Source organism: Bufo bufo, chromosome 3, assembly GCF_905171765.1.
Source record: "Bufo bufo chromosome 3, aBufBuf1.1, whole genome shotgun sequence".
Lineage (NCBI taxonomy): Eukaryota > Metazoa > Chordata > Amphibia > Anura > Bufonidae > Bufo > Bufo bufo.
The window spans coordinates 567,275,990-567,420,168 of record NC_053391.1 but is presented as its reverse complement, the minus strand read 5'-3'; the positions used below and the strand labels follow the sequence as shown (position 1 = coordinate 567,420,168).

At 45.1% G+C, this 144,179-nt stretch overlaps 1 protein-coding gene across 1 annotated transcript; it reads left to right on the top strand.

The window, feature by feature from the left end:
- The first annotated feature begins 31,130 nt into the window (after positions 1-31,130).
- GLS2 (glutaminase 2) lies at positions 31,131-140,982 on the top strand. The gene is made up of 18 exons (XM_040425616.1): positions 31,131-31,818; positions 57,978-58,074; positions 60,584-60,705; positions 70,173-70,302; positions 73,032-73,111; positions 74,502-74,665; positions 87,208-87,266; positions 91,056-91,088; positions 93,929-93,987; positions 96,234-96,300; positions 96,646-96,696; positions 100,235-100,411; positions 130,538-130,669; positions 132,615-132,707; positions 134,282-134,343; positions 137,555-137,631; positions 137,717-137,780; positions 139,287-140,982. The coding sequence occupies exons 1-18, from the start codon at positions 31,667-31,669 to the stop codon at positions 139,441-139,443; spliced, it is 1,776 nt and encodes a 591-aa protein (XP_040281550.1). The 5' UTR covers positions 31,131-31,666; the 3' UTR covers positions 139,444-140,982.
- Positions 140,983-144,179: the final 3,197 nt, after the last annotated feature.

Here is a 144,179-nt window from a genome sequence, read left to right as displayed (position 1 = left end):
GGCTTCATGGAGTGAGCCATGACGTTCATAAGTCCAGTCTCCAAACTTCATCTTAATACACTGCAGGAAGCATTAGTATTTGCTAAGGTATGCCTACCCCTGATCCTTTTTGGTGTTTTACTGCATTTTCACTTTAAACCTTTTAGTTGGGGGGCGGAGCTTGCCAATGGCGCTGTGAGGAGTGCTTTCCTTGAGCTCCCGATCGGCCCCGGCATTATCCCGCTTTACAGGACAGATAGACTCACCTCACCTCCATGAGGGGACGCAGAAGGAGAACCTCGTCTACCCCGGCGCCCTCCCAGAGATCCTCTGGTGCCATTTCCCGCTTTTTTGGCCAACGTAGCCAGCCTGTGGACCGCGGCGAGGAGGACGAGTCAGCCAAGATGGCGGCGACAGTCAGCGGAATACCCGCGCGCTCACTCCCAGCGCCTTCATCCCGCAGGCAGCCAGCGATCCAGGAGCCAATTACCCCTCAGGTACCTGGGTCCCCCGGGAGCGCTCGCACCCCCGAATCCCATGTTATAGAGGGCAGTCAGCGCTCAGGTGCTCCAACATCACCGGCCTTGTCTGTGGCCTCAGGTGCATCATCCGCCTCACCCCTATTTCGCGGCTCAGCTGGCCATCAATTCGGACCAGGGAACCTGGGGACGCCTCAGGGGACAGTACAGAGTGGGATTGGAAGGCGCATTTCCGAGCCCTCCCCACAAAAAGCGAGATAGACTCTCTATTCCACAAGCTGGAAGCATCCTATAAGCAGGACATAGAGGCCCTTCATCAAGACCTCAATCGTGTGGGTCAGAGGGTTGATGACATCGAGTCCTCCCAAGAAAACATCTATTCAGCTCTTGAATCTCATCAGCAGGTCCTCGCTGAACATACTGATCAAATACAAGATATACTGGCCCACCTGGACGATCTAGAAAACCGTAACAGGAGGAACAACCTCCGTATAAGGGGCCTCACGGAATCAGTTCAATTGCAAGATCTGGAATCATGGGCTACCACTTTCTTTGGTAAATTATTGTCCAGGCCTGCGGACCAACCTATAGAAATTGACCGCATTCATAGAGCGCTAGGCCCTAAATCCACGGACCCTTCACGTCGGCGAGACGTTATTTGTAGGATTCATTTCTTTAAAGACAAAGAGGCGATCCTGAAAGCCTATAGGAATGCAGACCCTGCTTCATCTGCAAACAAGGAGATCCTGATTTTACCAGACTTAGCGCGGCGCACGTTGATGCGCCGAAAGCCATGATACCGCTCTTGGAGGTGTTCAAATCTAACCACATCACTTACAGATGGGGCTATCCTTTCCAGCTATTCGCCTCCGGGAATGGAAAATCCGCAGTCTTCAAATCCATACGGGATTTACCATGTCTAGTGTCGACCTTTGACCGCGTGGAGCTTCCAGACTGGCCGTGTCCAAGGGACTTCATCGCTCTCCCGCGCAGGGAACGGTGGCAAAAATCCCCTCCCAAACAGGCCCTCCCGGAGGTCTCAAGCCACAGATGGCTGAGGAAGATTTAATCTTCACCTTAAATAGTATTTGTTTGCAAAGGGTCTTAGACCTAACCTCTCTATGAGCTGTCTGCACCTCATTGAAGTCCCTGAGTGGGCCCTTTTCTCTATTGGGCCTCCCCATCGTAATGTTCTTCAAGTCCTGTCCTACTGTTTTAAGGTTATTACCAATTGCCGCTGAGCCTAGTAGGATGGCTCTGTGCCTTTCCCTCTCCTCCCTCACCTAGGGATAGCGACCTTAGCTGTCTCTTGTGACAAGAGTCACTGCCTAGTATATTATTGAGCCCTTCCGTTTGGCTCTCCCTGTTCTACTGTTTGGCTACACCTTATTCTTGTGTTCCTGTTGTCTGTGTCTAACGTCTGTTTACTTTTCCTAGTGTGCCCTCCTGCCCTCTCCTTTTACCACAGTTGACCCGAACTATCCGCCCCTGAGTTCCGTAAGTTACCTATGATACCATAGGCTACTGATGGCTCTAATATCGTTCTGTACCTACAATGTCCGGGGTTTAATAAGCCGGAGAAGCGGAACCAGATACTCTATCGTTTCCACAAAAAGAGGGTCATGATAGCCATGTTCCAGGAGACCCATTTTAAAGCCTCCTCCATTCCTAAGTGCACTAATAGGTACTATCACTCTTGGTTTCATAGCCCCAATCCCACCAGTAAATCCAGAGGGGTATCCATAGCGCTCCACAAAAACCTATGACACTCAGTTATAGCCTCTGATATTGACCCTAATGGTAGATTCCTCCTTCTGAAGCTCTCGGTCGATCGATGTGTGTACACCGTGGCTAATGTATATTTTCCCAACCAGGGCCAAACCGCCTTCGGATCCAGACTACTGAGACAACTCTCCAGATTTGCAGACGGGTCTTCAATCATTCTTGGTGGGGACTTCAACTTGGTGATGGATCCCGACTTTGATACATCCGCCGGTAGGTCCTCAGTCTCCTCGGTGTCTCTCCGTAAGTTTAAATCCGAGCTTTCCGCTCTGCGGTTGGTAGACCTTTGGCGTGTTCTGCATCCAGGCATCAGGGACTATAGCTTTCATTCCCAGGTCCATAATAGTTATGGGAGGTTGGACCTGCTATTTGTGTCACAGCAACTCCTAGATGCCAGCCCTAAAAGCTCTATCGACAACTTCATTTGGTCAGACCACGCTCCAGTTTATGGCCTTCTTGCATGCCAAGATACCCGTCCACGTCCATCCTCGTGGCGTTTAAATGACAATCTTTTAAATTACATTTTTTGTTTAGCTGACGTCAGGAAGGTCATAAAAGATTTTGGCTTAGATCACCAAGAAGATCCAACCCCCTCACCGGTAAAATGGGAGGCTCTAAAGTGTGTGCTGAGGGGCATCTTCATCTCCCATAGCTCTAGACCAGTGGTCGGCAAGCCGCGGCTCGCGAGCCACATGCGGCTCTTTACACACTTTAATGCGGCTCTTCTGCAGGGCTCCAGATGCCATTAGCGACTAGACCCGCCGCCGCAGCTCTGCTCAATACAGCGGCGGGCACAGGAGATGATCGTTCTCAGCAGCGCAGGAGGAGTCTCTCCCTCCCCCCTGTGCTGCTGCTGTCCCCGCCGCTGCCAATAAGAAGAGGCAGGAGGAGGAGGGGAGGGGCTGTGGCCACTGCGCCACCAATGAAGAAAACTGACCTGTTAATACAAATACAGGAGGCGGGTGCCGGAATCAAATAGCCGGCACCCGACCTCTGTGACAGGGAGCTGCGATCCGCTGCAGTTGAGTTAACCCTTCAGGTGCGGTACCTGAGGGGTTAACTGCCGCTGATCGCAGCTCCCTGTCACAAAGGTCGGGTGCCGGCTATTTGATTCCGGCACCCGCCTCCTGTATTTGTATAAGAAACGTTGGTGGCACAGTGCCCCCCCCCCCCAGTATAATAAACGTTGGTGGCACAGTGCCCCCCCCCCCAGTATAATAAACGTTGGTGGCACAGTGCGCCACCCCCCCCCCCCCAGTATAATAAACGTTGGTGGCACAGTGCGCCCCCCCCCCCCAGTATAATAAACGTTGGTGGCACAGTGCGCCCCCCCTCCCCCAGTATAATAAACGTTGGTGGCACAGTGGGAAGTGCCAATGAGGGTTAAAAATAATAAAAGAAAATTAACTCACCTCCTCCAGTTGATCAGGTAGCTGCCGGTCTCCTGTTCTTACTTCTTTCTAGTTTCTTCAGGACCTGTGGTGACGTCACTGAGCTCTACACATGGCCCATTACCATGGTGATGGATCATGTGATGAGCACAGTGATGTCACCACAGGTCCTGCGTCCTGAAGAAACTAGAAAGAAGTAAGAACAGGAGACGATCAATTGGAGGAGGTGAGTTAATTATTTTTTTATTTTTTAACCCTCATTGGCACTGCCCACTGCGCCACCAATGTTTATTATATTGAGGGGGGGCGCACTGCGCCACCAATGTTTATTATATTGGGGTGATGGGGGGGGCGCACTGCGCCACCAATGTTTATTATACTGGGGTGTTGGGGGGGCGCACTGCGCCACCAATGTTTATTATATTGGGGTGATGGGGGGGGCGCACTGCGCCACCAATGTTTATTATACTGGGGTGATGGGGGGGGGCGCACTGCGCCACCAATGTTTATTATATTGAGGGGGGGCGCACTGCGCCACCAATGTTTATTATATTGGGGTGATGGGGGGGCGCACTGCGCCACCAATGTTTATTATATTGAGGGGGGGCGCACTGCGCCACCAATGTTTATTATATTGGGGTGATGGGGGGGGGCGCACTGCGCCACCAATGTTTATTATATTGAGGGGGGCGCACTGCACCACCAATGTTTATTATATTGGGGTGATGGGGGGGCGCACTGCGCCACCAATGTTTATTATATTGACCTTGTACTAAGCATTCTGTATTCAGAATGCTATTATTTTCCCTTATAACCATGTTATAAGGGAAAATAATACAGTGAATAGACTTTCATCCTAGGAACCATGCGTGAAAATCGCACTTGCTTGCGATTTTCACACAGCCCCATTAACTTCTATGGGGCCTGCGTTGCGCGAAAAACGCACAACAGAGCATGCTGCGATTTTCACGCAACGCACAAGTGATGTGTGAAAATCACCGCTCATGTGCACAGCCCCATAGAAGTGAATGGGTCCGGATTTAGTGCGGGTGCATTCCGGTATTTTGAATGCCGGATCCAGCACTAATACATTCCTATGGGGAAAAATGCCGGAGCCGGCATTCAGGCAAATCTTCATTTTTTTTCGCCGGAGATAAAACCGTAGCATGCTACGGTTTTATCTTTTGCCTGATCAGTCAAAATGACTGAACTGAAGACATCCTGATGCATCCTGAACGGATTACTCTCCATTCAGAATGCATGGGGATAAAACTGATCAGTTATTTTCCGGTATAGAGCCCCTGTGACGGAACTCAGTGCCGGAAATGAAAAACGCTAATGTGAAAGTACTTTAAAATATTAAGTTTAAATCCCCCCTTTCCCAATTTTACATATAAAATATATAAACAATAAATAAATAAACATATTACATAGCCTTTTTAGTCACCTTGTCACCCCAAAAAATAGCATAGGACTGTTCTATTATGGGCCGAATGTTTCATAAAATGCGAAATGCACACAGCTTTTTTTGTTGTTTTTTTTTTTTTGCACGGTATTGAGTATCACAATACTTTTTTATGGTGACGAAAGCGAATCAAAATTTTGGTTTCAAAACAACCCTACGCCGATCTGATCGGCGTAGCGTTGTCACGATACCAAAATTTTGATTCAGTTTCGATTTGGCAACTAAAAATTTGATTTGGCTCCTAAATTTTTCAGTTCAGGAGCCAATGGCTACTTGGAATTTTTTTTTAGTCTGGAGCACTGTTCTGTGTGCCCGGCGCCCGCTCCCCTCCCTCCTCTCGGGGGCGGCAGCCTGCGGCTGTCCTGCCTACATGTGTGCCGTGCGGCGCTCAGGCCAAAGGAGGCGTCACTGACTGTCAGTGGGGCCGCGGCGGAGGGAGGCGAGGAGGCGGAGCTGCTCTGTCTGCTATGACCTGTAAAAGCTGCCCCTCCAGGCTGGCAGCAGAAGAACACAGTCACAGAGTAACACTGAGGCACGACTTGTTGGAACTTGGCCGACCCTGCTGGACTCTAGTCTGGACTCTGGAGAAGACACCTTAAGGCAGAGCCAGCTGAGATTGGAGCCAGGACCAGACCGACCCCACTCCAGCCAGACCCCAGTGATATATCAGGTACCGACTTCAACATTGTCCCTCATCATGTCACCCCCCCGATGGTGCAGACTCCAACATTGTCCCCCATTAGGGAGCATAATGGATGGGGGCTGACGGCTGTCATGGGGGGCATGATGGCTGACATGGGAGTAATGATGGATGGGTGCTGACGGCTGACATGGGCATGATGGATGGGGTGCTGACGGCTGACATGGGCATGATGGATGGGGTGCTGACATGGGGGGCTGACGGCTGACATAAGGTCATGATGGCTGACATGGGGGGCATGATGGATGGGGGCTGACGGCTGACATGGACATGATGGATGGAGTGCTGACATGGGGGGCTGATGGCTGACGGCTGACATGGGGTGCTGACGGCTGACATAGGGGCATGACGGCTGACATGGGGGGCATGATGGATGGGGGCTGACAGCTGACATGGGCATGATGGATGGGGTGCTGACGGCTGACATGGGGGGCATGATGGCTGACATGGGGGGCTGATGGCTGACATGGGGGGTAATGATGGATGGGGGCTGACATGGGCATGATGGGGTGCTGATGGCTGACATGGGCATGATAGATGGGGTGCTGACGGCTGACATGGGCATGATGGATGGGGTGCTGACATTGGGTGCTGACGGCTGACATAAGGTCATGATGGCTGACATGGGGGGCATGATGGATGGGGGCTGACGGCTGACATGGACATGATGGATGGAGTGCTGACATGGGGGGCTGATGGCTGACGGCTGACATGGGGTGCTGACGGCTGACATAGGGGCATGACGGCTGACATGGGGGGCATGATGGATGGGGGCTGACAGCTGACATGGGCATGATGGATGGGGTGCTGACGGCTGACATGGGGGGCATGATGGCTGACATGGGGGGCTGATGGCTGACATGGGGGGTAATGATGGATGGGGGCTGACATGGGCATGATGGGGTGCTGACGGCTGACATGGGCATGATGGATGGGGTGCTGACGGCTGACATGGGCATGATGGATGGGGTGCTGACGGCTGACATGGGCATGATGGATGGGGTGCTGACGGCTGACATGGGCATGATAGATGGGGTGCTGACATGGGGGGCTGACGGCTGACATAGGGGCATGACGGCTGACATGGGGGCATGATGGATGGGGGCTGACATGGGCATGATGGATGGGGTGCTGACTGCTGATATAGGGGGCTGATCTGAGGTATGATTAACATTGGGGGTCTGATTGGTGGTCTGACCTGAGGTATAATGGAAAATATTGTTTCTGATTATACTCCTCTAAAACCTATGTGCATCTTATAGGGCGAAAAGTACAGTCCTCAAACCAGATCGAAGATATCAGGACCACACAGAGGAGAAGCCAGCTGCTGCAGACAGAACCAGGACCAGGTGAGCTGCGGGCGGGGCGGTGGGAGAAGGGGGTCACCGAGATGTAGCTTCGCTTGTGTTGCCAAAAAATCCTTGCACAGGCTCTGGTCACGTCCACGTGACAGGGCCGGTGCAAAGAGTCCCACAGTACCCGACCTATGTGGATACTTGCATGCACAATATTCTCAATAAAAACTTATTGAAACTAAAAACAGTGTACCATCCTATGTATTTTCGGTTTTAAAAATGTGGCTCTCAAAATAAATTTCAATCGTGGTTTTGGCGAGATTTGGCTCAGTTGAAAAAAAAGGTTGCCCACCACTGCTCTAGACTGAAGAAGGAACGTACCCATAAGTTGTCAGTCCTCCTATCTGAATTAGACCATAAGGAAGCCCAGAATAAGGCCTGCCCTAATACCGTCCTTAAATCGGATATCTCCCTCCTAAGACAACAAATTTTACAGATCCTAGATCAGAAATCCCTTTGTGCTAGAGACAAACTTAAGCGAGGGTGCTTTGAATACAATAATAAGTGTGGGAGGTGGCTTGCTAGAGTAATTCACCCTCGGGCTCCTTTGACCCATGTAGAGGCCCTGAACTCCTCCTCGGGAGGGCTAACTCACGCACCATCCGAGATATCAGCGGAATTTAGATCTTACTATTCGACTCTATATAACTTACACCCTACGGAGGGGGCACACAACCCCCACGCGGAAGAAAATATACAACGCTATCTCTCCCGCTTTGGCCCTAATCGGATTCCCATCGACGCAGCGTCCTCTCTGGAGGGAGACTTCACCCAATTGGAGATCAAACGCGCTATTAGTGACTTTTTAGTGACCGTTTTTACAAGGTTTTGACTGACGACCTCGCCCAGACCATGGCGGATGCCTTCAATTCTATATCTAGGGACTGCCCCTTTCCGTCACAAGCCCTGCAAGCACATATAACAGTTATACCTAAGCCGGGACGGGACCATACTGCTTGTTCAAACTACAGGCCCATTTCCATTTTGAATGTCGACCTTAAACTCTGCCAAAATCCTTGCCCTGAGACTACACCCCTTCATCCCAGAGTGAACGGGACGCGAAGCCTGAGACAATACCCTTAAATCTCTAGGTTTAATAGCTAGGGTGAAATCACTTAAAATTCCCCTGTGCCTCCTAGCAGTCGATGCCGAGAAGGCATTCGACAGGGTTAACTGGGATTTTTAGAGGAAACACTAATTCACATAGGTCTGGGTAATAACATGCTTCAAAAGATCATGGCATTATACTCCGCTCCTTCAGCTTGCGTACGGGTTAACGGATTGCTATCATCTCCTTTTCTGATTTGGAACGGGACAAGACAGGGATGCCCCTTATCGCCATTTCTATACATCTTAGTGATGGAGTCCCTGGAAAAATTCCCTCCGAGCAAACCCTTCCATTAGTGGTTTTAAAGTCTGTAATTCCGAACATAAACTATCATTATTTGCTGATGATCTGCTCATCTATCTAACCGCCCCCAGAGTTGGCTTACCGTCGGTACTTAAGGAATTTGAGATGTTCGGTCGCCTCAGTAATTTCAAAGTTAATGTCCAAAAGTCTGAGTTACTAAATATTTCATTACCCTCTCGAGAAGAGACCTCTCTTAAAGACTCCTTTTCTTTCCGATGGACCTCCCAGTGTCAGGGCGGGGAGTGGGGGAAACCCCCCACCGTGCGGTATCAAAGGGATAACGGGTAGCTGCTAGGCCAGGACGCCGGGATCAGGGAGCAGGTCACCTCCTAATGCGTCCCTAATTCTGACCCTGACTCCTAACCGTATGAGCCAACCCAGATGGTAGGAGGGCTCATACTCCGGAACCTCGGGGCCCTACTAACCCTCAGGAAATCCCTGGACTAGGAGCAGGGTAAGACGACCTGTTCATCCGCAACACGGACGAACAGGAGTCTCCACTGGACAAGCTGCAAGGAGAGGGGAACACATACAGCATATGGAGATGGCAGGTAAGTGAAACCAGTAACACACCTACCTGCCACAGACACACTGACTGGAACCCGTGCACAAGTGCTGATGTCCACACCAACATAAAAGGACACAGCACACACCACAAATCACACAGGAACCCAGGACACCATAGCTGTAATATCCACACGTCTACTTAGACTCCATAGGGGTTCCTAGAGGAGTACCAAATGATTTCAAGGCCAGAGATGAAGTCAAGGCAGGATTTGAATCCCTTATTCCCTTAGTGACCATTAACAAGAATGTGGCCTGGATCAATTACATTTACTATAATCAGCAGCGGTTTTTAACCTACACTAGATATGCTATAAAAGGCATAGCTGAACAACTCGAGGCTACCTCCCAGATGACGTTCCAAAACAGGATTGCTCTAGATATGGTCTTAGCAGAAAAAGGGGGGGGGGGGGGGGAAAATTATCCCAAAAACTAGTGTATGTTGTACTTATATCCCAGATGACACCGGTCCCATTGGTAAAGTTACTCTAGCCATTAAAATTCTTGACGATCTAGCAGATGAAATGAAAAGAAATTCAGGGGTCTCAGATCCCTGGGAACGGTACTTTGGATGGCTGTCTGAGTGGCAGAAAATGCTGGCTCAGATAGGGGTGACTATCTTGATTATTTTGGTACTTTTTGTGATTATTACACATTGCATACTTCCTTGTTTTCATAAACTCTCTGACAAGATTACAGATGCCCCCTTGATGACTTACCAAGACATGGCTCCGATACCACTCACACCACCTACTTGTTCACAAACCCCCCCCTCTCCTCATTCATCTCGAGTATCAGGATGTTCTGCCATCCACATCCATGGAAACAACCCCAAGAGAAGATGAAGATGACTTTCCTCCTCCTCCTACTCTGAGAAAAGTGGCTGATAAAATAGGGCAAGAGATCCAAAAGCAATGTCCGTCCCTCATCATGGGCCTCATCTACTAGAGATGAGGCGGGTGCACTGGGGGTGAAGAAGTACCACCTGGAGGACATTCTCAGGGATCATTAGGCAGGGTCAGTCATGTCATCAACCAAGAATACAAAAGGGGGGACTGTTATGGAATTATGGAGTGGGATGACATAATGTATTCTTATCCTTGATTCATATCTATCTCTCTCTCTCTCTCTCTCTCTCATATCAGCCTCTTGTCTCTCCTCCATGTCTCTCCCCCCTGTCCTCTGTCTGTCTCCCCCTTCTTCCTTCTTCTCCCCTACTTCCCCTTTTCAGTACTCTTATTACCAAATAATCATATGCTTGCTTTTTTTTTTATACAAGTACATTACGCACATGACGTACATAAGAATAAAGCTTGTATGCGATAGGATAACATGTAATCTGCGCACTTTTATATCCATATATAGCGAATTGCAGAACTGCAGAACTAAGTACGTGTACTTGAGATACTGGACATTAATATTAAGCCTATCATAAATGCTTATTAGATTATTAGATAACGCCCTGATAAGGGACTATAAAAAAATGTAACTTCCTCAAATAAAACAGAGTATTGTCTCATAACAATTAGCACACATTTATTATAAGTGAAATAATAAAGTATAAAATAGCTAGCAATATAAAATATATAAAACAGCACAATAAAAATACAAATGCATCAGTATAACCACAATGGGGTAGATGAATATAGTCAATGTCCAGAAGATCCTTTATCATAGATTGTATCTAGTCCACTGAGGAAGGGAGAGTTATAATTCCCGAAACGCATCTGGGTTCAACGCCATACACCTGTCGATATCTCTTCAATTGCATGGCCATGCAGACAGGACGTCTATATTTGAAAAACTGAACATCCGAAAAATTGAAGTTCGGAATCATCGGATTGAATACAAGAGAGACGTCACTACCGGACCATACAGGAAGTGACGCAAGTGCTACTCCACGAGTATTGAACGCGGTCATCAAACAGAGCAATGTGAGACGCCGTTCTCATACACCACCCGGTGCGCCCTATCTGCTCTATCTGAGCAAACCGCAGGACCAAAGTGGACTACCCACACGAAGGGGAGGTAAGCGGCAAATAAGCCGGCAAGTCCATTTTCAATTTCTTTCGTCCGCAATATCACTAAACCTCATGGGACTGTCACCCGATATATGAAGCACTGGTCGATTGCCCGAACCTCTAGTGTTGTATAGGTACTACTTACATCTATTGGGGACATATTGGATTCCTATGGAGACATAGGCCACATCAGAAGGCCCCACATAGCACCTTAGATACAATCTATGATAAAGGATCTTCTGGACATTGACTATATTCATCTACCCCATTGTGGTTATACTGATGCATTTGTATTTTTATTGTGCTGTTTTATATATTTTATATTGCTAGCTATGTTATACTTTATTATTTCACTTATAATAAATGTGTGCTAATTGGTAGAGTGCTCGTCCATATACATTTGTTTAACTTCTACTTTATTTAGAGAGGTAGGGTGTCCTCTCCCTGGACTTGTAGCACCATACCATAGGCTATATAGGAGAGCAGCCACCACCACTACTATATAGCCACTATTGTCTCATAACGTCTCATGAATCAGTTCCTCTCTCTATGCGCACAGATTGCAATATTGCCTAAGAATAGTGAAATTGGAAACAGCTGTCACAAAGTTACTGACGTTTGGGCCAGAACCGAACCAGGACCAGGACAACGTGAGACACCACAAGAACATAATCTTAACATCTTCTCTCTTCTATGACCACAAGGGTGGCCCTCACTGGACAGATGGCATATGAAGACCAGGAGGATAACTCCAGCATAGACCATAGCTGGAGTACCCCCCAGCTTCAGGCATCCAGCAGAGGCTAAATAGCCCAAGCAGCCACACCCACACACACATAAACCCAGTGTTAAAACACTAGGAAGGGAGTTAACCCTTCCAACACCAGACAAGGGAAGGAAGCCACTTAAAGGGGAAGTGCACACACAAGCATAAAAAGCTACACGTTGCCGCAGGCAACAACATGCGTGGCAACCATGTCACGGCAATCACCCAGAAGGCCGAGACACTGCCACCGCATGCACACACAGCAACACGTTGCCGCGGGCAACCGCAAGTGTAGCAACAGTGTCACAGCGCACACCATAGGCCGTGACACCCAGTCCATCAAACATCTGGGAGTCCATATCCCAGCAAACCTCGCCCATTTATTTAAGCTGAATTACCAACCCATGCTTAGTATGATAGAGGCTGACTTACAAAAGTGGTCCCCCCTATACATATCCTGGTTTGGTAGAATTAATACCATTAAGATGGATATATTATCTAAGCTCCTATATATATTTCAAACTATACCCTGTGAAGTCCCCCTCACCTAATTTAACAGATTAAAAAGCCTGATTTCCCGTTTCACTTGGCATAATTCCAAGGCTACTCAAAGCTCACGAGAGCCAAAGCGGCTGGAGGGGTGGGTCTTCCCAATCTTCTCACCTACTATAGAGCTGTGATCATGAACTGTATTCTCGACTTACACAATAATCATGCGTCAAAGTTATGGGTTGAACTAGAACTTGAGGAGGCCCCCAACCTGGCGACTGGAATATTTTGGTTATCAAAATCGGCTTTTTATAAGCTACCCCAGTGCAAATCCAATCAGCTTATTTATTCTCTTGCCAGGACATGGTTTAGATTCGCAATTAAGCTCCGCCTGGCACACATACCAGGCCCTCTAACTACATTATCTGTTCATCCGATCCTACCACAAGTTCTTAAGAACATCCTGTCCTTAGGCCCCCACAACGTTGAGCCTGTTAGGATACGAGATATTAGCAACCAACAGGGCATCCTTCCATTGAACACTATTTCACATATCATTCCTTCGGCTCCTGGGCAATGGTTCTTATATTTTCAGCTCCGTAGCTTTGTCTCCTCCCTGCTGCCTGACTTGCAGACTCGCCTTGGGTTATCTGACTTTGAGAAATTATGTATAACGGGCAGTGTACCCACACATGCCATTTCACTGCTATATGCTATGTTGAACACAGAGTTCCCATCCGCACCAAGCTTAAATTTATGACGGATTGGGAGGCTGAGCTGGGTTCCTCATACACCATCGGACCAGTGGAAAAGGTCTTTGCTTTTCTCACATGCTCTGTCAATATCTTGCAATCTGCAAGAACTGAACTATAAAGTGTTGACTAGGTGGTACAGGACCCCGGTTAAACTTCACCAGTTCTATCCGGCAGTACCTACCACATGTTGGAGGTGCTCATCGGGTGTTGGCTCCATGTTGCATATCTGGTGGGAATGTCCGGGGGTTGCGCACCTATGGGATGAGGTGTTCGCCCTGCACAATCATATATAAATAACGAATGTGGATGCTTCACCTTCCATAGCCCTACTATCAATTTTCCAAGGGCGCGTGGATCAGGTCAAAAAAGGGTCCCTGCGATTGTTTGTTCTAGCCGTAAAACAAATAATCCCAAGCAAGTGGAGATCGGCCGAGAGCTTGGAGAGGTCCCAATGGGTTGTTGCCCTTGACTCCCTGGTACACATGGAGGAATTGGGCGCCACGGATCGAAAAGCCTCACAGGCCTTCTTTAGGATATGGGACCCCTGGCACCTCTTTCGCTCTTCCAGTGTCGTTCTCAACCTGGGTAGCCTCTGGTACCTTACCCTCAGACACATCATGAGCTGTTTGATAGATACCACGTCCTACGGATACACCCTTCCCCTATCCCCCCTTCTCCCATGTGTCCCTTCTGTGTTGTCCCCCCCATGTCACGTGTAGGTTGTTGTGTTCAGACGTTAACAGCAAATATATATACATGTTACCAGTCCTTTACACTCATTTGCTCTGTTACGTGTAATAGGTTTGTTTTGATTTGATTTATTATCATATGTCATACCTGATGGGGGTTGATTAACCCACCTCTCGCTTATTTGGAATACTTTGATGCATATACATACCCTGATACCAAAGTCCCTATATCACAAAATTGTATAAGTAGATAGATATGCATGGTAACGGGAAGTTTTTCTCCTCCATATACCTGCAATGTATGGCCTTATACTTCTTTTTGATTGTGCTATTGTGTACTCATACAACACTGGAGAAGTGTCTTGATTCAGATCACTCCATGACTTACAAATGTTTGTAAAGCTTTATTGTTAAAATGCTTCACTAAAAAAGAGATTGAACCATAAACCTTTTAGTTGTAGCCTCTCACAAGGATGTGGGTAGACGGTTTTAGACTAAAGGGTCTTGCCCATCTGGGAAATTGATGGCATATCGCTTAGGATATGCCATCAATGTCATATAGGTACAGGTCCCACCAGGGGTGGACTGGGAACTTAAAGTGGCCTTGGAAAAAATACTGTACTAAAAGTGGCCCAGTTTTGTAGATGGGTCCAAATTGATGGAAGGGCCAAATTGTGGCATATTATGCCACCCCAACAGAACCAAATACCACAGTCCATCACAAAATACTGCCAGCAGCACAAAATACATCCCCCAAAAATGCCCCCTGTGGATCGGCCCACAGGGAAATTTCCCTGTAATGTCTATGGCCAATCCACCCGGGTCCCAACTCTGGGACTTATTCCTTTCTAGAGAATGGAGTCCCATACCACTCATGTGCAGCAAGCTCTCCATTCATCGATATGGGAGTTTCGAAAGTAGCTGAGTGAATGCGCTCGGCTATTTTTGGAAGTCCAGTAGCGGTGAATGGAGAGTGCACTGCGCAAGCGTGGCCACCACTCCATTCACCACAATGGTAGCCAGCACTTGAGTATTTTCAGAACTCCCATAGCGGTAAATGTAGGGTGGGCGTGCATGTGTTGCTGCTGTCTTTACACTTCAAGGGTTACATTCTAGAGAATGGAGAGGGTCCAAGAGGTGGGACCCACACTATCTGACATTGATGGCATATCCTAGAGATATGTCATAAATGTCTGTGATGGGAATATCCTTTTAATTTGATTGTCAGCCAAAATGTCGGGACCAGCTGGCCAGAAGATAGGCAGTCACCAGAGTTGTATGATAGCGGCTGACTCCCCTATATCTATTGAAAACACATGCATGCTCAACAAAGCCAAGCCTCTGTATGGGAAGAAGAGACGAAGTTGAAAGGAACAAGCCAGCCAGCATAATATTATAACTGAAGGATCTCCTAGCAATCTGGGAACATGTGGTTGAAGAACTGGACTGCTGAAGGCTACAGTAGACATGGCCATGTGATTATATGCTGTGGGGGTGGGAGATGGTTGTGTGAGATCGGGAAACAGCTCTTCTTGTCTGAACACTGTTTGTGTAGATTAAATTAAATGATCTGGACTGACATTCTGCTGTTTGGCCACAAGATGCCGCTGTTATCTAAACGAAGCTACAGACTGCATATATGTCCATATTCATAAGAGGTGGGGTTACACAGAGCCTGGAGAGAAAGAGAGCAGCCATCTTAGAGGGAGCTGAGACTGAGGAACTGTGTGAGCAGAGGATCCAACGGCATCCAGGTGTGAGAGCCTACCTCAGTGACCAGAGCGGCAGCTAAGTGAAGTTGATTGTGTCCAAGAGCCTCATCCTGTCCAGAGGAATGAGGATTGCTTCCAGGAACGCTGATGAGAGCTGAGGAGCAAAGCTACATACACTGCGGCACCGCATGCTTGTTGGAGAGGCATTTGTTCAGTTCCGAGTCAACAGCGGAGGCAGAGCAGACCTGGGTCGGTAAGATCGTGCACGCACCTCAACACAGTGTTGGCGCCTAGAGACTGAGACCAGGCCTGTAGTTAGTTAGTTAGGGTCTCTGTTTGTGTCAGGCCACAAGTGTTGCTATTGTTCATTGCAAGGACTCCATAACTTAAAGTGACATTTCACACTGGAGAGCTGAAAAACTTCCCACAAACTGAAGCCAGGCTGGCGTTTTGCTCAGAAGGAATACTTAGGCATGTGCTACAAGACCAGTTATCGGAGGGGGAATACTGTAGAGCTTTGTAAGATTGTAAGCTGTTGTGCTGCGCTGCAGGCTAGAGTGGTTATTCTTGTTTTTAGGGTAATAACAGGTAAGGTGTGGTGGTTTAGTCATGCCCACCAGTAGCTAAATTACCACGCTTTCCTCCTGCATCCATCGGTGGGTGACGTGCTGTGCAGCACAAGGGTCTCAGTCTTCGGTCTGGGTGTATGTAAATTTATTGTGTGTTCCCAGCATTTGTGGTTGTGTTTATTATCACGTTTAAGTAAAATTCTGTTTTGGCAAAAGCTGGTGGTGGAGTTGTTTTCCTCGTTTGTGACTTCGCTGTATCTTGGGGAGCCCACCCTGGTACACGGCTTACAGCTGCATACATTAGACTGGTAAATACCTTCAGCCTTATCAGCTAGTTACAGACCATTCTGGGTTTTTTCCGTTTTTTTATTAACTGCCGGAAAACCCCTATATTCCTATATCATTCCTCCAAGTTCTATAATCATAAGTGTAACTTTAGTTTTTTTCTGTTTTAATATAAACCACAATGACTGATATTGTGTAGAGTCATACAGTACTGCTGTGATGTGTTTGCTGCAATATAGTGCTTTACAAGCAGCCACCAATCCTAACATATAAAATGAAATATTACAGTATGTCTACACATGCCTGAAAATACAGCAGAAAAGTCCACTTAATGCAGTTCAGCAGAAAAAAGGAAAACTGGCTTAGTTGGCCATAGCAACCAATCAAATTCCCACTTTCATTTTTCAAAGGAACTCTGAAAAATGAAAGATGGAATCTGATTGGTTGCTAGGTGCAACTAAGCCAGTTTTCTTTTACATCAGTTTTGATAACTCTCCCCTGTGGGTTTTCTCTGCAGTGTGTGCATGAGATTTCTAAAGTTTCTGCTGAATGTCAAAAAGAGGTAGAGCCTGCTCCGTGGCTCCCCTGCCATCCTCACAAGGGGACTTACCGAGGCTCTTTGCCAAACAGCCCGTTGCACCGGGTCACGACATGAACGAGCGCACCAAGCGCCTGCAAAATGGCGCCGCTGGCCCTGACACGTGCCCGCCTGCAGTGACTCCAGCTGCGCCTGGGTCTCCTCACCCCTCACCGGACCGCCGCAAATCCCGGTCTGCATCTGTGCCGACTCTGCGCACCTCCCCGGCTCAAGGCCAGCAGCTCCGCAGCCTGGAAGATGTCATCCCTGGGCCGTGTTCCGAGCCTGCATCTCTTTACCAGCGGGAATCCCTGACAGCCGCTGAGCTGTCCCCACGTCCTTCAGCGATTCAGGTCAGTGCTGGGGATCCCTCCTTATCACAGAGGTCTCCTCAGCCGCTCTCCCACCCTCCCATTCTGGGACCTAAAGCCCTCAGACCGTCTGCAGTATCATTTTACCCAGTAACAGGGACACCCACCAGACCCCCCTAGTTATGCACTCCAGATGGTCGTGTGGGGCCCTCCTGGGAGCACCCCTTATCACATGGGGACCACACTTGCCTGGATCAGCTCCGGAGTGATGACCGGGGGACCCCGAGTCAACCACAGAACGCGACCTCTCCCCCACACCTGTCGCAGGAGCCCCTCTGCCCTCCTCCCCATTCTCCTAGGCCATCCCTGGCGGCGTCCCCGCACGGGTCCACGGGTTCCTCGTGGGACGGATCCCATCCACGCCAGTGTGGCACCGCTTCACCAGACGCACAGACCCCAGCCGCCTCTGCAGCTGCAGCCATTCAGGGATCTCCACAGTCCTTTCAGAGGCTCTCATCCCCTGCCCCTCTGTTTGATGAGGACTTTCGGCCACCCACTATGGCGGACTTATGCAACCTGATATGTTCGCTACCTTCCAAGGCGGATCTCTCCAGTTTTGCCGCCAACATCTTACAAGAATGTAAAAGAGAGTTCACTCAAATACGCTCTGAGAGGGCCCTACTCGATACAAAGGTGGACTCAGTTACACAGGACCATGCCTCCTTGTCCGCAGCTGTTCAAACCTTGAAAGACAAAGTACAGTCCCATGATGCACAATTGCACGCCTTGCAACATCATCTAGATGACATTGAAAATCAAAGCCGTCGCAATAATCTGCGGATCAGATGCCTCTCCGAAATCGACAGGGCTCACAGAGCTCTGAGACCCCCCAACCCTGACCCCTCGAAACCAAGGGATGTCATTTGCAGAATTCATTTCTACGCCATCAAGGAACAGATCCTGCTTAAAGCTCGACAGATGTCCTCTCTGTCTTATGAAGGGACCCCCTTCATTTTACTACAGGACCTTTCCCGTCACACCTTGGCGCAACGCGCTGCCCTGCGCCTGCTCTTGAACCTCCTCAAAGATCGCGGCATTCCTTACCGTTAGGGTTACCCCTTTGCTCTACTTGCGGGTCTCAAGGAACAGGTTGTCAACCTCTGTGACCCTTCAGATCTTCCCCACTTTCTACAACAGCTGGACCTGCCACCGAATATAAATGTGCCGCGTTTGCCGATGATCTCCTTCTTTACATAACCAATCCACGCATCTCTTTGCCATCTTTGCTTCGGGAGATATCTCTTTTTGGCACTTGGTCCAATTTTAAAATTAATATGTCTAAATCAGAGGCCCTAAACGTCTCCTTAGCAGACATTCTGACCTCTTCCCTTAAAGCCTCTTTCCCCTTCGCTTGGCCACCAAACGGAATAACATATCTTGGAATTAAAATTACCACTGATCTCTCAGAGCTCCACAAACTAAACTTCGCACCTCTCCTCCAACAGTTCCAAAAAGATCTAAATGGTTGGCGCAGACGAGATTTCTCCTGGTTTGATAGGATTAGTATTTTACAAATGACCCTGTTACCAAAACTAATCTACCTCTTACAGACTATCCCCCTTCGCATCCCATCCACATTCTGGTCTCAACTTCGTAGATGTTTCACGCAATTTGTGTGGGCACCCGGTCGGCCGTGATTAAAATGGGAAATAATGACCCGCACTAAGGAAGGTGGAGGGGTGGGTCTCCCAGACTGTTGACTTTATTATCACTCTACTGCTTATGCTCGATTATTGGACATGACACGTACTGACACATCCAGATCCTGGGTGCAAATTGCACGGGACTCTTCGAAGTGTTCCGTAACAGTCCTCCCATGGCTGGTGGGCTCTCCGCGCCCTACACCATCACAACTGTCCTTTACTACCCACCACACCCTTGCAATTTTAGCATCCATAGGTCGACCTACTTCACTGATTGACCCCAAAGGCCCTTTGGTACCGGTAACTGACTACCCCAGATTTCCTCCAGGACATTCATCCCGACCCTTCCTCCAGGGCACGAGAACCCGCCCGATCAGGTTCTGGAATGTCCTCTCAGGCTCCGCACTGAAACCTCTGTCCCAAATACTTGAGACCCCGACCCCATCAACCCGTAACTCCTTTGAGTATCTGCAACTCCAGCACTTCTACTTCTCTTTGAACAAGACTCACACCCTGACACGAAATCTCACTGAGTTCGAGCAGATGTGTTTCTCTCCCTCAGCGGTCCTACATCCCATATCCTCCGTGTACAGGCTACTGATACATCGGCGTTCCTCGTGCCTTCCTCCGTATTGTCAGGCCTGGGAGCGGGATCTGGGTAACCACTATACCCCAGCTCAATGGAACAAATGCTTCCTACTATCTCATAAATCCACAATTTCTACCAAAGCTCAAGAAACAAGCTATAAAATTGTATCTAGATGGTATAGAGTACCAGCGTTACTCCACAAATGGTTCCCGACAGTGTTGGATCGTTGTTGGAGTTGACTTACGGAGGAGGGCACGATGATCCACGTTTGGTGGCATTGTAGCAGCTTGCGCCCTTTCTGGAACTTTGTGCATAAAACAATCAAGGAAGTCACGGGCGTTCCCATTCAGAATTCCCCAGATGCCTTACTACTGTTCGACTGTGTCCTGGATGTCCCAGCATATAAGACATCCCTTTTAAAATATATGGTGCAAGCGGCGAAAGCAGTGATTCCTAGGCATTGGAAATCCACCTCTCCTCCCTCACCTGAGGAGTGGTTTGATGAAATCGCCCTATATCAGAGATTGGAAGACCTCATCAGTATTACCCCCTCAGACACCTCACGATATGTGAAAACATGGAGCCCCTGGGAAGCCTTCCGTTCCTCGAACTCATTTCGGTATGCACAGGTCTAGACTCCCCATGGTCAATTGCAGCCTTCTTTCCATTTCCCTCCTTCCCTTTCCCCTCTTGTCTATCGTCTTATTTGTATGTCTCTTCTTGTTAGTATCATGTCCACTCAGGGCATTTAACTCCATGTTGTTTCATGGTTCATATTGTTCGATACCGGGTTGTATATAACCTTTACAACTTTAGTACCATAACTGAAGTGTTCATGTCACATGACTCAGAAAATGTTCTAATGTGTTATGTTGGCAAATCTTAATAAAACCAAAACCTAAATGAAGAAAAAATAAATAAAATGCAGCAGACAATCATGCAGTAGTGTAGGGAGGTCTGGTTACATGATAATGTAATGTCTATATGTCATTAAAAAATATCAGTGGGATTCCTGTGCTGGCAAAGAAAGCACCTAATTTATGACGAGGCTCAGGCAGTCCATGCTTCTGGAGTAAAAACTACTCTCCTGACAGGAAACGTTTTCACTCCTCTTTTAGGGCTCATGCACACAGCAGTTGCCAGGCTGTGCCTGTATTGCGACACTTGAATGGATCCACAATCTGGAAGGGTGGGGTTTCTCTCCGTGCCTCCGCACCGCAAAAAAATAGAACATGTTCTATTTTTTTGCGGTGCTGACGGATCACCGACACATTCAAGTTGAATGGGTCTGGATCCATCTGCAGCAACCGCACAGATGGTCCTCTTGCATTGGGGTCCGCAAATTGCGGTCTCCAATGCACGGAACAGCCGGCACACGTTCATGTTCATGAGCCCTAAGTCTAGGGCTACACGGCAACATGTGTGACAATAAGTAACACGACAAAAAGGGTACAACTATACTGCGACATGTGTTACGCGCATAGGCGTGCGCACGGGGTGTGCCGGGTGTGCCTGGGCACACCTTAATCACACCCCTGTGCTCCGCCTCCTGCACTGCCGCTTGAGCCCCGGCTGCCAGCCCCGCACAGCTTCAATGACATATACATCTTCTAGACTGCTCGACTGACGAGTATAATACTGTATACGACTGCTCACTGCTCCTGTGCTCCGTCTCCCGGTGGCCGGCCGCGTAACGTCACTCACTCCGACGTCACGCGCCTGCTCCGCCTGCTTCATTAATAAAGTGTGAGGAGCAGACGTGTGCGGCATGACGGAGTGAGTGACGTCACGTTACGCTGCCGCCGGCCTAGTTTATATGTTTGAAGAGCCTGCCTGCCCGCCCAGTGCCCATGCCCAGTGAATGGTGATTGTGCACTGTGAAAAAGGAAAACTATGAATACTAGCTGGAGTCCTGTCCCAGTAAGTTAGTAATAGATTAGATAGTAGTACAACTGCACAAGTTTTTTAATTACAACACTTTATTTTTATTTTTTATAAATCTTTATTACATTTTTCTAACCATTACAAAGTTATTCAACAATCATCTTATTATTACATTGCATATAATTCCCCAACCCCCCACCCTTAACGTGCCAGTTGCTCGAGAGAAAAAAATAAATAAAAATAAAAAAATAAAAATAAATTAATATATATTCCTTTCTCTCTCCTTCCTCCCCATCCCGAGCCTCCTCCCCATATACCTAGCTCTCCCTCATCGGTCCTCAGTTTTTATTTAGCCAGTTCTGCCATAACCTTTTTCTTAATCCCAACAAGATGGAATTCCTCTCTGGCCAGCGACACTCTAGTGAGGTTCTCCCATTCTTTAACCGTGGGAACAGCACTCCCCCCCCCCCCCCCCCCTTAATGTCCAACTATACATTTCCTGGCTTGAAACTGTAATTTAATTGCTATCTCTCTATGTTGGGGAGCCTCCACTCCATCCATCAGCCCTAAAATACATTCCTCGAAGTGCCTAGGCACTATAAACCGGTGGTATTCCTCTATTTCATCAATAATAATTACAACACTTTACATAAGGAACCCGGCGGGGTCTTATAATAGTTGCCGGCCTCCACCCCCTGTTGGGGGTCACTGTCAGGGACACTGTTATGGGGGGGGATCTGTGGATGATGACACATATATAGCACAAGATGCTGCTATATATGTGTCATCCACAGATCCCCCCGGCCCCCCATAACAGTATCATCCACAGATCCCCCCCGCATCTGTGTCAGATTACACACAGATGCCCCCATAACAGTGCCATCCACAGATATCCCCTTAATAGAGTGTTAAGGGGATATCTGTGGATGACACTGTTATGGGGGCATCTGTGGAATATGACACTGTTATGGGGGAATTTGTGTGGAATAAGTCACCTTTTATGGGGGATCTGTGGATGACACTGTTATGGGGGGGGATCTGTGGATGATACTGTTATGGGGGCATCTGTGTGGAATATGTCACCTTTTATGGGGGATCTGTGGATGACACTGTTATGGGGGGGTCTGTGGATGATACTGTTATGGGGGGATCTGTGGATGACGCACTGTTAATAACAGTGCGTCATCCACAGATGCCCCCATAACAGTGCCACCCACAGATATCCCCTTAACAATGCATCATCCACAGATGCCCCCATAACAGTGTCATCCACAGATCCCCCATAACAGTGTCATCCACAGATGCCCCTATAACATGTGTCATCCACTGATGCCCATAACAGTGTGTCATCCACAGATCCCCCATAACAGTGTGTCATCCACTGATGCCCATAACAGTCTGTCATCCACAGATCCCCCTAACAGTGTGTCATCCACAGATCCCCCATAACAGTGTGTCATCCACAGATCCCCCATAACAGTGTGTCATCCACAGATCCCCCATAACAGTGTGTCATCCACAGATCCCCCATAACAGTGTGTCATCCACAGATCCCCCATAACAGTGTGTCATCCACAGATCCCCCATAACAGTGTGTCATCCACAGATCCCCCATAACAGTGTGTCATCCACAGATCCCCCATAACAGTGTGTCATCCACAGATCCCCCATAACAGTGTGTCATCCACAGATCCCCCATAACAGTGCGTCATCCACAGATCCCCCATAACAGTGCATCATCCACAGATCCCCCATAACAGTGTGTTATCCACAGATCCCCCATAACAGTGTGTCATCCACAGATCCCCCATAACAGTATGTCATCCACAGATCCCCCATAACAGTGTGTCATCCACAGATCCCCCATAACAGTGTGTCATCCACAGATCCCCCATAACAGTGCGTCATCCACAGATCCCCCATAACAGTGCGTCATCCACAGATCCCCCATAACAGTGTGTCATCTACAGATCCCCCATAACAGTGTGTCATCCACAGATCCCCCATAACAGTGTGTCATCCACAGATCCCCATAACAGTGTGTCATCCACAGATCCCCCATAACAGTGTGTAATCCACAGATCCCCCATAACAGTGTCATCCACAGATGCCCCCATAACCGTGTGTCATCCACTGATGCCCATAACAGTGTGTCATCCACAGATCCCCCATAACAGTGTCATCCACAGATGCCCCCATAACCGTGTGTCATCCACTGATGCCCATAACAGTGTGTCATCCACAGATACCCCATAACAGTGTGTCATCCACAGATCCCCATAACAGTGTGTCATCCACAGATCCCCCATATCCGCATCCATATTGCATCTGTTTTTTTTTTGTGGATCCATTGTAACAATGCCTATCCTTGTCCTTGGAATGAATGGGTCCTCATCCAATCTGCAAAAAAAACGTAACGGACACAGAAACAAAATACGCTCGTGTGCATGTAGCGTGTCCCTATTCATTGTCAATGGGGAAAAAACGTAACTGAACGGAATGCTCCAAAATGCATGCTGCGCTTTGCTTTCTGTCCTGGGATGCGGAGCAAGACAGATCTGTCATGACCCACAATGCAAGTCAATGGAGACGGATACATTTTCCCAGACACAATCAGACACAATAGAAAACTAATCCGTCCCTCATTGACTTTCAATGGAGTTCATGACGGATCCGTCTTGGGTATGTTAGAAATAATACAACCGGATCCGCTCATAACGGATGTAGATGGTTGTATTATCAGTAACGGAAGCGTTTTTGCTGATCCCTGCCAGATCCAGCAAAAACGCTAGGGCCTAATTCAGTAGATTTTATGACTCTCAGGGCTTGTTCACACGACCGTATGGCTTTTTCAGTGTTTTGCGGGCTGTTTTTAACGGATCCGTTTTTCAGTTTTTTGTTTCAGTAGTGTTTCCGGTTCAATTCCGTTTTTCCGTTCTGTTTTTCCGTATGGCATACACAGTATACATGGAAAAAAATTGGGCTGGGCATAACATTTTTAATAGATGGTGCGGCAAAAATGGAGCCGATACGGAAGACATACGGAGTACATTCCGTATGTGTTCCTTTTTTTTGCGGACACATTGACTTGAATGGAGCCATGGAACGTGATTTGCGGGCAATAATAAGACATGTTCTATCTTTGAACGGAAAAACAGAAATACAGAAACGGAATGCATACGGAGTACATTCCGTTTTTTTTGCAGAACCATTGAAATGAATGGTTCCGTATACGGACCGTATATGGAACTCAAAAAATGGCCCGTATACGGAATGCAAAAAAAGTTCGTGTGAATGAGCCCTCACAGGCTCACACAGGCTTACAAATCATTATAATTAGTGATGAGCGAAGGGAGCTACATCAGAAGTCGCTTTGTTCCAAACTACCACTAAAGTACTAAAATGCAATGGGCTCCGATAAGACGAAGTTAGTTATTTGCGAAGTCACACGAGACTTCGTTGAATAACTTCGGTAGTTGATTTTTAAAGTGAAAAAAACATTTTAAAACTTGGTACCGAACTCGGCTTTGGTTCCGAGGTACCATGCTAAGGCCTCATGCACACGGCCGTTGTTTTGGTCCGCGTCCATTCCATTCACTTCAATGGGGCCGCAAAAGATGCGGACAGCACTCCGTGTGCTGTCCGCATCCGTTGCTCCGTTCCGCGTCCCCGCAAAAAAAATATAACATGTCCTATTCTTGTCCGCAAAACGGACAAGAATAGGCAGTTATATCAATGGCCGCCCGTTCCATTCCGAAAATTGCGGAAGGCACACGGGCGGCTTCTGTTTTTTGCGGATCCGCGGTTTGTGGACTGCAAAAAACAGCACGGTCATGTGCATGTAGCCTAAGTTAGAGTTCCCCGCATTCAACTCACTGGTGTGTCTGGTCTTACAGTAAATGTGTCAGATCTGATGTCACGTACCCGCCACGCCGCCCTGCGCAATTAACACTCATGTGACAAAATATTGTTGCATGGGGGTGTTAAAAACCCCCCAAAAAACTGGTATACCGCCCATTATAAATGACCACCAGTATATTTATAATGCATAAGGCCCCTTTCACACGGGCGAGAATTCCGCGCAGGTGCAATGCGTGAGGTGAACGCATTGCACCCGCACTAAATCCGGACCCATTCACTTCAATGGGGCTGTGCAGATGAGCGGTGATTTTCACGCATCACTTGTGCGTTGCGTGAAAATCGCAGCATGTTCTATATTCTGCGTTTTTCACACAACGCCGGTCCCATAGAAATGAATGGGGCTGCGTGAAAATCGCAAGCATCCGCAAACAAGTGCGGATGCGGTGCGATTTTCACACATGGTTGCTAGGAGATGATAGGGATGAGCAACCCCAGACCCCATTAAAGTCTAGTCACTGCATTATTTTCCCTTATAACATGGTTATAAGGGAAAATAATAGCATTCTTAATACAGAATGTTTAGTAAAATGTGCCTTGAGGGGTTAAAAAATAAAAAAATGTACTCACCTCATCGACTTGATCGCGCAGCCGACATGTCTTCTTTCTTCTTCTTTCAGGACCTGCAAAAGGACCTTTGATGACATAATCTCGCTCACAACACCGAACCCAAACCCGAACTTCAGTGAAGAAGTTTGGGTCTGGGTACCACATTCAGTTTTTTATCACGCGCGTGCAAAATGCATTGCACTCGCGCAGAAAAAACTAAACAACGCAATAGCAGTCAAAACTGACTGAAATTGTGTGCGCATTCGCGCGGGTTTCCCGCAATGCACCTGGGAGAAAATCCGGGACGCCCGTGTGAAATAGGCCTAAGGCCCCTTTCACGCGACTGTGTCCGGATAAGGTCCGGATGCGTTGCGGCAAACCCACGCGAGTAGGTACCCAATTGCAGTCAGTTGTGACTGCGATTGCGTTCTGTTGTTCAGTTTTTATTGCGCGGGTGCAATGTGTTTTGCACGCACGTGATAAAAAACTGAATGTGGTACCCAGACCCGAACTTCTTCACAGAAGTTCAGGTTTGGGTTCAAGATTGTGTAGATTGTATTATTTCCCCTTATAACATGGTTATAAGGGAAAATAATAGCATTCTTAATACAGAATGCATAGTACAATAGGGCTGGAGGGGTTAAAAAAAATAAAAAAATAATATAACTCACCTTAATCCACTTGATCGCGCAGCCCGGCTTCTCTTCTGTCTTCTTCTTTGCTGTGCACAGGAAAAGGACCTTTGATGACGTCACTGTGCTCATCACATGGTCCGTCACATGATCCATAACCATAGTAAAAGATCATGTGATGAGCGCAGTGACGTCATCAAAGGTCCTATTCCTCAAAGAAGAAGACAGAAGAGATGCCGACTGCGCGAACAAGTGGATTAAGGTGAGTTAAATTTATTTTATTTTTTTAACCCCTCCAGCCCTATTGTACTATGCATTCTGTATTCCAGTGGTGTTGCAAGGGGGGTGCGGACCGCACCGGGTGACACCAGCAGGGCCGGCATTTACAAGTCATTTGTATTGCCGTCCTCAGGAGAGGGAAAGATGTGTCTGGGATTCGAACCCACGACCTTCTGTCAGCGATGCGATGCAGCCTCTTCCTGTATGTCCATATATGGAGTCAGTGCTTGTGTATTCTAATTTAGCCTGTATTTCACAAAAGTTTCTGCTGGGATTCGAACCCACGACCTTCTGTACCAGAGGCAAAGCATTTACCCACACAGCCATAAGATCTGCCTTGCTACTGATTGAAAAAATATGAGACTTCTACTGTTATAGCTGGCTAAGTGTACATCTATACACATGACAGCTGCCCCAACACACCCAGCACTGCTATATCTCTATATGACAGCTGTCCCAGCACACTCAGCTCTACTATATCTGTATATATGACAGCTGCCCCAGCAAACCCAGCTCTGCTACATCTATACACATGACAGCTGCCCAAACACACCCAGCTCTGCTACATCTATACACATGACAGCTGCCCCAGCACACTCAGCTCTGCTATATCTCTATATATATCTATCTACTGTATAGCAATACTTAGAGATATATAGATGTAGCAGAGCTGGGTGTGCTGGGGCAGCTATCATATATAGAGATATAGCCAGATCTGCTACATCTAATACACATGACAGCTGCACCAGCACACTCAGCTGTACTATATCTCTATATATGACAGCTGCCCCAGCAAACCCAGCTCTGCTACATCTATACACATGACAGCTGCCCCAGCACACTCAGCTCTGCTATATCTCTATATATTTATCTACTGTATAGCAATACTTAGAGATATAAAGATGTAGCAGAGCTGGGTGTGCTGGGGCAGCTATCATATATAGAGATATAGCAGGCTGAGTGTGCTGGGAGAGCTGTCATATAGAGATATAGCAGTACTGGGTGTGTTGGGGCAGCTGTCATGTGTATAGATGTACACTTAGCCAGCTATAACAGTAGAAGTCTCATATTTTTTCAGTCAGTAGCAAGGCAGATCTTATGGCTGTGTGGGTAAGTGCTTTGCCTCTGATATAGAAGGCTGTGGGTTCAAATCCCAGCAGAGACTTTTGTGAAATACAGGCTAAATTAGAATACACAAGCACTAACTCCATATATGGACATACAGGGCGGGACACAGGAAGAGGCTGCATCGCTGACATGGAGGTAAGTATAAGTGTTTTTTTTTTTTTTTTTTTTAAATACCTGACTGTTACTGCCATGGGAGCGGGAGGCACTTGATACTGGCACATGGGGGAGGGGGGTTGGCACCTGATACTGGCACATGGGGGGGAGGGGGGTTGGCACTATGATACTGGCACATGGGGGGGGAGAGGCACTTGATACTGGCACTTTTGGGGGGGGGAGAGAGGCACTTGATACTGGCACTTTTGGGAGGGGAGGAGAGAGGCACTTGATACTGGCACTTTAATGGTGGGGGGAGATGGCATGGCACTATGATACTGGCACATGGGGGGGAGAGAGGCACTTGATACTGGCACTTTTGGGGGGGGGGGGGGCACTTGATACTGGCACTTTTGGGGGGGGGGGGGAGATGGCACTATGCTACTGGGACATGGGGGTGGAGGAGAGAGGCACTTGATACTGGCACGTGGTGGGGGGGGTTGGCACTTGATACTGGCACATGGGGGGGGGAGGGGGGTTGGCACCTTATACTGGCACATGGGGGGCGGGAGATGGCACTATGATACTGGGACATGGGGGGAAGAGAGAGGCACTTGATACTGGCACATGGGGGGGGGTTTGGCACTATGATACTGGCACATGAGGGGGAGGAGAGAGGCACTTGATACTGGCACTTTTGGGGGGGGGAGATGGCACTATGATACTGGGATATGGGGGTGGAGGAGAGAGGCACTTGATACTGGCACGTGGGAGGAGGGTTGGCACTTGATACTGGTACATGGGTGGGTTTGGCACTATGATACTGGCACATGGGGGGAGGCACTATGATACTGGGACATGGGGGGGAGAGAGGCACTTGATACTGGCACTTTTTTTGGGGGGGGGAGATGGCTCTATGATACTGGGACATGGGGGGAAGAGAGAGACACTTGATACTGGCACATGGGGGGGTTTGGCACTATGATACTGGCACATGGGGCGGTGGGAAGGAGAGAGGCACTTGATACTGGCACATTGGGGGGGGGGTAGATGGCACTATGATACTGGGAAACGTGGGGGGGGAGAGAGGCACTTGATACTGGCACATGATGGGGGGGGGGGCATCTATGGGGACACTTACTGGCACATTATTGGGGGGCATTATGGGGGACACTAGGCCGGCAGCCTATCAGAGGCCGGACACTGAGGGCATCTACTGGGGCACTATATATGGGGCATTTTATACTGGTACATTATGGGGGGCACTAGCAGGAAGGGGGGAGAGGAGCACTATGGGGGAATTTACTGGGGGCACTATATAGGGGTATTTTATACTGACACATTATGGGGGCACTATGGGGACATTAGCTCAACTGGGGGCATTACAAGGGGGTATTTTTGCACTGTCACATTATAAGGAGAATTATTTCTACTGGGGGGGGGGGGGGCATTATGGTGGGCTTTATTACTCCCCCATGGTATGAGCCCCCTAGTAGCAGCACCGGCCTCTCCCTGCTCTGCTATTCCTCTGCCCTTTCTCCAAATCCTTATTATGAAATCTTTCTCATTAGGAAAAAGCACAACATCAGCTCCACCGAGCCCCCGGCCAAATGTTGAAGTGGTGTCCGAGATCCCAAGGGTCAAGCCAAGTAATTGTAAGTTTTCATGTGGAGTTTGTTTATGTTATACACATATAGCCTACACTGTGCCACACAGTTTACAGTATACCGCTACACTGTGTAGTCTGTTCTATAAGCACCATTGTTTTGTGGCGGCGGACAGAAAATAATCTGGAAGTGCCCCTCCCAAGACCAGGCTCTGACTGCTAGGGGGGGGTCTGCTGAGGCTAACGGATGCCCCCTATGGCAGTAGCACCACCATAGCCCCCATATATGGCAAAAAAATTATTGCTTCGGGGAGGGGGGGGGGGGGGACACCATTTTCTACCGCACAGGGTGACACCAGCCCTAGCAACGCCACTGCTGTATTCAGAATGCTATTATTTTCCCTTATAACCATGTTATAAGGGAAAATAATACAATCTACACAACCTTGAACCCAAACCTGAACTTCTGTGACGCATTGCACCCGCGCGATAAAAACTGAGCAACGGAACGCAATCGCAGTCAAAACTGACTGCAATTGCGTACCTACTCGCGCGGGTTTGCCGCAATGCACCGGGATGCATCCGGACCTAATCCGGACATGCTCGTGTGAAAGAGGCCTAAAGGCTTGATATTACCTGAAACTATTTTATGTGTGCAGACGAGCATTTTTGCAAGCAGGTTCAGTCAGTTTTGTCTGCGATTGCGTTCAGTAGTTCCGTTTTTTCCGCGCAGGTGCAATGCGTTTTGATGCGTTTTTCCCCGCGGGATAAAAAACGGAAGGTTTACAAACAACATCTCTTAGCAACCAACAGTGAAAAACGTATCGCATCCGCACTTGCTTCTGGATGCAATGCGTTTTTCACGCAGCCCCATGCACTTCTACGGGGCCAGGGCTGCGTGAAAAACACAGAATATAGAACATGCTGCGATTTTCACGCAATGGACAAGTGATGCGTGAAAAACAACCCTCACGTACACAGACCCGTTGAAATGAATGGGTCCGTATTCAGTGCGGGTACAATGCGTTCACTTCACGCATTGCACTCGCTCGTGTGAAAGGGGCCTAACCCCTCGTGATAAAATGCCAGTTTAATATTTGTACCCCTATTATTAGACACACGTATAGCGACATTCCAGTGGATGTGATTCATCAGTGTGGCGTCATAGAGGCGACATTATTGTGAATTATATGGAGTGCGTTGCATTGGAATACGTGACTTCCTTCCAGCAATGTAATATAAACTCATGAAGCAATCCACATCCGCAATACCGGTAGCGTGGACAGCACAGTCTATGGTGAGACGCAGGGCTTACTCAGAATGAAAGCTCCCAGCAGTGGAGGCACATGATAAAGCACATCTAGTGGGTGTGTGGGGTTTAGAAATAAGATAACAGTTTCCATTTCCTGCCCTCCATGAGCTCCTGCTAGCTGGGTCCCACCTCTAGGCCTGTCTGATTGGGTGGAGGAGAGGCCTTTGCAAGAGGCTTGCCATTTATCTTAAAATAGATACAACGCAGCAGCCGGAGGTTCCTTAAAGGGGCTGTGTCTCTTGGGTTTTGTGACAGCTTCCCCACAGGTGATGACATCTGTCAAAACTGTAGAAGCTACTGGAAAGGATCTCCTGCTGGTGAGCAATGTCTCGCCGTGAAAATTTCCTCTTGTGAATGAGACACGCTTCTTGCAGAAGTCTACCCCGGTCGCCCGCTTGCATTCATCACTAAGCTTAGCTGAGGGCTGGCGTGTGCTTTCAGGCTCTTGAATATTTCATGTGATTCTCTAATTGACTGTGGAGCCTTTCCTACAGATACTTCTCTAACCTGCTGGATCAGTTTTGCCGGACATTCGACACTAGGAACGTCAGGCCCTCCTGGGCTGTTAGTCGATTTCTATCTGACGTTTTGTCATCAGAACTTCGTCTCGGTTATTTCTACTCATCGGTTGCCTGCGAACCTGAAGCCTGCCTTGTAACTTGTTCCGACAGCAATGTTCCTTCTGAGATGGAGACTACGGAGCAACCTGAGAGTTCTGCCACGCATGTTTGCGTCCCCTGCTGTGAAAAAGCATGTCCCACGCCGTCACTTTGGGGAACACAAGTCTGGCACATCTGATGGGATATCCCAAGCCAACAAAGAGGCGTAAGTAGACGTGGAAGCATGTTCAGGGTTTTTACATGTATTATTTTTACTTTTGTTAATACCCATCATGAAAAGCTTAAAGGGGTCGTCTCACTTCAGCAAATGGCATTTATCATGTAGAGAAAGTTAGTACAAAGCACTTCCTAATGTATTGTGATTGTCCATATTGCCTCCTTTGCTGGCTTGATACATTATTTTTTTCCCCATCACATTATGCACTGCTTGTATCCAGGGGTTACGACCACCCTGCAATGGTGGTCGTGCTTTCATAGTATAGGAAAAGGTGCTGGCCTCTCTGGTGGCCGGGACCACAGGAGCGTATCTGTGCTGCCGCGGTGGCCGTAACCCCTGGATACAAGCAGTTTATAAGGCTCCTTTCACACGAGTGAGTTTTCTGCGCGGGTGCAATGTGTAACGTGAACGCATAGCACCCGCACTGAATCCTGACCCATTCATTTCAATGGGTCTGTATACATGAGCGTTTTTTTTTTTTTCACGCATCAGTTCTGCGTTGCATGAAAAATGCAGCATGTTCTATATCCTGCGGTTTTTTTTTGCGCAGCCCTGGCCCCATAGAAGTGAATGGGTCTTCAGTGAAAAACGGATGCAGGTGCGGATGCAATGCGTTTTTCACTGATGGTTGTTAAGAGATGTTGTTAGAAAACTAAAAGGTTTACAATCACGCGAGTGAAAAACGCATCAAAACACATTGCACCCTTGCGGAAAAAACTGAACGCAATGGCTTGATAAATGGTGTGAGTCTCACTGAACGCATCCGGGCCTAATCAGTATCGTTTGTGTGAAAGAGGCCTAAAGCAATGGAAAAATGAAACTAGCCAGCAAAGGAAGCAATATGGACAATCACAATACATTAAGTGGCTCGTATTAACTTTCTCTACATGATAAATTCTGTTTACTAAAGTGAGAGAACCCCTTTAACCTATGCCAGAAGCTGATACAACTATCAAATCCATGTTGAGGGTCACCTTCAGCTTATTAGGATCCAGGGTCGTAAAGGAATAATTGTAATTAATTTTTATGGTTTGACATATTTATTTATTGTTTTTGCTTTGTATTTTGTTATTTCAGTCAGCTACCTGGAAGTAAAACCTAGTCAATGGGGGTCGTTTATCATGTGCGTCTGTTTTGCAGAGTGCAATTAGACCAAGGTAGTGGATTAGCCTGTCAGTATTTTGCATAGTATTTATAACTAGGGATGAGCGAACTTGTGTTTCATCTAAGAATTCTGTTATCATAGACCATAACTAACCCGAACCTTCTACGCCAAACTTGAAACATAAGTTCGCTCATCCCTATTTAGGGCTTGTTCACACGAACGTGCCGTATTTTGCGGTTCGAAAATTGCGGATCCGCAAAACACAGATGCCGCCCGTGTGCCTTCCGCAATTTGTGGAACGGAACAGACGGCCCTTTATAGAAATGCCTATTCTTGCCCGCAAAACGGACAAGAATAGGACATGACTCATAATTTTTGCGGGGCAACGGATGCGGACAGCACACGGAGTGCTGTCTGCATCTTTTGCGGCCCCATTGAAGTGAATAGGTCCGCACCGGAGTCGGATGCGGAACCAAACCACGGTCGTGTGAATGAGCCCTTATAAGAAGTCGCACATCAGAGCTTAGATGGATCATGTTCAATTAGGCCCCTTTCACACGAGCGTGTCCGGATAAGGTCCGGATGCGTTGCGGCAAACCCGCGCGAGTAGATACGCAATTGCAGTCAGTTTTGACTGCGATTGCGTTCCGTTGTTCAGCTTTTATCGTGCTGAAACTGAATGTGGAACCCAGACCTGAACTTCTTCACAGAAGTTCAGGTTTGGGTTCAAGGTTGTGTAGATTGTATTATTTTCCCTTATAACATGGTTATAAGAGAAAATAATAGCATTCTGAATACAGAATTCATAGTACAATAGGGCTGGAGGGGTTAAAAAAAATAATAATAATAATTTAACTCTCCTTAATCCACTTGTTCGTGCAGCCGGCATCTCTGTCTTCTTCTGTGAGGAATAGGACCTTTGATGATGTCACTACGCTCATCACATGGTCCGTCACATGATCTTTTACCATGGTGATGGATCATGTGACGGACCATGTGATGAACGTAGTGATGTCATCAAAGGTCCTATTCCTCACAGAAGAAGACAGAAGAGATGTCGGCTGCACGAACAAGTTGATTAAAGAGGACCTTTCACTACTCTACAAACTAAAAACGAACTATATCAGTGGGCAGAGCGGCGCCCAGGGGTCCCCCTGCACTTACTAGTATGTCTGGGCGCCGCTCCGTTCGCCCGGTATAGGCTCCGGTGTCTGCGCTCCCTCTGCTGTACTGGAGTGATTTCTTGTATGAGGCGTGTCCCTTGCTGCAGCGCTGGCCAATCGCAGCGCACAGCTCATAGCCAGGCTGTGAGCTGTGCGCTGCGATTGGCCAGCGCTGCAGCAAGGGACACGTCTCATACAAGAAATCACTCCAGTACAGCAGAGGGAGCGCAGACACCGGAGCCTATACCGGGCGAACGGAGCGGCGCCCAGACATACTAGTAAGTGCAGGGGGACCCCTGGGCGCCGCTCTGCCCACTGATATAGTTCGTTTTTAGTTTGTAGAGTAGTGAAAGGTCCTCTTTAAGGTGAGTTAAATTATTATTATTATTTTTTTAACCCCTCCAGCGCTATTGTACTATGCATTCTGTATTCAGAATGCTATTATTTTCTCTTATAACCATGTTATAAGGGAAAATAATAAAGATCGGGTCCCCATCCCGATTCTCCTAGCAACCGTGCGTGAAAATCGCACCGCATCCGCACTTGCTTGCGGATGCTTGCGATTTTCACGCAGCCCCATTCACTTCTATGGGGCCTGCGTTGCGTGAAAAACGCACAAAATAGAGCATGCTGCGATTTTCACGCAATGCACAAGTGATGCGTGAAAATCACCGCTCATGTGCACAGCCCCATAGAAATAAATGGGTCCGGATTCAGTGCGGTTGCAATGCGTTCAACTAACGCATTGCACCCGCACGGAAAACTCGCCTGTGTGAAAGGGGCCTTAGACTACTCGTTGGTTGGCTCCCGATTTAGGTGGAAATGTACAGTGGAAAGTTGCATATTAAATATAAATCACAGCCATATACACATTTTTTGTTTGTGAAAAGGTGCACGTCTACCAGACGATGGGACAATTTAACTAGACACACCATGAAACTGTCTGACGAGTCTAAAAAGACTCCAAAACAGGCTCAGGATGATTAGTAATTGTTGCTAAAACAAGGGGGGGGGGGGTGATTTATCAAAACTGGTGTAAAGTAGAACTGGCTTTGTTGCCCATAGCAACCAATCAGATTCCACCTTTCATTTTTTTAAAGCTTGGAAAATGAAAGGAGGAATCTGATTGGTTGCTATGGGCAACTAAGCCAGTTCTACTTTACACCAGTTTGATAAATCCTCCCAATTAGTCTGTGCAAACAAGGAACGATTAGACAAAAATAGGGGCCAGCCACTATAATAAATGACCCTGTATATTAGATAATAGCGATTTATACAGTTTGTTTGCTTTGCTAGGTTGAAAGTTATGTTAAAGGGGTTGTGTCACTTCAGCAAGTGGCATTTATCATGTAAAGAAAGCTAATACAAGGCACTTATTAATGTATTGTGATTGTCCATATTGCCTCCTATGCTGGCTTGATCCATTTTTCCGTCACATTAAACACTGCTGGTATCCGGTGGTTACGACCACCCTGTAATCCAGCAGGGGTGGCCGTGCTTGCACACTATAGAAAAAGCAATGCCCTATGCGCCCTCCCATGGTCCCGGCCACCAGAGAGGTCAGCACCTTTTCCTATAGTGTGCAAGCATGGCCACCGCCACTGGATTGGTCATAACTAGGGATGAGCGAACTTGTGTTTCAGGGTCGGCGTACAAGGTTCGGGTTATCTAAGAATTCCGTTATGGATTCCTCTATAAGTTCTGGTCCATAGTAGAGGAATCCATAACTAAGTTCTTAGATAATCCGAACCTTGTATTAAAGGCGTTGTCTCATCTTATATAATGGGATCATATCACTAGGATATGCTCCTTATGTCTAATAGGTGTGGGTCCCACCTCTGAGACCTGCACTTATACTTAGAATGGAGCCCACAAAGCGCCGGTGGGCGCACCGTACATGCACGGCCGCCCTCCATTAATTTCTATGGGACTGCCAAAAATTGCAGAGTCCTGGCTCAGCTATTTCCGTAAGCTTCATAGAAGTGAATGGAGCAGTGGCCGCTCTTATGTGGTGCGCTTTCCATTAATTTCAGTGGGATTTCCAAGCTTAGCTATTTTTGGCAGTCCCATAGAAATGGTGCGCCCTCCGGCACTTTGCAGGCTCCGTTCTAAGTATAGAAAAGGACCCACACCTATCAGACATTGGGAGCATATGCTAGCGATATGCCCCCAATGTCCAAGATGGGCCAACCCCTTTAACTTTGTCTACATGATAAATGCCATTTGCAGAAGTGAGACGACCCCCTTAAGTAATAAAATATGTGCTGTTGTCCATACAAACATTTGCTTCCATTTTCAGGCTGTACTAGAAAGAATCTTGTTATGGATTACTAGCAAATTCTGGACATGTTAATGATTATTTTCATTACAGCAATTATAATGGCATAATACAAAGTTACTGTACGTACAGTTCTAAAGGACACAACATAATATAACGCATCTGAGTTTCTCTAGTCAGCAGACTTAGGCCTCATGCACACGACCGCTGTTTGGGTCCGCATCAGAGCCGCCGTTTTGGCGGCTCGGATCCGCACTAATTCACTTCAATGGGGCCGCAAAAGATGCGGACAGCACTCCTTGTGCTGTCTGCATCCGTGGCTCCGTTCCGCGGCCCCGCTAAAAAAATATAACATGTCCTATTCTTGTCCGCGCTTTGCGGACAAGAATAGGCATTTATATTGCCAATGCCCGTTCCGTTCCGCAAATTGCGGAAGGCAGCACGGGCGGCTTCCGTTTTTTTGCGGATTGCAGACCGCATAAAACGGCATGGCCGTGTGCATGAGGCCTTAGTAGAACCATCTGAGACACGGCTTATATCTGTCACCAATAAAATCTACTGTATATCCAGTGTGCATCAGATTTCTTCTCTGCTGTGGCTTACAATTGCAATGGCATGTACTAGCAAGCAATACTACAAAGGAATATCTGTGGGATTTCATGTGAGTGTTCATGTTGTCATCTTTCATCCATGTCTGGGATTAAGACTGTCAATAGTGTGGCTGAGGAAAAAGGGAGTACTCTGTAGTCACTCTTCTAAACCAGAGATCAGCAACCTTAGGCACTTCAGCTGCTGTGAAACTACAACTCCCAGCATGCAAAGTTCCTCGGCTGTTCTTGTAACTCCCACATAAGGCCTCTTTCACACGAACATAAGGACTCTGTGCCCATGCTGCGGGTCGCATACGGCGGTTCCGCAATACACAGGTCACCAGCCGTGTGCACTCCGCATCACGGATGCGGATCTATTCATTTGAATGGGTCCGCAAATCCGGAGATGCGGTGCGGAACGGAACCCCACGGAAGCACTACAGAGTGTGGTGTTCCGTTCCGTGCTTCCATTCCGCAAAAAGATAGAACTTGTTCTATCTTTTTGTGGAACGGACGGATCGCGGACCCTATTCAAGTGAATGGGTCTGCGATCCGCATGCGGCTGCCCCACGGTCGGTGCCCGTGCATTGCGGACCGCAGTTTGCTGTCCGCAGCACGGGCACGGAGCCCTTTTGTTCGTGTGAAAGAGGCCTAAGTGAATGGAGCACTCTGGGAGTTTTAATTTCAGAACAGCTGGAGTGCCGGAGATTGCGGATCCCTGCTATGAACTCCCTGCTATGAATTGCGAGTAAGACTAGATGCACATGACCTTGCAGTTTTTTGCGGTCCGCAAACAACGGAAGCCGCCCGTGTGCCTTCCGCAATTTGCGGAACGGAATGGGCGGCCCATTGTAGAAATGCCTATTCTTGTCCGCAAAACGGACAAGAATAGGACATGCTATTTTTTTTGCGGGGCCACAGAACGGTTCAACGGATGCGGACAGCACATGCGGCCCCATTGAAGTGAATGAGTCTGCATCCGAGCCGTAAAACTGCGGCTCGGATGCGGGGACGAACAACGGTCGTGTGCATGAGGCCTAAAAAAAATACTTCTTGTTTCCATAGAAAAAAATGCTTTTCAATGGAAAAAATTGCAAAAATAAAACCTCCTCCGCATATTTGGTATCGCTGCATCCGTAAAGACCCGCGCTACACAATTATCATGTCATTTATCCTGCATGGTGAATGGAAAATTAAAAAAGTTATGGCTCTGGGAAGGCGGGGAGTTAAAAACAAAAACAGAAAACGGCCCTGAAGGGGTTAAAAAAGGTTTATTGTGCAAAAGTAGTAGAACATAAAAAAATTATATGTATTTGGAATTGCTGTAATCGTACTGACCCAGAGAGTAAAGTTATCATGATATTTTTGACGAAAAATGAACGCCGAAAATTAGTAACCTAAAAATTCCCAGAAACGTTAATCAGTAATATATGTTACCCCAAAATGGCACTATTAAAACAAACCATCATTCAGCTATATTAACAGGGAAATAAAGGGCTTGTTCGTTATTGCCCAAAACATGCTGATCATTAAGGGGTTGCCTATCTGATATAGATGATGGATGGGCGGCCATCAATATAAATGTCTATTCTATTCCGCAAAGTCCAAAAGGACCTATTGTACTATGCATTCTGTATTAAGAACCATGTTATAAGGGAAAATAATAAAATGAATAGAACACCGAACCCAAACCTGAACTTCAGTGAAGAAGTCCGGGTTCGGGTCTGGGTACCACATTAATTTTTTTCTCACGCGCGTGCAAAACGCATTGCACTCGCGCGGAAAAAACTGAACATCGGAACGCAATCGCAGTCAAAACTGAATGCAATTGCGTGCCTACTCGCGCGGTTTTCCCGCAATGCATCCGGAGCAAATCCGGGACGCCCGTGGGAAAGGGGCCTTACAGTATATATTTAGTCTGCTGTCAGACATGTGACCTAATAGCTTAGTCATGTTCATACAGTACATTCATGTTTATTTGGGAAGTCAGGGATTTTTCAGCTGATACTATTATGTACAAGACCTATTTAGAGGGGTAGTACAGAATTAGAAAAACATGGCTGCTTTCTTCCAAAAACCGTGCCTCACCGGTCAGTGCTTTGTGCATAGTAATGCAGCTCAGCCTCATTCCCTTCAATAATAATAATCTTTATTCATATAGCGCCAACATATTCCGCAGCGCCTTACAATTCAGGGGTTCATGTACAAACTGTCATAAATAACATAGCAACAGACACGTTGATTACTACAAGAGGAATCTGCTCGCAAGAGCTTACAATCTATGAAGCTGAGCTACAAACTCCGACACAACCCATGAACAAGTGTGGAAGAAAGCAGCTCTGTTTCTTGTAAGGGCTCATGCACGTGACCATGTTTTTTGTCCGCATCCAATCCGAAATTTTTGAGGATTGGATGCGGACCCATTCACTTCAATGGGGCTGCAAAAGATGCGTACAGCACAACACAACAGGGGGCTGGATGTTCCTTTCCGCATAATGCGGAGCGCACCTGGCCAGTATCTGTGTTTTGCGAATGCGCAATTTGGGGACCGCAAAACAGGTTGCGGTCATGTGCATGAGCCCTAATTCTATACAACCTCTATGTGATTTAGCCCCCACAGGGCTCAGACCTGTACAAGTTGTCAGAATGAAGAATAAAACATTGTGTAACTCAACGTCTTCCTCGGTATTTGAGAAATGACTTTACCGTTATCCGCTTTTTTATTCTAGTGTATAATAGTTGATGGGAGCCTAGATGTTTAGGACGCGGCTTCTAAACAACCTATGAAAAGGAGATCTATTATGCATTGTAAATCGTCTGAGGGTCACCTGGCTCTGTCTATAACTGGAGCTGACATTGAAAAGTCTTTGAGCTACAGTATATTATATTTTTCATTCGGATTTACTGCTGTCAAGTGCAAAATCTTGAAAAGACTTAAAAAAACATAAATGTCAAAGCCGCTCATGGCAGCGGATGAAATGTTCAGTTATCGTGCTGTGTATTGATCCATATATCTGTGTGTGGCCGGAATAAAACTCCTAGTTGGCCGGAACTCTGGCCCGCCCCCATTATAGTCAATGGGGCTGGAGCGGACCGCCGGCGGCACGCATGCACTAGCGGCTGCACGGATCCGGCAGGCTGTTCACCCGCAGGAACAGCCTGCGAGAGACGGCTGCCGCTAATGTGAAAGTAGCCTAAGACAATAAATACATTTTTTTTTTACTGTGTAATCTTTTACACCATAAGTTGCTGTGAGTTTTGATACCTGACACAGTCACTTAAAAATGTACGCCACTGTGCCTGGTAAAGAATAAAGGGGGCAGTGCTACGACCCTGCATTCAGCTGATTGCTGGGGGTCTGACGACACCACCAATCATATCTCAATATCATAACCTTAAGATAGCTATTAATTTTACAGTCCCAGAAAACCCCTCTAAAATTGCCATTATATATATTAAATCGTATTTGATTCATGCGACAGGAAACTTTGATTGTACACGATCCTATTTGTATATTTTAAAGTCGGCCTTTAAAGTATTTGTTGGGACCTTGATTCGAGAAAATCCTAAACACGTAAGGGTTAAACTTGAAGTATAGGGAGATATTACCAGTTAAAAGAGGAGAAAAACCAGACCCAATAAAGCTGTTTATTTAGCACATTCCATGCAGAATACGTAAGTATTCACCAGACGAAATTCAAAGCAAATCTTTTTCAGGGCAGTTGTAAAAACGTTCATTTATATGTATGGGAACAGTGTAAATGTTATTTATGAAGCAGAAAAAATGCAGGTATGTCGTGCACCTTGCACATGGAAAGATGAAAAGTATGGCGGTAAATACAATTACAGTATAGCGATTATTCAGTGTTTGCTAAATGGAAGAAGAAAAATAACATGTAACCGATGAGGTTGGTATGAGAAAGATGCCACATTTGGGACTGAATATCTTAAAGTTGTTTTCCGGGAGTTCTATACTGATGGCCTTTCCTCAGATATTGATGACCTATCCTGATCGGTGGGGGCCCGACACCTGTCACCCCAACTGATGCGCTGTTTGAAGAGACCACAGTGCTCCGGTGAGCGTCGCAGCCTTCTCACGGCTTACCAAGCACAGTACTGTACATTGTATAACGGCTTTGCTTGGTATTGCAGCACAGGTCCGATTAGAAGTGAGCTGCAAATGGGGCATGTGACCAATGAACATGACCACACTGAGGAAGAGGTAGTGGTGCTCACCAGAGTGCCACAACCTCTACCAACAGCTAATCGGTGGAGGTGCTGGGAGTCGGATCCCCACCAATTGGACATTGATGACCTTTCCTGAGAAAACCCCCTTAAAGGGATTGCATATTTGTAATGTGCAGGTGGGTGGCAACAATGACAATGAGGCAGAAATTGCAATGAGAAATGTTTCTTTGCTGTAGGAGCTATATGTGGACTGACAGTCTCTATAGCAAGCAGTCCTAATACCTATGTCAACCAGCCACTTGTTTCTGACACTTAATACAATTCTGGAGTCAGTCTCTGTACTTCCATAAATGTGTAGTTTGATATACCAGGTGCCCGTGTTCACACCACAGCATTTCTGGCACCCATACGCACTTGGTTTCCGCACAGGTGCTGTACTCACATTCACTCTTGTCACTCCATAGACCATGGGTCTGAGACCGACTTGCCTTGTACAGTTCTGTTCTGGAGCTGTCTCTTTCTGTGACACTATTCTGGGCCCTCTCTTCCAGTTTTCTGTTTTGGCGCAAGAATGATCAGTAGTCATTTCACACCACCGGACTCTGCAAACTCTGGATCTCTGCGTTTCAGCCCTGCACATGTCTCTCTTCTCTTGCTGTGAACTGAGGACCTTCGTAACCTAGTCACATAACTGCAGGTCCTTAGGTACTTTTCACACGAATGATACAGATTGTGTCCGGATCTCTTCAAGGAAAAAACTCATGGTTTTGTACGCAAGTTCAGTCAGTTTTGCCTGCGATTGCGTTCAGTGGTTCCGTTTTTTTCACACAGGTGCTATCAGTCTTGATGCGTTTGTCATGTGCGTGAAAAAAAATATGAAGAATTACAAACATCTCCTAGCAACCATCTGTGAAAAACGCTTTGCATCCGGATGGGACCAGGGATGCTTGAAAAAAAAAAACACAATATAGAAGATGCTGCGATTTTCACGTAAGGCAGAGATGCTTGCATCCACATTTTTTTAAAATCTATTTTTATTACATTTTTGAATAGGTATTAATAAAAGAAGGTGGGAGGAGACAGAATGAAACATTACACATGACTTATTGCAAAGTTTATCCAGACAGAAGAAAAAGAATATTACATATAACTTATTATAAAGTCCATCTAGACAGAGAGCAATATTACATATGAAGAGAAGACAAATGTCAAACGTACCATATAGGTGGTCCCCTATGTGGACTGATAAAATGCAGGTTCTCAGAGGTAGTTCAACCCCAAAAAGGTTTCCTCTGAAGAAGGGGAGGAGGATAGTACAAATTGGATGATTGGAGGATAGTATACGAATTGGATTGTACAAAAACTCTCTAAGGAATCAAGGATCTGCTGTTCCAGATATTAGCTTGTGAGGCCAAAGCAGGATTTCAGTTTTGCGATATGTGTTGGCAGCATATCAATAATTTTTCCCCACATTTTGAAAAACGTATTTTTCTCGCTTTACAGAGTGGCGCCTCTATCCAGTCCATTCTAGATAGATCAGACAGTTTATCCAAGAAAATACGTAAAGTTGGCAGGAGGTTTTAATCTAAGATTGTATGATTGTTTTTCTGCATTGGCCGAGACCTACAGTTATCTTATTTTATTTTTATTTTTTGTGTGTTCCACTCATATGGTAATTGGGGTTGGCAATCTTCTTCTTTTCTTTTTTTCTGGACAAAAATCAGTCAATGATTTTTAGACACCCTGTAAAACATAATGAACAGTAAAGATTTTAAAGGGGTTGTCCGAGTTATGAAAAAAAAACCGGAATTAGACTTACCGGTAATTCTGTTAACATGAGATCATCACGACGGCATACAAGGAGATTGACCTCTGACCTCTGTAGGGGCAGGAGCAGAGAAAGGTTAAATACCCCCCTCCCACCACCAACACCAGTGTTTCCAAAATCACACAGAGTAACTCGGTGGTGAAAAAAATAACAAACAGTAGAGAAGGTATTACTTCATACCTTCTGGAGACCCTCCAAAAGTAAAATATTTTAGAAATATATGTAGGGAGGGAATTACCGGTAAGTCTAATTCCGGTTTTTCCATAGCATCATCACGACGGCATACAAGGAGATATACAAAATATATCAGTTAAGGGGGAGCTACGGCCTGGAGGATGTTCCGCCCAAAGGACAGATCAGAGGATCTGGAAAGATCCAGGCAGTAGTGTTTTTTATAAATATATGGATGCTGGACCAAGTGGCTTTCTGGCCCTTGTACTTTCCTCCAAAGAGTACTAGTAAGTTGTCGGATTTTCTGAACTTTTCGGTAGTAGAAATATAGTTTAGAACTGCCCGTCTAACGTCCAGAGAGTGGAAGGAAGATTCGATGTCATTAGAGGGGTGTTGACAAAAGGAAGGCAGGGTAATTTCCTGGCTCCGATGAAAGCTGGATACAACTTTAGGAAGAAAGCCTGGGTCAAGTCTGAGAATGATCCTATCATCCAGGACACGAAGGTAGGGTTCCCTAACGTATAGAGCCTGCAACTCGCCTAGTCTGCGGGCCGAGGTTATTGCAATTAGGAAGGCGGTCTTTAGGGACAATAATTTCATTGGACAATCGGTAATGGGTTCAAATGGTGGTAGAGTGAGACCCGTAAGGACAATATTTAAATCCCAGGAGGGGACACGGGAGGTGATTGTTGGACGAAGTCTGGTAGATGCTCTAATGAATCTTCTGACCCAACGATGACTAGCTATATCTTGGTCAAAAAAACAACTTAGGGCTGAGATTTGGACCTTCAGGGTAGAGGGTCTAAGCCCCAGGTCGAGACCCTGTTGTAGGAAATCCAGGATTCTTTGAATGTTGGGTCTATGTAGGTGTGGAGATTTGTTGCCACTCCAGGAGCAGAAGCGCTTACAGATTTTAAGGTAGATTGCGGATGTTACTTTCTTCCTGGAGGCTTTCAAGGTAGTTATAACCTTATCTGATAAGCCCTGTCGTTTTAGAGTCTGGGTCTCGGGATCCATGCTGCTAGTTTCAGAGTAGTTTCCCCCGCATAGGAAGGAGCCAGGGATCCTGAAGTATCTCTGGAGAGATGCGGACCAGCTCCTCTTTGGCCATAGGGGAGCGATCACGATTACTGCAGCCTTGTCCTGGCAAATTTGAAGCGGAGGGAAGGCATAGCATAGCTTCCAATGCCAACGGATGGAGAAGGCATCCAAGGCATGAGGTCTGTCCCTGGGGTTTAAGGAACAGAATGTCTGGACCTTTTGAGTTTACCCTGGTGGCGAATAAATCCACATCGGGCATCCCCCACTTTTCTACCACCAACCTGAATGTCTCTGAGCTTAGGGACCATTCCGTCTGATTGATCCTGTGTCGGCTGAGGAAATCCGCTTCCAGATTCAGCGTTCCCTTCAGATGAATTGCAGAGATTGAGGCCACTTTCTGCTCTGCCCATGAAATTTTTTTCGTTGTCAGCGTTTGAAGAGTTGCTGACCGCGTTCCCCCTTGATGGGAGAGGTAAGCGGTGGCAGTAGTGTTGTCTGATAGCACTCTTATATGGTGAAGACATAGTATTCCCTCTGCTGCTTTCAATGCCTCCCAAACTGCTCTCAGTTCCCTTAAGTTTGACGACTGGGATTTGATAGATTGTGGCCAGGTGCCCTGAAAAAGATGATCTCCTACCTTTGCACCCCAGCCGGACAGACTTGCGTCCGTTACTATTTGTATTAGGGGAGTTTTCTGCCAGGGAGTCCCTTTGGATAAGTTTTCGTGGTTCTTCCACCAGTTTCGGGACTGAAGTACCCGAATTGGTAGGATTACTCGATGATCCAGGGAGGATTGACGCCTGTTCCAGACTCCCAGGATCCAAGACTGAAGAGGTCTGAAGTGAATCTGGCACCAGGGAAATGTCGGAATACAGGATGTTAACAGACCTAGCAGACTCATTGCTTCTCTGATTGAGCATGACCTTTTCTTCTGAAAGGATTCGATTTTTTGCTGAAGAGTCAAGATCTTATCTTGAGGTAGGAATACTGCTTGCCTTCGGGAGTCCAGAATCATGCCTAGAAAATGGACTTTTCTTGAGGGAGTGAGGACGGACTTGTGTTCGTTTATAATCCACCCGAGGTTGTTTAGGATGGAGAGAAAATATTTCAGATCTGAGTTGATCTGAAAGAGACCTTCGCTGATCAGGAGAAAGTCGTCCAAGTAGGGTAATACCATAAGTCCCTTTCTCCTGACGAAGGCAACCATCTCTACCACCACTTTGTTAAAGATCCTCGGGCCGATGAGATCCCGAAGGGGAGGGCTTTGAACTGATAATGATGAATTTTCCCCGTTACATCCTGGATTGCAAACCGGAGAAAACTCTGTGAATCGGCGTGAATAGGAATATGGTAATAAGCGTCTCGCAGGTCTATTGTACACATGAACACGTCTTTGCTTAGGAGTGGTATCCATCCTGAATTTCCGGTAAAGAATAAATTTGTTTAAAGGTTTCAGGTTGATTGTTCGATATGTGCCTTCTTTTTTCCTGACTAGGAATAATGTTGAATAGTATCCCTGGCCCCTTTCTGGAAGTGCAACTGGGGTGATTACATTCATTAGAAGAAGATTTTGCACTCCCTGCCAAAGGTTGGGTTGAAATCGTGTTAACGAAAAAATTTGTTTGGGGGTTTTGAAGACCACTTTATTTGATAACCTGTACCGACTATTCTGGAGACCCAGGGATTCTGGGAAATGGATTCCCATTCCGCCAGGAAACTTGAGTCTTCCCCCCCCCTTCACTCCGGCATCATTGCTTGTGGGAGAAGGATTGACCTTTCCCTCTTCCCCCTTTGGGGGTAACTCCAGCATCCCGACTTCCCCTTCCCCCTGTAGCTTTTCTCTTGACCGTAGAAAGAGCAAAAGGGAAATCGGCGCCTGAAGGGACAATCCTCCGGAAACCCTTTCTTTTTGTCAGCGGCTTTTTCTAAAATTTTATCCAGGACTGGGCCGAAAACGTACTCCCCGTAAAGGGGTATATAGAGCAAAGTTTTAATTTTGAAGTCTTGTCCCCGGACCAGCACTTCATCCAAAGTGCCCGTCTGGGCGAGTTGGAAAGTGCCGCATCTCTGGCAGAGAATCGGACCGACTCAGCAGAGGCATCCGCCAGGAAGGCAGTAGCAGATTTTAAGAGAGGAAGGGAATTGAGGATTTCTTCTCTAGACGTTTTATTCTTTATATGGTCTTCTAATTCTGCCAGCCAAATAAACATGGATCTAGCGATGGAAGTAGCCGCAATGTTAGTTTTAATATTAAACATGGCAGCCTCCCAAGATTTCCTGAGGAGGCTGTCGGCTTTACGATCCATGGAATCCTTGAGCTGGGAGGCATCCTCAAATGTGAGGGATGTCGTCTTGTTCACCTTAGCAACCTGAACATCTATCTTAGGGGTCTCATTGAAGATCTTGGATTCCTCGCAATCAAATAGTAATCTATTTTTAAAGGAAGTAGAGACTCCCAGACGTCTTTCAGGGTCTGCCCATTCCTCCAAAACCATGTCTCTAATACTCTCGTTTATGGGAAACACATGTGTTTTTTTAACTCCTAAACCTCTAAACATTTCTTCCTGTACGGAATGGGTGCGTTGTACTTCCTCCACACCCATTGTGGATCTGACCGCTCTGAGTAGGTCGCACATATCTTCCATAGAAAAATAGAATCTGCGGCCACTATCCACATAGTCCGAATCGGAAACTCTTTCCCCCTCTTCCAATGACCTGGCAGAGTGGACGCTCTCGTCCGCTATGGCCTCAGAGTCAGAAGAGGAAGGTGACCTAGCACGCTTCCTCTTGGGTTGCGGTAAATCGAAAGGATTAGCGGATAGGTGGGCCAGAGATGAACGAATTTCCTCCTGTATCATAGATTTAAGTTCTTCCTTCAGAGAGGGTGCTTCGTCACGTACAATATTTGATATACAATTTTTGCAAAGCTTCTTGGGATAATTGTCTGGAAGTTTGCCATTACAGGAGATGCATCTGAGGGATCAGCCAGAGGCTGAGAAAAAACTCCCAAATATAACATTTGCACATAATTGGACCCCTCAAGAGATAGAGAGGAGACCCACAGCATTATCTTAGTGATAAGCAGATAAGACCAACAGAAGCCTCATACAGGGGGATCAAATATTTCTCTTCCCCCCCCCCCCCCTTTCTTGTTGCAGGAGAGGGGGATCAGCAGACTCCCTGACCAAGCAAAAAACACCCCCTGAGGGGACTCACGGATGGCGGCAGTGGTGGTTCGGACTCCTTAGGAGAGCGTGCCTCTGTCCCAGACATCGCGGCAGGATTCTTTCGCCCTCTCAGTACAGGAGACACAGGTGAGGGGCTCCAGACTTCTCAGGAGCATCCACTGAATGTCGAGGCCTCGGCTTTGAGTCGGGCCGGACACCGAACGCCGCCTACGTCACTTCCGGAGCGCCGGACGTGACGTCACACATATGCGCCTCAGGCGCCGGGCGCGCAACCCTGCTGAAGCCTCGGTAGGCCAGGAGGGAGCCGTCGCCCTGGGACCAGGCCCCAGATACAACCGGAGCGAGTATACCCCACACACCCCTGCCCAGCGTTAGTACTGGGACCGCGGGAGGGCAGGGGGACGCCATGGCAGGATGCCAGCGATTTTGCTCAGGTAAAAACGTCCTTGTGGTTCCTAGTTTCATCTCCCTGCATACAGGGAGACCTTTCTCTGCCCTGTCCTCTGTAGGGACAGGAAACACTGGTGTTGGTGGTGGGAGGGGGATATTTAACCTTTCTCTGTTCCTGCCCCTACAGAGGTCAGGGGTCAATCTCTTTGTATGCTGTCGTGATGATGCTATGGAAATATATAGCACTGTAATTCTGAGCAGCAATATATAACTAAGCTAAGCATTTTTTAGGCAAAAAAAATTATATTTCCTCATTTCCCTGGTTCTCTTCTGGCCCTTTGTTTACATGCAATAACAACAATCTCTGAGGTTTTCCTCATTAATATTTGTGCCCCTCCCCCTGCTCTGCAAAGGGAGTGAATACAAGTACTGCCCTGAGTAACATGCCTGCCTGCTAGGATGTTCAGCAGCATGTTGTATGTGTCAAACTACAAGTCCAAGCTGTACAGTGACACTGCTGATACACACAGGATCTTCCCCCTACCCGTTCTTGTGCAATGCTCTGCAAAACTCCTGTAGTCTGTCAGCTCCTGTGCCTAGCATTTGTCTCTCCTCACTGCCTGCAGCCACTCGGTAAAGCTTTCAGCCCTGAGTCTGTGCTGCTGAAGGGGTTAAAGTTTTTCCTGAAGAATCCAGGGAGGGAGCAATAAGCAGCAGACAGCAGTGCATGGGGGCGTGGCCAGCACAGTGACGTCTGGTGTACAGGCACATATCTGTTCTCTCAGGCTTGAGCAGGGAGAAAAGCTGACATCACAGGTCATGTGACCCTCAGTGAAATCTGAGAAAGCAGCAACTGTAGATGCAGTAAATGCATGGTAAAGCCTTTACATTTGATTAGTTAGAAACATACAAAGAACAAAAAAATAACTCGGACAACCCCTTTAAGTAATGCATTTCCATAGCTCGGCACAGTGTTATGAACACATTAGCAGCATTTACTGTTAGCTGTAAAATTATCGTCATAATATTATTTATATTCTCCTCCAGTTTCCAAATAACAATCGCAAGCACTTCAAACTGTTTGTAGTAACAGAATAGATCATAATTCACGTTCCCCTTCCTGCAGATGTAAAAAGCAAGAACATATACGCCGCAGAATTTTCAGACAGATTATCAGAAACAAACATTTCTACTAAGGCTACTTTCACATTAGCGTTTTTTGCGGATCCGTCATAGATCTGCAAAAACGCTTCAGTTACAATAATACAACCGCATGCATCCGTCATGAACGGATCCGGTTCTATTAGGTCTTCTATAGCCATGACAGATCTGTCATGACCACCATTGAAAGTCAATAGGGGATGGATCCGTTTTCTATTCTGTCAGAGTAAATGGATCCGTCCCCATTGACTTACATTGTGTGTCAGGACGGATCTGTCTTGCTCTGCACCACATGGCGGATCTCGCAAACGGAAAGCCAAAACACCAGTGTGAAAGTAGCCTAACACTCATTACCGATAATTTGCCGTGTAAACATGCTGCTGACCACCCGAATAATCAGCAAAAGGATTGTTAATTAAGTGAAGTGATCTTTTGCGCAGTACATTAAATGATCGTTTCTGGGTAGTAGATTGTGCTGTGTGGACAACGACCTGCTGCCCAAAAACAATGAATCTGAATGGGGACGAGCGATAGCAGAAGCCATTGGGCATCCCCATACAGTGGAGGAGATTGCTGCTTTTAAAAGCAGTTCTTTACCTCTACTGATGAGTAGTGTTGAGCGCGAATATTCGAATATCAATTTTTTTTAGCGAATATCGGCAATTCGCGAATATAGCACTATAAATTCGCTATTTCGAATATTCTATTCCTTCTTTTTTTTTTTATTGTTATTTTTTTCTTTCCCACTTCCCAAAAGTAGTTCTTACCTGTCCTGAGGATTCCTCATGGAGCGTCCCCATCACCATGGGAACGCCTCCATACTAGAATGTACTGTCGGATGTGAGAATTAAGTTGAAATCACAATTCGATTATTATAACTTGAATTAATCGAATTGCGATTTCAACTTAGACCTGGTTTACTATGGTTGGCTTGGTAGAATTAGCGAAGATGACGAATATGACGAATGTATTCGTCATATTCCTCAAAACGAAGATAACGAAGTATTCTCCATCTTCGTTTTAGCTCCATATTCGTCAACTTTGCTAATTCTAGCAATCGAATAGGAAAGTTGACTATAGAGACAGCTGTGTTTAATTCGAAGCTAAAACGAAGATGGAGAATACTTTATCTTCGTTTTGAGGAATATGACGAATACATTCGTCATATTCGCTAATTTGAGATATCAAACCAATAGGAAAGTTACCCCTAAGTCAAAATCGCAATACGCGATTATTTAAATTGCATATTAATCGCGATAACTAGAATAATGACGAATATTTTCGATTTCGACAAATATTCAAGCGAATATTCGCGAATTTTGTCGAAATCTAATATGGCACCTCCCGCTCATCACTACTGATGAGCAGGCAATTATTGGGAAGGAACGGTCCTTTCCCGATAATTGCCTTCTAGACATTAGACAGCATCAGCTATAACCTCTAGACATTAGACAGCAGCAGCCACATTAGCTATATGACTTTTGGATTTGGTCATCCACAGTCTAATTCTAATGAATGTCTATAATGTGCCATCTGGCAGGACTAAGGAACATCTTGTTGTAAATAAAGAAACACATTAACTAATGTTTCATGACAAATTGATTTAATTATTAACTTTTCGAACCATATGGACAGATGAATGGATCATTGTGTAATATTCCCCAGGTACAATCAGGACACAACGAAGGCCACTAAACACAGGATGTGTGTGATATCTTGTACAGGTAGATACTTCAGCCAAGTCCAGGTGCAGAGCAGTAACATATTGTACTGTGAGCACAGAGGGCCAGCAGGAATCTGCATAAACTCGGGTATACCAGGAACAAAGATTCCTCATTGAGTCTCAACTGTGCGGTTTAACATTTTCATGCGTTGCTTTAAAATTGTTTTTTTAAAGCGCCTATTTTTTTTAATTTGTAAACACTTCCGTTTTGTTTTTTCTTTATACTTGTCTGTAATATATGAAATAGTCTAATATTTTCTGTTTCCAACACCTCACTTCAAACTCAGACTGGGATACGGTCAATAAGGTCACCTCACTATCATTAGCGGGTAGGGTTACAGTAATAGGATGACAGATCTATTGTACTGCAGAACTATAGCAGATTGGATTACACATCAGATGATGCTTGCCAAAAGGATGCTCCGTTTTCATATATTTGCCCATATAGGAACCAGTGGAAATGTAACTGTGGCCTCCTTTGTATTAGCAACGTAGACAACCGAATGCTTCTTATAACTGCATATCCTTTTTCACAACCCAAGCTGTTTACTGCTTTTTATGTTGAACCTTACAATAACAATGCAGTGGTAAATATTACCACATAATGACAATACCACTACCACCACCATCATGCATAATGACACTACCACCACCACCATGTGCAGGCAGGAAGGCATGTCCTCATAATGACACTGCCACCACCATGTGCAGGCTGGAAAGTATCTCTACATAATTACACTGTCACGAACCGTGCCCACAGCCAAGCTAAACCCGGCGTAACCACCTCCAGTTGCTACTGGTAACACAGGCGCCTGCTGGAAAGAGCCTGTCCGCTTAACACGGCCGTGACAATATATGGGTGCCGAGAATCAATCAAAAAGCATTAACTCCCCACACCCTATATTTGCTGCCACCAGGTTCGTAAAGAGAACCACACTAAACCTGAGGATCAGGGATTTTGATACTGTAATTGCCAATCTACCGTCAATTAAGCATCAACTTCCTCCCTGCCGATTGGTATCTTATCGATCGCCTATGACCTATTGCACTGTAACACTTGGGCGCTATACCAAAAGACCTATTTGTCACTTTCCTGGACACAATAATCTTACCTCAGATGACCCGCATCTGATCGGACAGTCCCCATACATATACAATCGTCATACAATTAAATCTTAACCATAACACTGGAATATACCAATTCTCTCCTGAAGGAAGTTGGATTCTCAAGCTGTTAATATTTCAGAGCGAAAGGAAACAGACAATTAAAAAGAAAAAGTTATTTTTAATGGAACAAAGTCAGTCACAACAAGATGCGTTTTCAAAGATTTACAGAAAAAATGGTAGACAAGACATAGGGCATGAAATGTAAACAAAAGGGGTTTAACATTGAAAAAATACCTTTCCTAAATGAGTATTATCTAGGCTCTTAGGTTATGTCTAGAGTCCTGCACACATTCTGTATCCTGTCAGAGCTGTTACCACACAGCTCTCTCCTCTCTAAACGGAGCACCAAAATGGCTCCCTGCATCCAGCTCACACAGACTCTGACAGGGTGCCTAGGTAACCAAACTCTTACTGAAATGGCTGCCAGCCTGGTGCCATTTCAGTTATTTCTAACAGAAAATTAGCAGATTAGAAACAGATTAAAATTCCCGAGGGGCAAGTGTACATCCCTGTCCCTGAAATGCAGCTGAATTTAGATGGCTGTGTCTGTGTGTGCGAAACATCATGGCGCTGTGCTATTGTTTACTACAGGGAGTGCAGAATTATTAGGCAAGTTGTATTTTTGAGGATTACTTTTATTATTGAACAACAACCATGTTCTCAATGAACCCAAAAAACTCATTAATATCAAAGCTGAATATTTTTGGAAGTAGTTTTTAGTTTGTTTTCAGTTTTAGCTATTTTAGGGGGATATCTGTGTGTGCAGGTGACTATTACTGTCCATAATTATTAGGCAACTTAACAAAAAACAAATATATACCCATTTCAATTATTTATTTTTACCAGTAAAACCAATATAACATCTCAACATTCACAAATATACATTTCTGACATTCAAAAACAAAACAAAAACAAATCAGTGACCAATATAGCCACCTTTCTTTGCAAGGACACTCAAAAGCCTGCCATCCATGGATTCTGTCAGTGTTTTGATCTGTTCACCATCAACATTGCGTGCAGCAGCAACCACAGCCTCCCAGACACTGTTCAGAGAGGTGTACTGTTTTCCCTCCTTGTAAATCTCACATTTGATGATGGACCACAGGTTCTCAATGGGGTTCAGATCAGGTGAACAAGGAGGCCATGTCATTAGATTTTCTTCTTTTATACCCTTTCTTGCCAGCCACGCTGTGGAGTACTTGGACGCGTGTGATGGAGCATTGTCCTGCATGAAAATCATGTTTTTCTTGAAGGATGCAGACTTTTTCCTGTACCACTGCTTGAAGAAGGTGTCTTCCAGAAACTGGCAGTAGGACTGGGAGTTGAGCTTGACTCCATCCTCAACCCGAAAAGGCCCCACAAGCTCATCTTTGATGATACCAGCCCAAACCAGTACTCCACCTCCACCTTGCTGGCGTCTGAGTCGGACTGGAGCTCTCTGCCCTTTACCAATCCAGTCACGGGCCCATCCATCTGGCCCATCAAGACTCACTCTCATTTCATCAGTCCATAAAACCTTAGAAAAATCAGTCTTGAGATATTTCTTGGCCCAGTCTTGACGTTTCAGCTTGTGTGTCTTGTTCAGTGGTGGTCGTCTTTCAGCCTTTCTTACCTTGGCCATGTCTCTGAGTATTGCACACCTTGTGCTTTTGGGCACTCCAGTGATGTTGCAGCTCTGAAATATGGCCAAACTGGTGGCAAGTGGCATCTTGGCAGCTGCACGCTTGACTTTTCTCAGTTCATGGGCAGTTATTTTGCGCCTTGGTTTTTCCACACGCTTCTTGCGACCCTGTTGACTATTTTGAATGAAACGCTTGATTGTTCGATGATCACGCTTCAGAAGCTTTGCAATTTTAAGAGTGCTGCATCCCTCTGCAAGATATCTCACTATTTTTGACTTTTCTGAGCCTGTCAAGTCCTTCTTTTGACCCATTTTGCCAAAGGAAAGGAAGTTGCCTAATAATTATGCACACCTGATATAGGGTGTTGATGTCATTAGACCACACCCCTTCTCATTACAGAGATGCACATCACCTAATATGCTTAATTGGTAGTAGGCTTTCGAGCCTATACAGCTTGGAGTAAGACAACATGCATAAAGAGGATGATGTGGTCAAAATACTCATTTGCCTAATAATTCTGCACTCCCTGTATATTAATACACCACCATCATCACAGACACTACCACCACCATGTACAGGCAGAAAAGTATCTCCTCATAATGACACTACCACCACCATGTACAGGCAGAAAAGTATCTCCTCATAATGACACTACCACCACCATGTACAGGCAGAAAAGTATCTCCTCATAATGACACCATGTAAACATATTTATTTGGTTTTCCTACTATAAAAATCCTTTGCTTGAAGTAGTTCTAGCGCTTCCATTTTTGCACATACAATTTAAGAGTTACGAAGTCACTTTTTTGGAGGGTTTCCTGCAGTCTGTGGTGGATTACAATATGGGTGGCTTGGATAGCCACCCGGGGCGCATGGCGGTCCTAAGCCACCCTCCACCTTAAAAGCCTGCACAAAATGGTTGCATGCAGACCGCGGTGCTGTGCCAACAGCAAGGAGAAGGGGGAAGAGGCTAGATGACATCACTGCAGGCAGCCAGCAGCTTTTCTAAGGATGGACCTCTTTAGGGTCCGTTCACACGTCCGTGGTGTGTTGCGGATCCGCAACACATCCAGCCGGCACCCCCTATAGAAATGCCTATTCTTGTCCGCAGCTGCGGACAAGAATAGTACATGTTTTATCTTTTGCGGAGCTGCGGACCGGAAGATCGGGGCCACGCTCCGCAAATGCGGATGCAGACAGCACACTCTGTGCTGTCCGCATCCATTCCGTCCCCATAGGGACCGCACCCGTTCCGCAAAATTGTGGAACGGATGCGGACCCATTTGCGGACGTGTGAATGGAGCCTTAACCGTAGAATTTTCCAGAATTAGGCCTCATGCACACGACCGTTCCGTTTTTTGCAGTCCGCAAACCGCGGATCAGCAAAAAAACGGAAGCCGCCGTGTGCCTTCCGGAACGGGCGGCCGTCAATATAAATGCCAATTCTTGTCCGCAAAGCGCGGACAAGAATAGGACATGTTATATTTTTTTAGCGGAGCCCGGGAACAGAGCAACGGATGCGGACAGCACACGGAGTGCTGTCCGCATCTTTTGCAGCCCCGTTGAAGTGAATGGGTCCGCGTCCGATCTGCCAACGGCCGTGTGCATGAGGCCTTAGTCCTTGTGCAGATGGTAGAAAAATGTGCAAAGGAGCCAGTACAGAGTGAGTTTCTATGGGCTTCACTCTGATGAAACGTGCAGTCATTTTTGGTTTTATATGAATCCCACAAACAAAGCCTATGTATACCTCCATATGAAGTTACATTATGGCTATGTAGACTTCTGTTGTTGCCATATTACATCTCTGTACAAATCACTCTTTAGACTACCAGTCCGGTTCATACGACTATGGTGTACCCTTGAATGTTTGATGTAAACTGGTTGTACTGCCTCTCATTGGGTGACCTGCCCCCCACCCATTGTGCCCTGAGTATCTGCCAACTAGAAAAATGTTTTACAGCGAGTAAAACATTCTTCTAAGGTGCAGTTTCTGTTGTGTCCTGAGTTATTGCACAATAATATAGTAACATAGATATGGGGCTGTAATAAGTGCAAGGGCAACAATAAAAATCCCAAGATAAAAGCCAAACGGAAGAAGCACTGTTGGGAGCACATAATGTTTCATGTAAACCTGCTGTTAGAAGATATTCCTGTATATTAGAAAAAGAACGGAAATGGCACAGATCTGCCAATTTTCAGTTAGATAACGCTGTGTGAAAAACAACATTTTTCTGTTCTTATCAGAGAGGTAATGTTCCAGTCATGAAATGATAAAAGGGGTCATTCAGGTTTTTAAAATGAATGACCTATCCTTAGGTGGAGGTTCGACTCTTGGCACCCCAGCCAAGAAAAAGCTTAAAGGGGCGAGCGCTGCAGCCTTTTTATTATTTACTTTGGTCCTTTCATAGTGGTTGTGCTTCCAGCTATGTCCTATTCACTTAAAAAGAGGTTGATGACCTATCCTCAGGATCGGTCTTCAATATCAGGTCAGTGGGGGTCTAACTCCCAGCACCCTTGCTGATCAGTGTTTTCTATTGTAGCGGTGGTGCTCTGTAATTACAGCTATTCGTCCCTTTCAAGTGAATGGGAGAGGAAGCTTTGGCAGGTGTGCCGGAAATCAGACCCCTGCCGATCTGATATTGATGAGCTACGCTAAGGATACAGTAGGAAAACAGTAGGATACACAATCTGTCATTATTGCTTAGTTTTATGGTTGTCCCATACGCCCTGTTAATTATTCACGGTGTCACTTTCGCCATCAAGACCTTGGCATATCCACCATCTCAGCCACTTTTCACTACAGAGTTATACCATCACCCATCCCTTCCTCCTTGTCCATCTGCCATCAGCCTTGGCGCCCCACCTATTCGGTTTTTCTCACGTGTGCGGTACACTTTTTAAGTGTTTCTGTCCCTTCACTTTTTAGTGGGTAGCTGCCTACGGCTGAAACTAGTTTCCTAACACTTGGTTCCTTTCTAGGATCATTCCGCTCATCCCGCTTTCCTGTTTTCCCCCCAATTTGTATTTATATATATTTTTTTATTATTATTATTTATTTATTTTTTCTTCTCCTCCTCTCTCCCCTTATTCCATCTTCTCAATACCACTTACTTCCTCCCATTTACTCCATTTTTTTCTTCTTCTCATAAGGATACAGTAGGTCATCAATATCTGTAGCCTAAACAATTCCTTTGATGTGTCATCAGAAAATGACCTATTTTTGAAGAATTGTTGATGATGTCGTTTTTCATTTTCCATGTCAATATCTAGCACCGCCAGGTCAACTGTTTCTGTAATTCCAGCCACCACTGACCACCGCATACGATAGGTTTTCTGATCTCAGTCATGAATTTGGAGTAGCGCCAATTTGGGGTAGCGCCATCCTGGTTGGTCCACTCCTGGTCTGTTTTTTGGTGAGTCACATCTGCCATTCCACATCCCGGTTCCGTTCCATTTGGATGTTTACTTACTTGCTAGGGTTTCTACCTGCTGGCCGGGTGTGTATGTCCATGTCAGTGTGGGTTTTGCAGTTATTTTCAGACTTGCCTTTCCCATTTATAGTCATTGTTTATCTGCGGGTAATTTATCATTTTACCATACATTTATCCCGCTGATTTTATACATTATCATCCATGACCGGAGTGTCCCTCCAAGGGTGGCGCCGTTTTTTCCTCTCCCTGCTCCTTTTTTGTTCCCTGCCCTACTGCATCTTTTGTATGTAATTTTGATGTCTTTTTATGTCATAATAAAATATTTATAACATTCATCTATTGGCATTTTGAGCTCCATTCTCTCTGCTGTTCATCAATATCTGTAGCCTAAACAATTCCTTTGATGTGTCATCAGAAAATGACCTATTTTTAAAGAATTGTTGATGATGTCGTTTTTCATTTTCCATGTCAATATCTAGCACCGCCAGGTCAACTGTTTCTGTAATTCCAGCCACCACTGACCACCGCATACGATAGGTTTTCTGATCTCAGTCATGAATTTGGAATACCCCTTCAACTCCCGTATAGGAACAGAAAATGTCACATTTTGCACAATATTATCTCATTGAAAATTGGCAGAAATGTTGTTGTTTCCGTTCTTCTTCTTCCCATATACAGCAAAATCCTATAATAGCATGTTTACACGAAACATTATGTGCTCGCAAAGCTCCTTCAGTTTGTCTTGAAAGGAAATACCACCATCTTTTATAACCTGGATAACCCTTGATTTACTACTTCTGGCTTTTTATTGTTTACTGGAGAGGACACATTGTTTGCCTGCAGTCATGTTTTTATCTTTGTAGGTGTTATTATTTCCAGTGCATTTTATGTGTTTGTGTCGCTGAAGTGTGTGCCAAAAATCACGTGACTAATCATGTAAAATGGACATTGACCTCCAATTCCACCCAATCTTTATTGACTTCAGAGTGAAAAACGCAAACGTTATTATGTATGGTGTCCTTGACGTAGAAGAGGACTGAGGCATGCGTGCATATTGGGAACATCAAATAAGTTTAATTGATTTTGTCTCCTCTGTTTCAGAACTGCAAGCAGCACTGTGCTACATCACCTGACTAACCATCTGTTCTACACAATATCTGAGGGACAGGAAGTGCTTCCAGTCAACAAGTTTATTAATGTAAGTCAAGAAACATACAGACATTCAAAATTCCGAAAAATTCTGTGGACTAGAGCTTGAAGACTTATTCACAAGGGACTTTGACCTATATGTTCAGCGAGTCGTGCACTCCTGATTAGCCTGTCTGCCCCATAGGCTGATTTTAATTACTTTCAGTATAAAGCTGTAGCCTGCTCTCACTACATTCATTGGAAGCTGTCTAGCACCAGGAAAGGTATAGAGTGGGCTCAGCATGCATGTTGGTACCTGCATCCCTTGTAATGGAGGCCATTATGGCACAAAAAAAAAGAAAAAAGGCAGAGTGGATCCAACATGCATGTGGATCCAACACTCCCTGAATTTTTATGGCGGCCATTATGGCGCATAACAGGTAGTATTTAGTGTTAGGACCGGTCTAACAGAGATCGTCTTGACGTTCGGCAGACGGGCTCAGATGGTTTTGTACAAAATGCATTGGCCAAGCATCTCACTTTATTATTATTTTTGTAATCATTATTTTTGTGACTATGGCATTGTTGTACTTTATCTGATTTGCAGGGTGCTGCTGCATTGTCTTTTTTTCTTCTAGGTCTTTGCCATGGCAGCGTGCACTTGCGCACTGGGAGGTGCTGACTAACCCCCTTTTTTTTGCATATGTTCATTACTGGCCATTAGTGAATTTGAGGTGATCATAGGCCAGTCATCTGTCAAAACCAATGGTCATAAGGCTCCTTCTTTTTTCCTTCGTATATGCCTCTTTTTACGTCATCCTCTCCACTTTTCCAAATGGGGTGTGGCAAGTATTATAGTCCAAGGTTGGCCATACACATCAGATAGCTGTCATCTGATCTCTCCATATATATGCCTGATCTGCATGTATCCTTCCCTTTCAAATGCAGTGTGCGCATCAGAGAACATAGACACTTCTAGTGGACAGTGGAGTCCCAGTACCAAAGCTTCACTGTGCCAACTAACTGGTTTAACTTTGGGCTAGACCTAATGGCGTTATACAAGCGGTCCAGTGGTATTCACCCTTTAACCCCTATAAAGTAAAGCTGCAGATGGGACACCAGGCCGCTATCTCTTGGAATATTCCTGGTGTGATTGGCTCCTGAGCCATGGGAATCAGAGACGCTGGTTCGTGGCACCGAGAGAACAGGCAATACAAGTAGTCAGGAAACAGGCAGAAGTCACGGCTGCCAGAGATTGTGTGAATCTGTGAAACAATCCAAAGAGGCCAACTGGTCAGGCAACCACTGAAGGAAACAGCCAGGTATATATAGGAGCAGCATAGAAATCTGAGATTCGTCCTCTACAGCAGATCCGCAGCACATTCATACAAGTATAAGCCCTTGTGCGAAATAAATGACATGCCACTTATTTCCGTGGCAGACTTCTTCCACCGTGCAGCCTGAAATCCACACAAAAATGTTGCAGTGCATGTGAAAGGGGTTGCACAAACTCCATTCGCAAACATGGAATGCTTGTGGCACAATTTGCACCGAAACCCATGTGTATTTCAAGACGTGTGTTAAACATATTTATTATATTGTTAGGCTGGTCAGTGTAATAAGAGTTGTCCATGAAAGTGATACTGTATATATCAAGTCAGTTCTTCCTCTGTGATAGGTGGCATGAGGAAAAGCAGATGATCACACTGCGTGCCGGGAGTGCAGCGCGCCTGGGAAATGCTACTTCTGATGCCATAGTCATAATTCACAATGGTACCTGAGGGCTTAAATGTCTGTAGTCAGAGATGGCTCTGGGTGTTAGCTGTGTGAAACAGCAGGTAGCTGACACTTACTCCGCTCAAGAGTGGGTGCCATCTTTGAAGAGACGACATGCACCTTACATGTGTGGCACATGTCTTCAAGGGGTTAAACAGATCTGTTAAGTGGATGGCAGAAGCACGATGTGAACCCAGCCTTATATGTATGACCAGCTTTAAAAGTATAAAGGAACCAATTCTAATTTCACACATCCCAGTGCTGCCCAGATCCTTGCTGTTACAGTAGAGAAATCAAATAAATGTATAGTGACCAGAAGCATAAACTAAAAGGGAATCTGTCACCAGGATCTTGGACTATTATGTGCTGTAACACATGAGTAGTGCTGCAGATAAGGAGTTCAGATTGCTATTTTTTATTTTTCTACTGCCCCCTGTTCCCCTGATATCAGTAGTCAGAGCTGTGCTGAAATCCATTGTCCGGACTGCTATGCATGCATGAGTCCTCTCCAATCTCCATGATGTTGGCACAGCAGTCTGGACTGTGTATTTCAGTGGCTGACAGTGGCGGAACGGGGGGCAGTAGCAAAATAATAATGGAGATCTGGACTCTATCTGCAGTACTACTCCTATATATTGCTGTATTTAATAGTCCAGGATCATGGTGGCAGATTCCCTTTAATTAAATAACCCTTGTTACAGTTGTGCCACTAAATATAAAAGGTATATAGATACTGAAAGAACCACGATTAATCCGCCGTTTATACTCCACGTAAATATCTGACTTGATGTTAATCATTACAGACCCTGAATGAAAATGGACTGCTTGCAACGGACCCCAGGCTGAAGGACTGTATGGACATGCTGCATCACACAGTACAGGAATCAATGATGGGAGCGTCAATGAACCTAGAAATCTTTCAAAGGTAATCTTATGACATTACAATATTGGGTAAGCATTGGTGAGAGCTAGGGTCCGTTTACACGGGCTGATACTCAGGGCAATGATTGGTAATGAATCCTATGTTTATGATCATTGCCTACTAGTTAAAACTGCAATTTACATGTAACAATCATCCTCTCTGTGTTGGGATGAATGATCACTACTGTGATTGTTCATTCCCATACAGATTCATTGTTTGCCAGCAGCACATTTCTGTTTACGTAGGGCAATGAACTGCCGACAAACGATTTTAGGTGCTGCATAAAAGATGCACATTTGTCCCCAATAATTGTCCCTAAAGGTGACCGTAGACTTAAAGGGGTATTTCGGTTTCATGATACTGTTGGTTTATTCTAAAGACAGGTCATCAATATCAGATTGTTGGAGGTCTGGCTCCCAGCATCCACGCTGATCAGCTTGACAGGGCTGCGATGCTGGTGCAGGTGCTTTCTCGTCTTAAAGGGAACCTGTCACCTGGATTTTGTGTATAGAGCTGAGGACATGGGCTGCTAGATGGCCGCTAGCACATCCACAATACCCAGTCCCCATAGCTCTGTGTGCTTTTATTGTGTAAAAAACCCGATTTGATACATATGCAAATTAACCTGAGATGAGTCCTGTACGTGAGATGAGTCAGGGACAGGACTCATCTCAGGTTAATTTGCATATGTATCAAATTGTTTTTTCTCACCCATTTTCCTTGGGGGACACAGGAAACCATGGTATAGCTCTGCTCCCTAGGAGTCGTGACACTAAGTGAAAGCTGTAAGCCCCTCCTCCATCAGCTATACCCTTCAGCCTGGAGAGAGAGACTGCCAGTTTTTTGCTTAGTGTCCAAGGAGGCAAGACACTCCCTGCTTAGGCAGGGTTGCTTTCCTAAAATTTTTTTATTTTTTGCGTTATTTGTTGTTTTTAATTCTTTTTTTTTTTTTTTTTTTTTCTACTTGCAGGGACAACAGAGGCGCACTAGACCCCTCTGTTTCTCCCGGGGTTGAGTTGCGCCAGTGCCGGTAATGCCGCACTGCCGCCTCCCCCACAGAAGACAAGGTGGACCAGGGCAGCCTCGCTCCCCTGCGTCCCGCCAGCTCAAGGGTCGCCCGCACGCCAAGTCCCTCCCCCGGCTTCCTGCCACTGCGGTGCCAGTAGCTGAAGGGGCGACCCTGCTGGATGGATTGAGGGTGAAGACAGCGGATGGTGAGAGTGGCTGCTCCAGCCTCCCCTTCCCTCCCTCCCACCGCTGCTACGTCTACGCTTGAAGGCAAGCGTTTTTCCATCATCGACCCCCCCCCCCCCCCCCCCCCCACATGGGCATAACTGGACCGGCAACTTTACCGGGCATCATTTGGGGGGGACTTCGGTCTTCTCTAGCGGCAGGGCATCAGGGGGACGGCTGTGGGCAGGAGGCCGTCTGCCACATCCAGGCGCGGCGGGGGCCGCTTACTTGGCGCGAACGGCGCCATTTTATCTTGGCCGGCACTTCATCTTCCTCGGGGGTTAAATCATTTTGCCGCGCGCGCGCGGCTCTGCCTTCTCCTTCAGCTCGGCAGGGGGGGGGCGGAGCTTCCTACATGCGCTCCGCTACTTCCTGTTTCGTCGGGCTCCACATCTCTAGTGCTGCGTGGAATCCTCTCTGCCGTCCGATCCTGAAGCTCTTCATCTCCGTGCCTGCTGCCACTCCTCCACAGCCTCCTTCAGTCTGCTGCCGCTTGCACTGTCCGCGGGTCTGGTAGGACTGTTAACCCCCTCCGTGCCACCAGTACTGCTGCTTGGGTGTAATCCCCGTTCCGTTTTTTCCCTGGGGTCTCCCACTTTAAGTGCAACATTTTTTCCACCATGTCAGACCCTTCTGCAGCCGCCAAGCCTTGGTACCATGCCTGTACCGCTTGTAGGGAACCCTTTCCCCGGGGGCAGTCTGATCCGCACTGTCCTGCATGCCGAGCTCCACCGCAGCCTCAGTCGCCCGCTGTGTCGCTCCCTGTTTCCTCTGACCCGCCTGACTGGGCTAGATCCCTGTCCCAGGCCGTGGAAAGCCTCACCCATGTCGTGGGCCGCCTAATAGACAGGCCGCCTACCCCGCAGGACGCCACTCTTACTGTCGCGCCCTCCAGGTCCACCGCTTCCGCCGCTGTGGCGGGTTCACCCTCTCTTAGTGACCCTTCCCGAGCTAGGCACTCTCAGAAGCGTTTTAGAGTAGAGCGAGCCTCCTCCTCGGATGCCTCCCTCTCCCCGCCACGCGTGCGCACTCAGACGGGCCTCTCCTCTCCAAAGGATTCGCCCTCTGAAGGTGAATTGGCGGCTTCGGATTTGGAAATGGACTCGGCCCTGCCGTCCAAGCTAGCCTCAGCGATGGGTCAACTCATCTCTGATATTCGTGACACCTTTAAGGTGCAAGATGACCCCTCTAGCTCTGACGCAGCTAGCGTCTCCTTTATCAGACCCAGGCAGGCCTCAAAAGTCTTTCCAATCCACTCTGATTTCTCCTCCGTGGTGTCTCGCCCGGACGCCCGTTTTGTCAACCCCAAGAAGCTGGATATTTGCTATCCTTTTCCAGCCGATGTCGTGGCCACCTGGTCGTCCCCACCCAAGGTGGACCCCCCTGTAGCCCGTCTGTCAAAGAACACGGCCATCCCTGTTCCCGACGGGTCCTCTCTTCAGTCAGCGGAGGACCGTCGCATGGAGACCCTTTCCAAGGGCATTTTTGCTGCCTCCGGTTCTGCCCTCAGACCGGTTTTTTGCCTCTGCCTGGGCAGGTAAAGCAATCCCTGCTTGGGGTGTGCAGCTGGAACAGGAGTTGGACTCGGACGTCCCCATCCAGGACCTACGTTCCTTGGCCCAGCTTATTATTCGGGCCGGGAATTTTGTTTGTGAGGCCTCCATTGATGCGGGAGCCCTTATAGCACGCTCCTCCGCCCTGGCAGTTTCCGTCAGGAGAGAACTCTGGCTGAAGGTTTGGAAAGCGGACGCTGCCTCCAAACGTTCCTTGGCAGGGCTACCTTTTGCGGGTTCCCGCCTTTTCGGGGTCCGCCTAGACGAGCTTATTTCGGAGGCCACGGGTGGTAAAAGCACCCATCTTCCTCAACCCCAAGCCAGGGGCGCCCCCCGCGGACGCCCTGGTGCGTCTCGTTTTCGGTCCTCCCGCAGGACCTCTGGGGCTCCCCCCGCAGCTGCCGCTTCGGCCCCTCCCCAGGATAAGCGTAGGAAGCCGTTTTTTCGGGCGCAGCCCTCCTGGCGCAGGCCGCAGGCTGCCCGCACACCCGCAGCAAAGCAGTCCTCTGCCTGAAGGTGCGCCCCCACCCACCCGGGTGGGGGACCGGCTCCTCCTTTTCAGGGACGTCTGGATGGCTCACGTCTCCGACGCCTGGGCTCTCGAAATTGTGTCTTCCGGATACAAAATCGAATTCGCGTCCTTCCCTCCAGATCGGTTCTTTCGCTCCCGCCCGCCGCGGGACCCGAAAAGCGCGGCTGCGTTCTCCGCGGCTGTTCAAGCCTTACTGGACAGGGGGGTGATTACCCCCGTTCCTCTAGAGGAAAGGTTCCAAGGGTTCTATTCGAACCTCTTTGTAGTTCCCAAGAAGGGAGGTTCGGTGCGGCCCATTTTGGACCTCAAAAGGCTCAACCGTTTTCTCCTCCTTCGACGGTTTCGGATGGAGTCCCTCCGTTCCGCGGTGGCTTCCCTGGAGCGGGGAGATTTCATGTCTTCCATCGATATACAGGATGCCTACCTCCATGTTCCGGTAGCCCGGTGTCACCATCGCTTCCTCCGATTCGCCGTGGGGGACCTTCACTTCCAATTTGTCGCCCTTCCCTTTGGGCTGGCAACAGCCCCCCGGGTGTTCACCAAGGTCCTGGCCCCGGTTTTGGCCTTACTCCGCTCCAGGGGTGTTTTTCTGCTACCGTACTTGGACGATATCCTCATCAAAGCTCCGTCCCTTTCTCAAGCGGTTGCCAGCGTGGATCTCACCCTAGAGACCCTGGCGAGGTTCGGTTGGGTCATCAACTTCCCCAAGTCCTCCCTTCCCCCCTCCAGACAACTGGTCTTCCTGGGAATGCTTTTAGACACGGGAGCGGCGGAGGTACGTCTTCCCTCGGAAAAACGACTGACCCTCCGTCGGGCGATTCAGGGTCTCCTTCTCCACCGTCGGCCGTCCTTCCGCTTCTGCATGCGGGTCTTGGGGCAGATGGTTGCCTGCTTCGAGGCGATCCCATTTGCGCAGTTTCACTCCCGCCCTCTCCAACGGGCGATCCTCTCCTCCTGGGACAAATCGCCGGAGTCTCTGGATCATCCCTTCCATCTATCGCCTCCGGTGCGGTCATCTCTCCGCTGGTGGTTACAGTCCCCTCTTCTGGGCAGGTCCTTTCTGCCGCTCAACTGGTTGGTGGTTACAACCGATGCCAGTCTCTTGGGCTGGGGAGGCGTGTTTCCTCCCCGATCCGTCCAGGGCATTTGGTCTCCATCGGAGTCCAAACTCTCGATCAATGTCCTGGAGCTGAGAGCGGCCCTTCTGTCTCTGCGACACTGGACTCATCTGCTGAAGGGTCATCCAGTTCGTGTGCAATCGGACAACGCCACGGCCGTGGCGTACATAAACCACCAGGGGGGGCACTCGCAGCGATGCGGGAGGTCACCAGCATTCTCCGTTGGGCGGAAGCCCACGTCCCGGCTCTATCTGCAATTTTTATTCCAGGGGTGGACAATTGGGCGGCGGACTTCCTCAGTCGCACCACCGTCGACCCCGGCGAGTGGTCTCTTCACCCGGAGGTGTTCGAGGCCATTTGCCTTCGTTGGGGCATACCGGACGTGGACCTCATGGCCGCTGCCCGCCAGGGAAGATCTTCTCTCTCAGGGACCGATCTTCCACCCGCGTTTAAGGTCCCTACGTTTGACGGCGTGGTTGTTGAGACCACCGTCCTGACACGTAGGGGTTTTTCTGCGGACGTCGTCCGCACCATGATCCGCGCCCGTAAGCTGTCCTCTTCTAGGATCTATTATAGGACCTGGAGGACCTATTTGGGGTTCTGTGCCGATCTGGGGATTCCTCCGCTCCGCTTTTCTCTCCCCACCGTTTTGTCCTTCCTGCAGAGCGGACTTGCCCAAGGTCTGGGTCTTAGTTCTTTGAAGGGTCAGGTGTCTGCGCTGTCCATTTTGTTTCAGCGCCCACTGGCCCCCCTTGGTCCTGTCAAGACCTTCCTTCAGGGCGTGGCTCAGCGCTCCAGGCTTCTCCTTTCGAGCCTCTGCGGACGGTTTCCTTGCGACTTCTGTCCTGCAAGGTTATTTTCCTTGTAGCCGTCACCTCTCTTCGGAGGGTGTCCGAATTGGCTGCACTCTCCTGTCTGGAACCTTTCCTAGTGTTCCACCAGGACAAGGTGGTTCTTCGTCCGGTCCCTTCCTTCCTTCCTAAGGTGGTCTCCGTCTTTCATCTGAACGAGGACATCGTTCTCCCCTCTTTGTGTCCTTCCCCTTCCCACCCTCGGGAGAGGAAGCTTCATCGCCTGGACGTTCTCAGGGCGCTCAAGGTTTACCTGGAGGTAACCAGCTCTTTCAGGCGTACTGACTCGCTCTTTGTGGTTCCGGAGGGGTCGCACAGAGGGATGGCGGCGTCCAAAGTTGCTATCGCCCGTTTTGTCAAGATGGCTGTTACTGAGGCTTATCTCGCCAAGGGCAAGGTTCCGCCCCTTGGTGTTACCGCTCACTCCACTAGAGCGGTCGGGGCTTCCTGGGCTCAGAGGAATCGGGCTTCTACGGAGCAGATTTGCAAGGCGGCCACTTGGTCCTCCTTGCACACCTTCACCAAGTTCTACAGGGTGCATACTCATGCGTCGGCTGACGCTGCTTTAGGCCGTCTGGTGTTGCAGGCGGCAGTTGATTGATGCCTCTGGTGTTGGTCTAGTTTGTTCTGGTCCCTCCCTTCTGGGACTGCTCTGGAACGTCCCATGGTTTCCTGTGTCCCCCAAGGAATATGGGCGAGAAAAGGAGACTTTTGTATTACTTACCAGTAAAGTCTCTTTCTCGCTCTTCCTTGGGGGACACAGCACCCGCCCTTCATTTGGGTTTACAGTTGTGGTTCCGGCTTGGTTGCCCCGTTGGGGCTTGACAGTTCTTTTTTCCGGTTGGTGGTTATCTTTCACTACTTGGACACGCAACTGGCAGTCTCTCTCTCCAGGCTGAAGGGTATAGCTGATGGAGGAGGGGCTTACAGCTTTCACTTAGTGTCACGCCTCCTAGGGAGCAGAGCTATACCATGGTTTCCTGTGTCCCCCAAGGAAGAGCGAGAAAGAGACTTTACTGGTAAGTAATACAAAAGTCTCCTTTTTTACACAATAAAAGCACACAGAGCTATGGCGACTGGGTATTGCGGATGTGCTAGTGGCCATCTAGCAGCCCATGTCCTCAGCTCTATACACAAAATCCTGGTGACAGGCTCCCTTTAATTGTTTACCTTCACGCTCTCTACATTGTAGCGGAATTACGTTTGTTCGTTCCATTGACTTCAATGGGAGCGGAAGCTGTAATTGCACTGCACTGCCGCTACAATGTAGACAGCGCAAAGGTAAACACTGAAGACAAGAAAGCACTCGCATGAGCGTTGTGGCCCCTTCCAACAACTGATCGCAGTGTGCTTGGAGTCAGAGCAATCAATATTATGAAATCGAGAAATTTAAAGGGCTTCTGTCACCCCCCATTTAGCAGCTTTCAGTATCGGACATTAGCTATTTGCTAATGTCAGTTGAGTCCATATATATCACTCTTACCTCTGTGCTGTAATTTCTTTAAAAATCGTACTTTTATAATATGCTAATTACTTCACTACCAGCAACTTGGGCGGTTACTTGCTGGTAGCCGCCGCATCCTCTGACTATAAACACACCCCCTCCTCCACTTGATAGACAGGGCCAGCGAGCGCTCTCCTCCTCCCGTTGACCTTGTCTGCCCATGAAATCCCGCGCCTGCACTGTACCGGTCCTCATTCGGCACAGGCGCTCTGAGAGAAGGACGCTCGCTTGCCCGCTCCTTCCTCAGTGCGCCTGCGCTGATGACGTCAGCCTACACCCGGAAAAGCGTCCTTCTCTCAAAGCGCCTGCGCCGAATGAGGACCGGTACAGTGCAGGCGCGCGATTTCATGGGCAGACAGGGTCAACGGGAGGAGGAGAGCGCTCGCTGGCCCTGTCTATCAAGTGGAGGAGGGGGCGTGTTTATAGTCCGAGGATGCGGCGGCTACCAGCAAGTAACCGCCCAAGTTGCTGGTAGTGAAGTAATTAGCATATTATAAAAGTACGATAAAAAAAAAAAAATTACAGCACAGAGAGAGGTAAGAGTGATATATATGGACTCAACTGACATTAGCAAATAGCTAATGTCCGATACTGAAAATTGCTAAATGGGGGGTGACAGAAGCCCTTTAAGAATTGTTCAAAAAGTTAATGAAGATCATTTCTCATCATTAAAATATTTACATGCACAGATTTGTGGCAGAAATATCTGCTACTGGAAATCAGTTCCATTCATCTAAATGGGGTTATTTTGGCAGAAAACACATGGATTTCTGCAAGCTTCATTCAGATGAATGGGTCAGTCGCAGAAATTTCTGCAACAAATCTGCTACATGTGAACACAATCTTATTGTTCATACTACACAATTTGTCATGGTCTTTAGTGGTCAGAGCAGCTCTTAATCATCTGAATGGCTTCCATGTCTCTGTGACAGCCACCATCTAGCTGTCATTTTGCCCAGGCTTTAGGGATCCGGATCCAGTATGAATGGGGTGGCCTGTGATCAGACATCCCCTTGAATAAAGTCCATTAAAGAGAATCCAGCTCGCCTCACAATCCACAGCCCTGTGCACGGAACGAGCCAAGCAAATCGCTCTTGTAGAGAGTAGAAGAAAATAGTTCCAGCACTTGAAATAAAACTCAGTTGCACTTTATTTCTTCTTGTAGCATATAACTCACATGGACACAAACCTTCACCCCAGCATGGTTGACGCGTTTCGAACACAGGTGTGTTCTTAGTCGTAACCTAATGAGAATATCCTTCCTGGCCTTTAAATACGCTTCACACCCCCAATCAGGTCAGGGGTGGGGATATACAAACCTCTTGCTAAGGAATGCTCATTAACTTGCCACACATAAATAGAATCCACATATAAAATTAAATCAAATGCAACATTTCATACTGTGAGGTAGCAACCCATATATAATCCCAACCAAAAATTAGGTCCACAACATACAAAAACACACAATGTGAATGAAATAAAAAGGAAAAATTGTACAATTAATTTCCTTAGTTTACATTATCAAAATTAAAATAATAAAACGTTTTAATACTCTATTGACCACATATAATGGAATTTTTATTTTCCGGTATTGAGTTCCATCCTACGGGCTCAATACTGGAAAAAAACTGAGCCCCTCCTAATGCATTCTGAATGGAGAGCATTCCGTTCCGGATGCATCAGTTCAGTCCCTCTTACGTTTTTTGGCCGGAGAAAATACCGCAGCATGCTGTATTTTTCTCTCCGGCCAAAAATCCTGAACACTTGCCGGATCTGGCATTAATTTCTATTGAAATGTATTAGTGCCGCATTGACGGATATGTTCTTCCAGTCCGCACATGCACATACCTTTTAAATCTGTGGGGAAAAAAAATACCGGATCCGTTTTTCCAGGTGACACTGGAGAGACGGATTCGGTATTTCAATGCATTTGTCAGACGTATCCGCATCCGGATCTGTATCCGTATTCGTCTGACAAATGCCATCCATTTGCGTCCGGATTGCCGACAGAACTGCCTGCCAGAATCCTCTGCCGCAAGTGTGAAAGTACCCTAAGAACACACCTGTGTTCGAAACGCACCAACCATGCTGGGGTGAAGGTTTGTGTCCATGTGAGTTATATGCTACAAGAAGAAATAAAGTGCAACTGAGTTTTATTTCAAGTGCTGGAACTATTTTCTTCTATTCCCTTGAATACCATCCCTTTAATAAGTGGCAATAGGAAGTGTGGAAAATAGGGCTCCACTCCATGCTGAATAGGAGACCGCATTCATAAGCGCTCATACAGATTGCACATTATGGTTTGTACAGAGCTGGATTAGAGCAGATTCAGCGCTCTGTGAGACCCCTGCACTCTATTGTACATTACATAGCCATTCTCCCCTTGGAGCATTGCTTCTAAGGGAAAATATCTCTGTAACACAGATCCATATAGAAGGACCATGGCTCTGACGGAAGCATGGAGCCCTATACACACCTGTGACCTGGACATTTCTGCAGGTACTTTTGTCTTAAGATACCACCTCTGCCATGATATGTACTGTATGGTCAGCTTTAGATTATTATTATTTTTTCTCAATTTTTGCACATCTTTAGGGTTTACAAAAATATCAATGTACAAATTGTGTATGAACAATCGGTACATGTTTCTAAAATATGTGTCCTCTGTGTCTTCTCCAGGTGTGTTCAGAGTAACATTGTTCTCCTGACCCAGGTTATGTGTAAGAAGCTTGTTATTCCAGACTTTGAGAAGTTCACACTACAGATTAAACGGCTGTATGAGACCACCCGCGGCATAAAGGAAGGGGAGGTGAGCGCTTGTTACAACTGTAAAAGGTGTCAAGAATGAGTATTACAGCAACTTAAATCTGTACTAGATAAAAGCTGTAAATCAGCAGTATTAACTCCTTCCCGCATTTTTACATACTTGTACATCGGGAATGTGGTCAGTTGCCTAATTTCCACATGGAGATCTGTGGACGAAGGAGCTGTGTCTGCATGATCACTGTGGGAGCCCAGCTATAACTGACAGCCTGGATCCCACTGAAATAGCCATGATCAGAAATGCCTCCAATCCTGACCATTTGACCTCCTAGATACTGCAATGATGAGCAAAAAAACACATAAAACATTTATTTATTAAAATTGCTTTCTTTATGTCAAAAAGTAAATTAAAAATGTACACATAATTGTCATCACCATGTCCATAATGACCTGAACTCTTAAGTTATCACAATGATTAAACCCCCACACCCAGGTAGAAAACAATTCCAGAATCACTGTTTCTGTTCATCATGCCTACAAAAAAAAGTAATAAAAGATAATCAAAAATCATATCTACCTCAAAGTGAGAGCAATAGTCAATGCACCCAGCGAAAAAGAAGCCCTCATATATTTTTCGATAGGAAAAATGAAAATTTTTCCAAACTATGGAGAACCAAAAACAAACTTTTTAAAGTTTTTTTATTATTATTTTTTTTTAAGCAAAAGTTGTAAAACATAAAGAAAAAACTAATACATACTTGGTATTGCAGTAATTGTACTGACCTGAACAGTAAAGGTAAAAATATGCAATAATACAAAGATGAATTGGAGAATTGCTGTCTTTTTACAACAACAAGCTGCGTAAAGTTGTACTCTTGGAATGCGATGACGAAAAAGACAAAAAAAGTGGTTTGGTCATTAAGGAGTTATTACTTTTAACAGAAGTATTATTCTTTGGACCAATCTTCAGAGACATGAGAAATGGTAAAAAGTTATTGCTTCCACCTACAAATAACATTTAGGGCTGTATTACACTTGCAGATTGTCTGCCAGATCATCGCTAACTAGCATTCCTGGTAACCCTCGTTAGCGATGATCTGGCAGTGTAATACTGCCGCCCCGTTCATCAGGCAATCCAGTCAGTATGGGAACGAGCAATGGCATAATGATCACTCCTCCCCATACTGTGGAGGAGATCGCTACATGTAATAGACAAGCAAGCGATTGCTGGGAAGGAACGTTCCCCTCCCGACAATCGCCTGCCCTTACCTCTAGGTTACATGCTACCAAACATGGTTATCAGCAGCTAAGATTACATACTTCTCTTGATATGAAAGCGAACCACGATAAACAATCCTCACATTTTAAGGTCCTGTTATCTTACAGTATTTGTAGTTCAGTATAACAAATGATAAGGATTCCCGACACGTTTGTGGAACACCGCACACTTGAAGAGACACTTCCATCAACATTTGTGATGCATATTAATGGCCTATATGTGAATAATTTATGTATTTTTTATAGTAAGTAGATTGATGATTTTCTCTCACAGCAGCAGCAAACTGACCATGGATTACCTATCTATATAGGAGGTCTTCTCATTTGTGATTACGCCCCTTTTACATGGTCTGAGGGTCAGGCCAGTTATTGAGAATGATGGTTTCCATAATTGCTCATACTGATTTCCCAATAATTGTGGCCTATGTATATGTGCCATCAATCATCTGCCAAATGATCACCCAACAAAATGCTTGTTTGGTAGGTGATCCGCTGCTTATGCAGCACATAGAAACATCATTTGTGAGCAGCATGGAGCCCTGCGTAAACAGGGATGTGCTGCTGACAATGGGGATGAATGATCACAATTACAATCGCTCATCCCCATACAGAGGGTGTGATTGCTGTATGTAAATACAGCTGAACGAACTGTCAATGATCAGGAGCAAATGGTTTGTTTCCAACCAATCAAACCACGTAAATGGGCCCTCATGTAAATGTGCCAATACATATCTTGTTATAGTACAGCGGTATACAAGTTGATGGGTGCCTGTTTTTTACCCTGCCCAGTGTGCACTGAATGGAGTGCAATGTAACACTGATCGTTGCTTTGATCGCTCATTCCCCATTCGGTTTCCATATTGCCGGCAGCCCATCCCTGTTTACATGGAGTGATGTGCTGCTGCTGACATGATTTTTGATGCAATGTGAAAAGTGATTGTTTGTTGTGTGATCTGCAGCATATTCACATGGGGAAATAATTGGGAACAAAAAGTTTTTCGTCCAGATCACCAGCTCGTGTAAAATGGCCCATTTACTAGTCTTCCTTTACACCAGTTTTGATAAATCTCCCCCAAGAGGTCCAAAGCCACCTTTTCAGCATCTGATGGTGTCACCCTGATATGTGAAGGTCCAGCACAATGACCGATCTTGGTCGCAGAGATGTTACCTCCTGGTAATGAAGTACAGAACAGCGCAGAACCAAGGAGACAAATATGTTGTATTGTAGGAGGATTTGTATAAACCCTGCTATACTAGTAGAAGGTAGAAGTATAAAACCACCGTGTAATAGTACATAATTTTGCCTTTTGGTTATAACCATGTTTGATGGTGGAGGTGTGGTCATAATTATTAGGGTTGGAGCTTACCACTGAAGAATTTGCATCTATGCCTCTGTAACTGTAGCTCCTCAACTTCAGTTAGCTACTACTGTGCCTCCTTCCAGGCACGACTCTTGTACTATTGCTGAACTTCTTTAATTCAGTTTTTTTTTTTTAGGTGGCAAACTATATTCCACAACTTGCCAAAATGAGCCCTGACCACTGGGGAGTGTCTCTCTGCACAGTGGATGGACAGAGGTGAGAACAGAAATGAAATGCTATATTATCACTCCTATTGGCATCCACGAAGTAACATGTAATAAGTAGGAATAGGATACAGATATCAAACCTCAACAATAGGATGCTTCCCATGTGTAAAACCGTACAGTATTAACTCACAGCAAAGGTACACATGCAAAATAGAGCACACCGAAAAGATAATGTTTAAAAACGTGATTTATTTTATTTTATTAGGGCTACAAAATTCATGACACAATCAGCCAATGTATTAAAAACGACTAAAATCCATAAGCACCATGATGGGTGTCCAATAGCAAAATGATCATAAGAAAACCCTTCACATATCTGCACCACAAAACCCACAGCAGCTCAGTGTAGATAAAGTGCAAGTGCGTAAACATAAAAAAATAAAGTCATTACAAATACCAAAGAAAAAGTTGTGTGGAACCAGGGCCCATTGTATGTGAGGTTCCACCAACTTTTCTTGGACTTGTTGATGTAATGACTTTTTGGTGTTTTCATCCTTTTTTTTTTTTTTTTTTTTAAAGACCTGATGTGTTTACCGTACTTTAGATTTTGTTTTTTGGGCTTTTCAATTTTGACACATTGATATCTTTTATGTGATCCATTTTGCAAGTGTACCTTTGTTGTGCGTTATTAGTGTACATAAGTGGGAGCTATATAGATAATGCAGCCGTGGCACATTCCCTTGGGGATTTCACGCAGGGTACGGCCATGCGGTCAGGTTTCAAGATGCCGTTTTGGAAGCCGAAACCAGTAATGAATTAATAAAATGAGAAGTCGTATCTGTCCTATACTTTCTTTTTATGATCCACTCCTGATTTTGGCTTCCAAAACTGCATGCAGAAACTTGACCGTATGTCCGCACCCTTACATGTGACATAGTTTCATTGTAATCTGTTTAAGGTATTGTTTTAGAACTCCAAACCCCAAATGACCATAATGTCATAGTACCCCAATTTGTCCAGATTTTTGAAAGCAGTCATGTTAAAACATATTGCTTGGAGTCCAGCATTTTTTACTGCATGACTTGTACATTGGGTAGAATAACGAAGACTGGTGTTTCAGACACTACTCTTAGGGCTCATGCACTTCAGTGAGTTTCACATGCGGGTGCCATCCTGTCTCTTCCCCTGAATCGATTCACATTGGGATTTCTTACCATCAGAACTTTTTAGAAAATTTGGCTTGAATTTTCCAATTTTGGAATCCGTTCTCTCATTTCTAACCAGGATTCATAAAGAATACCACAGCACGCTATGCTATGCTATGCTGCCTGTCAAATGGCCATGTCAAACTGGTGTAAAGGTGATCATGGCTATCCTAGATTCCTAGTATATGTACCCTTCAATAGTGCATCAGTTTTAAATAGTGTTTCTGTTTTAAGGTACTCACTAGGAGACACAGATGTCCCCTTATGCTTGCAATCATGTGTGAAGCCACTGAAGTATGCCATCGCTGTGAATGACCTGGGAACAGATTATGTCCATCAGTTTGTGGGCAAGGAGCCTAGTGGCCTTCGCTTTAACAAACTCTCACTGAACCACCAAGGTAAGAGGTCTGCTTTACATGGAACTCATGATCAGTTTACAGAATATGTATTCTGCAAATATAAATCACATATAAAAGGAAATGTAACATGCTTCTATTTTTTTCAATGCAGCTCCTGTTGCATTACTGAGTTTTGTTTCTCAATCATGTAAAATTCATTTCTGATGAGATCTTGTAAGGTGCGTACACTGACATTTTAGGTCTAATTAATTAATTTTTTGACCCTCCAAGACCATTTTTAAAGGGAACCTATCACTATGAAATGAGAATTAATGTGCAGGCAGCATGTTTTAGAGCAGGAGGAGCTGCGCAGGTTGTTATATAGTCTTGAGGGAAAAGATTCAGTAAAACTTGTAATTTATAAGTTTAAATCCCTCCTTATTCTGGGCTTTGAAGTCAATGAGGTGGTCCTAGCTGTATATACACAGTCATAGAGGGAAGGCTGTCAATCACTGAAAGGATGCCTACTTCACTTTAAAGCTCATTATAAATATAGATATAAATGGAAAACCTATACAGTATACCAATCTGCTCAGTTCCTCCTGCTCTATAACATGATGCCTTCATCTCAGACACCATGTTCAACTTGATAGGTTTTCTTTAAATGTTCCCCACATTCGTGCTCTTTGATTTTTGGTCACCTGCTCCCTGAAGCGTTGTCTTACAGTTCTTCTTGTGGCAGTCATGTTTTCTTCTTCGTTCAGCCCTACACAGTGGGTGGTGACATTGGCAACTTCTCACCGCCCACTGTGTGAATTTCCTGGTGTGCCCTTACTCTGCGGCCATCAACATGCTCATAGTGTCACTTCCTGTCCTCTCACAAAGGACATTTTTTTTCCTGATCTTATATGAGAAGATCAGTCTGTGAGCTTACAGTAAAGGTAGAGTTGCACCAAACACATTCTCAAACGGATGAATAATCTTGAAATCAAACTGTCCCAAACAACTTCAGTAACCCCTTTTATTAAATCGGTCAAATCTTCATCCAAGGTAGTCCGCCTGAAGTACAGTATCGATCTGCACCTGAAATAGAAAAAAAACAACACTAGCACCAAAAACAATATACTGCATACTTACTGGAACCAGGCTGGAGTTTTCTGGCCCATATCTTCAGAGTTCAGCTACTGTTCTGCAGATGGGGCCCACTGAACTCAGTGGGCCCAATTAGGTAGATTTTTTATTGAGGAACTGAAGGTTTGTTTAAAGCTATTTAATTTTATTATATATCTGGCTACGTGTTTAATTTTTTACTGTATCTACCTTCTGATTTTTAGAAGATTTGCCACCGTCTATTGTTTTCAACTAGACATTTCTGTAGGACATCTAGGTAAAAAAAATTTTTTTAAGGAAATGTGGCATCAGAAAATAACCTATTGTTTAAATCATGTTTTTATATTTTTAAAGAATTTTTGGTTATTATTTTTAATTTTCTATGTCAATATCTATAGTTAATAAAAAAACATAAAATCCTGCAGTTTTCCTACTGGCTACTAAGCCTTATGATAGGCACCACTTCTTGGTCTGTACAGTTTAACTTTCATTTTAATGCAGTTACCTGGTTATCTGTCATTCTAATCCTGCCTGTGATGATATTATAGATAAGACATGATCCACCATTCACAGTAGATGATTATCAAGTTTTATCTATTCTTTCCTTGTACAATGACCTCTGCACAGATCACAGAGCATGTCTAGAAAACTCTACCATAGAAGTCAATAGGATTCCCTCCTACCTATGGCCCATGGGGCTGCCATAAAGCAACTTTTCTTAATGCTTTCTAAATGTTGTTAAGAACAGCACAGGCAAGATGGCCGCCCCCATATTCATGTTCAGAAAATAGAATAAAAACATGTACAATCGTAAAATAAAAAGATTAGAAAAAAGGAGATGTGCTACTTACTATATGGTTTTAACTGGTAGAAAAGAAATTGGGGACACATATTTTCTTTAAGGTCTCATGCTCATGGTATGGCCGTGTATTACAGAGAAATGTTTCTGTCTTGTATTACAACTTTTCATGGAAAAGGCCTCCATTTATTCTCTTGTAGATTGCAAATGAATCCCACAGAAAAAAAAATAATCTGAGGCATACAGACCGAGCTATTCTACAGTGTGGCCCCAGGGACTTCTATGGTTGCTGTATATGGCTTTGTACTTGAAGCTTGTACAGACCTGTAACACAGGCCTCTCTGTGGGCCCTTACTGAAGTTTTGAAATGCAAAATCTTGCGTCAGTGATGTATTTGACATGTGAGCTTGCACAAATAGTAGCTTAGGAGAAATATTAGACATCTGTAATTATAAGGTAAAAATAATCATTTTCTTTCTTTTTTCATTGTCGCCTTCCAAAAACTATAACTTTTTATTTATTCTATTTTTCTGTCTATGTAGCTGTATGAGGGCTTGGTTTTTTGCGGGACAAGTAATTTTTTATGGTGCCATTTTGGGGTACACATAACTTTCTGAATAACATTTAACTCTTTCTGGGAGGGAGATGTGAAAAAACAGCAATACTGCCACTGAGTTTTTAAATTATAAATTTTTCATTAATAACCTAATATCTTTATTCTCTGAGTCAGTATAATTACAGCAATACCAAATACATATAGGCTTTTGTTTTACATTTTAGTATTTTTGTGCAATAAAACCTTTTTTTTTTAAAGAAGAAAATCTTTTTGCATTGCCTCATCCCATAACTTTATTTTTCTTTCTATGGAGTTGTTGTTGTATGGACGACTTGTATTTTTCACTGGTATCATTTTGGGGTAAATAAAACACTTTTTGATTGCTTGTTATTTTTTTCAGTGGCAACTAAATTGACAATTTTATTTTATTTTTTTACGGAGTTCACTGTAGGGGATAATTTACATGATATTTGTGTAGTGCGGATTGTTATAGATGCAGCGATGCCAAATGTAGGGGAGATTTTAATTTGTGCAATTTTTTTTTATTGAAAAGCTTTTTTTATTAGATTTTTTTTTTTAAATGTAATAAATGTGTGTTTTTTGTTTTTTTTGTTTTTTTTTTTACCACTTAATAGTCCCACAATAGTGCATTGCATTTTAATGTCCTATACTGACATTGACCAGAGCGCCAGAGAGGCGCAGCCTGCCGGGGAACACTTAGGCCTCTTTCAGACGGGTGTTGCGGGAAAATGTGCGGGTGCGTTACGGGAACACCCGCGATTTTTCCGCGCAAGTGCGAAACATTGTAATGCGTTTTGCACTCACGTGAGAAAAATCGCGTGTGTTTGGTACCCGAACTTCTTCACAGAAGTTCGGGCTTGGGATCAGTGTTCTGTAGATTGTATTATTTTCCCTTATAACATGGTTATAAGGGAATATAATAGCATTCTGAATACAGAATGCATAGTAAAATGGTGCTGGAGGGGTTAAAAAAAAAATAAAATAAAATTTAACTCACCTTAGTCCACTTGATCGCGCAGCCCGGCATCTCTTCTGTCTCCTTTGCTGAATAGGACCTGTGGTGACGTCACTCCGGTCATCACATGATCCATCACCATGGTAAAAGATCATGTGATGACCAGAGTGACGTCACCACAGGTCCTGTTCAGCAAAGGAGACAGAAGGAGATGCCGGGCTGCGCGATCAAGTGGATTAAGGCGAGTTAAATTTTTATTTTATTTTTTTAACCCCTCCAGCACCATTTTACTATGCATTCTGTATTCAGAATGCTATTATTTTCCCTTATAACCATGTTATAAGGGAAAATAATAATGATCGGGTCTCCATCCCGATTGTCTCCTAGCATCCGTGCGTGAAAATCGCACCGCATCCGCACTTGCTTGCGATTTTCACGCAACCCTATTCACTTCTATGGGGCCTGCGTTGCGTGAAAAACGCAGAATATAGAGCATGCTGCGATTTTCACGCAACGCACAAGTGATGCGTGAAAATCACCGCTCATGTGAACAGCCCCATAGAAATGAATGGGTCGGTATTCAGTGCGGGTGCAATGCGTTCAACTCACGCATCGCATCCGCGCGGAATACTCGCCCGTGCTGAAAGGGGCCTAAAGGCGGCCATGGGGCCTACACCAGGTCCCAACTAGCCTATACACACATCGGCACCCCACAATCTTATTTGCCTGGTGCCGATGGGAGACAGAGGGAGTCCGCTCCCTCTGTCACTGCTTACATGCGGCGGGTTCCATTGCCTGCCGTATGTAAGGGGTCAAACAGGCAGAGGTGCCGATCCGGGCTGTTAGAGCAGGAGTGCAGTTCTCATGTGAGAGACGAGGCCCTGCACTGCGCTTAGACTGGGACGTCGCCTTTTCACGGCCCCTTAGTAACCGCCATAAAAAGGTGTATGGGTGGTCACTAAGGGGTTAATGGTCACATGAGTTTGCCTAAAAAATGCACAGTTAACAGACAGCAAAAGTTAACAATTCCTTTGTCCGCATTCCTTGCAGATCAGTGGCTTCTGGCCACATTAGTAGTAGCCCCATTTCAGCTGCATCTCATTCGTGCAGCAGCCGCTATGTGGGACATCAACCTCAGGGTGCTGCCACATGTGCAGGTTTTGTTCAGACTTTTTGATACAGTTTTTAAAGTCAAAGTAGTGGATTCAGAGAAGTCATATCCTTGGTTATACTTTCTGCTGTTTATGATCCACTCCTTATCTTCGCTTCGAAAACTACATGAAAGAAAAAAAAAAAAAAAAAAAGAACAAAACCTGCAGATGTGACCGCACCCTCAGGGTGCTGGTGGACTGATAACTTTTCCTGACCAAAACCGGCTCAGTGTGAGTCAGTGAGTTCAGATTTTTACTGTTTATGGCTCATTCACAACGACAAGACATTTCCAGTTCCTAATGCTGGAGAATGACCTAACAGGAAAATACCTCTGCTGACTCACAATAGAGCTATTCTACTTTATGTAACTGGCTCACACTTTCACACGGGGAGACGTGTACCGTAACTTGTCTACATATCCCCATAGCTTTTATCTGCCTATAGATGTGAATAGTTAAAAAATGGCAAAAATCAAAGCAGGACCCCTACGACTTCTGGCACGATATTCTCTCCTTTCTGTAGAGGATTTTGCCAACCCACCTTTCTCCAACACATTTCTCCTACTCCATACTACCACCCTCCCCCTGTACATTTGACGCTCATCCCATCTTCTTTCTCCTGTTCTTTTGCCAACACATTTAGTCATTGCTAAAGCGTTAGAATGACAAACCTACAGGTTAGGCCTCCTGCACACGAACGTGTGCGCACCGTGGCCGTGCTGCGACCCGCAATGCACGAACACCGTCCGTGGGGCAGCCGCAGCAGATCACGGACCCATTCACTTTAATGGGTCCGCGATCCGGACGTTCCGCAAAAAGATAGGACATGTTCTATCTTTTTGCGGAACAGAAGTACGGGACGAAACCCCACGGAAGCACTCCGTAGTGCTCCAGTAGGGTTCCGTTCCGTGCTTCCATTCCGCATCTCCGTATTTGCGGACCCATTGAAGTGAATGGGTCTGCATCCGTGATGTGGAATGGCCCCGGAACGGCGCCCAATTCCGCCAAGGTTTTTGTGGTTTTGACATCACTGCATTCACTGTGTTCTAAAAATAACATGACATCCTTATTCTGCAGCTCAATACAATTATGGTGATACCAAACTTGTATAGTTTTTCATTTTGTTTTATTACTTAAAAAAAAAAAAAAAAAACTTTAAAAAAAACATTTTCTGACAGCCGTAACTTTTTATATTTTGGTCTACAGACCTGGGCTTGTTTATTTGCGGAATGCACTGTAGTTTTTATTGGTACCATTTTTGTTCAACTTTTTGATCGCTGTTATAAAAAAAATTTGGGGGGGAAACCGTGACAAAAAATAGAGAATCATGAGTTTTCTGAAAATGAAAACTGTTGAGGCCCACAAAGCAAGTGAAGGCTATAAGATGATAACATAGTGTTTTTAGGTTGCCATTTCCTCAGTTCCAAATGTAAATAAAAAATGGCAGTTAACAGGAACAGTGGAGGTCAAGAGAAGGTCTGGAAGACCAAGAAAAATTTCAGAGATAGCTGCTCATAGGATTGCTAGAAATCAGATCCCCCTGCTCAACTGCAAAATACCTTCAGAAAGATTTAGCAGATTCTGAAAATGTGGTACACAGTTCTACTATTCAGCGACTCCTGCACAAATATGGTCTTCATGGAAGAGTCATCAGAAGGAAACCTCTTCTGCATCCTCCCCACAAAATTCAGCTTCAGAAGTTTGTAAAGAACATCTAAACAAGTCTGATGCATTTTGGAAACAAGTCCTGTGGACCAACAAGGTTAAAATAGAACCCTTTGGCCACAATGAGCAAAGGTATGTTTGGAGGTAAAAAGGGCACAGAATTTTGTGAATTTTTTTCTCTCCAACCAATCAGAATGGGGGTGGATCAATCATGCTTTGGGGTTGTGTTGCTTCTACAAATGGATAATGATCCTAAACACACCTCAAAATCCACAATAGACTACCTCAAAAGGCACAAGCCAAAGGTTTTATCATAGCCCTCATAGTCCCCTGATCTGAACATTATTAAAAATCTGTAGATAGACCTCAAAAGAGCAGACCGCCCAGGAATCTCACAGAACTGGAAGACTTTTGCAAGGAAGAATGGATGAAAATCCCTCAAACAAGAATTGAAAAACTCTTGGCTGGCTATGAAAAGCATTTACAAGCTGTTCTACTAGATACTAATCATGCAGGGTGCCCAAAGTTTGGCTTCAGGCCCTTTTCCATTTTAGTTATTTTGAAAATTTAAAGAATAAAAGTAATTTAAAAAAAAAATAGTTACAAGATTAGGTGCACCACTGTGGTGGATGCAAACAGTAACATCTGACTAACCCTCACACTGATGTTAAAAATGAGACTTTAGCCAGTATATCCTTATATTAAGGACATACCTGAGCCCGCGCACCACGCCAAGGTTTCTCAAGTGGCAAGGGACCTAACGCTAAACCTACCTGTACCGTATGGGCAGTACCAGGAGCCAGTGGGCAAATTACAGCAGTGTAAGGTCCGACTCACAGCACAGCTCCCTACAGTGTGACTAACCACACATACAATGGGAGGAGGCTTAGAGTCCCACCCATGGCTGGCTGATATGTTGCAGGCCTCACAGGTGCACCTCCAAATGTAAATATACGATTTAAATTACAAAAATACGTGGTCTCAAAAGGCAGGTAATACTTAACCCCAAATGCAGTGCATTTATGGTCGGGGGAGCAGATACTGCGCTTGTGGTCTGTTGTTAAGGGCGATCCCCAGCAAAAAATGCATACAATGGAGGATGCCCCCAGCAGACCACAAGTGCCACAGAGACATCCTAACCCTAATCTCCAGACTGTAATTATCCCAATCCCCCACATATAGTGTTAGTATATTATCAACAATTAATATATTATCAACAGTTAGTCCAATTAAACAAGGCCATACACTGCGCCTTAGGCCTTAGTCCTGCTATTATTATTATTATTATTATTATTAGAGAAGTAAAAAAAAAAAAAAAAAGTCCAGCCAACATCTAGTTAACAAGTAGTTAATGTGTTTCCAAATATTAAAATAGGACACCACCGAAGGCAATTCCTTGGTCTATATATATCCAGACGAGAAGACAAAAAAATACCAAAAGTTCACGATGGTTAAATCAGCCGGGGAGGTACAGCATAATACCGTGAGGGAGAGGGTTAGGAATGGTTAGTCACTGATTAATTCAAGGGGTTAGAAGGAGTTAGTCGAACCATCAAAGTTCCGGAGAGATCTAGTTCGAGGCTGCACCAATTGAGAATCTATAAATCAGTCCAGTGCAAATAAAAAAGAAGCTCTCCAAGGGGTTAGAAGGAGTTAATCAAGCCGATGAAGTCTCCAACCATCTATATATTAGTGATGAGCGGGAGGTGCCATATTCAATTTCGCGATATTTCGCGAATATTCGCATGAATATTCGTGTTATATTCGTCGAAATCGAATATTCGCAATTATTCCAATTATCGCGAAATTATTTTTTCGCATATTGCGAAAATTTATCTTGATAGTATAAGGCAACGTTCCTATGCTAATGACTATGGCTAGGCTAATATGTGTATTTTACGAAATTTCGTAATATTGCTCTAACTTCGTCTCTTAGAATATTACGAATATTCTAAAAGATGAAGTTAGAGCAATATTAAGAACATTTGCAAAAGTCGAAATTGCGATGCGAGTAATATAACACGAAATAGTCGCATGAAGATTTCAACTTAGCACTGCTATACTCCATATTCTAGCCTAATATGGAATATAGCTGTGCTAAGTTAGCACTGCTATATTCCATATTAGGCTAGAATATGGAGTATAGCAGTGCTAAGTTGAAATCTTCATGCGACTATTTCGTGTTATATTACTCGCATCGCAATTTCGACTTTTGCAAATGTTCTTAATATTGCTCTAACTTCGTCTTTTATAATATTCGTAATATTCTAAAAGACGAAGTTAGAGCAATATTACAAAATTTCGTAAAATACACATAGATTGTATTTAAGCTAATATACTGCTATAGTAATAATTTTTAATAGTGTACATATTTTACAAAACTTAAGTTCAGAAGAGGCAAAAAAAAATTACAGGAAAAAAAAGGGATTATAGCACTATATTAGCTAAATTACAATCTATATGTGTATTTTACGAAATTTCGTAATATTGCTCTAACTTCGTCTTTTAGAATATTCGTAATATTCTAAGAGACGAAGTTAGAGCAATATTACGAAATTTCTAAAAGACGAAGTTAGAGCAATATTAAGAACATTTGAAAAAGTCGAAATTGCGATGCGAGTAATATAACACGAAATATTCGCATGAAGATTTCAACTTAGCACTGCTATACTCCATATTCTAGCCTAATATGGAATATAGCTGTGCTAAGTTAGCACTGCTATATTCCATATTAGGCTAGAATATGGAGTATAGCAGTGCTAAGTTGAAATCTTCATGCGAATATTTCGTGTTATATTACTCGCATCGCAATTGCGACTATTGCGAAATTTCGTAAAATACACATATGTATTAGATTGTAATTTAGCTAATATGGAATATAGCAGTAAGTTGAAAACGCCACTGACTGGAGCAGCCAGGAAGCCAGGAATCCAAAGGACAGGTAAGAACAACTTTAGGGAAGTGGGAAAGAAAAAAATATAATAAAAAAAAAAAAGAAAAAAAACGAATATTCGATTTCGCGAATATATAGAACGATATTCTAAATATTCGCGAAATCTCGAAATTGCGATATTCGAGAAAAAAATTCGCAATTCGAATATTCGCGCTCAACACTACTATATATCTTCACCCCCTATTGTTTCTCCTTCCTTTCCCTCACTTTCATTCAGCAAGGGGCTAACAGCCCCCTCAAATATATCAAAGCTGCAAAATGTCCACACAGCCTGGATATTCAAATCTCCAACTCCCATCCCCTCTCGTACCTCTCGTCTACGATTATATCACGGCTTCCCTACTGTGAGACGAATCCCACTGTCCAGGAAAAAAACCCTCAATTCCTCTCCTCTGAACCGTCTCTCATTGGCACCCAGGCATCAAACAGCGCAAAGATGTCTTCACAGGCGTTTGCCCTCTCCGCACATCAAACCAGGACTCCGGCTCCCAACCTCACATCCGCTCATAGGAACAACAGCAGCGCCGCTCCTCACACAGAGGAATCTCACCCCCCAGGGCATCAAGATGTCGACATCTGACCAACGTCCAGCAGCGGCAGGCCAGCAGACAAGCAGGAGAGGAAGAGAGGTGGTCACGGTCCAGGCGTCTAAGGTATCGGCGTCCACAATAGCATCGTGGCAGCGGCAGAGACGGGCTGGTGAGCGAGCAGAAGGAGGAGGAGCGGAGCCTAGCGTCTGTCGTCAGAACTGTTGCGGACCCATTCATTTCAATGGAGCCTCAAAAGATGCGGACAGGACACAGTGTGCTCTGCGCATCCGTAGTTCCGTTCTGTGCCAATATAGAGCATGTCCTATTCTTGTCCACAATTGCGGACAAGAATAGGCATTTTCCATACAGCGCTACCCATGTGCGGTCCGCAAAATGCGGAACGCACCCAGTCAGTATCGGTGTTTTGCGGATGTGCAAAACACTTATGGTCGTGTGAATGCACCCTAAGGCTGTGTTTTTGCAATGTTTTATTAGTTTTTTTGCCCCCCGTTTCTTAACTGGCATTTTTCGCTGTTTTTAGTATAAAAAAATAATAAAACACCATTTCCAGATGTTAGCTGTAAGTCTATGGGAAGTTTGAAACCCAATAAAAACATGCTTTTTGTGTAGTGCCGTGTTTCTTCACTTTTGATGATTAAATTTTTCTGTATACTGAATTTTTTAAGGTCTCTTTCATACATAAATTTCGTTTGACATTAAAGTAAAAAGAAAACGCTTGAAAAACTGGCAGCATATTTTTAATGTTACATGTGATTTCTTATGGTTTTTAATGGCATTTTTATGTTTTGTTTTTTTAACAAATAGAGGGCCACATTTACTAATGGCAGTAAACCTAGATTATCCATTTGGCACAATTTGGTGCATCTTTGTTTAGACTAATTATCTGTGCCTTGTCTGACAAGGGGTGTTGGTTTATCAGAGATGGCGAATGGCTCTTTGGAGAGAGTTCAGAGAAGAGCTACTAAACTGCTACATGGATTGCAGGATAAAACTTACCAGGAAAGGTTAAAGGACCTTAATATGTATAGCTTGGAAGAAAGACGAGACAGAGGGGATATGATAGAAACTTTTAAATACATAAAGGGAATCAACAAGGTAAAAGAGGAGAGAATATTTAAAAGAAGAAAAACTACCACAAGAGGACATAGTTTTAAATTAGAGGGGCAAAGGTTTAAAAGTAATATCAGGAAGTATTACTTTACTGAGAGAGTAGTGGATGCATGGAATAGCCTTCCTGCAGAAGTGGTAGCTGCAAATACAGTGAAGGAGTTTAAGCATGCATGGGATAGGAATAAGGCCATCCTTCATATAAGATAGGGCCAGGGGCTATCCATAGTACTCAGTATATTGGGCAGACTAGATGGGCCAAATGGTTCTTATCTGCCGACACATTCTATGTTTCTATGCTATGTAAGGGTACTTTCACACTTGCGTTGTTTGATTCCGGCAGGCAGTTCCGTTGCCTGAACTGACTGCCTGATCAGGCAAACTGTATGCAAACGGATGTCATTTTTTCTGACTGATCAGGCATTTTTCAGACTGATCAGGATCCTGATCAGTCAGAAAAATGCCTGATCAGTCAGAAAAATGCATTGCAATACCGGATCCGTTTTTCCGGTGTCATCAGGCAAAACGGATCCGTTTTTTTTTTTTTTTTCATTTTTAAAGGTCTGCGCATGCGCAGACCGGAAGGACGGATCCGGCATTCCGGTATTTTGAATGCCGGATCCGGCACTAATACATTCCTATGGAAAAAAATGCCGGATCCGGCATTCAGGCAAGTCTTCAGTTTTTTTCGCCGGAGATAAAACCGTAGCATGCTACGGTTTTCTCTTTTGCCTGATCAGTCAAAACGACTGAACTGAAGACATCCTGATGCAAACTGAACGGATTACTCTCCATTCAGAGTGCATGGGGATATGCCTGATCAGTTATTTTCCGGTATAGAGCCCCTGTGACGGAACTCTATGCCGGAAAAGAAAAACGCAAGTGTGAAAGTAGCCTAAGAATGTGCTGTGGCCTAATATGCTACATTTAGTGCCAAAACTCCAGCACAAAACTGGTGCAAAATTCGGCCTTTATACCAACTATCAGTTGGCCTAGTTTGAGTTGCCTGCGCTGACGGAGAAAGCATGTAATTTATGACAAGGCGCAGTTCTCATCATTAAGTACATGCCTCCTCCTGCAGTCTGTGTGTAAATGATGAATATGCCAGGTCCAATGGCCCCGCTCACATCATGGCATCATGGTAGAAAATGCTAATTGCGACTTGAAAAGTTGCAAATCCGGTAGAAAACCGGCATAAGGGGAATAATTAATTTCTCCCAAAGTGTCTATCCTTGCACCACATTTATCATCCAGCCTGAGCCCCTGATAAATCTGGTGCAGGTCTAAAAAACCTGTCTGAGTTTACTCCATCTACAGGTTTAGTAAATCTGCCCCAACGTGTTTTACTGTCATTCATTTTTGTGCCTTACATTAGGGCAGTACAGATGCGTTCGGGGCCGCTTGTGAGCCCCTTCAAACGGAGCTCACAAGCGGACACCCGAACGCAAGTGTGAAAGTAGCCTAACATCTGGAGGTGGCATTTACTAAAAAAAAAAAAAAAAAAAAAACTGTGCAAAATGACAGTAAAAAAAAAAGTAAAAAAAATCAGCAATGATGTGAAAATTGGGGAAAAACAAGGTGTCGGACCCCCGCCAATCTAATATTGATGACCTATCCTGAGAATAGGTCATCGATATTAAAGCCCGGACAACCCCTTTAAGATGGCTTGACCTTTCATTTATTAGTAACCAGCAACTGATGTGTATACTATATGTATTTTTATTTTTTTATTAGAAAAGCCACACAACCCCATGGTGAATGCAGGAGCGATTGTCAGTTGTTCATTGATTAAAGTGAGTATGGAACCTTTTCTTACAAAACTGGGTATATTAGTCAGGAGAGAGCCATACTGAAATATACCTCAAACCAGACCTCCCAAGCGTCCCTCTTTTGGACCTCTGTCCCTCATTGCACCTTTAATGTCCCTCTTTTTGATCTGAAGTATAGATTTGCATTGCTCAATTTACAATATTGATCCAGAAAGTATTTGTCTGGTTCCCATCTATATATTAGACCCGACCTTGCATATTTCATTATTTGATGCAATTTTGGTTTTGGAAATTTCTATATTCAGATAATTTTTTAGATATTGTGCGCTAAGAAAACTATTAGGCTGCGCTCACACAGGCGAGATTTCCGCGCGGGTGCAATGCGTTAGTTGAACGTATTGCACCCGCACTGAATCCTGACCCATTCATTTCTATGGGGCTGTTCAGATGAGCATGCAACGCAGGCCCCATAGAAGTGAATGGGGTTGCGTGAAAATCGCAAGCATCCGCAAGCAAGTGCGGATGCGGTGCGATTTTCATGCACGGTTGCTAGGAGACTATCAGGATGGAGACCCAATCATTTTATTATTTTCCCTTATAACATGGTTATAAGGGAAAATAATAGCATTCTGAATACAGAATGCATAGTAAAACAGCGCTGGAGGGGTTAAAAAATAAATAAATAATAATTTAACTCACCTTAGTCCACTTGATCGCATAGCCCGGCATCTCCTTCTGTCTCCTTTGTTGAATAGGACCTGTGGTGAGCATTAAGTACAGTTACAGGACCTTTGATGACGTCACTCCGGTCATCACATGGTGCGTCACATGATCTTTTACCATGGTGATGGATCATGTGATGACCGGAGTGACGTCATCAAAGGTCCTGTAACTGTACTTAATGCTCACCACAGGTCCTATTCAACAAAGGAGACAGAAGGAGATGCCGGCTACGCGATCAAGTGGACTAAGGTGAGTTAAATTATTTTTTATTTATTTTTTAACCCCTCCAGCCCTATTTTACTTTGCATTCTGTATTCAGAATGCTATTATTTTTCCCTTATAACAATGTTATAAGGGAAAATAATACAATCTACAGAACAGCTAACCCAAGCCCGAACTTCTGTGAAGAAGTTCGGGTTTGGGTACCAAACATGCACGATTTTTCTCACACGCGTGCAAAACGCATTACAATGTTTTGCACTCGCGCGGAAAAATCGCGGGTGTTCCCGCAACGCACCCGCACATTTTCCCGCAACGCCTGTGTGAACCCAGTCTTAAAGTGTATAAATATGTAGGAAAAATGAACTTTCACACAATGAACAATAGGTGTCCCTCTTTGACCGTCCAAAAAGTTGGGAGGTATGCTCAAACCTTCAAAATGTGTGCAAATGTTATTGCACCATTGCCCATAGAACCTAAGTAAACACATTGGGGAGAATTTATTATGACACTTGCACCAGTTTTTTTGGAGTCTGAAAAGTCACAAGTTTTGAAGCATAGTACTTTTGCTAAAGAATGCGACTTTTTTTTTCTTTCCATTTTGACACTGCTCTTGTCAGTTTCAAAAAGAAAGTGGGGCTTCCACAATCCAAGAGAATGACCATATTGTATGCTAGAAATTGTGTGCAAATTACAGTGCACTTCTGATTAAGACTAAGTCTTATCAAATGCCCAATATAATGTTTGCAATTTGTGCATATACGGTATTTAAATTTGTTGTATACTAGTATTAACTAGATATTTAAGCAGGGGCGGATTAATTGCATCATAGGCCCAGGGCTGTCTACCCAACTCAGGCCCCCTCCCGGCTAGGACACAGCAGTGCGGCAAAATGGAGGAGACTGTCAGCAGCTGAGTGGGGGCATTCAACAGAAGCTGTGCGGCTGCACAGCTTAGAGGAACAGTACAGCGTTCAGTGCTGCTGAATTCATTGTGAGTGTTCGAGACCAAGTTGGGCCCCACCGAGATGTCGGGCCCAGGGCTGCCGACCCAAATGGCCCTATTGTAATTCGCCACTGGATTTAAAGGGGTATTCTTATCACAGACAATAGGGGCATATTGCTAGGATATGACCCCATTGTCTGATGGGTGTGGGTACCACCTGTGTCCGGCCGCCACCAAGCGCTGCTCCCATACATGCGGTGCGCGCATGCTCGGCTATTTTTGGCGGCCCCATAGAAATGAATGGAGGTCGGCTGCGCATGCGCAGTGTGCCCTCCACTACTTTTCCCGCTCCGTTCTCTGTGTAGGTGAGGGTCCCAGAGGTGGGACCTGCACCTATCAGACAATAGGGGCATATCCTAGCAATATAACCCCATTGTCTGTGATGGCAAAACCCCTTTAAGCAGTTTATATTGGTATACTGCTCACACCAGAATAAACATTATGTTAAATGTCTGCAGCTGAGAGCTGGGATGTATTATATACAGTATATAATATATAATTTATCATTAAAGGGATTCTCCGAGACCATTGTCCCTCTGTTCTTATAATAGCTTAGAATGTTTTCTGATTACCAACATGAGAGGTTCTTCCTTTATTCAGCCCTCTCAGAACACAGAATTCAGCAGCTGATTGGCTGGTCCAGGCAATGTTTGCGCATCCTGACTGACATCATATGAATTGCTAGCGGTTGGGAGCTTTGGATGGGTAAGCTTTGCTTCCCCAGCACATGTGCAGTTTTAGCTATGTACTGCACATACACCTTTTTGTTGTTGGCTTCTTACTGACCTTGAGGTCCAGATTGTGATGCTGATTGTTTACATGCTGAACTTATGGGTTAGGCTACTTCCAGTGAGTGCTCCCCTCCAAACCCAGCAAGCATACAGCTTCCCAACCCTACCCTCACTAGCTGTGCCCACTCCAAACATTAGCCACACTCTAATCCTGCCCATCTTGAGGCTTCCAACTCATCCATCCTACACTGCCCTCCTCACTGTTCTGCTGGATCTTGGCCAACAAGCCATGTTCAACTTCCTATGTCATTCCATAATTTCTCTGCATGGCGCAGATAAGTCCAAGATTATCAGGCATGCTCAGTAGGGAACTTGTTTCCAATTTGGAGATTGCCTCTGTACATGCGCAGTACATAGCTAAAACTGCATGTTCTGGGGAAGCACAGTTTTCCCATCCAAAGCTCCCATCCAGTAGTTCACATGTCATCAGTGATGCCGTCCTTACATTGCCCAGAGTGACCAATTAGATGCTGAGTTCTATATTCTAGGAGGGTTGAATAAAGGTGGAACTTCTCATGATGTTCATCGGAAGACATTTTGTAAAGCTACAGTGATCCCTCAAAATATAACGGCCTCAGGATACAATATTTTCAACATACAATCGGCTTTTCTGGCAAATCATAAGTTGAAACCAGACTCGACATACAAGGTCTCAGACTCAGATCCAACCAATCAAGGCCACTTCTCTGGTAAAATAGCTTTATTAGTTACTAGTTAGCAGCAATTCCTGACTGTTTTATGTAAGGACTTGTTTTATCTGTCTTAGTTATCTGCTTATTTTTCTTAAATCTTCATTTTCTGTTATCTTGGATGACATTTTGGGACTTTGGAACCGATTACTCAACTTACAATGGTTTCAACAAACAAGAGTCCTGCTGGAACCAATTAATATTGTATCTTGAGGGATCACTGTACATAGATACAATTCTGGACAGCTGCAATGTGTGCTACTGGAAGAAAATAGGCCGCCAAAATAAAAAAAATAAAATAACACTGTAGTGACAGATCCTTTTTAGTGAAGGTAATGCTGACTTGACATTCTGCTTTGATAATGTATTTTTATTGTTTTATTTAGCAAGAGGCTAACAAGGCAGAGAAGTTTGATTATGTAAGTATCTTTTCATCATTTTCTATAATAAGTCTACTTTGAAGTTTGCTACAGTTACAGGTTTCTACAAGCATTTTTAACGTATGATTCCCACATAAGACGTATCCATTAATGACTGGTATATTCTCACTACTCAAATCACCCCAGTTTATCCTGTCTGAATTATCTTAAAGGACACCATCACCAATATAACAATGTGCAGCATTAATTAGTGACAGATCCCACAATCGCACTGCTGTGTTTTAGAGAAGACCGCTTTAAAGGGGTTGACCTATGAAAAATGTTCTATATTTTTTGGAGCTGAATTCTATTGTAATAAAAATAATAATAATACTGACTTCACTAAATACAGCATCACCTGCTGCTTGTTCTTTTCCTTACTTATCTGTCCACTTTGCTGACGTGGACACACATGCTCAGTTCCATTCTTCAACTACCACCTGTATCTACTGCTTCCAGCTCTCTCCCCGTGACAGTTACAGGGAGAATGCTAAAGCAGAAAGGACACCCACCCTGAAAAAAAAAGACATGCCCTCTGAGAAAAGGCACACCCCCGAGCTGTCAGCTTGAAATATATCTAGCAGAGCAATGAATGGGGAGCTCTGAATCCATGTGAGGTACAGGCTAGTTCTTGATTTGTTAGAAAGAAAATGTCATGTACTATATCATTTCTGATTTTCATTTTTTACATTAATCATTGGATGATCCCTTTAACACTAGTCGGAATCAGTTTTTATGCACAACTCAGGGAGAAGTAACCACCGTCCAGCTCCCCTCTGGGCTCCTGCCCATCTTCCAATGATTAGGTAATCCTGTCCACATTCATAAATATACACTTTTACAATAGTTAGGCCTCATGCACACAAGTTGTTTTTCTCGGCCTCCGTTCCGTTTTTTTTGCGGATAGGGTAGGGACCCATTCATTTCAATGGGTCCGCAAAAAAATGCTGATAGTTTATCCGTTTGTGTTCCGCGTCCGTTGTCCGTGTTTCCCTTCAGCAAAAAAAATAGTGCATGTCCTACTTTTTCACATCTGCGGACAAGGATAGGCATTTATTAGAAGGGATCTGTGGAAAAAAACGGATCCTCCAAAAAAACGGATTCCGTCGTGTGCATGTAGCCTTAATCTGTAAACTCCACTCCAAATCGGGATAGTTAGCAGGTATGGGGTCTATACATTACTATTGAAGCTGGTTTTCTCTATTCTTACTGCATGTGTCTAGTGTGCAATAGGTTCTCTATGGTTGTGGTATTTTTCTTGCTTCTTGCACTCACTAGTTAAAAGTCTGAAGAGTAATATATGAAACATCTCCATACAAGGAGAAGATGAATGTCCCAGCCATTAGATTACAAGACGTGTAAACCTGTCCTTACAGGACCCAGTCTTCTTGAAGGAGACAGTTCACAGCTCAGCGCTATTAAAACACAAAGGTTGACAGTAGCCAGTTACCTGCTGCACGTCACTATTCTTGACACAATGCAGATTTCCTCATATTTGCTGGAAAAATTGTGCAGCATGCAGCGCTATTTTTTTTGTAAAATAAGAGGCTCCACTGGTGTCTGCTTTGTGACAGATCCATCACAGCTGGAATTTCATTTTTCTGGTCCTGTGATGAAAATGGAATTCCTAATTCAGGGGTGAACAGTATGTATCGATTGGCCAGACCATGAGCACATGGTAGGCCTCCCGTGGCATGAGAAGTGCTTCTTTAGGTTCTGTTGATATCCGCATGATGTCTTCTGTTCATAAAGGAAGCCACAACATTGTGATGGATTCGTCATTCAAATGAATAAGACAGAGATTCCGATATTTTTTTTTTTTTTTTTAAAGAGGACCCTTCACCACTCCTGACATTCCTCATGTTATAACAATTCTGGAGCATCTACTCTTATGTCTTTATGTTGTACAATTACTTTATTATTTCTACTAGAAGTCATGAATGAATTGCTAGCAGTCTGCAGTAAAGGTAAAAAGGGGTGGTAACCACTTGGAGTGTGGGGGGGGGGGGGTTTGTAAAAAAATGGCAGCGCTGATTGGATAGAGTGAGTCTGTGCAGGCACACAGCCCCAACTGGTTACCTCCCCTCTGTACCCTTACTGCAGACTGCTAGCAGTCCACTCATAACTTCTAGTTGAAATAATAAAGGAATGGCACAACATATAGCCATACGAATAGATGCTCCAGAATTGTTATTACATGGGGGATGCAGGAAGCTATTAAAACAGGCATGTCAGGAGTGGCGACAGGTACTCTTTAAAGCAAGAATAGAGCTCCTGCATACAGAATGGAACCCCAAATGCAGATGCCTTCCGTGAAGGAAGAGGGAAACATTTACACAGTGTTAGGGTGCATTTACACAACCGTATGTATTTTGCGGTCTACAAAAAATATTGATGACGTCCGTGTTACATCAGTTTTTTTGGCGGACTCGTTGTAGGACACGTTCTTTTTTTGCTGAGCTGTGGAACGGACATGCGGATGTGGACAGCACACTGTGTCCTGTCCACATTTTTTGCGGCCCCATTGAAATGAATGGGTCGGCCTCCAATCCGCCAGAAATGAGGATCGGATGCAGAGCAAATATACAGTTGTGTGAATGGGGCCTTATGCCCAGTGCAGGGGCTGAGGTGGTGCATGATGCAGAGAACACCAAGGTGAACACCATTTTCATGGACAGTCTCCTCAGTTTAGTCCAGTGTTCCATAAACAGAGGTGAATCTACAGATAATACCTGAAATCATCTCAAAGTCAATCAAACTCCTAAGTAACCTAAACCGTAATAAGCATCCCGAATTGTCTCAGGATACTTTTACAGATTGTCTTTCTTCCTGTTCTCAAGGTCATGCAGTTTTTGAAAAGGATGTCAGGAAACGAATTCATTGGCTTCAGCAATGCAACGTAAGGACAACTGATGTATCAGTCTGGGCGCCGGTCAAGTGTCGAGGGCTCGCATGTCCTAGTGTAATTATCCTGCCACAACTCTTCCAGTCTTACACATACACATTGCCATATTGTTTTTTTTCTTATCTATGTATATTTGTGTGCCTTTGTGTGTTTGAGAGTATGTATGTATTATTCATCTCAAAGTAAAAGACAACTTGTTATACCATGTAATTTTTTTGGTCCAAAACTCCATCCTGATAAGTTTCTTAACCCTTTAATGAATGCCAACATGGCTTTTTTACAATGGTCACTAAAGGGCCTTATTCCATAGCGCTGTGTTTTACAGGTGATGTAGAATATGTGCTGAACAGTTGTCTCATGCTGCCCCTTATAATGACAGCCCATCTCCTGCAAAAACTCAGACCATTTTGCATCCGCAAAGGTCCAAGTTCATGATGTGTCTTACCTTTTTTTCACTGTGGTTGATCCTTTATTTATTTTTTTTTGCATCTGGAAAAAACTGTAAATTTTTATTTTTTTTAGGCTACTTTCACACTTGCGTTTTTGCCTGATCCGACACCATTGAAAGTCATTGGGGGACGGATCAGTTTTCTATTGTGTCTGAGCTTGCTGCGGTTTGCTCTCCGGTATGGGAACACAACCAAACGGAATGGAATGCATTTTGGAGCATTCCGTTCTGTTCAGTTCAGTTTTGTCCCCATTGACAAGGAATGGGCACAAAACTGAAGCGTTTTTCTCTGGTATTGAGATCCTCTGCTGGATCTCAATACCGGAAAGCTTAAAGGGATCCTGTCATCAACTTTATGCTGCCCATACTAACGGCAGCATAAAGTAGAGACAGGGGAGCCGATTTCAGCGGTCTGTCATTGATAAGTTAAAAGTAAGTGGTTGCTGAGAACCAACATCACAATCATTGCAGACTGGGCCTGGAAAAGAGTCCCGGCCATCTGAGAAGAGTCCTGGTTATTCATGAATTCCTGCTCTCCTGCCCACCTGCTGATGACTGACAGTCTTCTACCTAGTTTTCTCCCATTCTCTCTAGGAGAGAACTGCCAATCATCAGCAGATGGATGAGAGAGCAGGAGATTAGGAATAACCAGGACTCTTCTCAGGTAGATTTGACTCTTTTCCAGGCCCTGGCTGCAATGGTTATGATGCTGGTTCTCGGCAACCATTTACTTTTAGCTCAAGAGTGACACACCGCTGAAATCAGCATTTCTGTCACAAATTTATGCTGCCCTTAGTGAGGTCAGGTTCCCTTTTAAACGCTGGTGTGTAGCCTTACCAACTTTTTAGCACTTTTCTTTGCAATGGATCCATGAAAAATGGACCACACAAGAGTGTTATCTGCAGGCTGCCCATGGGTTTAACAAACTCCTTGAACAGAAATGGCGCTTTGTCTGCAAAATAGAGGATATAGTGCAAGCTCCCGTGTTGTTCCTGCAGACAAACTGTCTGCAGAAAGAAAATGGGCGTCTGAACACACATATCCCCATTCACACTTACAGGGTAACACAGATATTTTTTGGCGTATACCCACAGGATCTGTAAGTGTGAATGCAATATCTGTCCTGGGCTATACCCAGACTTTTTCTCCCCAGCACCCTAGTACTAAATCCAGGTTTTGTCTGAATGGGAACGTGTGTGAACATAGCAGTGAATGTTCTGCAAAATCATAGTGAGGGTGTTGAAGTACCGACCCCAAGCCTAGGCACCCAGAACATTTCCTCTGTAGTGAAAACGCGCCTGACATGTAACATCTCCGGGCTGATAGCTACATGTGGAAAAGGCAGATTCTGGTAAATCTCCTGACCTAGTATTCCTGAAATTTTCCAGAGTTTAGAGTTTAATGGTTCTGTGTTCTGTCCAGAGAGAACAGGGACAGGAGACCACATGGATCATTGACGTGTAAATAAGCCATTAAGTATACTTATCTCTTCCTTTATTACTCGTTTATGCCCCCCATACAGCCTTAAAAGACTTTTAGGTATTTCTTTATAGAGCCCCTTTTACTAGCATGATGACACAAACTGCATGGCAGGGTCAATTTTAGACAGTTCAACAGTGACAGACTGCAGAGCATCCATACAGATACATGCAGCATTCAGCGTATATATCTGTCTATCCAACAAGGCTATGTACAGTATAAGGAGACATTTCAGCTCAAAAGCTGAAACCTTCATCACAGCATTGTATGTAAAGGGAAAACAGGCTGCCAAAATGTGTTCTATGTTCTGCAGCTTTCAATCAGAAAAGGAGACTGGTGACCGGAACTATGCGATTGGATATTACCTCAAAGAGAAAAAGGTAAAAATTCTCATTCTAGTCGTGGTTTACTTTAAATATTGTAAATTCATAAAAATTAACATAAGTCTGTTACACAAATCAAGTCAAAGCAAATAATGCTTATTTATTGTGTAAAAGAAACGTATAGAATTTTCTAACATTGATGTCACCTAAATGCGATTTCCAACATAGTACCTAAGAGGCCATGGTCACGAGAAATTAGTGATAGATATTTGATATGCCATCAATGTTTATCACATGAAGACTCCTTTACTGCAAAATGTTTAAAAACTAACAGAGGTGACTGTTAGCATTTCATCTCCATTTTTGCACATATTAGTTTCTCACATTATTCTGCCATTTCAGTGTTTTCCAGCAGGAACTGACATGGCATCTGCTCTGGATCTTTACTTCCAGGTAAGAAAACGTTATCTAAATCAGTGGTCTGTGGTTGGCACAATTCATAAATAAGCTGTAGTTCAGATTATTGTAAATCTTTGTTCAAGAATTTAGAAGTATTTGTTTAAGCGTACCTGAGTTGGAAAAAAAAGTTTGCATAATGGTTGTGCTTCTGTGAAGGAACAGTCATGTTTGGGCTTCCCTAATGTTTTTTTTAGCCATATTATTCCCTGTTTCAGCTGCACAGCTAGATGCATTTCTCTCAGAAGCAGGGGATATCTCCTTTCTGTGGAATCTGCCAGCACTGTACTACTGTGATGTCCTTTTCCTTACTTCCCACAGTTTGTTTTGTAGCTTTGGAGCTCACAGAACAGATAAGGAGGGGAAATCACACTTACAGACACACAGGAGGCTCCTATAATCTTCAAAAGCTGTGTAGAAGCAGTTATTTTATCAGGCTCAGAATCTCAGCTAGCTCTGACACACAGCCACTTCTCTCTGCTGTCTTCTGAGTCTCTGTTACCATGGACAGATCTTGCCTGACATCAGGCAGTGGACTGCAAATTAGGTGGAAGTGAGATTCCTAGTGGCCATGATTTTACAGCGTTTTTTTTTTTCCAGTTGGATGCAGGCATATTTTTTCAATGAAGTCATTTAAAAATTTGATAGTTACACCATTCTCTATTAAATGAAAGTTTGTGAAAGTACAGTCATTCTAAGGTTTTTAAGAAGTTATTAGGACTTTATCGCTTTGTTCGTATTCCCTGACCTGTACATTATTGCAATGTTACTTTATTGACTTAAAGGGAATGTCCTAAGTTCTAACGGCTCCGACGCGTGTCCCTGAGTCCTCATATTCATGAGCTCCCGGCTCTCCATGCCTCTGCCTCTGATTGTCAGCTTTCCTCCTGCTGCAATAAGCAGCAGGTCGGCAGGAAAAGACTGGAGCTCATGAACATCCTGACTCATTGGCATGCACTGGACCTGTTCAGAACAGGAATTTAGCAAAACAGCTGTATCCATTAAGCAGGGCCGGTTTTAAACCAAATGTGGCCCTGGGCAAAATCAAAAGTGGGGCCCCAAATCTTGTAGTAATGTGCTAAAAACACAATCCGACGTCCAACACCTGACACCCCCGCCGATCAGCTGTTTGGGCAGATGGCGTGTGCTGTCCACTGCTGCTGTCCCATAGACATACAGCAGTGAGCAGAAAGAGAGAAAAGAGACGACACGTGCGCAAAAAGCACGCCGTCTCCTCAAACAGCTGATCGGCAGGGGTGCCGGGTGCCCCTACAGTACCCTAGTAGTAATAATATAACCATAATGCTCCCAGTGGCTCTAATGTCCCCCCTGTAGTGCTCCCCACTAGTTCCAATATATAATGCTCCCCCCATAGTGCCAGTGTATATATATGTACCCCGTAGTGCCAGTATATAATGCTCCTCCATTCCTCCCCAGTAGTGCCAGGTATATATAATGATATGCTTCCCCCCCTTCCTTGATGCCCCCAGCAGTGCGGATGTTTAGTATAAAAAAACAAACAAACAAAAAACCTCACTCTCAGTGTTATCTGTGGCTTGTGTTGCTGTGTCCTGATGCATGCGGTCCCAATGATATAACCGCTCCTGCTTGGGCTCTCACGCGATCATGTCACGCGAGACCCAGTGCAGGAGGTCCCATTGATGTCATTGCGGCTTCTTGCGCTGTTCTAATGCCTAACAGGCTTGAGGCCTAGCGGCCTGAGAAGTTGGATGGCCACACATGTGGCCATAAATGCGCCCCCCTTTATGGGTAGCGAAGTGGCGCCCTAGGCGGGTGACTACCCTCACCTATCCATCGTCCTGGCCCTAATTCAGAGCACATTGCCGCAGGAGGTATAACAGGAGAGGACTATAACTTCTAGCATGTCTAAGCCATTATTATTTGATATCAGAGGACATTACAGGGGGACGTATAAGAGGATGGGACTACAACTCCCAGCACGTCCAAGCCGTTATTATGCAATATCAGAGTACATTATAAAAGGAAGTATAAGAGGAGAGGACTAGAACTTCCAGCATATCCAAGGTGTTTTAATGTACCCTGATCTAACATAATAATGGCCTGGACATGCTGAGAGTTGTAGTCATCTCCTGTTTTACCTCCTTTTGTAACGTACTCTGATATTACATAAAAGAAGGTATAAGAGGAGAGGACTACAACTCCCAGCACTTCCCTGGCACTTACATTGACTCCTTCACTTCTTCCCATGCATCACTGGTCTTCTTCTTCATTACTTTACTGCACTGCTTAGCTCCGCCTCCTGTTCTGGTCACATGATGGTGAGTTCATCACAGGTCCTTCATCGCCCTCCTGCAGGTGACGTCATGGCAGGTCCTACAGCTCAAGTAGAGGAGTGTTGCTGGTGTCCGGAGCTGTCAGTTTGGAGAGCAGCACTGTGGTAATGACTTGTGTTATGTGTACAGGGAGGGGGCCTTACACTGCATTGTAAGGTGCAGCTTTTCAGCTGCCCACCCGTCCGCTTCCAGGGACGTTCAGCTGAACAGCAGCACTGAAGCAGGGGCCCCCTTAGAGAATGGGGGCTCTGGGCAATTGCCTAGTTTTCAACCCCCCCCCCCCCCCACCCTAAAGCCAGCCCTGCCATTAAGAAACGTGACCCAGTGTTTTGATATAGGAATCTGCCCTTAGCTAGGGCCACAAAAAAGCTGGTGACAAATTCCCTTTGAAGGCATTGTCCAGGAATACCAATCTTTTCAACTGATGGCCACAGCCTGCCTTCGCTATTAAAAGATCCATACTTACCTGCTTCCCGCTGCTTCTTTTGGTCTGTTTGTTTACTTGATCCCATGGTCATAGTCATTATATTTGAGTAGAGTTTGTAATTTGTAATAGTGGAGTACTGGGACACAGGAACTTAGATGAGACCAGGAATCAAAAGCAGAAGCACACTTGGAACTTAGTGGTGAGAGACAGAATCCAGAAGGACACAGAGATAGGTCTGAAACCAGGAACAATATAGTGACCTACACATTACTCCTCAAGCAGTGACTGCCATAGTAAACATGTCTTAAATAGAAGCCAATGGGAAAGCATGATGTTGCTGTATTGGTGTTTGACTGCAATTATACATTTCTGTCATACATAGTAAAAAAAAAAAATGCAACTAAATAAACCTTTAAAAAAAACCTCACACTTTTTTTTTTACACTGATTGTCATGGCTTTGCAATGTGGTAATTTCCTATACAGTTTTTACAATTGAAACACATTGATTTAACATCTGCACAAAAAAAAAACACAATTGTGCTAAAAACTCAACAAAAACTGAATCCGGTGAAGAAGCAGGGTGTTGCTGAAGAGTTCAGGCAGAAAACATATAGACAAACATGGGAAATTTGGATTGCAGTCAGAATGGTAGAGTTGAATTTGTAGGGCAGACATGAACAAGCTACCCGAGTACATGCAGCCAGCAGAGGAGAGGGGAGTAACCCAGCAGTTCATGACAAATCTATTTTCTGCCTATGGTACCACCTGAATATATATTTCTTCTCTTTCTAGTTGTGCTCCATTGAGGTGACATGTCAGTCGGGGAGTGTGATAGCTGCCACTCTGGCTAATGGTGGCATCTGTCCCATCACAGGAGAGCGGGTCCTGAGCGCCGAAGCAGTAAGAAACACTCTGAGTCTAATGCATTCTTGTGGAATGTATGACTTCTCTGGACAATTCGCCTTTCATGTGAGTCCACTGCTATCATATATAAAGTAAAGGTATTGAAGTAATATATGAAATGGTTCTGTAAATTGTGGTTAGTTATTTTATAAGGAATAATAAATATAAGGCTACTTTCACACTCTCGTTTGGTGCTGGTCCGTCATGGATCTGCACAAACGCTTCCGTTCAGATAATACAACCGCATGCATCCGTTCAGAACAGATCCGTTTGTATTATCTGTAACATAGCCAAGACGGATCTGTCTTGAACACCATTGAAAGTCCATGGGGGACGGATCTGTTTTCTATTGTGCCACATTGTGTCAGTGAAAAGTGTCAGTTTGCCTCCACATAGTCAGGCAGACAGGCTGCCCTATTGCCCTATCAGGCGGACACCAAAATGCTGCAAGCAGCGTTTTGGTATTCGCCTCCAGAGCAGAATGGAGGCGGAACGGAGGCAAACTGATGCATTCTGAGCGGATCCTTATCCATTCAAAATGCATTAGGGCAAAACTGATCGGTTTTGGACCGCTTGTGAGAGCCCTGAAACGGATCTCACAAACTGAAACCAAAACGCTGGTGTGAAAGTAGCCTTAGATGCATATCGACCAAACCTACCAATTTGGGCCAGACTGGCTGACCATCTAATTTGTATCTTGGCCTCCCTCAACAGCGGATGATAGGAAATATAAGAATCTGGTTAGATAATAAGCAGGGTGTTCTTATTGTAATTGGTTTGGCAGCCCTGATGTCTGGAGAGCATATATCAGATATCCGTACAGTGAAAATGTTGGTGGAGAGCTAAGAGCCCATAAATAATAGATCACATCCTTTCAATATTACTTAAAGAGTACCTGTCGCCACTCCTGACATGCCTGTTTTAATAGATTCGTGCACTCCCCAATTAATAACAATTCTGGAGCATCTATTCTTATGTCTGTATGTTGTAACGTTACTTTATTATTTCTACTAGAAGTTATAAATTAATCGCTAGCAGTCTGCAGTAAGGGTACAGAGGGGAGGTAACCAGTTGGGGATGTGTACCTGCACAGACTCACTCTATCCAATCAGTGCTTCCATTTTCAGACTGTGCAGGTACACCCCCCCCCCAACTGGTAACACCCCTCTGTACCCTTACTACAAACTGCTAGCAATTAATTCATAACTTCTAGTAGAAATAATAAAGGAATAGAGACATAGAATAGATGCTCCAGAATTGTTATTACATGGGGAATGCATGGACCTTTTAAACCAGGCATGTCGGGAGTGGTGAAAGGTTCTCTTTAAATGGGATTTCCAAGCTCCCTCCATATTAGGGCTCACTTCTCTGTTATCTAATTTTAATGCTTATAGTTTATGGTAGCACATGGAACCATAGGGACCCAGGTGTCAGTGTAGGCTCCATACACACAGCTTTGCCCTGTGCACGAGGCCAAAATTGTGGACAAAGCCACGGCCAGAACCTCTGATGGGATGTAGATTTCAGATTAGGGCAGCACGGTGGCTCAGTGGTTAGCACTGTTGCCTTGCAGCGCTGGGGTCCTAGGTTCGAATCCGACCAAGGGCAACATCTGCATGGAGTTTGTATGTTCTCCCCGTGTTTGCGTGGGTTTCCTCCGGGTTCTCCGGTTTCCTCCCACACTCCAAAGACATACTTACAGCGAGGCCCGAAGAGTAAGACTGCGTGTACACAAGACTATACATCATCATCATCATCATTATCCTGGACTTCCAAGGGACCGTGCAGCTCAGCTGTTAAAAAGCAGCAAACATGCACAGCATACCCATAAGTAATGACCTATACTGTTTTCATATCACATTAATGGGAGGAAAGGATCTAATTATCCAAACTGACTCAGTCTGTAATGAGACTGGATAATTAGAACTGAAGCTTTGGGACAATTAGGATTGCATGATAGAAATGACTTGTCATCATTTTATAGTGTTTCTTTTATTGTATATGTATATCGTATCAGCTTGTTTGTAATTGACCCATCATATGCCCGTGCTGCATGCTGGGGGGATTTAAACACACTTATTTGACCCCCCATCAGGCCTTGTGAACACGGATCTGAAAAGGCAGCAAGATTAGTTTCCTATGTTGACCTGCTAAGGAGCACTAAGCAATAAAGTCTGACACAAAGAATATCAGTGGCTTAAAAATTACCTTCTTGATAAATTCTCTCAAAGTGTCCCGCTGCTGGGAAATTGCAATCAGATGTAACCTATGAGGAAAATTGGCAGTAAGTAATGAATTTTCCTGCAGCACAACCACAGGGGAAATTAATAGGGTTGTGCATAGTACATATTGGCGACCTCAGGATAGGTCATCAATATCAGATCGGCGGAGGTTTGACTCTCAGCACCCCCGCCGTTTAGCTGTTTGAAGAGAAGGCGGTGCTTATATGAGCACTGCTTCCTCTTCAAGATCACACTGCGTCGTCTTGGAGGTGCAGTGTAATTATAAGTGCTTGTTGAACTTGAATGGGATGCGCATTTGTATGTACACTGCGCCACCACTGCGAGACGCTCAGCCTCCACTTCAAACAGCTGATTGTCTGAGGTCTCGGGAGTCCGACCCCCACTGATTAGATATTGATAATCTATCTTGAGGATAGGTCATAAATAGGTACTGGCTGCACAACCCCATTTAAGCATTACACCGCGCCCATGTACAGTTGTGTTCAAAATAATAGCAGTGTGTTTTTAAAAAAGTGAATAAAGCTCAAAATCCTTCTAATAGCTTCTATTTCCATACACACAAATGCATTGGGAACACTACACATTCTATTCCAAATCAAAACATGAAGAAAAATATATCAAATTTGTGTTGTTCCTCTAAAGAAATTGAAGAAAAGTGAATATTAGACTGTTCAAAAAAATAGCAGTGTTTGCATTCTTCTTTACAAACTCAAACATTCACTATATAAACTGAAAAATGTTTGAAGCTTTTGCTTTCCTTTGATTCACTTAACTAATATTTAGTTGTATAACCACTGTTTCTGAGAACTGCTGTACATCTGTGTTGCATGGAGTCAGGGGCGGACTGACCGGTCGGGCACTTCGGACATGGTCCGAGGGCCCGGCCGGGATGGGGGCCCGCTCCAGAATAACATAACACCGGGCCCCGCTCACTGTAATAGTAATATTCCTATGTGAACAACTTGAAATCCCCTGCGATCCTCTCCCTCTCTGTACTCACAACCTCAGTAGCATAGAGGCAGCAGCAGGCAGTGTAATAGGAGCCGACAGTGGAAGCTAGCCCCGCCCCTCCCCGCCCTCCAACCAATCAGAGGCAACCAGCAGTCCAGCACTGACTCACAGCACAGGGGGAGTCGCAGGGACTCAGAGAATCGTCTGAGTTTATTAGTTAAAAGAATCGAATGAGTCACAGACTGTCACCGAGTCCTTGCCGCCAGACTTCCTGCTCTGCGGCTCCCTGTCTCCTGACAAGTCCGTCGGGGGGTGGTATAGTATTGCATGTAGCAGAGCTGTGTGTGTACAATGTGCTTGCAGCAATGTAGCAGAGCTGTGTGTGTACAGTGTGCTTGCAGCAATGTAGCAGAGCTGTGTGTGTACAGTGTGCTTGCAGCAATGTAGCAGGGCTGTGTGTGTACAGGGTGCTTGCAGAAATGTAGCAGAGCTGTGTGTGTGTACAGGGTGCTTGCAGCAATGTAGCAGAGCTGTGTGTGTGTGCAGGGTGCTTGCAGCAATGTAGCAGAGCAGGAAGCCTGGCAGGGACTCGGTGACACGTCTCTGACTCATTTGATTCTTTTAACTAATAAACTCTTAGACCATTATCTAAATCCCTGCAATAACTATACAGTGTAATTACATCAGTCTGCTCCACTGCAGCAGAGCTGTGTTTGCCAGGAGCAAGTCCCTCCTGACCTTCGGTTCACTTGAGAGCCGACTCAGCAAGTGAACTGAAGATTCGATGAGCTGAGCATGCGCATTGATCTTCAGTTCACTTGCTTCTGCCGGCTCAGGAAGTGAACCGAAGATCCAATTCATGAAAAAGATCCGAACTTCCCATCTCTAAAACTCAGTAGCAGGCCGGGCGGCAGCGCAACTCACTGACGTCACGCGCCTGCTCCTCCTACTTCATTCATACAGTGGGAGGAGCAGGTGCGTGACGTCAGTGAGTTGCGCTGCCGCCCGGCCTGCTACTGAGGTTGTGAGTACAGAGAGGGAGAGGGAGAGGATCGCAGGGGATTTCAAGTTGTTCACATCGGAATATTAGTATTACAGTGAGCGGGGCCCGGTGTAATAGAATACAGTGACTGCACCGGGCCCCGCTGCCATTACAACACCAGATGCCGGTGTTCCGTTTACTTGACAGTATTATGTCTATATCGTGGGAGATAGTTTTGCATTCCGTCTAGCTTGAACTGCTGACTAATATACAATTTTAAATCTTTATTTCATTTCCTTAAAACTATCTTCCACGATATAGACATAATACTGTGAATTAAACAACACAGAGGTGCTGAAGAGGTCTAGATATTTGCATTTTGTTAACCTTTATTTTTGTTTGCATTTTGTTAACCTCTACTGCACCTGCGCCAAGTCGTCTTTTTCGCGCATGCGCAGTGTATTGGGGATCATTCATTCACAGGGACACTGTTATGGGGGATCTGTGGATGACACTATATATGCTGCTATATATGTGTCATCCACAGATCCCCCCCCACAACAGTGTGTCATCCACAGATCCCCCCCCCACAACAGTGTGTCATCCACAGATCCCCCCCCACAACAGTGTGTCATCCACAGAGCCCCCCCACAACAGTGTGTCATCCACAGATCCCCCCCCCACAACAGTGTGTCATCCACAGAGCCCCCCCCACAACAGTGTGTCATCCACAGATCCCCCCCCCACAACAGTGTGTCATCCACAGAGCCCCCCCCCACAACAGTGTGTCATCCACAGATCCCCCATAACAGTGTCATCCACAGAGCCCCCCCACAACAGTGTGCCATCCACAGATCCCCCCACAACAGTGTGTCATCCACAGATCCCCCCACAACAGTGTGTCATCCACAGATCCCCCCACAACAGTGTGTCATCCACAGAGCCCCCCCCCCACAACAGTGTGTCATCCACAGAGCCCCCCCCCACAACAGTGTGTCATCCACAGAGCCCCCCCCCACAACAGTGTGTCATCCACAGAGCCCCCCCCACAACAGTGTGTCATCCACAGATCCCCCCATAACAGTGCCATCCACAGATCCCCCCCATAACAGTGCCATCCACAGATCCCCCCATAACAGTGCCATCCACAGATCCCCCCACAACAGTGCCATCCACAGATCCCCCATAACACCTTTTGGTTCAAAATATTTTTTTATTTGGCTATTCCCCACCCCTCTTGTAATTGTTCCGCTACTTGTGGGCTGCGCGGGAATGAGTTGAGTCACTTCGGTGGCCAATCCCGTCCTGCAGTGCGTGATCCCGCAAGACCTGCCGCTGTAGGTCACGGGTCTCGCAGGATCACGCGCCTCAGGATGGGATTGCGCACCGAAGTGACTGAACTCATGCCCATGTAGCCCGCAAGTAGCGGATCAGTGGAACAAGTACAAGGTGGGTGGGGGGATGATCTGTGGGGTTGCCCAGACGGCTAGGCCCTTCACAGTAGTTATTAACCCCTTTCAGCAGTCCCCCATTCACTGAAGGGGAGACTGCTGAAAGGGATTAATAACTACTGTGAAGGGCCTCCCCCCCTTTCACAGTAGTTATGCCCAGATATGTGCCCCCTTCACAGTAGTTATGCCCAGATATGTGCCCCCTTCACAGTAGTTATGCCCACACTGCTTCTAACAGAGGCTCACTAATGGACGCTGAGATTAGATCACCCCATATGAGAGCATTGAATCAATGCTTTCCTATGGGGAAAAATCTGACCCTGGAGGTCATCATGCAGGGTGTGAGGACGTCCAGCGTCAGATACCAGACCAAACGTCTGTTTTACTCCAGGAAGCCCTCAGGTGGCTGCCAGCGACTAGAGGATGACTTATTGCTGGAACGTAAACAATGCAGTTTCTCTAGAACATTGCAGCTCGATTTGCAAAAGGGACACTGTACCCAGACCACTTCAATGAGCTGAAGTGGTCTGGGTGCCTTTTGTGTCACTTTAACTTTGAAATCTTATTAAAGATTGTGTAGGGTGTGGCTGGAGGCGGGACAAGGGTGCGGCTTGCAGCAGAACATGGGTGGGGCCTGTAAGGGGGCCCTTGATTTATTTTGCCCGGGGGCCCTGAGGGTTCTCAGTCCGCCCCTGCATGGAGTCAACCAACTTCTGGCCCCTGTGAACAGATATTCCAGCCCAGGATGGACTACATTCCACAGTTCTTCTCCATTTCTTGGTTTTGCCTCAGAAACAGCATTTTTGATGTCACCCCACAAGTTTTCTATTGGATTAAGATCCGGGGATTGGGCTGACCACTCCATAACGTCAATCTTATTGGTCTGGAAACAAGATGTTGCACGTTTACTGGTGTGTTTGGGGTCGTTGTCTTGTTGGAACACCCATTTCAAGGGCATTTCCTCTTCAGCATAAGGGAGCATGACCTCTTCAAGTATTCTGATGTATTCAAACTGATCCATGATCCTTGGTATGCGATAAATAGGCCCAACACCCTAGTATGAGAAACCTCCCCATATCATGATGCTTGCGCCACCATGCTTTACTGACTTCACAGTGTACTGTGGCTTGAATTCAGTGTTTGGGGGTCGTCTGACAAACTGTCTCCGGCCACTAGACTCAAAAAGAACAATCATACTTATATCAGTCCACAAAATGTTGCTCCATTTCTCTTTAGGCCAGTCAATGTGCTGTTTGGCAAATTGTAACCTCTTCAGCACATGTCTTTTTTTTCAACAGTAGGACTTTGCGGGGGCTTCTTGCAGATAGCTTGGCTTCACATAGGTGTCTTCTAACTGTAACAGTACTCACAGGTAACTTTAGACCTTCTTTGATCTTCCTGGAGCTGATTGTTGGCTGAGTCCTTGCCATTTTGGCTATTCTTCTATCCATTTGAATGGTAGTTTCTCGCTTTCTTCCACGTCTTTCAGGTTTTGGTTACCATTTTAAAGCATTTGTGATCATTTTAGCTGAGCAGCCTATCATTTTCTGCACTTCTTTATATGTTTTCCTCTCTCCAATCAACTTTTTAATCAAGGTACGCTGTTCTTCTGAACAATGTTTGGAACGACCCATTTTCCTCAGAATGTCAGAGAGAAATGCACTGTAACCAGCATGTACAACATTTTCTGCCTTCCTTCCTTAAATAAGGGCAATAATTGCCACCTGTTTTTCAAAGAATGAATGACCTCACTAATTGAACACCACATTGCTATTATTTTGAACATGCCCCTTTCAATAAGTGATTGAATTACACAGAATCGGCAGCATGCATGGCATGACTGTTGGGTCTGTTGGATTTCTATTACTCTACTACACCTGCTAGTAAATTATTTGCCATGTAGAAATATCATTTCTTCCAAAAACAGTGATTGATCAGGTTAGTGATGTCTGACTGCTATTATTTTGAACACAACTGTACATCAATGTGTTGCATGTGTAATTCAGTAAAGGTCCTCCAGAAAGAGAGGATACTCTTTGTTACTATTCTCTACTACAGGGGTAGGCAACCTCCGGCACTCCAGCTGTTGTGAAACTACAACTCCCAGCATGCATACTTGTTCTGCTCTTCTAAGAACTCTCATAGAAATGAATGAAGCATGCTGGGAATTGTAGTTTCACAACAGCTGGAGTGCCGAAGGTTGCTGATCCCTGCTCTACTATAACCAAGAGAAGAGGATCCTGAACAGGCCCCCCCCCCCTCCTACATTAACCCAATTTGAAAATGGATTTAACTAAATCATTACTTATGGGTGGTATTCAGTTTCATGTTTTTAACATTGCTCTTTTAGGTAAGAGGAATGATCAGTGACTTCAGCTCAGCTCCACTGTCTCTTGGGAGTCCAGGGTAGTCTGAAATCTACATCCCTGTATGCAGCAATTAAACTTTTTCTCTTAGTTATAGTGCAGAATAGTATCAAAGTGACTCTCATTCTGTAGGAACTTTACTGCATTACACAGACAACACATTGCTGTAAAGGCTGTAATGCTTGTGCATATTGTTGACCTATTGTCACATACGGGAACCGCCCTGTCACGTGACCTGGGTGCGACTGCCAAGGGTCGATCTATTTCACACACTCAATGTCTCGCGCCCCTACACACAGGCCTGAGATTGAGCGTCGATCACACCCTGACACAGCCTCTCATGCACCCCAACACACTGCCACCATCTATGACATTTAAATCAATACACTGATTAATTAAGGGCTCATAGAAAAGCCCACAGCGCCCCACTCGCAAGCAGGCTCATAGTAGCACAGGCCACACTTATAGCAAATACACGGTAATGCAAACCGCACTCGTACACTTAAAATGTGAGGTTACTGGGCTCGTTCAGGGCACAAGGCAAAACCATTAAAGATGTGCTTTAATGTACTAAAAAGGTACAGTACTTAGTTACAAAAAATAAGGCATACACTGCCTGTCCAAAAAAAAAGTCTCCACCAAATAAATAAGGTCACACACTCTAATATTTTGTTGGACCGCCTTTAGCTTTGATTACGGCACGCATTCGCTGTGGCATTATTTCGATAAGCTTCTGCAATGTCACAAGATTTATTTCCATCCAGTGTTGAATTAATTTTTCACCAAGATCTTGCATTGATGATGGTAGAGTCTGACCGCTGCGCAAAGCCTTCTCCAGCACATCCCAAAGATTCTCAATGGGGTTAAGGTCTTGACTCTGTGGTGGCCAATCCATGTGTGAAAATGATGTCTCATGCTCCCTGAACTACTCTTTCACAATTTGAGCCCGATGAATCCTGGCATTGTCATCTTGGAATATGCCTGTGCCATCAGGGAAGAAAAAATCCATTGATGGAATAACCTGGTCATTCAGTATTTTCAGGTAGTCCGCTGACCTAATTCTTGGAGCACATGCAACACACAGGCCACAGGGGTACAACTTGTGAGGTGACTGTGGACCGAGGAATATTGGCAGCTAGTTCTTTACTCACAGTTTTGACGCTCCCTGGGCCGGGCTGCAGTGAAGGGGAGAACAGCACCAAATTCTCCGGGGCACACTCTTCTACAGGGGACACCGTCCAGGTGGTGATTGAGGTGCCCTTGATCGTGACTGGATTTCAGCGTGCTTGTGCGGCTGGGACCCTGAAGTGAGTAAAATCGTGACGCCAGCACCTTGGTGGTGCAAAATGATGAGGGTAGTTGGTGTGGAAATGAGGAAGAAGACAATAGTGAACTCCAACCAGGAACTTTACTGTACGCAGGGTTTTTAACAGCAATTGACATCCGACAATAAACAGTCTTATATGCAGGTTGAGGGTGGTATGCTGTAAATCCAGGTAACAGGCTGTATGACTGGCTAGAACTTCAGGCTGTGTAGAGAGATATGTGCTTTTCCGATATGCAGCTCCTTGCCTGATCCCGACCTCAGTAAACGGTGGCTTCTGACCCTACTGTTCTACTTCAGTGTAACAAACAGATGAACTCTCTGTACTTGTAGTAAATAACGGTGAGGCTGCCGGAAGCTATACGTCCTTCACCTATAAACAAAGGTGCCTGAAAGTCTAGGAAAATGGCTAATGTCCTCCTTTGTGACTTTGCTCACTCCTACTACTCCTCAACTTCCCCACTCTCTGCCTCCTAACTAGGCCTGACCTGAACTATATACAGTGCTTCCCATAATTATTCATACCCCTGGCAAATTTTGACTTAAAGCTACTTTTATTCAACCAGCAAGTAATTTTTTGACTGGAAATGACATAGGTGTCTCCCAAAAGATAAGACGATGTACAAGAGGCATTATTGTGGGAAAAAAAAACAATTTCTTAGCTTTTATTTACATTTGAGCAAAAAGTGTCCAGTCCAAAATTATTCATACCCTTTACAAACTGTCACAGTCTGTGGGAAAATCCAAAGTTCTATACCATTCAAAATAGTCCAAGCTGTTCTAAAGCATCCTAGTTACCCTGATTAATTGGGAACAGCTGTTTTAATCAACTCAACAGGTAAAAAACAGCAGCTCTCTGCAGTTGGTTTGTGGACAGTCATGGCTAAGACGAAGGAGCTCTGTGAGGACCTGCAGCTGCGCATTGTGGCTGCTCACAAGTCAGGAAAGGTCTACAAGGCCATTTCTAAATGTTTTCAAGTTCCAGTGGCTACAGTGCAAAGTATTATAAAAAAAAATACAAGATGTTCTGCACTGTGTAAAATCTCAGAGGACGTGGTCGGAAGCCAAAAGTGACACCTGTGCTGGCCAGGAGGATAGTAGGATCACCACCAATGCCATCCTGGTGAATCTGGGCTCTGCTGGTGGCAATGTCTCAAGGCAGACAATCCAACGGACACTGCACACTGCTGGGTTCCACGGATGCAGAACAAGGAGGACGCCACTTCTCCAGATAAGGCACACAAAAGCTCGCTTGGTCTTTGCAAAATCTCATCTGGACAAAGAAGAGTGATTTGTATCCGAAAACACACAATAGGGTACCTCTTTGGAGCACAGGAACGACCACAGTTTCAGGTTTTTAGGTAAAGATACTATTTATTGTTCAGTTGACAACGCGTTTCGGAGTTTATAACTCCTTTTTCAAGTCTAAAGTGAAACAGCAAAGAAATAAAAAGGGGGAAAAAAATGCCGAAGGTAAAGGAAATAGCAAAAAATCCACAGAAAAGGCCCCCACACAGTTGGGGGGAGGATATATATATATATATATATATATATATATATGCGCATAAAATTCAGTTATGGTGAATAAATCAATTGATTAAAATTACAGCATATAAAAAGAGATATATATATATATATATATATATATATATATATATATATATATATATAAAAAGTATATTACACGTTGTATTTTATACATTCTGGATGGTTGCTGGGTCTAGTGCTAACCCAAACATGAACGCGAAAAAAGTTTATAACCACTTCTATTGTCAGGGGCTTGATGTACTCTAATCTGTCCAAATTGGACGCTGTTTGAGTAAAGTGTATACACACATATATATATATATACACACACATACACACACACACACACACACACACACGTATATACGCACAGGGATGGTGTGAGGGATGTATAGTGTTAGACCCCGGAAGCAACATATGCCTTGCGGCATCCTTCAGGGACCACGATGATAACAGATTTCTTCAGGCCAGTCCCGAACAGAGGAACAAAAAGACAAATAGACCTAGAAGAGGACGACGAGGAGGAAGATCATCAACAACAAAAAGAAAGAAGATCCGGGACCTCCAAAAAACAGAACACGAACCGTTTGAGCCCCAAAAGAAACAAGATGAAACATCAGTGAGAATCTTCAATCTTTCCTCACACAAATTGAATGAAGCCGAAACGAGTCTCCTACAAAAAGGACTATCATTCTGTCCTAGTGGTAAGTTTAACGAATTTGACCTTTTCGTCAACCTCAATGCCTACATCCGGAAACTAACACTGGCAAGGCATTTCGAAATACAGACCCTAAAACCAAAGATCCCTGAACTACCAACCACTAATATCACTCCATCTGATGAGACCACGCAAGTCATCAATACAGGACTAAAACCCAAGTCCACCTTCAATCCAATATATCATAGGGGGAGCCATATTGAAACTTTTTCCGCCCTTGTGACAAAGGATCTCAGAGCCATTAATAAGGATTTGAAAGTCCCGAACAACCTAAACAAAAAGGAAAAAACTGCCCTCAAAGAACTCATGGATAACCATTCCATCGTTATCAGAAATGCCGATAAGGGAGGCGGCATCGTGATCCAAGACCGTGTTGACTATCTGGCGGAAGCACACAAAATCCTAGGTGATAAAGAATACTACCAGATCCTGCCTGAAAACCCCCTAAAAGATGATATCAGAAAACTATTGACCCTCCTGGAAACAGCTGAATCCCAGAAAATACTAAGCAAAAAGGAGAAGGAATACATTACCATAGATCATCCTAAATTAGCATTATTCTACCACTTACCCAAAGTGCACAAATCAATCAATAACCCACCAGGGAGACCTATTATCTCTGGAATTTCCTCATTAACATGTAATTTATCCCATTATATTGATATTTTCTTACAGAAATATGTGGTCCAGTTACCATCATACCTCAAGGACTCCGCCACCCTAATCGCCCTCCTTAACAAGGTAAATTGGAAAAAATCCTACATCTGGGCCACACTCGATGTGGCCTCACTATATTCAAACATCCCACATACAAAAGGGATAGATGCTATGCGACACTTCCTACAACAAGATGTGAACCTTCCGGCTTCACAAGGACAACTCATTCTGGACGGCATTGATTTTATTTTGAACCATAACATCTTCACTTTCGATAACAAAATCTACAAGCAAACAAGGGGGACCGCAATGGGGACGCGATTCGCACCTAGTGTCGCGAATCTATATATGGGGATTTTCGAGGAGCAACTCATTTACAATGAACACCCATGGAAAAACAAAATAGTTTTCTATAAACGCTACATTGATGATCTACTACTAATCTGGGATGGCAGCCTAGATGAGGTCAATGACTTCACCGCTCATCTGAATAACAACAATTTCAACCTCGCCTTTACAGCCAACTACTCCATGGGATCTATCGAATACCTGGACTTAGTCCTTTCCACCACAAATAACACCATTGAAACTAAGACCTTTTTTAAAAAAGTAGACAGCAACAGCTATTTGGACTACCGGAGCGCCCACTACAAAAAGTGGAAAAACAACATCCCCTTCAGCCAGTTTAAGCGCATTCGCCGGAACTGCACAAAGGACGAAGATTTCAAAAGACAAAGCAAGGTTATTGAAAAAAGATTTTATAATAAAGGATACCCAGGTGCTGTCGTTAAGGCAGCACTACGGCAGGCACAAGAATATACTCGGGAAGACTGCCTACCATCAGGAAGTAAACAACCAGTAAAGAAAAAAAGTGACCCAGACATCACCAAGAAGTATAAAACCTCCTTCATAACCACATTTAACACCAATCATAATATTCTGAGAAACATATTTAAGAAATATTGGCAGATATTACAAGCAGATCCGTTCCTAATAAAACACATACAACCGGAGCCACATATAACGTTCAGAAGAGCACAAACAATTAAGAACCTTATTGCCCCCAGCCGTTTGCGCTCTCTAAAGAAAGACCCCCCTCCTATTTTGAGCCTATTTCCCAAGGTGCTTGGCAGTTACAAATGCGGACATGGCAGATGTAAGTGCTGCCTCAACATTTCAACCCGAATTACGAAGTTCTCCAGTAATGTAACAGGAGAAAACTTTGAAATAAAACACTTTTTGAATTGCTCTTCAACATTTGTCATCTATCTATTGGAGTGCACGTGTGGACTGCAATACATTGGCCGTACCACCCTCACCCTAAGAGAGAGGATGAACAAACACCGCTGGAACATCACAAACGGCTTCCTCAAACACGGGTTTTCCAGGCACTTCTTTCAGGTACACAATAAAGACCCAGGAGAAAAGAAATGTATTGGATTTTCAAACTCCAAACCATCGAACCATATGGTCTAAATTAATCTTTAGAGACCAACTGCTTCTAATCTCCCAATTTACGCAGTTATTCCTCATCAGCTCCACCAGGCGCCAATTTCACCATCACCCTGTCCCATTTTTTCCCCCTCCCCCATACGCGTCCACACACCACTTCACATCCCAACTCTTATCCATTCTCACTCACCCCCATTCACCTCACTCCCCCACATCCACCATCATCCCCATGGTCACTTTTCCATCCCCCCCCCCCCCCCCGCTGTATCAATAGTTGCCCCAAACCCCCATCCCCCAGCTCTTTATCCCCCACCATCCCCTTGGCCACCCTTCTACTTCCCCTCCCCCCCAGCTGCATCATTAGTCACCCCAAACCACCATCTCCCAGCCTTTTTTCCCCAGCCACCAGGCCCACTGCTTTTTCCGCCATCAAAACAATAAAGGTTTACCTGACTCTTCCATTCTTTTTATTCACTCATTTATTCATTCACTTAATCATCTTTTATTTTTATTTTTACATTTATTTTAATTTTTATCTTTATTTTTATTTATTTCTATATTATTTATGTGTGTGTGTATGTATATGTATATATATATATATATATATATATATATATATATATATATGGTTTTTTTTTTTTTGTTTTTTTTTTTTATTTATTTATCATTTATAATTATATTTATTACTATTTTTATTTATTTTTATATTTTCTATTTTTATATGTGTGTGTGTATGTATGTGTGTGTGTGTGTATATATATATATATATATATATATATATATATATATGTATATATATGTGTATATTTATTTTATTTACAATTATGTCTACATTCATATCATATATATATATATATATATATATATATATTTATACATATCCAATTTTATGTATATTCATTCAATCATTTCTTTTTTTCTTTTTCTTTTCTTTTCATTTTCATCTTTATTCAAGTTTATCTTTATATTTATTAATTTATTTCAAATTCAATTTTATTTATATTCACATCCATTCTTCATTCATTATATTTACACTAGTCCATCTACCCATCCCATTTTCTCCTTCCATCTGTCATCCAGTCTCACCTCAATTCCCCAGCCCTCCCCCCTCCCCTACAACCAGCTGCGCTGCACCAGCTTTCAAAACATATACACACATCGCCACTATGATATCAGCACATCAGCCTGATCCACCCCCTTTGATCTGCCGTGTCCAACTTGCGCTACCCCCGGAGCACCAGCCTGAGCGCTCGTTCGGCATAACAGCACTGCAGCAGGAGGATCTCCCCGGCCTCCAGCGCACCAGCCGAACAGCGCCGCCCAGAGAGGCTTCAACCGTGACGTCACTGACTCAGTCCCCGCCCCCTTAACCTTTAGAAGCGCGCGCTCCCAGACACATGGTGAGCGACGCCAGATACAGCAGCAGCACACATCAGAAGGAGTTCCCAGGTAAGCCATACAATAGCCCTATAGAACTCCATTGTCACCTTCCCCTGCAGCTTTTCTTCAACTCTCCTTATATAGTTGCAATTAAATATTAGATATTGGGCCTTTTTACTCATTAGTTTTATCATTTAATAAGCCGTCCATTAGCTCTGCAGAGCTTCATTGTCATTTACCTCTGCATCCTTATCCATTCAGACATTGGGTCTTTCATTCAATTATGCTATTATCATCCATTTAATCATTTATCTTTTCCTTCCTCCTCCTGTAGCCACCCGGCCACCTTCTGCCTGTTGCCCCTTGCTGTTGGCGCCCCCAAGGTAAACCTTATACTTCCCTCCTGTTCCCCAATAAAAATAAAAGGATCAATTATAACCAACCAACATCACTATTCTAATAATACCGACATCTATCCATCAGACTCCATTTTATGCCGCCATATCACACCACATAAGCACCACGTCCCACTACATCAGTATATTACCAATGTACACTGTATATTATGGTCTAACACTATACATCCCTCACACCATCCCTGTACGTATATACATGTGTGTGTGTGTGTGTATATGTATATATATATATATATATATATATATAAATGTATGTATATGTGTGTGTGTGTATGTATGTGTATATATATATATATATATATGTATGTATGTATGTATGTATGTATGTATGTATGTATGTATGTATGTGTGTGTGTGTGTATACACTTTACTCAAACAGCGTCCAATTTGGACAGATTAGAGTACATCAGGCCCCTGACAATAGAAGTGGTTATAAACTTTTTTCGCGTTCATGTTTGGGTTAGCACTAGACCCAGCAACCATCCAGAATGTATAAAATACAACGTGTAATATACTTTTTATACATATATATATCTTTTTATATTTTTATATGCTGTAATTTTAATCAATTGATTTATTCACCATAACTGAATTTTATGCGCATATATATATATATATATATGTATTTTTCTATATATATATATATATATATATATTTGTGGTCAGGGCGCCGGTCCCTGGACGTAGGAGCTAGCGCCACCATCTGGCTTGGAAATGCCGGAAGCCTGTAACGAGGATAGGCCTAAAAGGGGGCCTATCCTTAAGGAAGAGCTAAGAAAAAGGGAAGGGAGGGTGGGGGTAACTGGCTGCACGTCCCGTCCCTTGCACTCCGTGGGTCTTATAGCCAAAGGGGGCGGGGCCTATGCCCCTCCCACAAATACAGGCTGCACGGCAGCCTTAACTACTTGTGGTCAGGGCGCCGGTCCCTGGACGTAGGAGCTAGCGCCACCATCTGGCTTGGAAATGCCGGAAGCCTGTAACGAGGATAGGCCTAAAAGGGGTCAAAAAGGATACAAACATACGGACAGATTCTTTATTGCAGGGTTACAGGGCAAGAGAACAGAAAGCCTCACGGATCTCTGATTGAGGGTTAGGAATGTATCTAGAAAAACATGACGACCTCCAGCGCCCCATGCTCCTGATGACATGAGGAGGTATCTGGTGCCTTGATGCCGCTGAGGCTGCCCCAATACGAAAAGAGTGTCCCGAGATGCTCTTTGGGTCTTGACCTAACCCCGCCACCAATGACCGCACATGAGACATGAACTGGGGTGTGGTCAATGGCCCCCCTTTGAAGGGGAGTAGGGGACTATCAGCTGCCGCCGCCCGCAGAGCCACCACCAACTGCCGCCGCCCGCAGAGCCACCACCAACTGCCGCAGCACCTTGACCGGGCACCAGTCGTTGAGTGAGGGGTAGAAGGACACCAAGGTTGGAGGTCCTGTCTGAGCGGTCTTGGTAGATGGAATGCTCAGAACAAACTGGTCGTGATGCCAGGTCAAGTGCTGCTTCTGGAGATGACGACCGGTGCGAATGGAGGTGGTGAATTCTCCTGGACGAAGGAACCCGTAAAACCCCAGGTAAAGGGCGGCTTTAATGATTGTGCTAATGAAGGGCCCAAAAGGATCACCATCCAGAGCCAAGGACAACAGCCTAAATAAGGAGCCGGTCATGGGTTGCCGGACCACCGGCCTGCTTGCACCGGCTTTCTCAATGCCCCGGAGTGTGGCCTTGATTGCCTGTGAAGTTAAGAAAGAGACCCGGGCCGGGTTGTCCAACGTGAATTGATGTTGAACCCCTGCTAAATACAGGCGGATGGTATTGTGAGCGAGCCCGAGGTTGGCATGACAATGCGCGATGAAGGCCATGATGAACGACACGTCATCCACGCCGCCCTGTTGATGACTCTCGGTGAATTTCTTAAACAGATTCCAGCCCGTCCGATAGTTCCTAACTGTATTCTCAGACAGGCTCTGGTGCAACAGGTCCTTTGCCTTGGTGATTAAAGATGTCAGTCCCACACCAGGTCGCTGTATGCCGGAACGTCTGCCCCCGTTGCGTCCGCGAGCGGCATGTTCTGAAAGAAGACATCGACGTTAAACCTGGACAGCGCATCAGCAGCCGTATTCTTGGAACCCTGTATGTGGGAGCACTCAATGCAGAAATTGTGTACCATCGATAACCATACCAGCCTACGCATAAGAGCCATGATTTTTGGGGATTTAGCTCTGCCATTGCGGATGATGTCGACCAAGTCCTGACTATCGGTAATGAATAATACCTTTGAGTTAGACCAGACGTGGCCCCATACATGGGCCGCTGCCACCACTGGATACAACTCCAAGAAGGGAGAAGACCTGAGGGCCTGCCCGTCCAGCATAATCTGAGACGGCCAGGCACCGGCCAGCCAGTGGTTGCAAAAAATGGCTGCAAAGCCCCTGGATGCGGCCGCGTCGGAATAGACCGTGGAAGAGGATGAGTCCCGGGGGGGAATAAACAACCTGACGCCATTCCAAGAGGACATGAACATGCTCCACATGGACAGGTCCGCCATGGCCTGTTGGTCTAGATGAATGATACTGTCTTGTTCCGGGGCTGATGGCAGGAGCAGCAAGAGCCGAGACACGAAGGTGCGCCCCTGTGGCATGACCCTCATGGCGAAATTCAGCCGGCCCAATAAGGATTGGAGACTTGTTTTGGTCAGGAAGCAGGATTTGGCAGCCTCCTGGATGGCTAACCGGATCTGCTGCAACTTCTCCTCAGGGAGCCTTGCTTCCAACTTCACAGAATCCAGAATGACCCCTAGGAAGGTGATCGTTGAAGAAGGACCGACCGTCTTCCCCGTGGCGACAGGAACCTGGAGCGCCGAGAACAACTCCAGCAGTGAGGATAAACCGGAGGGCTGACTGGCGGGGTGCTCTACCAGCAGGAAATCATCCAGGTAGTGGATACACATAGCAACCTGCCCATGTTCGACCAGAACCCAATGCAGGGCCTGGGCCAGCCGGTCAAACAGCCATGGGCTGCTTTTTGAGCCAAACGTAAGACGATTGGCAAAGTAGTATCTTCCCGCCCATTTGATGCCATAATATTGCCACAGTTGCGGGAGGATCGGGAGCAATTTAAAGGCATCGGCAATATCAGTTTTTGACAACCAGGCCCCCCTGCCTGCCTTGAGAATGAACTGAATGGCCTCATCGATAGAGTACTTCATGCTGAACTCTTCTGACGGTATGAGCGAGTTGATACTAGGAATATGTGAGGAATGAGGAGCCGAGAGATCATAGATCAGCCTTTTTTTATTTGAACCTCTCTTTGACACCACACCAATTGGGTTGACCCTCCATACTTCAAAAGGAATTGAGTCAAAAGGGCCGATGATGAAGCCTTTTTCCAATTCTGAGGATAATACCGCTTGCACCGCCTCAGGATCTTGTCTTGCAGAGAGGAGGTTCTCACACTCCGAATTCGAATGTGGCAGGGCCACCAAACCTGTGTGGAACCCTAATGACAGGCCAGTGATCAAGTGCTGCACGAACTGTCGGTCGCCATGACTTTCCAGGAGATCCACGTTGACGTCGGTCCGTCATGCTTGTTTGGCCGATTTTTTGGGACAGGTGGACCTGGGATGTGCCCGAAAGCAGACCGTGCACACGGGAAGTGCCCTGCACCCGCTGAACATGCAGTGCCCGAAGTTGAAGTTATTGCATATCTGGCTTTTGCCCAGATACACAATAGGCCTGCCAAACTTGTCCATGAGGGCCGGACCCCTGGAGACTCCCGATGTACCTGGAATGGCTCTATCTGGACGGGCAGACGCCTCGTTGGGGCACCATACTGTGTCATGGAAAATGGACTGGCACGAACCACAAGTGGGGGCTCGGAGTCCCGCAAAATGCCTGCAGAAAAGCTCCATGTCTAGCACAGCCCAATTGGTCGTGAATTCAAACTGCGCTAGGGAGGCTGCGGCTTTAGCCGCGAAGGACCGATGGTAATCGTAAAATGCCGAGCCCCCATACTTGTGGCCCAAATCGGTGACCTGATATAGATAGGCGTCCAGCTCCTCCCTCCTATTGGGCTGTGCCGAGCAGATGACGTCTCTGAACAAACTGAAAGCGAGCACAAACTCGGGTATGGACAGTTTGCGATTCAGTCGGGCATCTTTTGACTTCATCACCACTGACACCTCCCCGCAATCGATGGTTCTATGCTCGCGTGCATCATGGGATGCTATGAGGATAGAAGCCAGGTTGACCTCTTTGCCTGCCAGTATATCCCTCCTGATATTTTCCGCCACAAAATGAGCTGGGACAATGGCCGGCGGAGTAGCCGACATACCTGGGGAAACCGCCACTGGCCCTGACACCGCCGTCACGGGCGGCACCGACTGCGACGAGGTGGAAGCCCTGGACTCCAGTTCCATGACCCTGTGCTGGATGTCTGCTACTGAGGCAGCCAGACTCCCCATAGTGGCATTCAACTGCGCCAGCGATGCCTGGACAGTAGGTACTGCCAGTTACTCGCCGGATGGGCCCGGGCTAGAGACCAGCAGCCTATACAGTTCAGCTTTCCTGGCCGAAGCCGGGTGACTGATGCCCCTTCTATTTAATTCGGCCACCAATTTTGGAATGGTCCAGTTCCTCAGGGATCCATGACCAGCCAGACCGGAAACCACGGACCCGGAGATGGACGAGGCATCGTCGATGTCTGAGGCGTGGGACATGTTGACCACGCTGCAATACTCTACGCCCTGGATATCACCTGAGGACAAAACCTTTGTTACTAGTGCCGACACCAGGCGTGTTTTGGACATCCGATGGCCCCTCCCCCTTTTTGCCTCTACCAGAAAGACCGCCCCTAGATTATGGCCGGCCTGACGGACCTGAATTGATACTCACCTGGTAATGGAATTTGACGACAATGATAACGATACCGTACCGGAGGCCCGAACCACTGACCGAGGTGGAGGCCTTGTTTATGGGAAACCGAAGGCACCGAGACCCCAACGTGCTGCCGTATAAACAAGAACAAAAAATGAACCTCTAAATGCACTGGGAATAACCCACCTGGTAGCGTCAGGCCGTACAACCTGCCCCTACGGGTGGATGAGAACATGGCCTAAACGTTTCTAGGCAACAATGATGAGGACAGAAGAGCCACTAACCAGGATGACGTGCCCCCCGTGCGTGCTGCAGGGTCAAGCCAGCTGCTATGGGCGGAGGTGTGCCAACTATGGTGAAAGAAAGACCCCTAGGACGTATTTAGACAGGACACCATGCCGCCGGGGCGGCTGACGCGACATCGCCTGAACGCTTCAGACAAAACGTGTAACAAGACAAGTAAGACAACCTGGACGTACCAGGCAGGACCACGTGTCACCGGGGCGACGGACGTCATATTTGCCCGAACGTTTCAAGCAGACGTACAACCGGAGATAAATATGACAACCTGGACGTTCCAGGCAGGACCACAATCCACCAGCGTGGCAGACATACTTAGCCTGAACGTTTCAAGCAGACGTGCAACAGTAGACGAGCATGGCAACCTGGACGTTCCAGGAGTGAACAACATAATACTGCTTGAACGCTTCAAGCGGACGTACCACATGAGATGACGAGACACCCTGGAATCCAGGACCCCGTGCCACGAAGTGGCGGACGAGACTTTGCCTGAACGCTTCAAGCAGACGCACCACAATAAACAAATGACAACCTGGGAATAAAGGCCGGACCACATGCCACCGGAGCGGCGGACGCAACAATGCCTGAACGTTTCAAGCAGACGTACCACAATAGACAAAGAGACAACCTGACATAGGTGCGGCGGACATTACATATGAAACGTGTGAAGGTGCCTGCGGCCAAACCCCTGTGACACATACCATACCCGTATAGAAGACAGGACGTACCACCTACAGCAAGTCAAGAATCCTTGAACCGGAGTGGAGCGTCAGATAGCCGACCAGAAGCAGAACTGCAATATGATGACGCAAGACAAAACAATAAGTTTTTTTTTTTATTAACAGAATACCGGCACTGCTGTTCCCGTATGCAGAGCCAACAAGCCGCTTCTAGCACAGGAAAGCAACAGACTCTCGAACCTTAAGATATGCAATATGGCACTTTAAGGACAGAAAAACAAATAGGTGAATGGGAACAGTTCTCATGAAGCCAGCCACGTGCTTACCCAAGCGCCCGTGCTGACGTGCATGCGCCTCTGGCAATGAGACCCAAAGGTGATCAGCCACGTGCCTGATGGAACCCGTGGGCCCGCATAACAAGGAACTATGAAACGACCTATATGTAAATACCAGACGGTACTTGACACCATCACTTGTGACATAACTCATAAGTACTAGATTGATGGCGAAGCACATAGGTGGTAATACTAGATGAACGGACACTATATATATATATATATATATATATATATATATATATATATATATATATATATATATATATATATAATATATATATATATGGACAGTCGGTGCTGCAGCCGCTCTATCCCACTGGAGAAGCACATAGGTGGTAACACTGGATGAACGGACATTATATGCATATGTATATGGACAGTTGGTGCTGCAGCCGCTCTACAGGGAGTGCAGAATTATTAGGCAAGTTGTATTTTTGAGGATTAATTTTATTATTGAACAACAACCATGTTCTCAATGAACCCAAAAAACTCATTAATATCAAAGCTGAATATTTTTGGAAGTAGTTTTTAGTTTGTTTTTAGTTTTAGCTATTTTAGGGGGATATCTGTGTGTGCAGGTGACTATTACTGTGCATAATTATTAGGCAACTTAACAAAAAACAAATATATACCCATTTCAATTATTTATTTTTACCAGTGAAACCAATATAACATCTCAACATTCACAAATATACATTTCTGACATTCAAAAACAAAACAAAAACAAATCAGTGACCAATATAGCCACCTTTCTTTGCAAGGACACTCAAAAGCCTGCCATCCATGGATTCTGTCAGTGTTTTGATCTGTTCACCATCAACATTGCGTGCAGCAGCAACCACAGCCTCCCAGACACTGTTCAGAGAGGTGTACTGTTTTCCCTCCTTGTAAATCTCACATTTGATGATGGACCACAGGTTCTCAATGGGGTTCAGATCAGGTGAACAAGGAGGCCATGTCATTAGATTTTCTTCTTTTATACCCTTTCTTGCCAGCCACGCTGTGGAGTACTTGGACGCGTGTGATGGAGCATTGTCCTGCATGAAAATCATGTTTTTCTTGAAGGATGCAGACTTCTTCCTGTACCACTGCTTGAAGAAGGTGTCTTCCAGAAACTGGCAGTAGGACTGGGAGTTGAGCTTGACTCCATCCTCAACCCGAAAAGGCCCCACAAGCTCATCTTTGATACCAGCCCAAACCAGTACTCCACCTCCACCTTGCTGGCGTCTGAGTCGGACTGGAGCTCTCTGCCCTTTACCAATCCAGCCATGGGCCCATCCATCTGGCCCATCAAGACTCACTCTCATTTCATCAGTCCATAAAACCTTAGAAAAATCAGTCTTGAGATATTTCTTGGCCCAGTCTTGACGTTTCAGCTTGTGTGTCTTGTTCAGTGGTGGTCGTCTTTCAGCCTTTCTTACCTTGGCCATGTCTCTGAGTATTGCACACCTTGTGCTTTTGGGCACTCCAGTGATGTTGCAGCTCTGAAATATGGCCAAACTGGTGGCAAGTGGCATCTTGGCAGCTGCACGCTTGACTTTTCTCAGTTCATGGGCAGTTATTTTACGCCTTGGTTTTTCCACACGCTTCTTGCGACCCTGTTGACTATTTTGAATGAAACGCTTGATTGTTCGATGATCACGCTTCAGAAGCTTTGCAATTTTAAGAGTGCTGCATCCCTCTGCAAGATATCTCACTATTTTTGACTTTTCTGAGCCTGTCAAGTCCTTCTTTTGACCCATTTTGCCAAAGGAAAGGAAGTTGCCTAATAATTATGCACACCTAATATAGGGTGTTGATGTCATTAGACCACACCCCTTCTCATTACAGAGATGCACATCACCTAATATGCTTAATTGGTAGTAGGCTTTCGAGCCTATACAGCTTGGAGTAAGACAACATGCATAAAGAGGATGATGTGGTCAAAATACTCATTTGCCTAATAATTCTGCACGCAGTGTATCCCACTGACGGACATTATATACACATATATATATATATGGGTATGAAGACAAGAAGCCGCCTAGGCTCAACATATCCATGCCTGGAATATCCATATATATGTACACCCACATCCGATCGCTTATTCCCATATATATATATGGCGGGGGTTTTTGAACACGGAGCGAGCGTTACTAGGGGCGGAGCCGCAGCGCGCCTAGCAACCGGCACACGCAGCTGCTCCCGGAACGCCCGCCCGCATGAAACCTGCATCGCCCGGCCTGCCTCATGGAAGACGGTATACCCCGCCACGTGTTTGCACCGCCCCAGTACCGTGGAAAACATCGTGACCAGCCGCGCGCTGCCCCCCCGCCGGGGTGAGGACCGGACCCGCCGTGCCGGCATCGGATTCCCCCTGCTTACCTGAACGACACCAGAGACGAGCCGAACGCCAACAGATACTCACCCAGACCGTGACGAAAACGAGCGGGACGTGCAGGAACCAGACGCGAACCGGAAGTACCAGGTAACTGGCTGCACGTCCCGTCCCTTGCACTCCGTGGGTCTTATAGCCAAAGGGGGCGGGGCCTATGCCCCTCCCACAAATACAGGCTGCACGGCAGCCTTAACTACATATATATCCTCCCCCCAACTGTGTGGGGGGCTTTTCTGTGGATTTTTTGCTATTTCCTTTACCTTCGGCATTTTTTTCACCCTTTTTATTTCTTTGCTGTTTCACTTTAGACTTGATAAAGGAGTTATAAACTCCGAAACGCGTTGTCAACTGAACAATAAATAGTATCTTTACCTAAAAACCTGAAACTGTGGTCGTTCCTGTGCTCCAAAGAGGTACCCTATTGTGTGTTTTCAGACACAAATCACTCTTCTCAACCCTAACAATCCCTAGGAGTTTTTGGCAACTCCATCCAAAGGGACTGAACGGGTACCGGCAGCACGGACCTCCCTCACCCTCCCAACCTATTGTGTGTCTAAACCTGTTGTGCGCTTACACCTGCACAACACCCAAAGGTGAGCACATTTTATTCATCACGTTATCTGCGTATCATCGCTTACCACCCTATGAGCGCCTCTCCCTTTTCTCTTTTGCCATAATTGCTCCATCTGGACAAAGAAGAAGACTCTGGTCTTTTGTGTTATGGTCAGATGAAACAAAAAAATGTATTGTTTGGTCACAATGACGTTTCCTTCATTTGGCGTAAAAAAGGAGAAGCCTTCTACCCAAAGAACAACATCCCCACTGTCAAACATGGTGGTGGGAACCTAATGCTTTGGGGGTGTTTTTCAGCCAATGGACCAGGGAACCTAATCACAGTAAACAGCACTATGAAAAAAGAGCAATACATGAGGATTCTCAATGACAACATCAGGCAGTCTGTAGAGAAACTTGGCCTTGGGCACCAGTGGACATTTCAGCATGACAATGACCCAAAACACACAGCAAAAGTGGTGAAGAAATGGTTAGCAGACAACAACATCAACGTTTTGGAGTGGCCCAGCCAGAGTCCAGACTTGAATCCAATTGAGAATCTGTGGAGGGAGCTAAAGATCAGGGTGATGGCAAGAAGACCCTCCAACCTGAAAGATTTGGAGCTCATTGCCAAAGATGAATGGCCAAAAATACCTGTGGAGACATGCAAAAAGCTGGTCTGCAATTATAGGAAGCGTTTGATTGCTGTAATAGCCAATAAAGGCTTTTTTCTATTGATTATTGAGAAGGGTATGAATAATTTTGGACTAGACACTTTTTGCTCAAATGTAAATAAAAGCTGAGAAATGTTTTTTTTTTCCCCCACAATAATGCCTCTTGTACATCGTCTTATTATCTTTTGGGAGACACCTATGTCATTTCCCGTCAAAAAATTACTTGCTGGTTGAATAAAAGTAGCTTTAAGTCAAAATTTGCCAGGGGTATAAATAATTATGGGCAGCACTGTATATTATGGTGCTACCCCCATCTAGTGGTGGAATGTGTGAATTACACCTACCAGCCTGTTAGGAATTTTACATAAGGGTGCAATACAGCATGATATAACATATAATATAACAACTTTGCAGTAGCCACGTACACGAGTGGAACACTGCACACATACTGTTGCTGAACCTAGACCTGACCAACTGCAGCAACCCCAGATCATAGCACTGCCCCCACAGGCTTGTACAGTAGGCACTAGGCATGATGGGTGCATCACTTCATCTGCCTCTCTTCTTAACCTGATGCGCCCATCACTCTGGAACAGGGTAAATCTGGACTCATCAGACCACATGACCTTCTTCCATTGCTCCAGAGTCCAATCTTTATGCTCCCTAGCAAATTGAAGCCTTTTTTTCTTGTTTGCCTCACTAATTAGTGGTTTTCTTACGGCTACACAACTGTTCAGTTCCAATCCCTTGAGTTCCCTTCGCATTGTGCATGTAGAAATGCTCTTACTTTCACTATTAAACATAGCCCTGAGTTCTACTGTTGTTTTTCTTTGATTTGATTTCACCAAACGTTTAAGTGATAGCTGATCACAATCATTCAGGATTTTTTTCCCCGCCACATTTCTTCCTCGAATACGATGGGTCCCCACTATCCTTCCCGTTTTTAATAATGCGTTGGACAGTTCTTAACCCAATTTTTGTAGTTTCTGCAATCTCCTTAGATGTTTTCTCTGCTTGATGCATGCCAATGATTTGACCCTTCTCAGGGTCCTAGGCAGGAGTTTTTCAGGGTGCCAAGAAGTACATCTGAATTAAAGATGATATATAAATAGTTCCTTTAATAAAATGAAGGTGTAAAGCACAGGGAAGTGTACAAGGAAAAGTGGCAATTGACCCTGATACTATATACTCCTGAAAGTTTTAAACAATGCTCCCAAGTAATGTATTGATTTTAATGTATTGAAATAAAATACCCCTCCTATTCTGTCCCAGCCTTCTGGGATGGCCCTCATTACCTGTGCACGCTCCACCTCTCTTACTCAGCTGGCAGACATGAAATATTAATAAAACATGGCTTCCCGTTCACACTAATGAATATTCAGGCCCCGACATGTTTTACTAATGTATATATTATCAGGCCGATCGTTCTGATATCACACATGACCAGTGTGGTTGTCCCAGAAGGTGAGATACTGGTTATATGGGAATGCTGTCTGTCAGGGATGGGATGTTTAGACCCCCTACGATGCCCACATCAGACGAAATGCAATGATCACAATTATTAATACGTGAGTTGTACCAGAGATGAGTTATCGCTTATGAGAGATTTTCTTCATCCTCTGTCACTGGATTTTAAAAGCTGCTGGACCCCCACTGGGTGAGGTTCCATGCTGTCTGAGTGTCTGCATTTCCAGGAACCATCTTCGTTGCAAAGGACCAGTTTTTTTTTTACATTCAGGTGATAAACTGATTTCCTCCAAGGGTAATGCGTATTCCAACTGCAGGCCCAGACGGAATGGCACGTACAATTACAGTATGGCATGAACATATATGGGATCACACGACAGGTATAAAACATACACACATAATAAAAGTTATGAGAATTGTTGTCCATTTCTCACACCTATCCTCGGGATAGATCATCAATATCTAATCGGTGGGCATCTGACTCCCGACACCCCTGTTTGAAGAGGAGACTTCACTAAATCATTACTTATGAGTGGTATTCAGTTTCATGTTTGCTGCTTTTTAACATTGTTCTTTTAGGTAAGAGGAATGATCAGTGACTTTAGCTCACCTGCACTGTCTTTTGGGAGTCCAGGGTAGTCTGAAATCTACATCCCTGCATGCAGCAATGAGTAAACACCCATGTGTGGCTGGTGTCTCTGAGTAGTGTCGACTATCCTTTCCTATTGCTGAATTTTTTAAGTCAGTTTTGCTTCAGTCTGTTGATGTAATTTGTGTCAGATTTAGCAAATGTTGCATGTTGTTTGAGATATTTGGCAAATCTTTAAAAATAACACTTTTATCTAGAGAAGTTACCCCAGTTTTTATACCCCCCCAAATTGCATCATTATTTTGCCCATTACCCCACCCAATTTTCAAAAGTGCAGAGAGCAGAGTAAAAATCACAAAAAGTTGAGTTAAAAAATGGTACTTTGTAGTAAAATTTGCAACTCTTGTAGTAAAATGTTTCTGTGGGGATTCAAACTCACAACCATCTACATTAAAGGCAAGAACCTTAACCACTGGGCTATAGAGCTCAACGCTAAGTCATTGCTGAAAAACCTCATAGAAGTTTCTCTAGTATTATACAAGAGAAACTTCTTTGAGGTTTTTCAGCAATGACTTAGCATTGAGCTCTATAGCCCAGTGGTTAAGGTTCTTTCCTTTAATGTAGATGGTTGTGAGTTCGAATCCCCACAGAAATATTTTACTACAAGAGTTGCAAATTTTACTACAAAGTACCATTTTTTAACTCAACTTTTTGTGATTTTTACTCTGCTCTCTGCACTTTTGAAAATTGGGTGGGGTAATGGGCAAAATAATGATGCAATTTGGGGGGTATAAAAACTGGGGTAACTTCTCTAGATAAAAGTGTTATTTTTGAAGATTTGCCAAATATCTTAAATAACATGCAACATTTGCTAAATCTGACACAAATTACATCAACAGACTGAAGGTTCTTGCCTTTTAATGTAGATGGTTGTGAGTTCGAATCCCCACAGAAACATTTTAAAAATAAAGTCTAAATTACACAGGGTGTCCCCAAGCATAATGACCATGCTTGGGAATACCCCTTTCCCGACTGTTCAATGATCTCCCAGTACTGAAGCGGTTAGAGGATCTTGGCCCTGGGCAATTGCCCAGTTTGCTGTCCCTGCTTCAGACTAGACCTAAGGGCGTCATCCTGGCGGGGATCTGGGCTACAGGGGAGCAACCAGACCATTACCTCTTTGAATAGTCCTGCTGTGACTGGGGTCAGAGACACTGGTGCAAAGGGATCAGGATACAGGCTGAGGTCAGCTCTGGCAGAGTTTGTGCAAATCCGTGAAACTAGTCTGAGGTCAGGACAAGCAGCAAATGGTAAGAACAGGCCACCATCAGAATGGGCAACGGAGGGTCAGAGTCCATAAACAGGCAGAGGTTGGTACACAGGCAGACAAACAGAACAGCATACTTTCACTGGTATCTAGCAAGCTAAGAAACCTTAAGCTCAGGCATCCCCCCCATAAGGGAAGGTGTCCTAAATACCCTAAAGTAACCAGCCATTGGCTGGAAGAAACTAGGGCATGCGTGCTGCCCCTTTAAGAGATGGGAAGCACACACACGCCTTAAAGGGAACCTGTCACCGGGATTTTGTGTATAGAGCTGAGGACATGGGTTTCTAGATGGCCGCTAGCACATCCGCAATACCCAGTCCCCATAGCTCTGTGTGCTTTTAGTGTGTAAAAAAAACGATTTGATACATATGCAAATGAACCTGAGATGAATCCTGTCCTTGACTCATCTCAGGGACAGGACTCATCTCAGCTTTAAAGACAGGCCGGGATTCCTTCACAGAGAAGGCTGCCTCCAGGACAGTAGGAGTAGCAGGGTGAGTCACATGGTGCCCGTGCCCACCAGGAGGAGCGGGACCGCAGCAGGCATGGGCCACCATTCCAACATTAGTATTTTGTTGTTGTTAATAGTACCTTGTATAAATGTTATTTGACATGTAATATTAAAAAGTCTATATAATCATTCTGATATAACAATAGACCTTCAGTAAAACGCACATAACAGATATTCACACCATAAAACATGGTAAACGGTTCTGATGACATTTTTGGACATTTCCATTGTAAAAGTCAGTTAATTCCTCTTGTGGACACATGATGTAATTACAATATACACAATGAAGTACAACAAAAAAATATATATATAAATCGCAGCATTACATGAAACGTATATTCTGTTCATTATTCATATTTTGAATGCTTAAAGGGGTTCTCCGGGCTTTTAATATTTTTGACCTTTCCTCAGGATCGGTAATCAATATCAGCGGGGGTCCAACACCCGGCACCCCCGCTGATCAGCTGTTTGAAGAGAAGGTGAGCGCCGTGCCAGCGCTGCCTCCTCTTCACTGTTTACCTTCTCGCCGTTGCCTCTGCAGCGGTGAGCAGGTGTAATTACACCTAACCGTTCCATTCATTTCAATGGAACGGATCGTTCCCATACACTTGTATAGGAGTGAGCCGTCCCATTGAAATAAATGGGACGGCTTAAGTGTAATTACACCTGCTCACCGCTGCAGAGGCGATGAGGAGAAGGTAAACAGTGAAGAGGAGGCAGCGCGCGCGCCTCCTCTTCAAACAGCTGATCGGCGGGGGTGCCATGTGTCGGACCCACGCCAATCTGATATTGATGACCTATCCTGAGGATAGGTCAAAAATATTAAAAACCCGGAGAACCCCTTTAATGCATTAACAGATTATTCCTATTTTATTTTATTTTTTTAATCAAAATCAGAGAATATTTGATTTACATTAGGCCAGAATAGTACAATTCATTAGGAGCTGTCAGATGTGCCCACGTGTCAGTATATATTTCAGTATGTGTCCAGTTGGATGGGATGTTCAATGACTGTGGTTGTATCTTCATAGGTTGGCCTCCCTGGTAAGTCCGGTGTGTCTGGAGCCATATTATTGATCGTTCCTAACATTATGGGAGTTTTCTGTTGGTCCCCTCCTCTTGACAGAATTGGCAACAGTGTACGAGGAATTCACTTCTGCCATGTAAGAAAGACTTATTTTTTATGTGAAATAATGATAAAGGAAAAGTAATCCAGGAAATAACAGAACATCCTTTTATGGTAAAGAACATTCCTAGAAGATGTACACAATCTACAGAAGAATCAGTGAGGAGGAGGAATATGAAGGAAATACCCATCTACTAAAGGGGACATATTACTGGGTGCAGTGGTCAGATTTTATGCAAAATGCACCATACTTTATTGTGTTCTCGACTTTTACACCTTCCTCAACAATTACGAGATGTGTCTAGTGTAACACAGCGAGTGTGGACCCAATGTGGTACTGAACAGATTTGGATTAGGGCTACTCAGAAGATTATCTGAGTAGGGCCCCCCTTTTTTTTTTCCTGCAGCTCTGCAGGTTGTTTACGGATTTTTTTAAAATCGTTCCCAGAGAACCCCTTAAATATCCAGGGAGGGCTGGAGACTGATTAGGATGTGTACGATGGCCCTTTAAGAGCCAGAGGGATTACACATGCCCTAAGTCAGGCATCCTCAAACTGCGGCCCTCCAGCTGTTGTAAAACTACAACTCCCACAATGCCCTGCTGTAGGCTGATACCTGTAGGCTGTTCGGGCATGCTCGGAGTTGTAGTTTTGCAACAGCTGGTGGGCCGCAGTTTGAGGAAGCCTGCCCTAAGTGGAATGGGCAGGACAACAAGCACTATGGCGGCCATGTCCACTGGGAAGGAGCAGTGTCTGTGGGCATGGACTGCCAGATAAACAGAGCTGTGGAGCAGCTCAGCATTCTGGTGGCCGTGCCCACCAGAAGCAGAGCGATGCTGACGGGCACTGACCACCATGGCGCATTACATCTGGAGTGGAGTGTGGCTAAGAGGAGTCTTACAATTCACAAAACGTACAGAATTAAAGGTAAATCTGTCAGCCCCAAAACACCCTGGTCCCTATGTATGATCTCTTCAGACAGCAAACAAGCCTTTGGCCTCTTTCAGACGAGCGTGTCCTGTGTGGAAAACACACTCCGTGTGGAAGCATGATTTCCCATTATGGACACCGCCCGTTTCACAGGATTGCATGGAATTTTAATGATTTATAATGCTGTGTGTCTCTGCCGGACCTTGCATCTACTGAATTGTACTCGCATAATACTGTCAGTATAAGGCTACATGCACACGGCAGTGGTTTTTTGAGGCCTCCGTTCCGTTTTTTTGCGGATCGGATGGTTTCCCATTCATTTCTATGGATCCGTTAAAAATGCGGTGGACTCATCCATTTCTTGTCCGCGTCCTCTGTCTGTGTTTCCCGTCCGCAAAAATGTATTGCATGTTCTATTCTTGTCCGCAATAAGCGTTTTGCGGATCCATTGAAGTCAATGGGTCTGCAAAAAAATGCGGATGACCAACAGAAGCCATCCATATGTCATCCGCATCCGTTTTTTTTTTTGCTGATGGTTGCTGGGAAACCTGTATATATTAAATTTCAAGAATTACAGCCTTCAGTTTTGTTTTTTTTGCGGACCGCAAAAAAAACAAAACTGAAGACACACGGAAACACAACCTACAAAATTTGCGGACAAACGGAACGGATGTGGATGTAAAAAAAACAGGAACACGGATCCGCTATTTGCGGACCGCAAAAAACTGTCGTGTGCATGTAGCCTCATTCTGTAGAAGCAAGGTCGTGCATAAATCGTTATAATGCCCTGCAATCCTGTGAAACAGGCAGTCTCCATAACTGCTTATCCAGTACGGAAAACACGCTCCATGTCGGAGCGTAATCTGCAATCTAGAAAGACCTTGAATCTAGGTATGGTCATTGATACGCCTATGTCCTTGAGCCATCTGTGAATCTTATATGATCTGACACTTCAAGCCCATTACCCCCTGCAAGCTATACTGAACTTTGGATACGGACATCCTCCTGTATATTAAGCATTAAGCAGTAATCTAGAAATTGCTTACTTTTTAGGAACTGGTCTCACTCTTCAATTTCCATCATTATGACAACTTGCGTCATTGTGTAAAGAAGCTGGATCCCCGTAAAGAGATAAGAGAAACGCAGGTATTATTTTGTAGTCTGCTAATATGATCAGAATATTTTGGGCATATATAGCAAATGCCCAGAAATTCCAACACTGAGCTGATAAGTGAAGCTGTAGAGGGGTCACTTTCTTACCACTTGACAGTAACATCAAATTCTGTCTGCGATAACTGATTTCTGGAAGCAAAATTCTGTTATCATTCTGTGGTTTATGGTAGAATAGTAATTTTATTAAAAGGGTTGGCTATAGTCTAGCTACTGATGACCAATGTGTAGGTAAGATGACCAAGTGGCACTTACTAATATAGCCTTGTTTATATTCTGTGCCATTTGCTATAACATATTTTTCACCCTATAGGATGCACCTGCCCATAAGACGCACCAAGGTTTTAGAGGAGGAAAATAAGAAAAAAATAGTTTTCATTAGACCTCAGATCAGACCACCAATCAGACCTCCAATGTTAATCAGACCTCAGCTAATGAGCCTCAATGTTACTAAGACCCCCCAATCAGACCTCAGATCAGACCCCCAATGTTTGAGACTCCTAACCAGACCTCAGATCAGACCCCCAATGTTTGAGACTCCTAACCAGACCTCAGATCAGACCCCCAATGTTACTAAGACCCCCAATCAGACCTCAGATCAGACCCCCAATGTTTGAGACTATTAACCAGACCTCAGATCAGACCCCAATCAGACCTCAGCTAAGAACTCAATGTGAAAAAGACCCCCATTCAGACCCCCAATATGAATGACCCCCATGCAGACCCGCATGCTCAGAGAAGGAAAAAAAAATTAGTTTACCTCTCCTGCTCCAGGTGCCACCGCTCCTGAGATCCGACGGTCTTCCTGCTGCGCTGTCCTGTGACCCAACTGCGCACAGTATGAGGTCACAGAGCGCCAACGTCCTCACACTGTGCGCAGCTCACAGCACAGCGTTCGGAGCCTGCAAAATAAAACCAGGATGCAGTGAGTACAGAGCCCGCACAGGGAGTGCTGCAATCGCCACTTCTCTGTCTTCCTTCACTAATGAGGGCTTCTATAATGGAAGCGCTTATTAATATTCACCCCATAAGAACCACTGACATTCTCTCCCCACTTTGGGGCGAAAGGGTGCATCTTATTGGGTGCACAATACAGTATTTCATAAGCCATGTCCCCTTGTTGGGCAAATCTCCTCCTCCGTTGTCCTCATAGAGGTCCTGTCCATAAGATAGCTGCTGACGGAGGGTCATGTGACCAGACGTATCACTCAACCTCCACCATTCAAACACACTGCACCCGCACAAAACTCCCACGTGACAGCGTGATTTTCCTGGTCACATGACCCTCCATCAGCAGCCATTTAATAGACAGGACCTCTGTGTGGACAGCACAAAAGACGAGGGGATATGAAATATAGAAAATGGTGCAGAAATTCAACAAAGCCTATATTAGTAACTGTCATATAACCATCTTACAAACACATTGATTGACTAAACAGAAACCAGATAGTGACCAAAATATTATAATAGTATTATAGTATGCTATAAACACCCTTTGTTGTCTGCCTGATGATCATCTGATGTTACTGTTCCTATCCTCACTTCTGCAGCACAAGACCGTGGTGAACCTTCTATTCGCAGCTTATAGCGGTGATGTCTCTGCTCTGAGAAGGTAGCGTGTACTAAGTTTTATGTATCCACACCAACTAAGGTTCCCAAATGCTGGACATATGCCTGACATGCATGACACAAAATCAAACCAAAATACACTTAAAAGTGCAATCACCTTTCTAAAAACTGAGAACACAGAGTGGAAAGCAAAGAACTAAAAAGTGGGTAACTATTAAAATCCTTGAATAAAAGTACAACTGTATGATCAATACAATAATAATAATGTAAAAGTAGTTACTTACAGAAGTGCCACAATTGTAGACAAGGCTGTAGTGCAGTAAAAATCACCCCCAAAAAGAAAGCACCATAAACATCTATGCTACCAAGTAGTACAGCTGTACTTTTACTCCATCAGGGCACCCACTTTTTTTCCTTTTGGTGTTCTGTCAGTGTTCTCAGATTTTTTACTTGGTCGTATGTGTTTTTAAAAAAAAAAAAAAAAACATCAATAAAAGTCCTTTTAAGTTGAATTTGGTTTTGCACCTTTCTATTATCAGTATAAAGTATGTATCCAATAAAGTAAATGACGTATATAAATATACATGACTTTCACCACCATTATAAATTCAGATATAACAAAGATATCATGAGGGGCGTAGCTAAAGGCTCATGGGCCCTGGTGCAAGAGTTCAGCTTGGGCCCCCCTTCCCTCAAACCTTCGTGCTGCATGAGGCAAAAATTTAAACTGCACCCCCCCCCCCTCCTCCATACCAAATTCTTAACCTAACCCCTTCTGTCCAGCCAGAGGTGTAACTTGCATACACTTTCTATAATACCAGTGTCTTCTTATGTGGTACAAGGGTCTTTGGGGCCCCTCAGGCTCCTGGGCCCAGTAGCGACTGCTACCTCTGCACCCCCTATAGCTACGCCCCTGGATATCATATAAAATACCCATCACCACAAGGTCCAGTAAATACAATCCACATCATGCTGTCCAAAAAAAAAAACAAGGCACATAAAGCAGTGCACCTACAGTATATGTAAAAGGAAGAATGGCACTTCCATGGCTTAAAACTGTACTTGTTGAGACACTAGGCATAAATCTCTTATTTTCCAGGATTTTTATGTTGATAGCCTATCCTTAAGGGTCCATTCACACGTCCGCAAAATGGGTTTGCATTCGTTCCGCAATATTGCGGAACAGGTGTGGACCTATTCATTTTCAATGGGGCCGGAATGTGCTGTCCGCATCCGCATTTGCGGATCCGCACTTCCGTTCCGCAAAAAAATATAACATGTCCTATTTTTCTATCATTTTCTATCAGAGTGCCGGCGATGTGTGGTCCGCAAAATGCGGAACTCACATTGCTGGTGTCCGTGTATTGCGGATCCGCAAAACACATATGGACGTGTGAATGGATCCTAAGATAGACACCCAGGCCCGCACCCGTACCCGTACCAATCAGCTGTTCAGGAGAAAAGGCCATCAATATAAAAATCCTAGAAAACCACTTTAATCTTTTTGCAAACCCATAGGGAGTATTCAAGTAGGGTTTTTTTTTTTTACATCACACTTTAAAAACCCTGTATGGACCCCAGGGGCGTTGCTAAGTTAAAACATTCGGGGCCTGTCCCTGATGTTTTGTCCCAGGCCCCGAATGTCCTGCCTGCTAGATACAACTGTATTGCCATCCACAGGACAGCAATGCAATTGAATCTAATGCGGTGGGAGAGCTGAAGGACCTGTGGTGACATCACATGTCATGTGACCAGTAAAACAGGGCTAAAGGGAGGGATGTTATTTAAATGGAACTGTGTGTTGGAGGTGGCTGGGGAGGTGGTCATGTTATTTACATGGGACTGTATGTTAATAGTGGCTGTAGGAGGGAGTGATGTTATTTACATGGGACTGTATGTCGGAGGGGGCTGGGAGAGGCAGTGATGTTATTTACCTTGGACTGTATGTTGATGGAGGCTGTGGGAGGGAGTGATGTTATTTACATGGGACTGAATGTTCAGGGGGCGATGTTGTTATTTATGTGGGACTGTATGTTGAAGGTGGCTGGTGGGGGAAATTGTTATTTACATGTAACTGAATGTTGAGGGGGGTGATGTTTACATGGGAATGCATGTTGGAGGCGTCTGGGGAGAGGGTGATATTATTTACTTGGGACTGTATTTTGGAGGGGGCTGTAGATAGAGGGATGTTATTTACATGGGACTGTATGGCGGAGGGAGGAAAATAGTGTTATTTACAAGGGACTGTATGTTGGAGGGGGTGAAGGGAGGGGAGTGATGTTATTTACATGGGACTGTATTTTGGAGGGGGCAGGAGAGATGGAGTGATAGTATTTACATGGGACTGTATGGTGGAGGCGGGAATATAACAGGGGGCACTGCAAATCCAGGGGACATTATAGGCGTTCTTATTATTACTGAGGGCTCTATAGGAGGGACTTATAGATCCGCCTTATTTCTACTAAGAGCACTATGGGGGGCCTTATTACTACTGAGGGGTCTGTAGAGAGCTTTATTACCACTGGGGGAACAATAGGGGGCCTTATTTGTACTGGGGGCTCTGTGAGGGTATTAATAATACTGGAGGGCTCTTCTACTAATGGGGGCACTCTTGGGGAGCATTATCACTGTTGGGGGCAGTTTTACTATGGGGGCACTCATTTTTCTTCAGGATAGTATCTGGGGGTATTGGGGGGGCACAGCGAGCAGCAGGATAACACCTGTGGGGACTCCAGGTTTGGGGATGATGATAGAAATGTGAGGAAGCGAAGATGTCTGTGCAGAGACAAGGCATGGCTGAGAGAAGTTGTACGGACTGGATGGAGAAGATGATGACAGAGAAGATCTACGTCCGAGGAGACGTCACCTGGGAGGCCCTGGATGTGATAGGTATGTGCTGCTGTATAGCAAGTACAGCAAAATGCGGTGTGTGGGGAAGGGGGTAGGGGGACTTAGAGAACTGGGCCATATTCATTGGGGCTTGGGCCCTGGATCTTTTGAGACACTAGCAACGCCCCTGATGGACCCTGTATTCTGTGGCCAAGTGCTCAGTGGTGGTCTTGTCACTGTCATTTCTACTACACCCCTATGATGCGACAACGTGATGTACTGGATGCTATCTACATATTGAAGGATTTATTTTAGCACTTTAAGGCAGCCACTGGGTTTTATCAGACCAGGTAAAACGTTCTTTCCCATCGGCCTGTACTATATGCACTTTTTGTACTTTATTACAATTAGTTTGTTTTTGCCAGATTTGCACTTTCTGGAATGAACATGGAGCAAAAAGATTATGACTCCAGGACAGCTCTACATATTGCAGCGGCAGAAGGTTTGTATTCAGAATGACCATTTAAAAGTAGATCACAAAAAAACAATTTTTGCCATTTTTAACACTTTATTTTCAACTCTGGCAGGACATCTAGATGTGGTCAAATTCCTGATAGAAGGCTGTAAAGTTAACCCATTTGGAGAGGACAGGTAATAAGGCATGTGTGTAGTATGTGCTCGGCAAATGCAAGAATTTTGGGTTGACTTAGAGGAAATAAATATACATAGGACCTTACAGGGGTTTTCTGGGCTCTAGATATTGATAATCTATCCTCAGGATAGGTCATCAATATCAGATCAGTGGGATTCTGTTGCCCAGCACCCCCACCACTGTTGCCCAGTACCCGGCCCCCCCGGAAAAAAACACAGCTGGAAGCAGAAAGCAATGTCCACGGTGTAGTGACCTGGCCAGTTAGCTCAGCTCCCATTCACGGTGTAGTCAAAGCCTGTATCTTATGGATACTGTAAGAAATAAAACACATCGGGTGCCCCTCAAATTGCCTGATTGTGACTGACCCAGTAGCGTCCTCCATATAAATGTCAGTTGTGGACGTGCTTTCATGCAGTGTTTGTAATGGGAGTTGTGGTGAACCCCTTATTTTGTTGACCTTCGAATAAAGAGGTTGGCTCAACAAGATAACCCTTGTCCAAAAGCCCTATTTGAGCAAATTGTCATTATTGGCTGGGTTGGGGTACAACTGTATGCAGCATAGGCAGTCTTCTGTGACCTATGAATACACTGTAATCTCCAGGCTGTGTATGTACAGATGTATCAAGCACCAGCTATACAGATGTTATACCATCATTTTTATGTTTTAAGGAACATCAACCCTGAAAGGGCATCGGTCTGCAGATTTGTAGCTATAACACTGGCTGACCTGGTACATGTGCACTTGGCAGCTGAAGGCATCTGTGTTGGTCCCATGTTCATATGTGCCCGCATTGCTGAGAAATATGATGTTTTAATATATGTAAATGAGCCACTAGGAGCAAAGGGGGCGTTGCCGTTACACCTAGAGGCTCTGCTCTCTCTGCAACTGCCACACCCTCTCCACTGTGGTCCTGTCAATCAAAGTGCAGAGGGTGCGGCAGTTGCAGAGAGAGCAGAGCCTCTAGGTGTAACGGCAACGCCCCCGTTGCTCCTAGAGGCTCATTTACATATATTAAAGCATCATTTTCCTCAGCAATGCGGGCACATATGAACATGGGACCAACACTTATGTCTTCAGCTGCCAAGTGCACATGTAACAGGTTAACCAGCTTCATAGGTACAAATCTGCTGACGGATGCCCTATAAAATTCCTGTGAATCTATTATTCTTTCACAGGGACAAGTTGCCACCATACCCAGACCCTGGAGCCTAAAGGGGCCATTCAGCTGTAAACTATTCCTCTCCTCCATACACATGCACGCTTGGTTGGTCAAGCATGCATGTGTGGTCAATGGGGAGACTGCCAAGACACCTCTGTCATTGGCTTATCTACCCTGAGAACAAAAGAAATTCAACATGACTGATCGTTCGTTCTGACAACATCTGTCCGGAAAGAGTCAGGAAGCCCCAATACATATAAGATAGCCAGCATGGAATGCCGAAATCAGCCAGGAAAATGTTGTGTAATTAAAAGGTGCCATAAAATTATTCTCTGTTTTTCCTAGGTGGGGAAATGTCCCCCTACAAGATGCTATAAGTTTTGAGAGACATGATATAGTGAAATTACTGAGTGAATACCAAGAAACCTATGTAAAGAGACAGATGGGGGCGGAAAGTTCAGAGGATCCAATATCTTTGGAGAATTTGGAGAGCATGGTGTAGCTGATCTTCACCACAGGGCTTCAGCACATTTGGTTACACAACCAGCGAAATCTGCACTAACCTTTTACCCAAGGATCAGCAAAATCTACTCCATATCATCGCGCGGTAGTGGAGTGCTATGATACAAAGTATGAATCCCTCTCCAGGCAAACTCCACAAGGCATCCCTCGCCCATTATTGATGTCGCGGAGGGAGGATACAAATTTATGCAATTTAGGCAATGCTCTGTGAGCTATGTATTCTCGGGCTGATTACATGATTTTACCTAAAGTGATACACTGTAGCAAACCCTCAGGACAAGGAGAGACATTTATGTTGCTGACATGTTGTGATCTTAAAACTACATCACAGTGGCATACGTTTTTACTACATATTGATCTAAGGAAATCCATCACGGTGATAGACCCATTTAATTTAATTTAGACAGCTGTATGCCTCATGCATATGACCATAACTGTGGATCCGCAAAATACAGATACCATCCATGTGCCATCAGCATTTATTTTATTTTTTTGCAGACCCTTTGACTTCAATGGGTCCATGTACTGCATTTTGCGGACCAGAATAGGAGATGTTCTGTAACTTGAAAGACGGGCATACGGATGTGGACAGAACACAGGTCTCATCCGTCCTCTGTCCACATCTGTATGTCCATTCTGCAAATTATAGAACGTGTCCTATTGTGGTCCACGGACCGTTGAAGTCAAAGGGTCTGCAGAAACAGAAAATTACACACGGATGCTATCAGTATTTTGCAGGTCCACAGTTTGCAGATTGCAAAACTGATATGGTGGTGTGCAAGAGGCCTTACATGCATATCGCCAAGCCTATTAGGGACCACATGGGGGCTTGCACAACTCTGTTCCAAGATGCCAATCAAAATGGAGAACTGTTTGCACATTGCTGTTTTGTGGCACCCATGGTGGTTTGGCGCTCCTGTATAGCGGCATTGGCTGGCTTGTTCGTTCCCGATCATTGCCTGCCCATCAGAGGAGGGGAGAGCTGCATTTGTACAAGTAACTAGCATCTCCTCTGTATGGGGATGAGGGATCACTACTGCAACTGCTCGTCCCCATAGAGAATCATTGTTTCTGAGCAGCAGATCACCCTTTACACAGCACAATCTGCTGCTCAGAGATGATGATTTCTGGTGTCTGCGGCACTGATGCTTTCACCTGATAACCGAGCATTTGATCATTCAGCGGCAGTTATCGTAGGATGGACTACCATAATTGCCCCAATTGTTAGCCTGGATAAATGGGCCCTAAATCAAAGGAGTCTCTTACTTTCACACTAGCGTTAATATTTTCCGGTACTGAGATCCGTCATAGGGTCTCAATACCAGAAAAAAATGCTTCTGTTTTGTCCCCATTCATTGTCAATGGGGACAAAACATAACGGAACGGAATGCTCAAAAATGCATTACGTTACGTTCACATACCGGACAGCACATCGCAGCATGATGTGGTTTGCTTTCCATCCTGGGATGCGGAGCAAAACGAAAGATCAATTTCGATTGTGTCAGAGAAAACGGATCCGTCCCCATTGACTTGCATTGTGGGTCATGACGGATCAGTTTTCTCTGACAAAATCGAAAATGGATCTGCCCCCCGTTGACTTTCAATGGTGTTCATGATGGATCCGTCTTGGGTATGTTAAAGATAATACAACCGGATACGTTCATAACAGATGCAGATGGTTGTATTATCAGTAACGGAAGCGTTTTTGCTGAACCCTGATAGATCCAGCAAAAACGCAGGTGTGAAAGTAGCCTTATTGTGCAGTTCCCAAAAATATGTTACCTCAGTTGTAGTAACATGTCCACTTGTAAAAAAAAAAAAAAAAAGTATTTAGTCCTGGTCAAACCCGTTAAGTTGAAATATGGAGCATTTGTTGCAGAAGCTACACCAATAATCTAGAGCAAAGCACAAAGGCCGTGATCTTTTAAATATGATCCTGAAACAAATGTAAAAACAATTTGCAGTGGATGGTAGAAAACAAAAAGAAAAAAGGTACACAAAAAAGAGAGCAAGGGTGAAAACCTCAGGATCTAGTAGCGTCTTCAACAGCTAAAAACAGAAGATGGCAGCGATCCAGAAATGGCGTCCGTGAAGCAAAGCTTGTATGTTATTCACCATATACGTTTCATCACCAGTGTACAGAAAAATGTATACTGCATAAGCAAAGTATAATAGACTATGCTTTCCTATACAGTGGTATATGCCAGTCTTAGGCCAAAGGAACACACTTTTTGGCACACTGGGTGCATGGGGGCACCGCCGAGATGTACAGAGTCGAGATGTGCATATAGCAGCGTGACCCCTACTAGAGACCCTTGGCACTGCAGTCTCCTCTGAACTTTAAAGGGTTTGTTCTACAATGAAATCTTACATTTCTTAGGCTACTTTCACACTTGCGGCAGAGTGATCCGGCAAGCAGTTCCATTGCAAGAACGGAGAAACAGATCCGTTATATATTTTTTTCACATTTTTACGGGTCTGTGCATGCGCAGGCCGGAAGGACGGATCTGGCATTGCGGTATTTTTAATGCCGGATCCGGCACCAATACATTCCAATGTAAATTCATGCCGGATCCGGCATTCAGGCAACTGATCAGGAATTTTGGACTGAGATAATACCGCAGCATCAGTCCAAAACGCCGTTCAGTGACTGAACTGATGACATCCTGAACGGATTTCTCTCCATTCAGAATGCATGGGAATAAAACTGATCAGTTCTTTTCCGGTATTGAGCTCCTATGACAGAACTCAGTTCCGGAAAAGAAAAACGCTAGTGTGAAAGTACCCTTACAGCATAAAACATAACTATTTTGCAGTCGCTATCACTTTTTGTCTAGATATGGCTGTTACATACTTGTATGGCGTCTTCTGGTGTTAATGTGATACCTTTTTAGGATGTCCACCTAAAATGACCAATGCCGGTGGACACGCATGCCCAGTAGCTCAGTCCCACCGCCCCCACATCCTGATTCTTGCTATGGTGTACATTTTAGTGTGATCCTAATAAGAGCATGAACACCACTGCTGCATAAAGGATGCCTCTATCTCATTTAACCGTCACTGCGTTAAGCCTCATTCACAAGTGCATTTTTCATGAAATCTTCTACGGAGATTAGACAGATAGGTCATTTTTTCTTTTTACTATGTATCTTTGTGAGATGTTGTTCTTGCTTTACTTCCAAAGCTTCACCGTGGGAGACAGAATGAATGTACTTGATAATTGAGATGTGTGGCATCTCTGCATTGCTGCTACATAATGTTGGCCAAAAATTTCAAGATAATTTGTGTTGTGTGGATTTCGGAGATGAGCGAATTGCTAAAAATTCAATTCAGGTTCAATATGGCCGGATTGTTTGAGCGATTTGATTCAATATATCGAATGGATCGATTCTACCTGAATCCAAAGTGCACCAGTTGGCCTGAAAATTTCGGTATGACACACTGGGGTCTCATATTTTCTCTCTATTTTATTTTTATTTTTTCTTCTCTCCTACCCTCAACCCCTCCAAATTCATCCGAATTGAATAACCAAAAATTTGGATTTGGGTGCATCTCGAATTTTTACAAAATTCGGCTCAAATCCGATTAGTCTAGAAGCGATTCGCTCATCTCTAATGGTTTTATAAGATATATCAAATAGCTCATTTTGTATGCTCATTAAACTCTTTATAACTGGAAATGTGTTCAGATCTGTGCTCATTTATTCCTATTTCATAATAATGAAGGGCTAGAAGACTATTCATGTGAGTTTCATTATCAGGGTAGGTGTGAACATGAATCTGAATGCTATGATTGAAGTCAATGTACAACAGAATTCAGTAATCTCCTTCCTCCCTCTAGTGGTCGAAAATAGTACTACAAATGATATAAACATACATTTATCAGAACAGAAGTTGTACTTGGAGTTTGAAAAAAATAAAATAAAAAAGGGCAGATAAACAGATATTCTAAAATGGTATCCATTACAAGTCTGATGACGGTCAGGTTCTTAAAATCAATGGGGTGTTTGACTCGTCTACGCACGGATTTCATTTGCCACTGGTGATCTGATCACTTTTCTATTTCATATGCTTCATAATGATGATCTTGTCAATTAAAAAAAAAAGAGCTTTCAAGAATAGAATTAAAGGGGATCTAAACCTTTGTGGAAACCATGCTTCTCATAGCGCTCTGCACCTTCAGGTTTCATAGGCTCGGCTCAGGCTGTTCCAGCATGTGGAGAACGGATCCACAGAATGTCTATGGAATCCATACGCCACACACTGGAAAAGCCAAGCAGAGCCGATGAAACTTGAAGGTGCAGAGCCTTATAAGAAGCATGGTTTCCACAAAGGTTTAGATGCCCTTAGACGCCATGGGAAATGGTAACTGCAGGATCCAAGTAATTATTTATTTTTTCTTATAGAGGGCAGGTGTGTTACGGTATATATTACAGCCTACTGGGCCCTGGAGGCAGGATCCAATATGCTGCTTGCCAGCATAAGGCTATATTCACATCTCACATCATTTCAATAAAAAAAAAAATTCCATTTCATCACCATGACGGCCACACAGGAGGTTGACCCATGACCTCTGTAGGGGCAGGAACAGAGAAGAGGTTAAATTGCCCCCTCCCACCTCCACTCCCCAGTGTTCCTGTCCCTACTGAGGCCAGGGGCGGAGAAGAGTCTCCCTGCGCGTCAGGGAGATAAAGAGGAAGCTATCCTTTTTCTTTTG

Excerpts from the sequence above, each read along its gene's own strand:
- GLS2 (XM_040425616.1), top strand. The coding sequence starts at position 31,667 with ATGTTCCTTCTGAGATGGAGACTACGGAGCAACCTGAGAGTTCTGCCA. Across the intron at positions 96,301-96,645 it reads ATTACCTCAAAGAGAAAAAG|TGTTTTCCAGCAGGAACTGA; the intron begins GTAAAAATTCTC and ends CTGCCATTTCAG. Across the intron at positions 96,697-100,234 it reads CTCTGGATCTTTACTTCCAG|TTGTGCTCCATTGAGGTGAC; the intron begins GTAAGAAAACGT and ends TTCTCTTTCTAG.